The sequence below is a fragment of the Ostrea edulis genome, chromosome 2, assembly GCF_947568905.1.
Source record: "Ostrea edulis chromosome 2, xbOstEdul1.1, whole genome shotgun sequence".
Classification (NCBI taxonomy): Eukaryota; Metazoa; Mollusca; class Bivalvia; order Ostreida; family Ostreidae; genus Ostrea; species Ostrea edulis.
This window is the reverse complement of record NC_079165.1, coordinates 81,144,272-81,264,271: the sequence shown is the minus strand read 5'-3', so window position 1 is coordinate 81,264,271 and position 120,000 is coordinate 81,144,272. Positions and strand designations below refer to the sequence as shown.

The following is a 120,000-nucleotide window of genomic DNA, read 5'->3' as shown; positions in this document are numbered from 1 at the left end:
TTAAAAGTAAGAATACTTCGATTGCTGTTTTGATCCATACTGAAGTATTGAAAGTACCGTTGCATTGGTACTTTCAATGGCTTCAAGTTATAATAATAATGATAATAATAATAATAATATATATATATATATACTAGGGTTATATGTATATTGTATATATTCTAAAACATATCATTCATATTCGAAAAATTGTTATTCATATTCGATAATTTTATCATTCATATTCAAAAACATGTAATTCTTATTCTAAAACGTGCTATTCATATTCAAAAACATGTCATTCTTATTCAATAAATTGTTATTCATATTCTAAACTTTTCATTCATATTCAAAAACATGTGATTCATATTCGATAATCTTATCATTCATATTCAAAAACATGTGATTCATATTCGATAATCTTATCATTCATATTCAAAAACATGTGATTCATATTCGATAATCTTATCATTCATATTCAAAAACATGTGATTCATATTCGATAATCTTATCATTCATATTCAAAAACATGTGATTCATATTCGATAATCTTATCATTCATATTCAAAAACATGTGATTCATATTCGATAATCATATCATTCATATTCGATAATTATGTTGTTTATATTCGACTATCATGTCATTCATATTTGATAATCTTGCTATTCATATTCTAAAGCATGTAATTCATATTCGATAATTATGTCATTCTTATTCGATAATCTTTTTATTCTTATTCAATATAATTTGCCTCCTGGATAATATGACGCAATTTGAGACGGTTGTAAACTGAATTTTCATTGGTTTGAAAAGTGAAAGTAAGTAATAGCGGGAGTTGCTGCATATCAGGCATCATTACATGCACTGATGTAGTTTATCTTGTAAGCTTAATACGATGAACATTTACCAAAAGTTTATCAATCAATAGACATTCATTACCTATGAATGTGCTGCGTACACGTGGTCCAGATATGGTAACACCATAATCTACTTTCGTTTTCACATACATGTACCCAATGAGCAGAGACTTTACAAACAGGTAATATTACTCACAATGCAAATTATATTGAATAAGAATTAAAAAATTACATGACTATCGAATAAGAATGACATGATTATCGAATATGAATTACATGCTTTTGAATATGAATAGCAAAATTATCGAATATGAATGACATGATTGTCGAATATGAATAACATAATTATCGAATATAAATGACATGATTATCGAATATGAATGATAAGATTATCGAATATGAATCATATGTTTATGAATATGAATGATAAGATTATCGAATATGAATCATATGTTTATGAATATGAATGATAAGATTATCGAATATGAATCACATGTTTTTAAATATGAATGATAAGATTATCGAATATGAATCACATGTTTTTGAATATGAATGATAAGATTATCGAATATGAATCACATGTTTTTAAATATGAATGATAAGATTATCGAATACGAATCACATGTTTTTTTTAATACGAATGGAAAGTTTAGAATATGAATTACAACTTATTGAATAAGAATGACATGTTTTTGAATATGAATAACACGTTTTAGAATAAGAATAACACGTTTTTGAATATGAATGATAAAATTATTGAATATGAATAACAACTTTTCGAATATGAATGATATGTTTTAGAATATAAATTACAAGTTTTCGAATATGAATAACAAGATTAGTATAATAGTGCAACGTTTTACACGCCATAGATGTATACCAATTCATATTTGGTAATACTTCATTTTAATTAAATGTAAATAATTATACTCCCATAAAATATTCCTTCCACAACTCCTTTTCAAACAGATTTTATTTTTGCTTAAGTTATGATTTATTTACATGTATATGAAATACTAATATAAAGAGGCCCAGGTGCACTAAATTACCGCTATATTTTCAAAATTACCGACAAATACTGCCCCATGCTTAGATAGTATAATACTGTATACATTACCTCTATAATTATATTTATGCATTACTGCAGCAATGTCACTTAACTTAGCCACCATCTAATGCATAAGTAAGTAAAACATCTGAAATCGGCATGAAAATATGTAAGTAATAATGTATACCCCCCGGAAGCCCATCGGCTACATTCTCATCTGAGCATTTTATGCTTAATTTAATCATGTATAATCAAGTACATTATAAAATAACGATTGTGGCTTCTTTGCCAGTAACACCAATATGACGAAGAGTATATTTAAAGGCAAACACTTGTGTGCGGGTATTACTATCTTATGACAGCTTGTAGTTTGTGTCTGTGCTTGTCGCTCTCGTTTTCAGCTCCACCCTTGGTAGCAGTTGAAGCTGTAAAAGAGAGCAAACCACGTAAGTTATAACCTCTCCACATTTAGCTCTATGTGGCCCAGATATGAAATTCTCCTCGAGGTAGAAGGTAGAAATTGGGCGCCTTACCTATGCTATATCCCTAAATACACGGTAGATATGTCTACCTGTGTGTGGATATACCCTGATATCACAGTGCTCTACCCAGGAAAAATAAACAATAGGCACATGGAACACGTTATGGTACTATAATTATTGACGTTACATGTGCTGCAGTTTTAATCACATATCAACCCTTGGGAATCCGGGTTAGAGTAGGTCCTCAGTACATCCACCCCCGGGGATCCGGATTAGAATAGGTCCTCAGTACCCCCACGCCCGGGGATCCGGGTTAGAATAGGTCCTCAGTACCCCCACCCCGGGGATCCGGGTTAGAATAGGTCCTCAGTACCCCCACTCCCGGGGATCCGGGTTAGAATAGGTCCTCATATCCCTTCCTTGTCGAGAGAGGCGACTAAATGGGCGGTTCTTCGGATGAGACCGCAAAACCGTGTCACAGCAGGTGTGGTACGATAGAGATCAGTGTTCAAAGGCCGTACGTGTCGAGCATAGGCCTACATTTTTTAGGACTTCGCCGACATTAGTGACGTTTCCATATGAGTGAAAAATTCTCGAGAGGGACGTTTAACAATATACAATCAATCAAACCCATGCCATGTCCCAATGAAACTTTAAAAAAATGATGTCATTTCTTTTAATCATATTTCTATTTTGAGTTGTGTTCTTATCGAGTTCCATACTTACATGTATGCTGATGTCAGTGATGACCGAATTAATGATCGGACAACACAAGATATCGTTCGTTAGATCTTTATTGAATATATAATTGGGAACAATATCTAAGAGAATGTGGAACATAAATATTTAATTTAGAAAGGAATAAAAAAGATAAAACTGGTGTGAAATAAAGGTAAGCTTGTCAAGTTAACTCAATTGAAGACAAGAAGAGCGGAGTAAACTACATCCGTGATGTGATTTGGTCGATCAGCGATAGAGAAACCGTGGCGTTGGCCTACCTGAAGTTGAAAATGCATTGCTGAACACAGATTTCGACACAAATTCAAAGGATCTGTGAAAAATGACGGAGGATAAATGATTTAAATTAACGTCAAGCTCTTGGTCAGGTATTTGTAAGTTTTGGAAGGGAACAGCGACATGTTCATCGTTAGGACTCGTGGTTGTAGCATTACATTGACAGATTTACACGAAGTGCAGGTAGGTTGCTTTTTTCCCCTCCAGGGTGTATAAGAGGGAAAAAAACACGACCCCACAGAAAGTTTTTGTTCACTTGAGATATTTCTATTGTAGGGTTTTATTAGGCTAAGGACTCGCAGCGGTGCCCTGATACGAATATAGCCTATTTTTCGAGCATCGAAACCAGCCTTCCTCATGACCGTGATGGTTGTTGTCCGGGAACAACAAGTTATCTGAAATATCATCATCAGAAAGCAAATAATACTATAACTCTGCCTCTATTTACCAAAGTCATGGTATGCATTCGCCATATTGCAGAAGTTGCATTTTAGTTGCAGACGTTATTTAAAACAAAACAACTGAACGGTATGTTTAATGATTCTGTTTTCCTAATTGATGGAATTCTTGTCTGTTTACATACTAAGCTGTATATAAAAATTCTGAGACGTGTTTATTTTGTTTCTGATATGATGTCATTGTGTGAGCAAGAAACCAGGCAAAAGTACCTAGTACTGAAATACTTTTGAAGCACGAATTGTATTCATACCCAAGAAAGTCTGATCACTTGGACGACTTCATGTCATCAAAAAGTGAATGTCAATTTAGTTGGAATTGTCATATAAAGAAGCACATTGGCAAATGTAAATATATATCGATAACAAATAGTCACAAAAACTAATATTCCATATTGCAATTACAGGACATAAATGTATAGAAATTGTATACGAGAAGGGAAAAACATGCTTAAATTGCGGTACGGCAGCTGATGTATTATTTTTATAAATATGCTGAAACTGAGAACTCCTTATGCGCTGTGGTAGTTCGTTCCACAGGTTCACATCTGAGTAGTGTAAAGGGGTCTTGAATAATGGTGCACGAAACTTTAGTAGTCGAAGATTTAATTCAGAAAGCAGATGATAAGAAACATGATTAATATTTAAATAACTTTCAATCATGAGTGTTGGAAATGTAAAACATTTACTCAATCAGTGGATTCCAATACAAGTATTAAAAAATGACCATTCTTCAATGCTAGGCACCCACAAAGAAGTAGATGAGGGGGTCTGAGAGGTATTTTATGAAAAACTACAGAGAAAGGGAGGGAAGAAGTAGATGAGGGGGTCTGAGAGGTATTTTATGAAAAACTACAGAGAAAGGGAGGAAGAAGTAGATGAGGGGGTCTGAGAGGTATTTTATGAAAAACTACAGAGAAAGGGAGGGAAGAAGTAGATGAGGGGGTCTGAGAGGTATTTTATGAAAAACTACAGAGAAAGGGAGGGACAGAGTTGAATAGTGTCACAATGTAATTTTCTACTTATCTTGAGAGACCCCAATTTCAGAGCAAGGCACGGGACTACTGGAAGAGAATTGGTTTAGGTGTCATGGATGAGAATGGAGAACTATTTACAGATTTGTGTGGCCTAAATGAATTTGTGGTAGGAAGAGGACTAGCACAGGGGCATCCATAAAATCACATGAGACTCACCAAGTTCTCCAGACAAAAGTTAGATACATGTAAACGATATCATAAAACATGGACGGTGGAAAGCTCATTGCTATGTGTAGGGTCCATGAACGAGGTGCATTCTGTACGCAATCATCATTTGCTTATTGCGGAGGTCAGGGTGAAGCTGAAGATGAAAGGCGAAGATAACGAACAGTGATCAATCTCATAACTCCATAATAAGATGTCTGTCAAAAGAAGTGAGTACAAAAGGAGAATATTTGACTGTATTCAACTAATTAACAACTTGAGACTCAATTTGTTTTGTTGAATTGGTAAAGAGGTTTCAGCTACTTACTAGTCTAAGCATTGAAGATGACAACACTGTAGATGTTTCGGACACATTTTAGAACCATATAAAATACGCATACATTGAAACTGCAAATATATATATATATATATATATATATATATATATATATATATATTCAATAAATTCTTTTTTCTTGGTATCGGGGTAGAATAAAGTCAAAAAATAAAATCCAATTACTCAAACTTTTATCATAGGCGCCTGGGTATATATATATATCTATGGTGTCTTATCCATGTCTTATCCCACTGATTCATAACATTTTTTAAAACGTGGATAAATTAGTGTTCTGTGATAATGACACGTGTATTTAAGCTTCCTGGAACATGAAAAAATGTATAAAGAGACACCATAGATCAGAGAGAAATATTTATTCGTGGTTCGAATTTCCTCCATTGTTTACATATAGGTTATAGTGCAATATCCTTGACCCAGGCGCCTATGACTTTTTATCTATAGCGCTTTCGCCACGCATCGTGGATCCTCGCATTTGAAGACTGCTGGTTTTTTCGGGGTTTGATGTAAATTTGGCTTTAGTGAGAATTTTTTTCAAATTTGGTGGTTGACGTCTGCTGTGAAGTATATCCGTGGGCTAGATGAGGTCATTTAATGTTTCTGATTGTTGAAGAATATGGAATAACTGCTTGGCTGTTTTGAATATGTTGTGATTTCTCGGGTTGTCTGTTTTGTGCATTGACATCGGCGTACGTTTTGTCGTTGTTTTCTGTTGTTAATGCAACTGTATGCATTTCATGCTCTTTGTGCCGATCATGAATAAACTCGTTTAGTTTAGTATCATAACACTAAAAGTTTTCTTCCAATTTTCGAATGTAATCTGTTAGAATTGTAACTTTGGAGTCAAGAGAAGAAATTTTACCTGATATTTCTTCTAAGACGTTGTCCATATTTGTTGCCGTTCTTGATCTTGTTTGAGTCATCCTTCCGTATACCAGTAAAACACATTCAATAAATTCTTTTTTCTTGGTATCGGGGTAGAATAAAGTCAAAAAATAATTCTCACTAAAGTCAAATTTACATCAAACCCCGAAAAACCAGCAGTCTTCAAATGCGAGGATCCACGATGCGGTACTTGCCAATTTATACAAACCGGCCACTCCATAACTTTCAAGAACGGAATGATCTTCAATGTAAATTCAACTATGACGTGTAAATCTAAAAATCTACTTTATTGTATGACGTGCCCTACATGTGGAGAAAACTATATAGGTCAAACAGGAACCAAATTGGCTGACCGTGTTCGTGTAAATAAACAACAGATCAGAGATCCTACAATAAGAAACACACCGTGTAGCGGACATTTTGATTCGTGCGGGGGAGGCAGTTTTTATATTTTTCCATTTTACAAAGTAAAAGAGGAAAATGAACAATTACCCAGAGCCAAGGAAAACTATTTCATAAAACTGTTTAAGCCGAAACTAAACTGTTAATATTTTTACTTCATGTTATTTAACATGTACATTTTACATAGAATGTCTCCTTTAATGTACAGGAATATTCAGAGGCGCTTAAAACTTATAGACTGAACTATTTTAAATATGTCTGTATTTTTAAAAGTGCATAACATTAAAATTGTATAATGTTCTGACGTCACAATCATGACTGTATTATGTTTGCCCACATAACGTCACGAGGATGATGTCATAATGGAACTTGTTTACATTGTTTAAAAATCTACTGACGAGCCCGCAGGGCGAAAGCGCTATAGATAAAAGTTTGAGTAATTGGATTTTATTTTTTGACTTAATTTTATAACTGTCTGAAGAGGCATTAAAGCCGAAAGCGCTAACAGTGAAATGTTATTCGAGTTTTGTGTTTCTTGACTTTTATTATTGGATATATATATATATATATATATATATATATATATATATATATATAATCCAAATAAAAAGAGTTTATATCACTCAGTCAAAATAATTCAATAAAAAAGCAGGAAAATATGCAGTTCCAAAATATATTTAAATCACCAACGCTTTCTGGATTTTAACATCCATCCTGAGGTTAATACAAAAAATGTATATACATCAATCACAGAAGAATTTCACGAAAGAAAACCACAGAAAACGTGAGAGGAATGATTAGATGACTGACGACACCTGGAAGTGTACACATTGAAGCAACTGTTTAAAGCAACGGGATTATTAAGAAAAAGGCAAAGAAGTGAAAAAAGGCAAAACTAGATAAGGTAATTTGGATTCTCTAGCAGAGAAAGCAGAAGTAGCGGCAAATAATCTGTACATTTTTCAAAGCAGACACGTTGAAAAGGAAATATGGCCATTAAACCATGTATGTCTAAGGATGGTAGCTTATTGAACTTGGGAGAGAAAACTTGAGAGATGGACTGATTATGTTAAGAAATCTTTAACATTAAATACCCAGGGCTAGAAGCTATGAGACAAGAAATGGATATCGATATTGAGGAAATAACACAGGAAGAAATCAAGGCAGATATCACAGCGGAAATGTAGAAAACTCTGATTCCAAGCACAAGTACTCTGAAGTTGAAATAAAAATATGCTGGAGTTTCTCATTGACAATATCTTCATAGTCTTTGGTAATCAGTTCTTCTAACAGTTGGAATTCCCATATGCACGAATTGTGCTACTTTGTTACCTGACCCGTTTTTATATTCCTATGAAGCAGAATGTATTAATAAGCTTCGACAAGAGAAGAAAAAATATCTTGCGTGGCCTTGAACTCGACATTTAGATATATTAATGACGTTTTATCTATTAACTATAATCATTTTCATTCACATGTCGATTTTATATATTGTGAACTCGAAATAAAAGACAACACGTAGTCCTCCACATCTGCTTCGTACTTAAATATTTTATTGAAAATAAATATTAATGGCAAACTAACAATTCAACATTATGACAAATGGGATGATTTCAGCTTCTCCATCATCAACTTTCCATGTTTATGCAGTAATATTCATCACCTGCATATTGTGTTTACATCTCTCAACTAATTCGATATGCAAGAGTTTGTTCTGCGTATGATCAGTTTTTAAATCGAGGCAAGTTACTGACAAACAAGTTCATGTCACATGACTTTGAACAGTTTCGTTTAAAAGTCAGTATTTCTCAAATTGCCAATGCAACCTATCATTGAGTCAATGCTGTCTGACGTGTTTCATACTGATTGTTAGGCCGTTCTTCATGCACTGATTTTGACTACGGATTACTCCCTTAACCTGATCAACATATAGGGGTCACGGCGGGTTTGACAGGTGGGCAGGGGATGTTTACTCCTCCTGGGCACCTGATCCCACCTCTGGTAATCCAGGGGTCTGTGTATGCCTGATTCACTATTTTGTTTTCTTTTTAGGGGTTAGGAGATTGATCACTGTTACTTTTCTTCATCTTTCATTGGATTGATTGATTGATTGTATATTGTTTAGCGTTCCCTAGAAAATTTGTCAGTTGTATGGAGACGTTACCATTACCGATGAAGAGCTGCAAAATTTAGGTCTATACTGGGCATATACGGCATTTGGGTAGGGATGAATCTTCAACGTGACAGGAGACTCGGATTTTACGGGCTCATCCGAAGGACCACCCCATTTAGCCGTGTCTTACGACAAGCAAGGGGTATTGAGGACCTGTTCTAACCCGGAGGATTATTACATGATATTCAGGCAATTACAACAACAAATAAAGAAATAAACCCTGCATGAATATTTTTCTAAGAAAGCCTTTGCTACTTCGAAATCAATTTGGTACAAATTATTAACTCATTATTACGATAGATGATTATTACTTCGTAATCATGAAATTCTAGCAACTAATATGCGAGTACGAATTCGGATAACTTATGATATTGTTTTTCCGAGAATAAATTAGGTCTCATAATGGGGTGATATGCATGTATTTGGTCTTCGAGAGTTCGACAAACACGGACCCCTGGATATACCAGAGGTGGGATCAGGTACCTAAGAGGAGTAAGTATCCCCCGTCGACCGGTCACACCCGCCGTGAGCCCTATATCTTGATCAGGTAAACGGAGTTACCTGCAGTCAAAATCAGTGTGCCAAGAACGGCCTAACAATCGGCATAAAACACGTCAGACAGCATGTGACCCAATAATAGGTTGTTTTGGCAAACTTGATCGTTATAATGACCATAGAATTTGCGAAATGCTGATTTTAAACTTGCACCATCAACTCATTTGCCAGTAGCCTGCTTCGATTCAAAATACTGACCATACGCAGAACAAGCTCTTGTGTATCGAATCAGTTGAGATATGTAAACACCATACACAGGTGATAATGAAATATTGCTACATAGATATGGGAAGTTGACGATGGAAAAGTTGAAATCATTCCGTTTGTCATAAAGTTGAGTTATTTGTTTACCGTTAATATCTACTTTCAATGAAATATCAAAGTATGAAGCAGAAGTGGACGACTCTGTGGTGTCTTTTATTTCGAGTTCACTGGGATATATTGAATCGAGATATGAATGAAAATTATTATTGTTGATAGATAATACATCGTCGATATATCTAAATGTCGAATTGAAGGCCACAGCAAGAGGTTTTTTCTCACGTAGAAGTTTTTGAATAGATTTTGCTTCATATGAATATAGAAACAGGTCATCTAACAAAGGACCATAATTCGTGTCCATGGAAATTCCAACAGACTGTTGGAAGACCTGATCACCAAAGACCACTAAGATATTGTCAATGAGGAACTCCAGCATATTTTTATTTCAACTTCAGAGTACTTGTGCGTGGAATTAGAGTGGCGTTTAACAAAGTAATTTTGGATGACTGATCACTAGATAGGAATATTTGCGTTTTCCATTTTTGTTGAAGAAGCAACTGTCTATGATGTCAAAAAGTCTAGTCTTTAATTCATCGTGAGGAATGGTCATGTAAAAAGTTGAAAAGTCATATGTTTTGGTGTTGTTGATTTGAGAAAAGTTTTGTGATTTCAAGTTTACTAAAAGTTCTTTAGAATGCTTTAGAATCTACATTTGATTTACACCACGGCTGACATATGTAGTCGCACAGTACGTTTGAAGTTTCTCCTTCACGGCTGTTAGTATTTTCGTGAGGAGCAAAGATAGGGGCTTGGTAGAACATTTACTGGATCCAGCAATGTATCTTTGTTTGTAAGGATTTTTATGAAGTTTAGAAATCCAGTATGGGTACAGTAACTCATATTCATCCCACCCATTGACTGGGATATTAAATGTATCTAAAACTGAAGCATGGTTTTGAAGAATATCGTCTTTTGAAAGTGGAAGTAATGCCACGTAGGTTTAAAATACAGTTGTAATAATGAGCCTTACAAGAAAGACAATGTTGTTACAAGCTTTGTCAGCTGGAACCAAAACATATTCCTCATATAACTTATCTAATTGTTTTATCACTTCTGGTTTACGAAACACAGAAGGATAGATGGTACGTACTTTTGTTTTCATATGTCTAATGTAGGATTTTAATATTCCTCTTATACTTTTAATCCATTCTGACAATGTATCAAGATCTTTTCCATATTTAGCCCATCGTCTGGCATAATTCGCGACAGAACTCATAATAGAGATGAAGTTCAATCACCAATCGAAAGACCGAGGTTCTCTGTATTTAGGACCTTTTAAAATAAGTTATTTGAGGTCCTCATTTTCAACTTTATCAACATCACCAGTAATGACATGTCCAGCTGGACTATAATTGAAAGAAGACGAAGAACAAGAACACGTAGGTGGATTAAGTATAAGATGGTCTATATCTAGGCACTGAAAAGTTGATTTATAATTACTTAAAAGTTATAATATGGTGGTCAGAGTCGCTGAAGGACGTAATGCAACGGGCAGGGTACTTACTGTTTTAATATGACGACTTAAATGATCTAAGGTTGTAATATGGTAGTCCGAGTAACTTAGGTTGTAATGTGGCAACCGGAATAACTTAACGGTGTATTGTGGCAGCCAGAATAACTTAATATTGCAACGACCAGCGTAACTTAAATGTTGTAATGCGGTTGCCAGAGTAACTTAGGTTGTAATGTGACGACTGGAGAAACTCGTGGTTGTAATGTGGCGGCCAGAGTAACTTAATATTGCAATGTGGTGACCAGAATAACTTAATATTGCAACAACCAGAGTAACTTAGTTTTGATGCGGCGCCCAGAGTAACTTACTGTTGTAATGCGGCACCTAGAGTAATTTAAGACTGTCTTATGACGATTACAGTAATTTAAGGATGTCTTACAGTTGGAGTAACCAAATATCACAATGAGGCGGCCAAAGTAACTTAAATTGTGGCGACCGGAGTTACTTATCGTTGTAATGTGGCGGCCAGAGTAACTTAAATTGTGGTGACCGGAGTTACTTATCATTGTAATGTGGCGGCCAGAGTAACTTAAATTGTGGCGACCGGAGTTACTTCTAGTTGTAATGTGGCGGCCAGAGTAACTTAGATTGTAACGATTGTGAGATTAAATGAAGGCTGAAATGCAGCAGTCAGAGGACCATAAAGTTGTAATGTGGCGCCAGTAATCAATCATCGTAAATAACACTCCTTTCTGAAGACAATAGCATTAAGAAAAAATTAGCTTTTTGTATCTTTAATAAATATAAGTCACATATGTCAAATGTGTGTACATACATCTTTTTTACATAACAATAAGCCGAGCTAAGAGCTCATGATTAGTTTTTCTTTATAAAACATTACCATACAAAATTCATTGCACAACTAGAATGGGGTGAACTGCACGTGGATGTCAATGGTTCTGTAATTTAAGCTAGCCATGCGCATTGTCACAATAATCACGTACAATTTACGATGATGGTGTAAAACGATTAATCAAACTAAATCAATAACGTTAGTTTGACATACAAGGGGGTATGTAAGGGAGGGAACTTGTGTACAAATCTCTATGAGAGAAAGTGTTGTGTTATTTGTTTTATATATGTCATAATAAATAAATAACGGACCCTGGAGTGTGAATTTAGAGGTCAAGGCTGTCTTATGAACCGCACAAAAGGTCAATGTCGATTGATATCGGATCTCCTCTGTGGATAAAATCTCTCATAATTCGGAATCCACACCATCACTAGCGACACCCGTCAATAAGAATCTTCTTGAATGCTTTTCGGAACTCTGGATTAAATATCGTATAAATAACCGGGTTGAGAAAGCTGTTGATGTATCCTAGCCATGTGAACAAGGAGAAGAGAATGTTGTCTAGATGACACATCGGGTTCGTGTTTATCCCGTCGTACCGCAAACAAATGGCGTTGATGATGTTTATCGTGAAAAATGGCATCCAACAGAAGAGGAACACACCTATAAAATAAAGCATTAAAAGGTGAACAGATAAAACGTCATTTTGTGAACAGATAAAACGTCATTTTGTGAACAGATAAAACGTCATTTTGTGAACAGATAAAACTTCATTTTGCGAACAGATAAAACGTCATTTTTTGAACAGATAAAACGTCAATTTGTGAACAGATAAAACGTCATTTTGTGAACAGATAAAACTTCATTTTTCTGAACACACCTATAAAATAAAGCATTAAAAGGGTGAACAGATGAAACTTCATTTTTCATCCTCTGTGATGAGATATGTCATTTAAAAGGTTGGTTATAAAATAAAGCATTAAAAGGGTGAACAGATAAAACTTCATTTTTCATCCTCTGTGATGAGATATGTCATTTAAAAGGTTGGTTATAAAATAAAGCATTAAAAGGGTGAACAGATAAAACGTCATTTTGTGAACAGATAAAACGTCATTTTGTGAACAGATAAAACGTCATTTTTCATCCTCTGTGATGAGATATGTCATTAAAAGAGTGAACAGATAAAACTTCATTTTTCATCCTCTGTGATGAGAGATGTCATTAAATGGGTGAACAGATGAAACTTCATTTTTCATCCTCTGTGATGAGATATGTCATTTAAAAGGTTGGTTTCTTTACTCATTTACCCTCTCTGGCTTTCTTAGACCAAACCAGAGGAAGAAGGTTCTCATAGGATAATGTTACGTGACATGTTTATAGATTCATCAATATTTCTACGTCTCTCAATCCAATGTCGGAATGCTAAAGATTGAAATGAATACGTATGTATTATCCCAGGACACAGTCCATTAAAAAACTCTAGGTGTTAATCCGGTTTCTGTATCTATGAATTATGCATAAATGATAGTTTATAGCACTAGCACAAAATTGGATCCCTGGCAATACACCGAACAGCCTCTTTCTGGAGATTTATCTGAAATCGTAAATATCTAGTATATTTGATTAATAAATTGAGACGGACATCAATTTACCAATACTGATAACCTGTATATGGGTGTTTGGTTTGATACGCTCTATTGAGACCTGCAGAGATGATGACAGATATTAACACGTCATGATTTCAAAGGAAATGGTGCAGTGATTGGATAATCCGGGTGTGAGAGACAGAACAATGAAATTATTCAATCAGAGTCCAGTTCATTAGAAGCAACAGCTTGGTTCGTATTCTGGGAAAAGAACAAAAGCCTTCGCAGCTTACCGATAAGATTGCATACCTGTCTGTAGGCTAGTATGCAAGTATTTACAAAGCATATGAGAGAGAGAGAGATAAATTGATACAGTGCTATAATTGTCAAAGGATGTTGCTTTTTCTATAGGTTTCATACTATTTCCTTTACATCTGTAAATAGTAAGGATCCCATCGGAAATAAGCTTCTGAGCTTTCAAGACCTATCCTGGTATCAAAAGGGCATAACATGTATTTTTCAAATCCATGATGTTCAAATATCTTTTGTATTGATTTAAAGCTACATGCATACAATACAATACAATACTATAATTAGCGCCCTAATCAATGTAAATCATATCAAATTTCTAAAGCGCTTCACATTACAATCATACAATTATAAGTAAAGGAAAATGTACTGCATTAAAGTAGTATTAGTATATACGTAATTTATATCATGAATTATTTTGTACCGTAGTTATTTTCGTTTGGAAAAATAAATAATAAAAATGACCTGCAAAATAACTGAAAAGATATGCATCTCGTATATCTAACACTATTGATTATTACGGTATTTAAATTATAATATCCCCTATCTTAATTAGATCTCCCAGTAATTGTTAATCAAGAAGCCAACACAGCCAAAGAATAGTCATGACGTCATAATGCCAATCCGATCCGTTACGTTGGAGATAGCAGTAGAATGGCAACTCTGAGGACAAATTGAGCTGCAGATCCACTCAATGAGAAAGTAACCCGTATGCTACTTTTCTGTTTGATTGGCGGAGAGATAACATCCTTTCTGAATAAACCTGAGCCTACATGTAGCCTCAATTGGGGGGGGGGGGGGGGGGGGCAGAATTGTTACAAACGTTTGATTTATTAGAAAAATCTTTTTTGTAAACTTAACCTAGACCATTCAATAAACTGTAAATCATCGAGTATAAACTACCCCAGTGACGCCTAAAGCTAGTCTTAGCAATCCATTTAACTGCAATGCTGAATTCTTGGAATATCTTACAACTAGTTCTCAACCCATTGGTAGACATCTACAGCGGTATTATTTGTCGTCCTACATAAAACCAGATATAGCTCATAATCTTTTGGTGGTACTGGCAGTATTCTAAGAGCTCCACGAATATCAGTCTTTCAACAAAATGCCATTTACCCGATTTGAATCCTGTAACCTACCGCATCACAACTACATACGTACTGAACAATGCAATGTATCTCACTCGTTTGCTACGTTATCTTGCTGGGACTGGGGTGACTATATTCTGTCTTCAACGATAAAAACCTATACGTACACGTTTTTGCATGTCTATGGTAAGTTTTTGTCAAACGTGTTACTAAGGGCTTTGTATAGAGTTATTCTACACCTGTATGAAATAGTTTACATGTCACTTTCAATAGATTTTTTCTTCTTTTTTGATATTGGTACCAACTACTTTTGTTTGTTGATCAGAAGTCGTATTTTGATCAATAAAACCATGACATTATGTTTGGTTGTACATCAAGAATCTATCTATCTATATTCACTTTAAAAATTCGAGCTTTTTCAATTTTCTAATATTTATTTCCCCCAGATTTTCAGAATTATGATGGGGATATCTAAAATTCTAGTTAAAGTTTTAATCTTTCTTGCATCTTATTCGATAACAGCATACCAATGTATATGAACATTTACATACAACTAGTTACGATAGACGCGCTCGAATTCTAAGAACGTTTTGTTTAAGGAAATGTTACGCTATTGATCTATTCCCTGTAGGAAAATTTTTATTTCCCTCAAGAAGTTGATTATCTGTTGCATTGATATTTGCAAAGGTTTTTTCCCCCTTAAATTTCTCCACATGTTTGCTGAAATCTTTAATAAAACCAACATTAGCATACAATATGTATGTAGAAGTTTCAAATATCGTATTAGTTTGGTTTTTGAAGGTCACTTGGCAGGTAATATTTCATACTGGGTGATAACTTTTGCCATATAGGCAAATTGATAATGTGAACAACTACAGAACCTCCGAATGGAGGGTATACGAGATATCCTCAACAAAAACCCTTCTCTTCCCCAAGGTCGTTGAGAGCGGATGATGGAAACATAACTTGGGTTGTATCTTGCAGTAACTCCAACATTTCATATAAAGTACTGTTTTATCGTTAAATCGACAGCTCCATGTAAAGTTCGAGAAATACGGAAATTGAACAAGGCTTGCAACAAGGCAGAATCCGAATCAGCGCAGCGAAGTGCCAAACCAATAAACGGTAAATTAACAACATTGCCTGTTCCGAGGATCGGGACATGATCAGTAGAAAACACAGTCCAAGGTTGACAATAAATTTGTAAGGAAGTGCACATGAAAGGGAAGTAAACCAGCATCGAATGACGTGTTTTGATTGGGTATTTACGGTACAATTTCCCTTTTATTCCTACTTGTGTCTAAATTTTAAAAGAAATCTTCCCCCGATTAAGAGAAAACATCGTATATAGGGAAAATACGATTTTTGGTCAAAACCACTGATAAAGGATATTTCACATTCTAAGTATCCATGTAATTCATAATTGGTTGTTGATTTGCAGTGTCTTAGTATTGTATACTAAACCCCTCTTTATAAGATCTAACTAGATATCTTTTGCAGTAAAGAAAACTTGTATTGTTTAACTTATAAGTCTTTATATCTATAAAATGGCTGCTCTCAGCGAAATTAATGTTTTATTATCATATGCCAAATACAGTGTATGTGCAATGGGATTTTGATATTTTCCTTCTAAACAACTTTCTTTTAATGGTGTCGTTTGGTAGTCTTTGAAGAAGTTTTGAAAATGCTGTAGAATGAGAAATTGGTTTCGTAATCAAGTTAGATGGCTTAAAAGTGGGATATGTTCTCCTTTAGTGAGTGCTGAATTATTCATTTACATAAGACCATATTCCTTTTTATAGTATAACCATATTCCTTTTCATTTGGCTACAGTTGGATTACATTTATCAATTCTAGCAAAACTACAAAGAACTGTAGATCAATGTTCCGCCGAGGGACGTGCGTACCGAATATTACAGGGTGTTTCTAAGATGGGGATCAGGTTGATCGAAGATACTCTGACAATGATTTGGCATTTCTACTTTAATAAATACTCCGGTAGTACAAAGACAATGCTAACATCAAACAAATCACATTTATAGAGAATATATCAATCTTAATTTTTTTATTAGATCTAAATAACAAGGACCATAGTGACGGATCTATGGTTTTCTAAGTTTGAGTGGGAAAATAACGAAACGCTTGCCACAGTATTACAAAGGAGATATACTCTCATACATTGTAGTAGTAATATAAAATTCTTGAAATATTTCAAAGGAAATATACACTTGTCGCAAACATGACACCTATTTCTTGATAAAATTCATATGTTTTAAAGTTGTTTTTCTGCATATGACACAAATTTAAGAAAACAACACTAAATGTAATCACAGTAGGTTGTTATTTGAGCACGTGTATTGTAAATGATATCTCACATAATGCATTCTAAAACCAACTTGCATCATGTACAATTTCGGATACAGATGCATTGGAAAAACAACAGTATAGACAAAGGCGCGATAACAATTCACAGACATTTACCCCCAAACTCCCAAGACATTGTATGTTTAAATTAGAATCGACCTACTTAAATATGTCTCCGTGTCGGACGGAAGTGCTTACTCGTCTCAGAATAGGACAGAAATATATACATTATAGAATGAAGAAAAGTGATTCCGGAGAGGGTTTGTCCATCAGAGAGATAACCATGGTGATAAATAAGCATACATCGTGAACTAATCAAATAGGGGTGCCAAGACCAGGCTGCTTTTGGTTTACAGTCTCCACTCAGACGTGCATATAATGTATTATAGGAATTTCTGTTTGGCTTCCAGTGTGGTCGACAGTTCTTTTGGACCGGAGATACGATTAATGACACGAGGGAAGTGTCTGATTATGGTCTAAATATGAGTCTATGTGTATATATGTAGACTGGTGAGTGTTTATAGTCGTATATACTGGATCCAATCCGTATCGGATTCCATCGGGGCTTTTCTGGATTGTATGGATAGGTTTTTGGTGTCAGATGTATAGATAAACAGAGGGATTATGGCATGATGCTCCAATGATCTATCAGTTTGTGATAGATAGATAGATAGATAGATAGATAGAGAGAGAGAGAGAGAGAGAGAGAGAGAGAGAGAGATACATAGATAGATAGATATGTAGATAGATAGATAGATGATTACATAGATAGATATGTAGATAGATAGATAGATGATTACATAGATAGATAGATAGATATGTAGATAGATAGATAGATAGATAGATAGATAGATATGTAGATAGATAGATGATTACATAGATAGATAGAAATACGTAGTCATCACAACCCACATACGAAGTCATCACAACCCACACACAGTACTTCACAAAAATGAAATATTCATAATACGTGGATTTCGACAAAGACTTCCGTGGAGGATATAAAGACATCATAGCTCTCGACTGAGGTTCGGCTGGATATTTGGACTGATGCCTTCACTGAATCTCGGAGCAGTCCTTCATAATTCATGTCTGAAAATTTAATTTCAGCTTCGGCCGGTTCTAGCAATTAATGTGCACTTAGGTGACACTGCTGTTCGCTTTGAACAGATAAGAGATTTGACTACAAGTAAACTTACTTTCTATATCTATCAAATTTGCATTGCTTACTGTCTAGGTATGAACATCACTATATTTTCCGTTCAAATGATGACTTCCATGGCACAATATTTTCTGAAATTGAAGAGTTCCTATAGTGTGTTTTATCAAGTTACTGATATATTATATTTCTACATACCTACTTGAATATCGCTAATTTAGTAATAGTTTATTTTATGGAATTTATATACATACTTAGACGGTAAATATTACAGCATTAATAGTGACACAGAGTTGGTTTAATAGTCAACTAACTCATTAAAGCAAACAGCAGTGTCACCCACATGTAAGTGCACATTAATTGCTAGAACCGGCCGAAGCTGGAAGTACATTTCCAGACATGAATTATGAAGGATTGCTCCGAGATTCGGTGAAGGCGTCAGTCCAAATATTCATCCGAGCCGAATCTCAGTCGAGATGTATACTTAGGAAGTTTTAAGTTTTATTATAACAGTGAACATAAAATAACCCTGAATTCCATACATAAGACACCTCGTAGCGACAAAATAAATGAATAAAATAAAATAAAGGAGCGAATCGAGGAGCCGATTTTAATCACATTGCACGACCGTGTTTCTTTTCGTATAAAAAATAACCCACTAAATTCTTTCTATTTGAGAAAATATTTTACTTCACCAGGCACTGTGGATGAACAGATCAACCCCGATTTCCTCAGTCAAATATGATAGTATTGAAAATTTTAAGCTGAGAAATATTGTTTAATATCATGATTAAAATTACATGTAGTAATAAAATCTTAGAAATAATTATTATAAATAATGATCTAAATTGAAATTTCAAAATATATGCATTTTAGCAAAAGGTCGGCCAAAATTTCCTAAACGTTCTAAAATGAAAAACATTTCCGAGGTTTTTTTTTTATGGAACCGTAATAACATTGTTTTATATCACATTTTGATGAGAAGTAACACCTGATTACGCTCAAGGTCATTTTATACCCCAGGTCAAGGTTACAATATGTACCCATTTCACTTTGGATGGAGGAATGCACTCTATGACGTTGTGAGATATGGACAGTAAATCAGAGGTTTTCAAATATGTATGTACAGACATCTTTACAAAAAACGTTTATTTGAATTACGTATCCCTCAACTATCACGAAAATTTCATGAAAAATATGCTCAACTTCGACCCCCCAAATTGATGAGATGTTGATATTACGCTTACTATCCTTGAAATTGATAAATTGAGTACGCCATCTTCGTTAACAAAATAACTTTTGTACAATACAGGTTGTTATCAACAGTACATATATAGTATGCATGCTATGATGCGATATTTCCTTTACGATCTGTAATCAAATTCTGTTGCTTTCTTTATCTGTGCTGACATATAGTTTTCTAACATTCATATCTTAAATATAAAAAGTTCAATGGTAATTTTTTTTTTCACTTTTCAGAAGATTCCACCCTTAAATTATATTTTTCGAACACACCGAATAACACGTTGATTTGATTGGTTGTCTCTATAGTACGACTTCTCTAGTAAATAACACGTTGATTTGATTGGTTGTCTCTATAGTACGACTTCTTTAGTAAATAACACGTGGATTTGATTGGTTGTCTCTATAGTACGACTTCTCTAGTAAATAACACGTGGATTTGATTGGTTGTCTCTATAGTACGACTTCTCTAGTAAATAACACGTGGATTTGATTGGTTGTCTCTATAGTACGACTTCTCTAGTAAATAACACGTGGATTTGATTGGTTGTCTCTATAGTACGACTTCTCTAGTAAATAACTCGTGGATTTGATTGGTTGTCTCTATAGTACGACTTCTCTAGTAAATAACACGTGGATTTGATTGGTTGTCTCTATAGTACGACTTCTCTAGTACTCCCTCTATTCCACTCTTTGGTGTTATTTTAAAAAATATCAATAAAATGGAATAAAACCAATATTCGTGATACTAGTATCTAATGAACAATGTTTATTTGATAACTTTGAAATGAGACACTCTAGTATTTTAGCTGATCATTCGACGATACACAGTGAAAGATACTAAACTTTGATTTCTGCAATGCGTAAACCCTAATTATACTAATAAGACAGAATAGAATATTAGGAAATTTGATCACTAGTACTCTGACCAAAGAGCGTTTGAATCTTCTAAGAAGTTTGCACGATAAACTTGGATTTAAACATAACGTCTCTGACGTGTAGGTCCTGGGTCCGAGCCCCGTCCATGCCTTAGCCCCGTTGAACCTCATACATAAAATAGGTAGCGGCTGTTTTGGGAGTAAGAGCCGCAAGTCTTTCGGATGATACCTTAACGTCCCAAGTCCCTTGTCACGGCTGGCGTTTTAACGAACCTTTACTGTCATGTCTCTGAGCGCCATACATTGACCAAACTATATGTTGCACTTCTGAGTCAACAATTATCAGAGAGTCGTAAAATTGATAAACAAACAAAAGAAAAATACCTAAAGATAAAAGAAGAAATTTTTTAGCAATCTCAATTTTAAAGTCAGTTTTCTTTAATTACTAATTAATGAAAACTGCGATTTGATAAGCTTTCGTGCACAACTGATCTTAATAGCTTGCTTGGCTTTGATCCTCGTTTTTTATTTCGTTGGGTACTATGCGCAACGATTCCTATGTTTACCCACATCAACAACAAAACTAGTTTGTTTGGGTTGTTATGTGCAGGGATTCGTTGTTTGTTTTCTTTAGGAACGTCTTGTGTATTGATATTGTTTTAATTAGACATGAGGAGCGGGTTATAATCAACCCCATACAACCTGAGCTGTTATATATAGTCTGCATGCTGCGATGTTAATGAGATATTTCTGTATCTTTTCATGATAGTGACAAACATGATTCATGACAGACAAACATTGATATACCTACCCAACACAATTGCTAAGGTTTTTGTGGCTTTGCGTTCTTTACGATTGGAAGATTTTTCTTTCCGCTTCCGGCTAGTGCGCATGTGGAAATTAAATTTGGCCACTCCACGTTTGTCTTTTCGTCTCTGTGCATTTAAGTTTCGAGCATTTGAATTTAATGTACATTCATTATCATTCACAATTGTCGCTCTTGATTTAACTTCGTTATTTTCACTGAATTTGGTTTCATCGTCCGTTTGAGTTTCAGCCACGCATGTTCCATTTCCGTTACCATCAAGTCGAATCTCAACATGGCGAACTGCCACTGGATTAACTATTAACGCACCGACAACTCCATCGTCTTCGCAATCTTCACTTCCGGGACTTTTCTGACCGCTTCCGTCGTCATTATATCTGTCACTAGAATCGGAATTTACGTTTACAGACGGTTCCTCGCTAATTTGCATGGTTAACTGAGCCGACGATTTGTTAGTATTATACGTTGATAGTTTTCCGTTGTCTATAGCAACATTCAACTGTGTTGTAGAAGACGGCTCCGCCCGACCTGCGTTCACAGTCGCAGAGTTTTCTATCACATTTGCTTCGTTTTTAAGTTTTGATTTTTTGGCTTTTTTGTACTTATTGGCATGTCGAGCCCGTAAATGCAGCACACGGTATATTCGCCAGTAGAGAAATATCATGATAATGGAAGGAATGTAGAAGGATCCCATCGAAGAGTATATGAGAAAATCAGAGTTAAAGAAAGCACACATTCCTTTCTTCCTTATGGCTGAGTAATTGACTCCCAGGGCTATGGGAGCGGCAATCGCCAGAGATATGATCCAGGTCAGTGCAAGAGTCACAAACACGCGCTTGGAGTTCTTGTGTTTGGAATACTTAATAGGCTGGGTCACAGCGATGAATCTGAAAAGGATTGAGATATATACTATTTCAATTTTGCTATTGTAAAAAATCTGGCTGAAGCATATTATCAAGAGACCCTACTCCTCGATCTTGAAGCTACAGTTGCTTTCACTGTCATGAAAATGGTAACTGTTGTTATACTGGTAATTATAATAGTAGTCGTTGTCATGATAGTAACCACTGTACTACCAAAGCGGTCGTTACTACATGTACAATATAAACGGTGGGACTTAAAACAACAGACACTACACGGCAGCACATAAAGTCGACACATTTAACTTTTAGTTTCTCTAGATACGTTAAAATTTAGACCAATTATTGTGGTCCCATCCTACCCCTCTGGGGCTATGGTTTTTTTTTTAAATGTATGAATTACCGGTATTTCATACATAATTCTTTTTGAAAAATGGGCTTTGGTTCAATGGTACTTCGAAGTTTTATAAAACACCCACCCTATTTTCGTTATTTCCCATTACCTTCCCCACCCACCCACCCCGTTGGGCAGAGGCATGGTCAGTTATTGGAACTAAGGTGAAATTCCTTTAGCCAAGGATAATTCGTTCCAAGTTTAATTAGAATTGGTAGAAATGGCGTGGACCCTGGAGTACAAACAGAATACTATGGGGGATAGTCAGTTGGTGCATGCACAAGTGTACGTTTTTACCGGAGCCAATCGGGGCATTGCTCGGCCTTTTCCGTCAAGTCCAGAAAAAACTCCTTGTCGACTTCAGGAAAAGATTGCACCGGAACTTGATGACGCGACCATTATTTATAGATACGACCTAACAAGGTAGCACGTGACCGTACGGAGGGGGTTTTATCGGAATCAGCTACGTTTCATAAACAAGAGAATTAAAAATATACTCTGTATGGTTTGTGATATAGGGCTCACGGCGGATGTGACTGGTTGACAGGGGATGCTTACTTCTCCTAGGCACCAGATCCCGCCCCTGGTATATCCAGCGGTTCTTGTTTGCCCAACTCTTAATTTTGTATTCCTTATAAGAGTTATGACATTGATCACTGTTCATTATTTTCACCTTTTCATATTTGGAAGAACATACATCATGCACGTGGAATATAAACCAATGCAAAAGGAATTTACAGACAATATGGAAGAAGAACGTTGAACACTTAGGTAAAGTTAGATGAGGGCGTAGAATCATCCAATTTCTGCCGATTACATCACATTGCGATAGTAGTAGCTACCGTGGGTGGATGCCAAAGTATTTTATATGGGGATGATATACTGTGAAAGGTGAAGGTAACGAACAGTGATCAATCTCATAACTCTTACAAGCAATACAAAACAGATAGTTGGGCAAACACGGACCCCTGGACACACCAGAGGTGGGATCAGGTGCCTAGGAGGAGTAAGTATCTCCTGTCGACCGGTCACACCCGCCGCGAGCCCTATATCCTGATCAGATCAACGGAGTTATTCGTAGTCAAAATCAGTGTGCCAAAAACGGTCTAACAATGGGTATGAAACACGTCAGACAGAATTTGACCCAATGATAGGTTGTATTTGCAAACTAGATCGTTATAACGATCATAGATTTTGCGAAATGCTGACTTTAATCGAGACTGTTGAAACCCTTTTACCATCAACTTGTTCGTCAGTAGCAAGTCTCTTGATTTTTATCATGTGAAATAAGCAATGAAGAGTGAACTTATGAATCGTGACAAGTAAAAAGCACAAACGTAGAACCGCCATTTCAAAACTCTCTTTGAGAGGCAAATCACACCACACCACAAAGAAAGCTTCCGCGTTAAAAAGCATGTCTTCGAGGTGGAACTTTTCCTGTCAAGTTCAGTTTTGTTTTGTTTTTTTGCTCTTAAAATATAACTTTTCTTTCATTTTATGTAATTAAGCAGAGTTTAACCCACTCCAACACGAACTTAAACTTTACGGTATCAGGGCCATATTTCTTCTCCTTTCTGATTATACCTAATTAGTTAGAAATACTATGGAAAAGTAGCTAACCACCTCGGCTTAATGGTGTATTTTCGTTTAATCCTTCATTGCACATAAAAGGCCATGACAATGTAGAAAATGTAGATTCTGATTCAATTACAGTGTACTTTACACATCATATATAGAGGTGATGTTACTGATCAGTCATTGGACAGATGGAGCACCTTTTACATATGTGATATATACAATTCTATTACCTGAAACTAGTATAATTGAGAGTGTATTATATCTATTCAATGCAAAATAAAAGATACTACTGTTCAACCATTTAGCGGGTTCATTGAATTGTTATCAGTGACCAGAAAAAATAATGGGGATTTTAGTTAAGACACATCACATCGGGTAATTTTATCATCATATATTTATCTAACGAATGTTATTAATCGAAGTTCTGGCATATATTTTTGGTTGGAAATTATTCATTTTGATAGAGATTAAGTATTCTTTCAAGTATGGTGTATTTTCTTTGTCCACCACAACTCTAAACATCTCTTGTCAATGTATATCTACTTGATATGTGCATAAGATGTATTTCACAGATTGGTTGCGCTTAAAATATTATGTGTAAAATCCAAAGATTCTATGTCACAAGAACATTCAATATATTATATAATCTTCATGATTTATGAGTGATTTCCTAGAATATTTCAAACTATCGTTTTATAGTGTGAATCAAATATATAATCTCATAGATTCTTTAAGGAATACACAATTAAGAGTAGGTCAAACACGGATCTAGAGACACTCCAGTCAGGTGCCTAAGAGGACTAAGCTGCCCCTGTTGACAGGTACTCTATGTCTTGAGCAGGTAAAGGGGGTAATCTGTAGTCAAAATCAGCATGTAAAGAACGGCCCAACAATTAGTATGAAACGCAAATCAGATAGCATGTGACATAATGAAAGGTTGTTTTTGCAAATTATATAATTATTACGACCATAAAATTTGCTAAAAGCTGACTTTAAATGAAACTGACGAAGCCCCTGTAACATAAACTTAATTATCAGTCTGTCTCGGTTTAAAGGTTGATGATATGCAGAACATGATCTCGCGTATCAAATCAGTTGAGAGAAGTAGGCACCATATGCAGATGATACATGTAATGGAATGTTGGTAAATTGATATGGGAAGCTGACGATGAAGAACATGAAGTCATCTCGTTTGCCACAAAGTTGAGTTATTAGTTTACCGTTAACATCTATGTTCTATAAAATATTCACATATTTCTATTTCTGACACGAAGCACAATCACATGAAGACCAAATGCCATTCGAAAAACTTGTAAACCTCAAATCAAAAATTTGCCCCTTAATAAGGAAAATTCTTCACTGTATGTACTATCAACGAGAGGATCTGTTTTGAAACTTTTTTAAATGTCTATAACTTTTAGGGTCAACGGTCAATACTCGCCACTACCAAACCCTCCTCTTTCACATTTTTCTCTTAGATATCAAAATAACATGACCATTTGTATCTTTAAGCAGAAAATCACAAATCAAACAGATAAAATCCCATTTATATCGAAAATAAAATGCAATTCTAATCGATTAATTTCAGACAGGCAACCTGAGTATTGAGGGTAAGATTACAAAACGTTTTAACATGCCAGGTCCTTCTCCATAGAAGACTGGCAGCTGGCGCTGATTAATCTTGTTTCTATGAACTCGAACTCAATCTACGACAGTATGAAAGAGGATAAAACATACAGCATTGCAATGTCTTAAGACTGATTGATGACAAACATGTACACTGAAAGCAAAGAATAACATATCAAAGAAGAGAGGTATCAAAAATACAGCGACAGAGTTGAAGAATTTTGAATAGAATGAGATTTGTCAAATTAACAAAAACTGGTTGTCTTTTTTCTTGCCTTCAATGAAAAATAGACATCATACTCCGTGTATTGTTCTGAAGAGAATAGCGTAGAGGACTAGATGAGAAAATTTGTTCAGTAATTATGTTAAAAGAACCCAGTAAATTAGCTTGTAATTTGACATTTCTTTAAAATCAACAATACCCAAGGGCAGATTACTCTAAAAAAAAAAACGCACATGAAGAATAGTCCATCATTTAGTTGCAGAAATTGGATATCATCTCAGCAATCGTTTAGGTTTTTTTATTTGACCAATAGCAAGCATACCCCTTTTACTGTCTAATATTTAGCAAATATTGGAATTCTTCAATGCAAAATACATAAAGAATCTTCAAGTCTATCTAAACACATTATTTGGGGCCTACGTTCTTTTCCCTTCCTTCCTCTCTTTTTTACTTGGTCATGTATGATAATCTGGGTCTACAATGTATGTTAATTAAAATTTGTTTTAAATAATCTGACAGCAAACGATGAATTTCGTGGTAAGAGTCATAAGTTCAAACCTATTAAAAGAAAATCGACAGACATTGAAGCATTTTTTGTCTCTTTTTATTTCCCCATTTTGTCTCGTTTTCTATCATCCTCCATCCCCTTCCTGGGAGTCAAGATGTCAAAAACACGATACTGTGACACGGCATCTACAGGCTCTGTTCTCGTCCTATATGTAAGCCTATTGGAAACCAATAGTGATAAAGCACCCAATTATATAATAGCATGGTAAAAAGGCACGAAAACTTAATTTTTCAGACATGAATGGCACTTGCCAAGTACGATAAGAAACGCGTTGTGGTGTTTTTTTTAACATGTTGTAAAATTCATAACTATGGTAATAAATTCTCCAAAGAAAGTGTGTAGTGATAGTAAAGAACACATTATATATACCACGAAATTTATCGTTTGCTGTCAGAGTATTTAAAACAAATTTATATATAATAATATATATTTTGTGTTTAATAACACGACAACTAAATGGTAATGAAGTAAGTTGAACTTCTTATTTTTTATGCATGTGTTTTGCACTGATAGTTTAGTGAAACAACACACGGTTGGTGCAGTCTGTACCAAAACACTGTGTCGTTTACAAACCAATGGATTTCGGCGTGTCACACCATTGCACTTTGGCGTGTCAGATCATTGCACTTTGGCGCATGAGTGTGGACCATCGCACTTTGGCGTGTCACACCATCGGGGATTGGCGCAGACCATCGGGGTTTGGCGTGACCATCGCACTTTGGAGTCTTATATATATATATATATAAAAATATATATATATATATATATATATATATATATATATATATATAATTTAAAAACACTGGTACATGTATCAAAAATGCTCTATTTCTATGAAGTTGATTTTCTCGGTCACTCCAATACCCACCGCCACTTACCTATCTACACTAATGGCTGTTAGGTTCAGAATGGACGCGGTACAGGATAGGACATCAGAAGCTACCCAGGCGTCACAAAGAATATCGCTTAGCAACCATATTTGGGTAACCTGTCAAATACAAAAAGATCAAATAGAGAAAACAAAAGAAACATGTTTTCATCTACGACAGCCCTTAAGCGCCATAAAATCAACGGGCATCTGTCCTTTGTCGTTTTTTTGGGGGGGTGGGGGGTGGGGGTGTCGTTATCGAATACGACAATACTCGTGACATATTCTCGAGCAGGGCAAAGACTTTAACATGCTTGTAACTGATATTTCATTTTCATTAACACAAAAACGCAAAGCAGACGTATACGATCAAGGGAGGCAATACTAGGGGTGAGGGTTGTGTATATAACGGCCCGCCATCGATCAAACGTCACCGTCCTCGTCACACCAGTGATTGATTTTCCTCGTTAGCTAACCTAGACATGAAATGAACAATTCCACTCAAGTATGGCAGGAGATGAATTTTCCAACTTGAATGCTGCTTTGCAAAATGGTCAAATTGTGAGCAGATTACTGACTACTGACAGCAGGGAGAATCAGTTGGACAACAATGAGTGTTGGGGGATCCTTCTGATTAATACCAGCCCAACACATTTATCCAAGATCATCCATCGACGCCATCGGAAAATATTTTCAGATTCTTCCGATATCATATCCTTGTGATGTGCCTTTTTGACGTTTCTATCTAATACTGAACGGAAGAAATAAAACTGTCTGTTCACCTTAGAATTACAGCTGTTGTCTCAGAGCTACACGAGTATTCAATACTGTATCATAAATCAACATTTCAACGATTAATGGTGATTGATGACATTAACGTAGTATTTCGCAAATACTTTTCTGATCTAATATATTCAGATTAAATATGGAAAAATTCGCATATGGCAGTCATCCACTTGATTGCACGAAGTTTTGTTATACTCAAGCATGTTGCTCATTTTTATCATTACGATCATTAGGTTTTGACTAATTAGGTACCGTTGGTAATTCATCTAGATGAGATATTTTAATTTTATTCCCAAGTGTATTTGTTTTACGTGTAGAAATCGACAGAGAAATCAATCAGACTAATGCGATATCAAAGCATGCCTCGTGCGCAGGATTTTAGAATTGCTGTTTTAAACCTATATCGGCGCAGACAGGATTTTATTTCTAACGTATTGATTCCTAACGATCCCATATCAAACGAACTACTAAAACATCTTGGTAGTTATCGGTAAATTAAACTATTACAAGGGATGATTTACAGGTTATCATCGCCAAGTAACTGAAACGTGGCCAAGAAGAAAAAATGGCGATGCAATGTTCAAGGTCTCATCTACCAACCAAAATCTAATCAGTTAAAAACAAACGAAGTTACATTTTCTTTTTAGACCTTGTAATCTTAAATGTAACTCATTAACATAAGATACCAAAGGAAAATAAATATAATGTAATGATAATCTATAAATTTATAAGTTCGTGAGCAAGACAAATATATTCATTGAATTTTCTCCAGTTATACCCAATGAAGACCACCACTAAATACTTATTAAGTTTTTTTTACTGACTGTCTACGGAAATATGTCGGGTTGTCCTTAGAAGGCGAGGTGGAATAACTGTTCTGTTTCGTCGAAAACAAACACTTTTAGTACGTAAATATGTATAGGAAGAAATGCAATCAATTTAATTTAAAAGACACTATTTTGCCGTCTAAATTATGCTACTCGCCGTCTTAAAAAATTGTAGGCTGCAAGCATGCGACTAGCCTCAGTAGTTACTGATAGTAAAATAGTTACGCCGTAATTTCGTTTCCAGTTTTGATTTTCTTTCGAAAAATTGTCTGTCATTCCAAAGATTGGTAACAAATCAAAGTAAAGAACTGTATTTACCAACAAGTTTATGTCATAGTAAAGTACATTATGTTTTATTTTAAGAAATGAAGTACATTCAATACAGTTATTAAAATGGCGTAACTCATCACAGGTTAAGCTGTCTACCACACGCGACAGTTGTCCTTACGAAGGAATTAGAGCAAATATGGGACATGATTTCATTAAAGGATATTGGTGCACCGATCTTGTGAATGATACCAAGATCTTGTAAGAACATATACTCAATGAAAGGTGGAGATAACGAACAGTGATCAATCTCTTAACTCCTATAAGCAATACAAAATAAAGAACTGGACAAACACGGACCCCTGGATATACCAGAGGTGGGATCAGGTGCCTAAATCTACAAATTGCTGATGGAATTCAACCTATATTTAGAAAATTGTTTTCATTATCTATCCCTGATATAAACACTTCATGTAGTGATTTTAGAATGTATTGGGTGGTTGTAAATACAAAAATCACACCATGGCACGGCATTAAGCTAATGTAACAGAGGCAGGAATCGAGAAAATATTGCTGTACAGAGACACAAAAATGTCATAAATTTATTGTCCTGGTCGCTAATTAACCACCCCGTGATTTTCACTTTTGCAAAAATTTACATTTTTCTAACATTAGCCTGTTAGCCCTTTGTCTCGTTACTCCTTGCTAAGCGAAGCAGGAACATCGTTATTTTGTTGACAGTGATGCTAATATAGACTGGCACTGTGCACGACGGTTCGCTAAGAAGATTTGCTATTTCAAGATAAATACTCTTCGCTCCCTTCCTCCCGAGGAAAACCCAGTCAATGTAAAAATAAAATACACTCTAGATTAACAGCAGGCAAAAGACAAAGGACGTGTCCTCACGGATTGCCTACCTATAACGCAGCACTGACGCTACAGTAATCACCGGTAGCGGAATGTGTGTCATTGTGACACTTTTATGAAGGACATTTTCCTAACCATTTCCGTAATGAGACCAACGACATAATTTGCGTTATAGATTCGTGGAAAAGCTTTTTGTGTATAACATGCTGTTATTAGATTTAATGATGAGGAACTTGATACCGACTTAGTTAAATGCAGAGAAATTACGCCCACATTAATTCGACTTCTGTGGCGCAGATCGTTCAGTCTGTTGTGTTAACCATACATTTTATAATCCAGCTATTTTACCTTGGTTACCAGGAACCTGAATCCTCTTATTCCGGATACCAGAGGAAATCAAAGCTGTAATCATGCATTCGTTTTGAAAAGAACATATTAGTCTTCAATCAAATATCAATCAAACTTCTTCCGTTTCAAATGATCTACTTTTTTTCGTTTTTACTTTTTGGGAGTTCAACTTCCCTTGGCTATCATGCACTGTGCGCATTAATTTATTGCATTGAACTTTGATGTTGGCCTCTTTACATCTTCGTTTTGTTTAATGACGAACATGTACATGTTTTGCCACAGAAAACGTTCTAACAATATACATCCTTTATTCAAAAGATGTAAACAAAGAGAGCTTATTTCAAATTATGAGTACTATATAACAGATGTGCTTGCTTCCTAAAATGATAGAGAAAAAATTCTATTATACATGTACATGTTTTGGTAAATGAGGCACTATATATGGACGAGTTCATTCCTGATTAGAGGAGTTGAAGGTTAAGACGTACTCCACACCACATCTGAGATACATGTATATTGAATGAATATATTAATTCAATGAACCAATCTTTCAATATTGGAAATATAAATTCACTGAACCAATAGATATACTCCAAAACTCGCCAGAGTATAGTAAATGAATGAATATTATATAAATTCATTGAACCATAGCATCTGAAAAGAGTAAATAAATGATGAACCAATTTTAACTGCGCAAATTAAGGGAAAATAAATTGATAAAAAAAAAAAAAAAAAAAGAATAATAATACTAAAATAATATGAAAAAAAAAAACAAAAGAAACCCAATGAAAATACTTAGATATACATGTATCCAGTAATTATTTTTGTTTCTTTGAATATTTGAAAAGTTCAATTCCCCTGAGTACATTCAGTCCTTTGATTCTGTCTGTTCTCATATCTTGCTAAAGGTGAACTCGTGAAATTTTCTCGGGGCAAATATTGAGTGTGTACAAATTGACATAGTGATGGATATCCTGTCTGATATTAGTTCGATATCGACCACCTCTAACTTTGTCCAATCATTAAAAAGCCCTAGGTTCTCCCCTGCACGTGGATAAGGACCGTGTCTGTTTTTATCAGTGTACCTCTTTAATGTCCTATGATGCTAGTATTATGGAAATCAACAGATATCATCACGGTGTCGGAGTGACTTGCTTCAGGTTAGAGAGACCTATCGCGGCTAATTAACCTTGTAATGTACTCCTATTTTAATTTCAGTGAAATGTAAAGTTCAGGACTGTTGAGTTTAGACCTTGCAGTTAAGAATTGATCTTCACAATTTTGTTTTCAGTGAGATAAACAGCGCACGTAAAATTTGAAATTCGTATAGACAGAATTGATAAATTCCTATTGGTGATCTGGGAATAAACAGCTGTATTGCTTACATGTTAGATAATCGTATCGCTTCACATATTTGATACTATGTTCATGATGTTAATCTTTGCCAGCACCTGCATCACACCGGATGTATATACACGTCCATATATACAACCTTTATTGCCAATGACAAAACAAAAACAAAGAAAAAAAAACCAAGAAGCATAACAAAAGAAACAAAACAAGACACCCCCCCCCCCCGAAAAAACACATACAATAAAACAATCAGCTCACGTTGAACTTCGCCAGATACATTGTACTGAAATAATTTTCCCAAACCATAGCCCGGTCATTTTCTTATCCTCAGAATCTTAGACTGCAGACCTAACAAATCAAAGCTTGTAAAAGCTTGATTAACATTAATGACGAGATAAGGTGCCATACCGATTAGCCATATTGATAAAATTCGACATATTCGTATCTCCTTACTTCTGACAAATAAATTATCTTTGGAATCTTGGAAATTTAAATAAAGCAAACCATACATTTAAAAAAAGATCACAAAAATGTATTACCATGGTAGATAATTAGTTTTCTTGTTAATATTGTGCTGAAGAACTGAAAGAATCCAAGACAAGAAAAAAATATTTTGAGCTTCATCTTAGAATTACATGTAAGAAGAGATCTAATGCATACAATGCCCATGTGATGAACCTGTTTATTCAGGGATTAAGACTCGTGAGTTTGGAGCACTACAAATCCTTAAACTTCTATTGTGGACCCGCGCTCTGGCTCCAGGGCCATGGAATAATGCAAATTAGATCTACATAAATGATAATTAGAATTGCTGCATTCTTACAGTTCTTGAAAATGAAGTTTTTCCTCTCTCTCTCTCAAAAAAAAAATCACTCTATGTTCCTATGTTCCTGCTCAAAGGCCGTATGAGTAAAATATTCTCGTAAAAACCGAGGCCCCGTGTCACAGCAGGTGTGGCACAATAAAGACCCCTCCCTGCTCAAAGACCTCAAGCACCGAGCATAGGCCTAAATTTTGCAGACCTTCACCGGAAATGGTGACGTCTCCGAGAGGAACGTTAAACAATATACACCCAACCAACCTTTATTCCTATATAAATTAGATCTGTCTTCCGCATTTACTCTCTCTCTCTCTCTCAATCCGCGGTTTACTTAGTAAATAAACTGAACCGACAGCCAATCACCCAGCACCCTCTCCACCGACTCAATTATTGCAGATTATCTATTAGGCGGAGATTAACATGCAACTCGTTTGTATCATGAATTACTAACATTGTTGTTCTTCGTAACTGGAAAAGATTATAATCGGACGATGTCGTATTAAAAAAGTTTATGGTTCCGCCTTAGTCAAGCTGACATAGTTCTACACCAATTTTCAAATATTTATTTTATATATCAAAATATTTGTCTTCTCCCAAAGAATGCAATTACAAGAAAACGGCTTAAAGAGAACAAATAAATGTCAAAACTCAATAGAAATAAAACAGTTTTTGTTATGCTTTGATAGAGGAAAATGCTTGAATTTAATTCTTTCAACATCAATAGCGGATATGCTACTTAAAATGTGTTACATTAATCAATAATAAATATTGAATTTAAAAATAAAATGAGTTTAGTCTTGAAAACAGAAATAGCTTTTTTCCTAAAAAAAAAATATTTCTCACCTAACATACCAACCCGTAGGTCAAGATTGTGGGACGGTCGGTTAACATTGTCGGAAAGGGATTCAAAAAAGTGGATGCATTCTTCTAACATTTGTAATCAATAGATTTGTTCAACTAATATTGATTTATTTACAATAAATTTATTTCTAAGAGAAGTAAAATAAATTCAGCTAGTTTATATAACCTTTAGTTATATCCAAACGTTCTTTTTGATGAAGATTGGAGCTCAAGTTTTTGACCATCAAATATGCCTCAAACCGGTCCTTGATCAATCAAGAGGTGTTTGGCGTTGGTATATGAGAGCAACACCATGTCACATCACTTGCTAATTTCGATGTCTCCCTGTTTGTTGTCTGGGAGTCCGAGATCCTTTACTACATTATTGCTTTGGATGATACTATCCAGAAACAATATAACGACAGGTTCAGTAAAGCAAGCGTGGTGAAGATCCAGAAACGAAATTAGGAATAGAGGGATTCTTGAAGATCCAGAAACGAAATTAGGAATAGAGGGATTCTTGAAGATCCAGAAACGAAATTAGGAATAGAGGGATTCTAACCAACTATACTGACTTTGTGCAGGGAATAATTCTAAACTTGGGCACTTTCCTCCAAGGGGGGGGGGGTCTGACCTAGGTAGGTCGGTGTTGTTGGGGTTTTATTTTTTTTTGGGGGGGATACTGTGACGGAAGAAATCGCACGCTACAGCACCGGTGTTGTAGCATAGAATTTTCCCCCGCATAAACTTTCCCCCTGGAAAAACGGGCCCGGGATAGACATTCCCCCGGATAAATAGGCCTGGTATAGAATTTCTCCCTAGGAAGAATTAACCCGGGCCCAATCCCCCTAGGAAAAACCGTCCTAGTATAGAATTTCTCCCTAAATGACAGTACGCTCCCCCTCCCCCTTCTTACATTTTAGCTATTACTAGAATTCTCTTGTTTATCTAGACCCAGGAATTCTTATTACTTTTTTTTATTTTGAGCAGGGCCTTGTGTACATGTATCACAATCATCATCTTATGGTGTTTTTTTTTTCAAAACAAGAAAATTATTTAAGTCGTGTAATGGTATATCAACAATTCATTCAGACATTTCAAGTCTTTGCTGTTATCTACTAGTATCTAACATCTGAAATAGTGAAGTTGGGAAGAAGTTAATGTTTTTTTAATCTAAAAATTTCGAATTGAAATAAACGGGAAAATTAAATTACTTTTATTTATACAGTGCATCTATTTTACTTTTCAAAAATTTAAATGTATATCTTTTAGTCGACTTTTTACGAAAAACATCAAATGATATTGACCATCGTTACAGTCTTTTGGGAAGCATATTGTATTTACTATATGCAATTCAAAGTTTTCAGCGTGTAAACCCAACTTGAACATCTAAAAAAAAAATTCCTTTATTTTATGAATATCGTAATATTAATGAGCGCATATCTATTTCATTAAACTATAACAATTTCACAGCGCATATTTCTTTCTTTTTGTAACTTTTATTTTATAACATGTACCTCTTTATAGCAATAATAACAAATTTCATTGATTATTATCTACAATTGCATGGGTTTGCTTCATTCTATATGTATTCAAAAGCTTCTACATGAGAGAGAAAAAGATTCCGGTCGATGAAATCCGGAAACAGGAGGGGGAAAATTCTATACCAGGACGGTTTTTCCGCCCAGGGGGAAACTCTATACTGACTTTGTACATAGGGGGAAATTATATGCTGGGCGCTTTTTCCTCCTATGGGGGAAGATCTATCCCGGGCCCGTTTTTCCGGGGGGAAAGTCTATGCGGGGGAAAAGTCTATGCTACTACACCGGGTCTTTTGGATGAGATTCGTGACACGGTAGTTGTTTACACGATAAAGCTCTACATGAGTGAAAAATTGTCGAATGGGACGTAAAACAACAAACACTACATGGCTGCATATAAAGTCGACAAATTTAACTTTTAGTTTCTCTATATACGTTAAAATTTAGACCAATTATTGTGGTCCCACCCTATCCCTCGGGGACTATGGGTTTATTTAAATATACATGTATAAGTTACCGGTATTTCATACATAAAAGCCTATTTGAAAAATTTGAGCTTTGCATGGTTCAATGGTACTTCTAACTTTAAAACACCCACCCTATTTTCGTTATTTTCCTACCCCCCCCCCCCCCCCCCCCGTTGGACAGAGGCATATGGTCATTTACTGGAACTAAGGTAAAACTCCTTTAGCCAAGGATACTTTGTTCCAAGTTTAATCAGAATTGGTAGAAATGGCATGGACCCTGGAGTACACGCAAAAATGTATAAGTGAGGTTAAACAGGATAATATGGGGAAAAGTCAGCTGGTGCATGCACAAGTGTACGTTTTCAACGGAGCCAATCGGGACATTGCTCAGCCTTTTCCATCAAGTCGAGAAAAAACTCCTTGTCGACTTCAGGAAAAGATTGCACCGGAGCTTGATGACGCGACCATTATTTATAGATACGACCTAACAGGGTAGCACGTGACCGTACGCAGGGGGATTTATCAGAATCAGCAACGTTTCATAAACAAGAGAATTAAACAGATACTCTGTATGGTTTGTGAAAACATTCATTTGTGTGGCTGCGAGATTTTGAAATGAAAAACTACTTTCGAGTTTACAAGCATCAATATTTTGTTGCCAGATTTATATCATTTGATTAAGGTATTTTGTTGACAGATTTATATCATTGGACTAGGGCATTTTGTTGCCAGATTTATGTCACTGGATTAGGGTATTTTGTTGCTAGATTTATATCACCGGATTAGGGTATTTTGTTGCCAGATTTATATCACCGGATTAGGGTATTTTGTTGCCAGATTTATATCACCGGATTAGGGTATTTTGTTGCCAGATTTATATCATTTGATAAGGGTATTTTGTTGCCAGATTTACATCATTTGATTAGGGTATTTTGTTGCCAGATTTATATCACCGGATTAGGGTATTTTGTTGCCAGATTTATATCACTGGATTAGGGTATTTTGTTGCCAGATTTACATCATTTGATTAGGGTATTTTGTTGCCAGATTTATATCACCGGATTAGGGTATTGTGTTGCCAGATTTATATCACTGGATTAAGGTATTTTGTTGCCAGATTTATATCACTGGATTAGGGTATTGTGTTGCCAGATTTATATCACTGGATTAGGGTATGTTGTTGCCAAGTTTATATCACTGGATTAAGGTATTTTGTTGCCAGATTGACATCACTGGATTAGGGTATTCTGATGCCAGATTTATATCACTGGATTAGGTGTATGTATGAAACTCAAACGTTAACTTATCTTCTGTTGAATTTGAACTTCAAGATCCAAATCAAATACCAGAATGACTCTTGATTCTGAGGTTTCAAGTCAAAGCTTCAAATATTTCAAATTCATTATGCCTATATATCATCACAACTCTATCAATAGGAATTATGTAATGAAATATGTACGTTTCAAGATTTAACAAAATTTGTTTAAAACACATTTTTTTCTCACATTATCACCAGTGTGAGATCGACTTTACCCTGTGAGACAGCCATGTGAGATTTTTCTGTCTCAAAATGCTACAACCTCATTTGATTGTGACGTCATATATTTTCTTAGAAACCTTGGACAACCTTGGTTTTTTTAGTTTACACTTACAGTGTAAACCATTTTCGGGTGTGTTCTTTCTGCTTATCTAATTAGTTTTTGCACCAAAGTTCAAATGAGGATTTTGATAATTTAGAATTTTCTCAAAGCTCCTATATTTATGCACTAAACTTTAGGTAAAACGTGAGAAAAATAATCCTTCATTATTTACTCATGTGGGATAGGGAAATTCCACATCTGGAACAAGATTCGCTGTCTAGGACTCGGCAAAGCCTCGTCCTAGACTGCGAATCTTGTCCCCTCGGTGGAATTTCCCTATCACACACTCGTACTAATGGAGGATTCTATTAATCTCAACCTAGAATATTAAGCTTTTGTTAGAAACACATGCCTGTGTAGAATATTAAGCTTTTGTTAGAAACGCATGCCTGTGTAGAATATTAAGCTTTTGTTAGAAACGCATGCCTGTGTAGAATATCAAGCTTTTGTTAGCCTGTGGTCCCCCTATTGCAGTTCTTTTTTAAAGGACAACAACTTGTTGGTTCTATAAAAAGAAGTTGAAATGTGAAAATTTATTGAACGATAACATTGCTGCAGACGACAACAGGTAACAAACACATTCTGATCAGAAGTGAGCTGACGACCATACTAAATGAAGTCAACACTTCAAGATTCAAAGAGGGGTATGGTCATGTATAAGTTTTGTAATTTTCTTTACAAATCTAAACAACGTAGAATTTAAATCCAATCCAATTCATTTGCAGGCTGGAATACGTCACATCCTGTGCTTAATTCCTGTACTTTAATCAATGCTTTCGCTTGTAATGAAGATCAAGGTCACCACTGAAATTAGACTGTCCAACTATCCACCAGAAGCAGACTGTAAATTACCAAAGTCATGAAGCACCACCACTAAAGTTATTATACAGTCAATATGAGAGATATATAGACCAGTGAAGTCAGGCTAAACTGTGTAGACAGTCAATATGAGAGATATATAGACCAATGAAGTCAGGATAAACTGTGTAGACAGTCAATATGAGAGATATATAGACCAGTGAAGTCGGAGTAAAATTTGTAGACAGTCAATGCTATGAGAGGTACAGTATTTAGAGCATTGCGCTGAGTACAACAGTGCAAGCACAGGTACATGTATGTTTCATTTTCATGGTTTTCGGTCAAATATAAGTAACCCTCCGCGTAACATTTTTGTCACAATTTTACACTTCAATCACGAGCCCTCATGATGCAGCGCGGCAAGAAGTACGCAAACGCCGATTCTTCAATTAATGCAGAGCGACAGGCGTTCCAATCTTGCTTGGGCCTTATTGTTAGAAATGTTACAGACCTTAGTTGGACAATACACAAGCAAATTACATTTTTCGCAAAATGCTTAGATTAATGTTAGCTTTGCCATTCTGCAATTGTATGTATCTGTCATATTCATTGTCATGATATATATTATGGTGGCAACGGCGCTCAATAACTTGTCGATATCCACATTTTCCATAACGCATTTACAATGTTTTGAGGGTGAATTTGGATCATGTTATTTGATTGAAAAAACAGCGATCTGCTGCTGCTTTTGAATATTTTTATATAGATAGATGATCAGAGCGGTCCTTGAAGCATGCATACCTTATATCTTTAACAATTTTTATGTCATATTTTTTACATGAAATAATTCAGTTTACTCAAATACGATACGTAATAATCACGCTTATGCAAATATTAAACCCAAAGTGTTTTGAAATGACTCACTTTGCCATTCTGAAAACGTCTCTATAACCGAAGGTATTTTGCATTTATACATGCATGTCTGTGCACCTTTCCGTTCGTGCCTTTTTGACGTCATTACACATCGTCTCCGCGGAGGACATTAAATAGATGGTACCATGTTTGATGCAGGTGGATTTCGCTGATCATAAAAATATAAAGACAATTTGACAGAAAGTAAAAAAAAAAAAAAAAAGAAGGATAGAACTGTGTCGTACTCGTGTACTACAGAATCTGGTTCAGGGATGATTTGCGCCGTGAAAACGAGGCAACGACTCCACTGACACAATATCACCACTACAATTGCTATGTACTTTGTCTTCCAGAGAAAAAAATGCTATTAACTTTTTGTTTCGATAGTCTCTTTTGTATTTATAGCAGCGAATGATCCGTAGTGGAGTTGTTGAAACTGTGTTGTACGGTGTGATGGATATTCTGTTCGTGATGCGCTATTTTTCCTTTCGTGTCCCGTTATTGAATTAATTGAAATTAATTGTAGTAGATAAGCAAAGATATGTTTCGCCTCAATTACTCTTACAAAAATCTGTTTTCTCAGCTCTATTATGTACAAGAAGCATTGGACCCATCACTTGTGAACAGAACATGTAATTGGTTTCGTGATAGCGACTGCTCTGCAATCACTTGATACGGCGATGGGAAAGCCGCGAGTTTTATTCTTGTTTATTGATCTATTATGTCTAACAAAATATGGTGTAATTTGCGTAATAATGTTTTTTGATTTGCTGCAAGACCTAAGAATGCCATCTTTATCAGATTTTACCGCAAGACTTTCCTAAAAATTGATATCAAGTTGCATACAACATTTGAAAAGGAACATCACGTTATGCAATTTAGGAATGCATGGATCTCACATTGAACGTGGATCTAGACTACTTCGTCATCTTTTAAGTTAATTTAATGTCTGGAGGTTATTTTTCACGCCCTATCATTGTATTATATTTACAAATCTCAGGACAGATCAATCGAGCAGTGAATAAGGAGACCCCTTCTCCATTTGCCTTGGGTTATATGGTTGTTGTCAAACGAAAGGCAACCAGTGTATGTACAGCGTTAGATTTTCTTATAATTCTTTTGTAATAAAACACCTGAGGATTTCTTGGACTTTTATCTAAAGCAATACACGAGTGAATATTAGTAAAGATACAAAAAGTATACATGTATCTCCATGCTCCACTTATTTTCATATATCCCATAATACACCCAGCTTTGACATTTAATCTTCATATTGTATTTGATCTTTTTATAGATATATAAGTTTTTATGTCAAGTTGAAAAGTCAGTGCTTATATTTAGAAATAAACTACATAAAACGTAATAGGTCTATTACATTTGGCTAAACTCGGCCGACTACGGTATCCTTCATCAAAGATGTGCAACAATATAATCGGCTGAGGTGTGCCGAATAGGTTCATTAATGGCAATACACTGGTAAACGTGAATATTTGATATAAGTATCTAAAGTCTTTTTTTTTTTTTTTTTTTTTTTTTTTTTTTTTTGCGATGACCATAAAATTCTCCTTTTCTTAAATCTTCCGATGTGAATTTATATGAGACATCATTAGATATAGGATGAGAACCTTATCATTATTTTGTTGTTGCTGTTTTGATATATCCATTTATAAAGAATTACGCGCACACTTTAAGAAAGGTGAAGGTAACGAACAGCGAACAATCTCATAACTGCTATAAGCAATATAAAATATAGAGTTGGGCAAACACGGACCGCTGGACATAATAGAAGTGGGATCAGTTGCCTAGGAGGAATAAGCATCCCCTGTCGACCGGTATCATTTCATTATTTATTCATAATGTAAGCAAGATTTGTAATCTTGGTAGATGTAAATATATCTGCAAAGCATTTGAAATAAAAGAATTGTATACAAAAGGACTATACATGGTATGGGTCTAACCCCCCCCCCCCCCCCCCCCCACACACACACACACACACACCAGCTTTTGGATAACACTCCTGCATCTACACAATGTATCTGTATTGCACTAAGAAGGATTTGTGTTGCTGTAACACACACTCTTTGTTTGATACACATTTATCGTAACACCCCACCCCACCCCTCAATTAAAAATCACGTTTCCTTAGTTTTCTGTATTATATGGAAATCAAAACGTTAGAATGAAGCTACCAATACCAAGGTCTTGGACTATTTTTTCTTTCTCAGTAAGATGTTTTGAAGGTCTTGGACTATTTTTTCTTTCTCAGTAAGATGTTTTGAAGGTCTTGGACTATTTTTTCTTTCTCAGTAAGATGTTTTGTTTAGAAACTGACATAAAACTAGACCCCCATGAGCAATTTAGGATAAAAATACTGTACAGATTCATTTGTAGATTTCATTAGCTCGTGTCACGAAACTTAAATTACGTAGTTTACTCAAGCAATTCCACGGCTAAGATGAAATCAGGAAAAACGGATAGATAGCTATCCAAATGTAATTGTTATGACTTTTAAAGCGTTATTAATGATGCTAAATTTTCCCTCGAAAGTTTAACGTTGATTTGTATTCACAGCAAGCGACGAAGACGCGTTAGGAAGTTTATAATATTTCTCTATCATGCAATGAAACAATTACTTTTTTAAATCCAGTCTTTTTTCGCGGCAAAGCATTCAAACAAATGCGAAAGTTGTAAGAAAAATGTAATTCTAAACTTTTCAACATCCCCATTCCAATGACTGGATCATAATTTTACACAATCAATCTTAATTAAGATTGCCAGTGTATGTGAAAACGAATACAAAAAAAGATTGACGCATTTCGCTCGTGAGGAATGAAAATTAAAGATCAAGTATTTCTCCTTTAATTCAATTACACGTGACTATGAACCTTGAATGGGCAGAATGGCATGATGTGAGTTCTAGGAGGGTTTGCTAATGGCACATTAATATACTTATAAAATGAAACAATAGGAAAGATACTGAGTACAAACAAATATTGTACTCTGCAGGAGACACGGAGATAATGACAATACCCCTTCCCCAGGTGTTCTCGTTCATCGGTTCAAAACTAACCATGAATATCCTACTTCAAGAATAAAATTAAATCAATTTATTCCAGTATCCATTTCGTGAACCTTTCAGTGAAGCCAAAACGATACATTTATTTTCAGATTATATTATTATATCTATATGCCGGTAACACGAATATTCACGTTCTTTAACAAATCTACAGTAAATGTTCGGTATATCTCTTGCACAAAAAACATACCATTTTCTGTTAAAACACTGGCTCTGCTCCATCAGTACGCAAAAGAGGTGATTGTTGCCGCAAAAGATGTGATTGTTGCTCTGACGAAAATAACGCATTTTGTTGCAGTGCATCAGTGCATAAAAAACACTGAGATTGAATTAAATTTGAAGATTATTTAACATTAAGCTACATATATACAATTATAGTATACGTATTTATAATCTTTGGATTGTGAAGATTATTTAACATTAAGCTACATATATACAATTATAGTATACATATTTATAATCTTTGGATTGTGAAGATTATTTAACATTAAGCTACATATATACAATTATAGTATACGTATTTATAATCTTTGGATTGTGTTGATTATTTAACATTAAGCTACATATATACAATTATAGTATACGTATTTATAATCTTTGGATTGTGAAGATTATTTAACATTAAGCTACATATATACAATTATAGTATACGTATTTATAATCTTTGGATTGTGTTGATTATTTAACATTAAGCTACATATATACAATTATAGTATACGTATTTATAATCTTTGGATTGTGAAGATTATTTAACATTAAGCTACATATATACAATTATAGTATACGTATTTATAATCTTTGGATTGTGATGATTATTTAACATTAAGCTACATATATACAATTATAGTATACGTATTTATAATCTTTGGATTGTGATGATTATTTAACATTAAGCTACATATATACAATTATAGTATACGTATTTATAATCTTTGGATTGTGTTGATTATTTAACATTAAGCTACATATATACAATTATAGTATACGTATTTATAATCTTTGGATTGTGATGATTATTTAACATTAAGCTACATATATACAATTATAGTATACGTATTTATAATCTTTGGATTGTGATGATTATTTAACATTAAGCTACATATATACAATTATAGTATACGTATTTATAATCTTTGGATTGTGTTGATTATTTAACATTAAGCTACATATATACAATTATAGTATACGTATTTATAATCTTTGGATTGTGATGATTATTTAACATTAAGCTACATATATACAATTACAGTATACGTATTTATAATCTTTGGATTGTGTTGATTATTTGTATGTTGTTTTACATCTCTTTCAAGAATTTCATTCATAAATGACGTCACTAGCTCCAGGTGAAGTGCCACAAATTTTGACCTATGAATGACGCTAAAGACCGTAGCAGTGGGTGTTCTTTATTTTGCCTACCTCTATCACGACATTTCCATTTTTAAGGTTATACCCAAAAACCCATGGTTTTCACTTTTAAAACCGGGCGCCTGGCGAAGGGACAACCACTATCTAATTTAAATGTCTTAGTCGGACATAGCGCCTGGATAGAGAATCGAACCTGGGACATGCAAAGCGAACACCCTGACCACTTGTCTGTCGCGACAGCTGTGTTGATTTGTGTACATGTACCTATTTCACGGGAGCAGTGCGCATTTAGACCGTGCACCAGTCTGGAGACTCATCAAGGCATCTGCCTGCTGTCCTGTCCCATTTCAATTGTGAAAAAACAAACAAACACCACTGTTTGAAGTAAAGATGATTATTTTTCTTTCTTTTTCATGCATACCTTTACTGAAATTGTCAACGGACCTAATCTTTTTTTCTTAATTATAGTTGAGTGTTTAGTATGTGAAGAAAGTCATTCAAGTGCAACTTTAAAAAACTCGATAGAATTTTCGTTTTCTGCGTTTCTCAGACTGAATATTTTATTCATTCAATCAGGTTTAATAGACTAGAAGGGACACCCACTCCTTGGTACATTTAGTTTTCTTAATCACGTAATTCTAATTAAGCATTATCGCATTGAGAATATTGGAACACTTAGAAGGCTGCATTCCAAGAACTACCTCTGAGACACTTTTATCAGTAAAATATCCTGTTTATTACAAAGAATGACAATTTAGCAGTATTAAATATCATTGTATGGAATTACGATACAACTTCCAGGAAAAATACAAATAAAAAAAAAAGTTCTTGTGCAGCGATTAATCATCTAATCTGCATTGTGTTCAGTAATGTACTACCTGTTGTGTTGGTTAGACCACCCGTGACGAATAACCAAGATGCCTGATTCATATTGGTGGAAGATTCAATAAAACAACTGAGAGGAAATTACGGTACTTCTGGTAGTCACCCACCTATCACTACAACACTGGGCTCTAAGTATCACCGAGATAAAACTAGTCGCTGAGGACTGAATGTAACGCAAGTGACAATTATCGGTTTTATCGATTGATTTTATATTGTTTAACGTCTCTTTCGAAAATTTCTCACTCATAAGGAAACGTCACCATTGCCGGTGAAGGGCTGTAAAATTTCGACCTAAGCTCGGCGTTTACGGCTTTTGAGCAGGGAGGGATCTTTATCGTGCCACACCTGCTGTGACACGGAACGTCGGTTTTTGCGGTCTCATCCAAGGACCGCCCCATTTAATAGCCTCTTACGACAAGTAAAGGGGTACTGAGGACCTATTCTAACCCGGATGCCCACGGGAAGTTGTCGGTCTGAAGCTTCGCCTTAGCATCCCTTTAGTTGGTCTCTTTATTACTATATAAAATCCTGGGATTGGTGATTGCGTCTGATCAGATCAACTATACTGGGGGTCAGGAATGTTGCTCATGATTAAATAATCAGAGGGGAACTGTGTGACTTCTCACTATACGTTGTAATCTAACTTACCACATTTTATTTTCATACTACGTACATAAAACAAAAGATGAAACAAAGAAAAAAGGAACCCTTTCACGCTATGTAAATACATGGGATTTGAGAGTAAACAATATGTTTCGCTATGAGAGCTAGCCTGATTGAGAAAAACGACAATTTCGTATCTCCATCTAAACTATGTAGAAAATTCAATCAAACTGGTACAAGCCGAAGGAGGATTTATTTGAATAACAGAATGACCGGGGGCAGCTGCAGCCTATCTTTAGTGGAATGAAATTGTGTGGGAACCGATGGGGATCAAGTCTTCGCCCACAGATTAAATCCAGTGACAGTGTTGCTTCTCGCGACAACAGGGAAATTGTTCGTAATTAAAAGGAACAGATTTTCGTAGTATCAATACCAGCTACATGATTTTGCTTATAAATAGTATACCATTCGGGAAGAAGATGTTGGCTAAGTCTGTCTAAATAGGGGTCGGGGGTCTATATAGTGCTGCACATAGAACGGTCAGATTACAGAAAATTGTATTCATTATTGTCCAACCTCTCTATTCACATCAATGAATGTGACCGTCTTAGATCTGGGGCTTGGGTTTCATTTCATGGAATTGGAAATTGATTCAAAGTTGCATCTTTCATAATTGAATCTGGTAGAGCGTTAAATTTGATTATTGGATCATCCTCAAATACCTTCACTTTCCATGTTCGTTCGGCTTGAGATGAATCAAGATTAAAAATAAACTCTGTTATGCACGAGCACCTAAATTGGTCTGATTTCGTCCCTTTATAATGCTTTTCTATCACGGAGATAAATGAATCTCAAAAGCATTCCTGTACATCAAACATACTGAATATTCATGTGCTCGGCCTGCGTCGGGCAATTCCTGTAAACTCTGCGCTTACATATTACGGGGGGAAATCATAGTATCAAAAATGTCTTTACCACCGTGCAGACTAGAATTTTGTCTAAATATAGAGAGAAAGATTTGGTAAATCAGAAAGCGCAGAGAGAAATTTGCAAATCAGAAAAACTATAGAGAGATTAATAGAAAGGAAGATTTTGGTAGATCTACATGTACCTAAAGAGAGAGATTCAGTAAATCATGAGAGAGAGAGACACACAGAGAGAGAGAGAGAGAGAGAGAGAGAGAGAGAGGCATAAACTGTACAAGCACAGAATGGCACTGAGCGTGAGAATTCTGGAATGGCAACATTAACAAGGTGTAATACTAGTAATATTTAATGTGCATCCATCTCAAACTTGACAAAAAAAGTGATAAAAATGAGAAGATATCATGCACGTTTGATATACGCTTCAAGGTATCACACCGGTAATTATTTTCACTATATATTACTATAGAGGAAAAAAAATCATTAAAAATCAGTTTACAGAATTGATGCCGAATAACGCAGTCAGAAACGTTCTATGTTACCTATCTCGTCTGCCGACACCAGAAAAGCACCACCCTACGCGGCATTTTCGAAATTAAATTACCCGCAAACAAGACTACCCTCAAATCCACATGTTTTTCACATGTGTGTAAACAGCCGGAGTACACCTCAGGAAGTAGCCTCAGCTACCAACAGCAAATAGTTCCTTTGTATACACTTGGTTATTTCTACAAATTACACAAAATTTCCTCATCAGGGGTGCAAAAATTAAGAGAAAAGAAGAGGAAATGAGAAAAATCGCGCAAGGAAAAACATATTTCTTTAAATATATGGAACTACAATTGACTAAATTCATTTTGATTGGACAATTACCGGTGTGATACCATGAAAGGAACCCCCTTATTTATGAGTCTGCCACAGACAGCACAAAATGGCGCTAGTCCGGAAGCGCCTTTGAATCGATTGAAAATCCGCTGATATTCTAATAAGCGTTTTGCCGCTTACGCTCAGCGCTTCAAAATCACTGAAGAAAATTTTATGCTGCTTGACAGACAACTTGTTACAAATATATTGAATGAAAGTAAAATGTGTATGTATACATAATGATACCCAATCATCACGACACCCTTAGGGATCCGAGGTAGAATAGGTCCTTACAGACTTTAGTATCCCTTGCTTGTCTTAAGAGACGACTAAATGGGGCAGTCCTTCGGATGAGGCCACAAAAAACCCAGGTCCCGTGTCATAGATGGTGTGGCACGATAAAGATCCTTCCCTGATCAATGGCCATAAACGCCGAGCATAGTCCTAAATTTTACAGCCCTTCACTGGTAATGATGACGTCTCCATATGAGTGAAAACTTCTCGAGAGGGACGTTAAACAATAATCAATCAATCAACCAATCGTATAATATCTTCAAATTTGATAAATGTTAATGGTATTGTGTGTGTGCACCCTTAAAAAAGAATGTATTTACTGATTTTGAAATTTCAAATCAACGTAACATTAAGTTGTCAGATTTCTCTTTATTAAGCATCAACATCTTACCACAGTAGTTTCATCCGGACAGAAAAGAATCATATATGACCCTAGCCGGGTGAGTGAATGTTAATTAATTCATAAAATATTCAGCGTCAGATAACACACAATCCTCGTGTAGTATAGACCTTATCATGGAGTAAATAAGATCGAAAGAGAAAAAGAGGTAACTAGCTCACAAGAGTGCAATTGTCAGTGACCAGGTTATGAAGTAATTCAAGGACGATAACTACAAATCGATTCTGAAATTAATTAGTGCTTTCCGAAAAGAAACTCTGCAGAGTATACACATGTACGTAAACATCCTCTTGTAGCATAGTGAATGTTCGTATAAAGATATGTTGCTGTGTAAAATTACACAAATTGCAATTGTCTTAACAAAGATTGGTTTCCATCTATCGCATTAAGCCCCAGTAATGATCCCAAACACCTGTCACTTTGCTCCAATAAACCTTGTTTGCAGATCTCCAGCTTCGACTGTGATATTCAATCAATGCAAAGAGATGTGAACGTGAACACTTAGAAAATTAACAATCGTTTCCTGCTTTTTCCGTAGTACACATATTCCTAAATATCATAAGTAACCTCGAGACAGATTTCACAGCTTTTATCTAATCTGCGTGATTTGTATCGATGTATAATTGAATATAAAAAGCTCTGCAGCAGAACACGCATAGCTTGCATCCTATATTCCTCGATAACTCCGTTAATACTTCAGTACCGTGCAGCGATAATAGGTTATAAAACAAGAGACTTGAGATAAGCCCTGTATATTTATCCATTAATTCATATCTATCGGCCAGCGAAACATTACAGCGCAATGACGAGGAAATATTGACATTTATGGAATTTTTGTTAAGGTTTGATCTACTTTTGCAGCATAAAGATTTGAAATCTGTAACACTATATTAGATCAGGTATGTTTGGGATATGTAGTCATTTGCAGTGTTCTTACGATATAATCAAACAGTCGTCATGGCAAACAGTCTAGACTTATGTGCCAGATTTGGACAGATATGGCTGTCTGTAAAACTCTTTAATTAAAAAAATATCCAGTGAAAAACTTTGTCGCTTATTCTTCTTTCATTTTCACGACTGCCTGCTTGTCTGTAAACGACATGTCTTATAAAGGAATCCTGGGGAGGGTAATTATTCCATTTAAGAGGAATTATCGAGGTAAATTGAAGAGCATTAGTAGAAAGTCTGTTTTAGACGGCTTTTTCACTCTGCCATCCGAGTCTATTAAAATCTTGTTGACAATCCTACGGTCCGTCATTTTCCTCGAACAATAAGATGACGATAGCGCATGATTCCTCTGCTTCCGGTCTGAGATATAGACTAGCTGCGGTTGGCCTGACCCAGTGGTGTACTGACAAAAGAAAAGCGCTCTTGACTACGTAGGCACTTATTCGATTATTTTCTATTGTTGTGTTGCTGACATGCAGGTTACTACAGAATCACGACACTAGGAATTTTGAAATATGGTGGAAGGACTTTTGAAATATGGTGGAAGGACTTTTGAAAGATTATATGGTGGAAAAGTTGTAATGTAGTGTATGAATGAGCCATAATAAATCTTTTCTAATCTTATTCTCATTAGACTCCAAATATAATTACTGAATTAGTTTCCTTGTTTAAATTTTTTTAATAACATATGCTTCTTCCATAACTGTTTCTTCATCAGCGCTCACTTTCCGCTAGGACGTAGTAGTCACGTGATATCCTACTTGTGCCAATATTTCACCATGTCAGAAAATATCAAAAGTGGTTTTAAAGTACCAGCAAACATGTCATAAATCCATTAACAATAATTTCACATTTGTCTCCAGTCAAATCACAGTTAAACATGCATTTTAAGAGGAAAACCAATACAGACCAGTCACATTGTTGTGTTATTGTTTTCAGATGAGTTTTACAACAGGTTGTTTTGTTTACAGTAGTCGTTAAAATCTTCTATAACATTACGGCAACAGGTGTATTTGATAGGCAACATTTATCATCTACTGGTAGCAAAAAGATTATGAACAGGTGAAATAAAGAACATAAGCTTAAGAAAATTTGACAATAGATAAAACACAATCTGACTAAAGTACAGACCTATATTATTATATAATAATATAGGTCTGTACTTTAGTCAGATTGGATAAAACAAAAAGATTGAATCATACAATAAAAGGTGAGAACTTTTTTACTAAATTATATATACTGTGACACAAAATGAATCATTAAAAAGGCACCGCTGCTGAGGGAAATACATTCTTGGTCGAGCATATTCCTGGAGATCAATTCATATAAATTGCCAAATGTTTGTTACGTAACGAAGATAGCTGTTCTTGATTTGTTACCCCAAGAGTCATTCCCTGGTAGATAGTCAACACTGTTGTCAATCCAGTGGGCGATACGTCATTCATTAATTAAAAATGTTCTATGGTACACCCACTCCAACATTAGAAAAGAAGCAGGCAAACATGCTAAGTATCCCCATTAAAACATTGGCAGTGATCAAAGATAAAAACGATGATTACATTTAGTTCACAGTATGTCACTTCTTGGATTTGTATTAAACATAAAATACCTTATAATGACTATTAACTGAAGAACATTGTTTTTAAAAATCGAAAAATTATCCCTCATAAAAATACCTCTACATATGGCGACATGACCATAACGATGTTTGCATATTGAGTAGCGCAAAAGCGGCTCCGTTAACACGTATACAAGCTGTTACGCGATTCTGAGTATAGTCTACTTGTATATTTCAGAATGAATCGTCATAATAAAGACCTCCCAATCCCTTTTACACGAATCTGTACAAAACACAACATCCTGATTCCAAGTACAAGATCTCTACCTTACTAAACATTCAGATACATAAATCTCTACAGATTCCAAGTACAAGATCTCTACCTTACTAAACATTCAGGTACATAAATCTCTACAGATTCCAAGTACAAGATCTCTACCTTACAAAACATTCAGGTACATAAATCTCTAAAAGACAAGACATGCGGATTCCAAGTACAGGTACATGAATCTGAATAGACCATCCTAATTCCAGACACGTGAATATGTAAACAACATGGAACTGTATACACCAGGGCATCCTGATTACATGTACATGATTTGTATACAACAAGACATCCGGATTACATGTACATGATTATGTATATAACAAGACATCCTGATTACATGTACATGATTCTGTACACACCTAAATGTCCTGGACAAATCAAGGCAACCCGATTTAAAGATGCCGCGAAACTCTATATACCAAGACATCCTGATTCCACAAACATGTATATGATCAGAATCCATCATGTGTATCACTGTGGGGTAACGAAATCTCACCACGGGGGGTTGAATATTTCAGTTAAGGTCTAGATAAGGAAATCTCACCACGAGGGGTTGAATATTTCAGTTAAGGTCTAGATAAGGAAATCTCACCACGAGGGGTTGAATATTTCAGTTACATGTAAGGACTAGATAAGGAAATCTCACCACGAGGGGTTTAATATTTCAGTTAAGGACTAGATAAGGAAATCTCACCACGAGGGGTTGAATATTTCAGTTACATGCAGGACTAGATAAGGAAATCTCACCACGAGGGGTTGAATATTTTAGATAGACACTAAATATAAGGAAATCTCAACACGAGGGGTTGAATATTTTAGATAGAGACTAGATGAAAGACGAAGATAATGAACAGTGATCAATCTCATAACTCCTATAAGCAATACAAGAAAGAAAGTTGGGCAAATACGGACTCCTGGATGTACCAGAGGTGGGGTCAGGTGTCTACGAGGAGTAAGAATCCCCCGTCAACCAGTCACACCCGCCTTGTGCCCTGTCTTGATCAGGTAAACGGAGTAATCCGTAGTCAAAATCAACTGTGCCAAGAACGACCTAACAATCGGTATAAAACTCGTCAGATAGCATTCGACCTAATGATAGGTTATTATGGCAAACTAAAGCATTAATATAACTAATATAAAGGATTAAGTTTTATAGATTGTTTTACCTTGAAAATTCGAACACAAATGATTTTTTTTTCACTCTAAATGGTACAACGTGATTTCATTTAAAGAACAAGGTAATGATTTATCAATTGATCTAGTAAGTGCTTGCAATGAGATCTTAGTAATAATTCAACCAAACCAATGGTGTAAATTGATACCGCAACTAAAGAACAACCGTTCTCGCTCTAGATATACCATGTCACATGAGGTCATAAATATTAATAATGAAAAGGCACAACAATACTATTGCTAATAAATATAGCTCATTATAATAAATATTTTATATAGTGCAATTCATTTGCAGCCTATGATCTTAGTCCCTGTCAAATTGCGAAAGAAACCCCCTTAGCGTCTTCCATTTAAAAAATAATAAAATAGCATTCAAATATTGCAAGCTGCAGAATGAGAAATAAAAATTCAAATTCAAGTTTTTAAAGAATTTATTTTTCTAAATATGATTGTTTAACCACCCTACCCCTCCTCCAAAGTAAAATTGTATAACAAGCCCACCCTCAAAAATAAAATGCGATGGGGAGGGGGGGGACTAAGTGTCGCATTGGAGAAAGAAAAAAAATATATACACACATGTACGTAGTTCAAAACGGTATTTTATCTACCCGAAAAGATGGTTCTATTCACTGTATACAGGTTCTTACAGGCAGCTACTAGTGTAGGTATAATTATGTTTAAACAACACATGATGAGAGAGAGAGAGAGAGAGAGAGAGAGAGAGAGAGAGAGAGAGAGAGAGTAACATCTGCTAGAGTTGTACTACTGGTGTATAATTTCTTTACACCGTTGTCGATTGTAATAGAAACCGATTTTACAGCTTTTAATCTATCGCAAGCCAATTCATCCAACGTGTCGCAGACACCGAGAGAAATTGATCGGCTGCATATGACTAGAGAGAATTTCACTACTACAAGATCAATGTTTGATCTTCAATAGTTTGTTTAACTTTCCTCATTCTATTAATAAGATATTGTGCTTCAATGGAAATGTCAACCGTTTTCAAAACATATATACCTTTTATGAAATATATGTTTCTTGATGGAAATTGAATAAAGCTTAGATCTATATGCTGTTCATAATATCTTTCCTGCGCTCGATCAGATATGATTGTTGGTTGGGAATTCGTCTTTCTCTGTTAGAAATCATAAAGAGAAAGAATATTTACTGATTACCGACTAGTATTGTTGTGACCTTTTCGCGTGCAAATTGAAAATTACAGTACAATTGTACAAGCACAAATCACTAAAAGTCCATTACAGTACAACTGTACAAGCACTAATCACTAAAAGTCCGCTTTTCCAAACGTGTTCATTGAGATTGTTTCATATAATCTGTTATTAAATTCTTCTTAGGAAATAATAAAACCAATATATGTTCCTTTTTGTATTCGTTCAATGTCTATCGCGGGATTCATTAATCTTTTAGTAAGGATTCTTTACTTTACGTTCCGCTTAACGAGGAAAAATGTCCACCGAGGAATCTAGTAAATGTTTGCGCTAATACTTGACTGTATGTGGTTGATAATCATGAAAGGGACTCAATTATTTTTTGCAATATATTAATCAGTCACGGTCGCATAAGTTTAATTTACATTTCAAGAGCGTTATTCCTTTGTCCAGTAGGACTGCTACCGTCAGCACAACCACATATAACGGAATCAGGTTAGAGACTAGCATTCTAATCACTGTATGACGCTTCTTATATCTTTTAAGAATTATTCTATTTACAACTGCAATGTTTTTCTTTCTGGTGCAAATTTGTGAAAAATCAAGAGAGCACACTGAGGCATAACTAATAAGTTTCAAAACAATATTTTACAGCCAAAATTACAATTTATTTTTGGATTTCTTCTATATATCGGCGGCAGCCCTGGAGAGAGAGAGAGAGAGAGAGAGAGAGAGAGAGAGAGAGAGAGTGTGTGTGTGTGTGTGTGTGTGTGTGTGTGTGTGTGTGTGTGTGTGTGTGTGTGTGTGTGTGTGAGAGAGAGAGGTCAATGAGTATGTTCCGTCACGCAACCCCTTGTTGCAGAAATGCATCTGTTTCCACACGGCATGACCTCGATCATAAAGCTACAGCCACATAATTATACAAGTGTTAGCAATTGTGGCAAAATCGATGATGTGCACATTTTATATTTTTGAAATTTCATAAAACAAAAACTCCGATACATAAAACACTGTTGTGGAAGGGGGCAATCCACTTTCTGTGATACTCTGAAATTACAAACCAGTAAACCCGTAGCTATTTCAATTTATATTGCTAAATATGATGACCGTACTCTCAGTTGCAGACAGTGGAGTACAAAAACAAGAGAAGTGTAATTTGTCTAATACCAAAATAAATGTTCACACATTCACAGTGATACAGTACTGATAGTTTGTTAGCGTATTATCAGTAATTTCAGCGAGAGATTTAGTCCTGGCGGGTGCCCTTTTTCAACATGACAGGAGTAAAACAAATGATTTACTGGAAATCAAATGACTGACGTCGGCTCGCGGTTGGAGAGGAACAAAAAAGTGACACATTTCTTCATTCCTTACCATACGTTTTACAGAGAAAATATGATTTATGCGTCTGAGATGATGTAAAAAGGGTGCTAGTTACACTCTCCCAAGCAAATCTAACCTCATTACCTCAATACTTTATCACCATGAAACCAGAAGCCACCGTCATTACGAAGTCATTTAATGATGGTACCCAGCAATTCTACGCACCTGTGTTTGTTCCTTACTTCAACAGTCTCAAATAGAATAGCAAGAACGAGTAAGTGTTATTATGATAGGACTACTCTTATCCGATGTGTGAAAGTGGCTAGTTATCCGGCACTAAGGATATACTTCGTATACCTCCATGCAGACAAGAGTTTGACTTCTGCCAGATTGAAACATTTACCCCTCCTATCAAAGGAACTATTTTTGATAAATAATTGATTACAAGGTTAGCAAAAATAAGGAGAGCGTTAGTATGGGAGTCAATAGAATTATCTTAACGACGGTAAAAACAACACTACATCACCATTTCAAAGATCATTTTTCTAGGAGATTTTCATCTATAATGTCCATTATCAAAGGGAAAGGAACATCGAACGTAAATGTCGTAAATCTCACTGAATGTTGCTTATTATCGAAATCAAGATTAAATAGTCTTCTTTGTTTTGAAGTTCGATTGCGTTCCTGTTTTCGGAACGCCTTCCCGTGCCTAGAATGCCTCGGATACTTTGATGTTCATGTTCTAGACGCACTGTGATTGATTCCTAATGGACAAAATTTCATTTTTCATTCGATCAAAAGTCTGTAATTAATTTATCAACAGATGCTTAAAAGTATTCTTCACTCAAGAAATTTTAGTAGCATGTTTTCCGATTCTGCGCTTACTAAATAAGGAATATAATTTTCGTAACAGTAATCGATAACTGTAAAAACAATTAGCTTTCAATTTCAAAATTAATCTAATTTTCTAGAGATAAATGTACCAAGAGTGTTATTTAAGCTACATTAATATCGGTATTGTACACGTAGCAGATTTAAAAAAGAAACCAATGTAGCATATGTTTGCGAGAGATTTTTTTATGAAGCACAAAACCGTTTTGTATGGCATAAAAAGAATTGCGTCGTTTTAAGAAAAGTTCACAAAACTGAAAAGTCCAATCATTTTTTGAACACAACAGGAAAAATCTTGCAGTTTTACGCTTCACCAAAAAAAAAAAATTCATGTATCTGTATCTCTATTTAGATATACACGTTTGAAGACTTACCTCGAGGTAAATAGCCAGGGGCATCACCATGACAGCAACCATAATGTCGGCCACAGCGAGCGAGCAGATAAAGTAGTTGGTGACCGTTCTTAGACTCCTCTCTCTGTAAACACTCATGACTACCAGGACATTGCCAAAAACTGTCAGTAGGGGAATTAGAATCAAAAAGAGGACCCAGTACTCACCCCCCATCTCGGGGACGGAAGTACTATTGTCATACACAAAAGTACTATTTACATAGGACACTGTTGATGAAGAATTGGCACTATTATTCATACACATGTTTATGTATTCCGCCTCAGTATCATTCAAACCGGAACATATAAGGTCGTTCCAAAATTCTGATATGGACTGGGATGTTGTTTCCTCTTTGCCATTTCCGGATTGACCACTCGAATAAGGCGCAATCAGATTAGCCTTTCTGAGTCCACCACTCGCCCTTTCTGTAGCTAATTGCAATACTTTGGAGGTCGTCTGATCCAGTGCAGACTCACTCGGAGAAAGCTTTCCTATAAAAGTCCCTTTCCCTCTAGTGTGAAGATTAGAGGAAGCCATGTTGTAATCAAAGACTTCTACCATAGTGTCCTCATCGTCTTTTTTTTTTTTTTTTCTTGTCTTTTTTTTTTTTACTACGAATAATTATTCAACCTGTTCATCGAAAACTGTCAAAAGGTAATGTACGAACTGAAATCAACACATCGCTGTAAAGTACTGCATCGATCGCAGCCTCGTGTGCCATTTGGGGGCTTTCTCCTCATACGTCGACCTGTGATGCTTGTTGTAAGAACCTTCCACTTCGCCACAATCTGTAATTGAAATAGTAGCATTTGTTATTATGCAGAAGAAAAATTTTATTTATAAAGACAGCTTAAATAACAACTAACTTTGATATAACAATTTTAGATAACAATGTAGATTTTTATACAGTAAGCACTTGACAATGGTCGCAGTTAGAAATATCATAGAGAGGCAATCAGCTAGCCATAAAAAAAAAAATTCATCCTATCTGATTAAAGAAAAATAAATTGCTGTGATTTTTCAGCTAAAAGTTTTAAAGTCTTTTAACAAAATATAGACTGCCTGTTTTATTTCGCAATTCGGATACACTTTCTCTCCGGTGCTAGTATTCACCAGAGAAAGTCTTTGAAGTAAGGATAATTAAGTGACAAGACAGTGAGGCTGGAGGCAAACAACTTAGGTTTATGGATCTCGAACCTAATTCTGGCTACGGGAAAAGAGCCTAATAGCACTTCCAAAGTTAGCCAGCAGACGACATGCAACTCGTACGTTTTATGTAGTTCTCGTCTTATAATCGTATCATTTGATCGTGGTCCTAGAGCATGCAAAGCAGATCTGGTTCATAAAAAGTGAAATGAATTGGTTTCAGTGCCAATAGAATGGTAGATTATATTCGTGTTTTCGCGGCAACTTGTGCTGCAAGTCCCGAGTATCATGCAAATGAATAAAGTTATCGCCTTTGATAGCTTTTTCGATGGTTTGGTCCAAACGAGCACGCAAAACTTCATTGGGACCTTTCTGAGTACCTTCAGAAAACCTTACAGCATATCAGTTGTCACTCAATATGAACAATACGGTCAATTTTCTCTCAACGGCGATAATAAAGGACGGCGAAAGAATCCCATAACGGTAATAGTATAACAATTGGCCAAGTTCTAACCAATCTATAGTTCCCTAATGATAGAGCGGGTGCTTATCGCTGGACCCTTGATACCTCAGTAATAGACTGGTGTTTTAGTTCTCCTGGGACACACTCTGATGACATTGGGGCTGGCTCGTCGTAATGCCCATCCACATCGATTTTTCGAAGACATTTGGAGTAAACCCTAAGACTTGTCACTGGCCATAAATCTACTTTGTACCATTAGTAAATGCGGAACAATCACTCAAGTTGGCCAGTGGTTGCGATTTTGAACTCTAGAAGATAAATCTACAGGTCTTTTGTTGTCTGTATTTGGCAAGTTTGTTTGATATGCCTCGAGCCTTTGATTCATAAGGGAATTAGGATTACTGTTTACTTTTTGTGGGTTTCATTCATTCATTTAGTTATCAATACACATTTATCTAGTTTATCAATGTAATCAAACCTTCCAAGGTCTAGAACGATTTATCATTTTAGGTTACAATAATCGGCAATACACTTTTTGTTAATTGGAATGGGCATATTGCATACAGTTTACTTGATCTATTCTTGTGCTTCTAACAGGGAATTTATATCTACAATATGATTAGAATATTTATAGGTTTCTAAGTAGTAAAGAAAAGGAATTATGATAGTTAAAAGAATGATTATTATTTGTAGTTCTAAATACCAGAGTGATAGCCAAGTGTGATTAAGAATTGGTATATTTTTTTTCTTTTACCAGTAGATTGCGTTAAGATCCAATATAATAAAAGATTGATAATGTACTATAAAAGATTCGTGTATCTGAAAACCAAAATTAACGGATTTTGGTCTCCGTATTACTATGTGATGCTCAAAATATACTTTTCATAATTTACTTATAAAAATGAAGAAAGAAACCTGCTCAAATGTTATTCATTTCACCAGTTCATCAGTAAATTATGAAGATTTTGTGTTCACGTTGTATTTATAAATGAAAATATCTTGCCTTGAATTCTCTTCCTTTTGAAGCTAAGTTTGATATAAATTTCCTTCTATCTTATATGCATTTGCAGCAATATTTGATGGAAAACCCTATTCAGTCCATGTAATTCTGATGACGAAATACATGTATGGCTAGCCGGCAAACACTCTTCTGACTTTTAGTTTAAAGCGTCGCTGGCACTTGGCATTAACCTGGGTGTGAAAATCGCTAATCGATGCTAATATAATTAAAACGAGTTGTAAATTCAAACAAAATATAATTCAATATAACCGCGACTGACTGAATAATGGGCCGTCACTGTAGGTGTATCGGCCCGAGTCAGACCTGCACCGAAGTCCCGTTTTAAGGACAATGCTGTCGCGTGTTTCTATTTATTGAATCCAAGCTGGAGTTTTCAAAATGATCAAAATTGACAATTTCCGACTCCGGGAAGTACAAAGCATCGCTAGAGAATTTTCATTAAAGCTAACATCATTTTCTTTTTACTTATTAAGCTAATTAGTGAAATTGAATTTGTTGTTTCTGATGTTTTCAGAAGGGTGTTGTTTTGGATGCAGCTGTGTTGAATTCGTTTATTGTTACGGGGAGGCGAAAGGGTCAACCTAGAACCTTTCTCTGTTTCCAATAACTTCCGAGATTCAGAGCATATTTTGTATAAAAATAAATAATTCAGAATACGACCTGTTTACTTACCACATGCACAGAAAAATGCACAATCCAAATTCCAAAATGAAATTCTTAAAATGCAAATATTGACTCACATGTAAATTCCTGAGCTACGAGCAGTGATTTGGGTTATTTGATAATTATATCCAAGAACTATTTTAGTAGTTGGCTCACGTGTGGTTGTGTATTGCCTATTCACTATCGTTCCCTCTGGAAATTATTGTTTTTCTTTATTTGAGGAAAGTAATCCAAGCACGCACGTGACGACTTTCAGAGTGGGATCTCTGTTAATACCCCGTTTAGGTCCCGAGGAAATTTTTATAGCTCGGTCGATACTGCAATCAATCGGTTGTATGGTTAGGAGAATCTTATATATAAGGATTACACGGCCACTGTTCGCCGTGACTGGGAGACTCTGCAGCTCCACGGTTAGTCTGAAGCTCTTCCCATGTCCGCACTTGCGCATTGAATTGGCCAATTCTTTTTCTTACTTTGAAATTGAGAGAAATATCGAGCTAATGATAGAGTACTTGTGTAATATTATTACTGTTATCTACCGGATCATAAAGAATAAACGACACTTGATCTTTTGGAGTTTTTGTAAATAGTTGGGAAGACACTTATGGTGTGAAATTTTAATCGAAGATAATTTGGTTAATGTTAGATAAGGAAGCCTTTGATACAGGAAGAAAAAAATCCGGGCAGTTGTTTAATTGGCTCCTAATTATCCATATCAAAACTTGCTTATCTGTAACCTCGACATGCCACCCAGTCAATTCCAGCATGTTTCAGCGCTCACTCAAAGTCTCATCACCGCGGGTGTACAAGACTAGCAGGGCTATCCAGAAGACGATCAATTATCTTTTAGGTATCTGGACTGGAATTAAAATCTTTCAAAGATCAAGTTCCAAGTTCGGATGACAGAGATAGCATAAATTTCTAGTCATCATTTTTTTGGTTTTTACGTTTCAGTCAGTGATCACACTTGATCGTTTCCTTCGATTGCTGCGAACTATCGGCGAAAAACGACGGCTCTGAAGTGGAAAAATGATGGCCCTATTTAGTTGACGCGTAATTACTTGCAATAAGTTTCTAAGGTTACTTAAAAGCCCATGCCAGCCCTGATTTTATGTACCTAATAATGCACGACTCGGGGTTTTGTGGGAGTTACAATTTAAAAGTCTTTCAGAGATGTTGTTTCATTATAGGAAAATTGGAAAAGACGAGAAATTATTTTGACATCGATATAGAAGTACGAGTATACAGATCAATATTTTTTTTATATAGGAATTAATGTTTTGTGAAAGAAAACCATTTCAACAGCACGGAATTAGTAATAAAAGATATTTATCGGAGTGACGTAAGTTTAGAATTCGGTTCTAAAGTATTGACGTAACGATTTGTTCTGTTCATATGGCGCTGTCCAATGGCGATGTTTATAACTAACGGTATTTAGATATGGATTACTTAATTGTTAACGTCAACAAAGTAGATCGTTAAACGAATTTTCATCGATTTCTTAAAAAAGAAAAGTACTTTATCTAAAATGATAATGAAACATATCGTTGTTTGTAATGAGTTGTTCGCATTCTAATTATAACATTTATAGATGAATCAGTACCAAATAGTTGACTCTCAATGAAGTTTTAGGTTAGTTTATTTATAAGCTAGGTTGAAGGCAGCCAGTGTAGATTTATCTTACGTCATATAAGACCCGGATCAGCGTGAAAATTCAATTTAAATTTAATTTTTTAACCTTCATATTCACAATATTTTTACAAAAGCAAACAATAACATATACATACATGTATATACGCATACATATATACACACTCACATGTACATACAGACATAAATACATATACATGTACACATATACACATAATAGATTATTTTCAGTTATATAAATGATATTAAAGTATATATATTTCAAACATTTGTTAAATTGGTTGTACTTACAATTTTTCAGTAAAATAAATTTTTTAACATATAATCGACTAATTACATTCTTTTTTAGGGTCTCAAAGCTCAACCTCTTTGAAGGGGTGAACTTCTTTGTATAAATATAGTATTTTTTAAATTATTAGAATTATAAAAAATTCAGTTTATTATGCAATAATTGTAACTAGCTATATTCAAGTAAAATAATTGTTTTCAACCACATAGACCATGTACTTCAAACTCACATTCCAGGTGTTTTCAACAATTTCAATGGAGAAATAAATTTTATATTTGAAAACTTGTTCATGAGGGTATCCATTGCGACGTCTCACGCTTTCATTTTTCCCCGGAATTTCCATTCGTTAAAATAGACGTTCTGTATTTATCAAGATTTATACGCGAATTGTAAACAACTGCGACGCATTTACGAGGAAATGGCTATATCATAACAATTTGAAAAAATATCAAAGATAAAAAACATTGGAAAATGTATGAAGGTTTACCAAAGCAAATTGTAAAAAGACATACGTGACGTTTCTCAATAATGTATAATTTTTTCGTGCCATTTCATGTACAATTCATTTGCGGTTTATTTCGTTTTTACAAAAAATCTTGGGGTATATTACCATGTCTGTTTTAGAGCTAGCATACTTTGATAGTTCCTGGTTGTTGTAAGTAGAATTAACAAATTCAGTTTAAATGTAAAAATGGGTATTGCCGTAGTAAAGAAGGAGAGAAAAAATATTTGGTGCAATCAGGCATTGAACCCGGGGCCCTTAAAATACATGTTAAGTGATCTAACAACTGTGGTATTAACCAGACCGATATAAAATGTTTGGTAAAATTACTACGATAAAAAATTTCACGTGGGGATTCCAGTTAGATTAGGTCCTCAGTACCCCTTGCTTGTCGTCAGAGGTGACTAAATGGGGCGGTCCTTCTGATAAGACCGCAAAAACCGAGGCTTCGTGTCACAACATAGATCCCTCCTTGCACAAAGGCCGTAAGCGCCGAGCATAGACCTAAATTTTACAGCCCTTCACTGGCAATGGTGACGTCTCCATATGAGTGAAATATTCTCGATAGTATTATAACAATGAACAGCCAACCAACTGGAAATCATACACGAACTCTTCGTATCAAGATACAAAAGATGATACATGTATTTGAGAAATGTCAGAAACGCTGCGGGTGTCTTTAAAGTTGCGGGTTTGTGGCGTGATTGTTTGTTTCACGTCTCGTGGATCATTCCCTCATATTGAGACGTCATCAGTTCTAGGTAAAGTACCACGAATTAAGACCAATGTTCAGCCCTCAGGGGTTATTTTTAGCGTGCCAAAGCCTACCGCGACACGGTGTCCATATCCTAAAGACCAGTGATTCTCACTTCAACATGCCGAGTGTTTAAAGAAATAATTTCAAGCGCGGGACGTTAAACAACATACAATCAATCGAGCAGCCTATAATGTGCATGGTGCTTAAGGCCGTGGCAGTAAGGTAGCAGGGGACAGTTTCGCACTATAGGCCCAGTCAACTTTAAAAAAAAAAAATGGAAATATCCCATATTTGAAGTGATATTGAATGTGTAAAAATGTATAGAATAATTTTAGGATGCATGTCAAATGTAGCTGAGTGCTTCATAAAAATGTTGATATACAACATGTAGGTCATTCTCTACCCAGAGTTCCGTGCGCTTCTCGCACTACATGAATGTGAAGCTTGTATAACTTGCCCTCTGGTGAGAGTATGCATATAGGTGTCACCATGATTCCTAGCATATAGATGGGTGCAAATACGAAACTAAGATATGTGGTCAGTTGCTGAAGAAATTCCGGTGAAAACATGCATGACCCAGCAAAAGGTCTGTAGCTGAGAGGGAAGGTGGATGGCCCAATATGAAAGGTCGATTTTTAAGAAGGGCAGACAGGGTTCTTGATTGTACACAGTGTCAAAATCCTCACGCTTGGTACTGTGATGGTGTGGGGGTGGTGCGGATTAGCCCAAATGAGAGGAAATCAAAGCAAAAAAGGGACACCTGCTCGGAGCATGTTTTGTGCACCAGCACCAGTATTTATAGATTACATTTAATTTAGGGTCATGATTTATTAACTACACTAATATGAAATACAAGTATTGACATAAAAGGGAAATATGATTTTTCATTAGTCTGTCATAATCTGACTTTGATGTATACCTCCTATCCACATGTTTCAGAACCAAAGAAACTGTCCCTTGCCACCTAAGGGTTCTTTATCATGTCAACACCTGCCATGACACTGGGCCTCGGTTTTTCAAGATCCGTGACTCTCACACGAGCGTTTGGCGGAGGAACAGCCATTACTTATTTTAACGTGGCCAAGGTAGTCCTGAGCCGGGGCTCGAACCCTCAACCTCACGGTCACCAAGCAGACGCTCTAACCACTGATTCACCACAACCACCTAGCAATCTCTGAGCTAAAAGATTGTATATTGTTTAACATCCCACTCGAGAATTCTTCACTCACATGGAGATATCACCTTTGCCGTTGAAGGGCTGCAAAATTCAGACCTAGATGCTCGGCGCTTAAGGCCATTGAGCAGGAAGGGATCTTTGCCGTGTCACGCCTGTTGTGACACGAAGCCTCGGGTTTTTTCCGGTCTCATCCGAAAGACCGCCCTCTTTAGTCTCCTCGTACGACAAGCAAGCGGTACTGAGGACCTATTCTAACCCGGATCCCCACGTAACCACTAGGAGGGGACATACAGTGTAATGGTAAATACCATCGGTGTACTTGGTTTGGTCTTTCAAAATTTCGTCTAATTGTGGATATTGTACTATTTGGCGTATTCCTACGGTTGTAAATTAGCGCTTTCCTTGTGGGTAATGGACTATTCAGTGTATTCCTAAATAAGTAGAGCGCAACATGAATAAATGGTACATTTTATGTAAGTTCAGCACAAACGAGGGGCCAAATTCCCTCATACAAAATTTGAAAATCCGGGATCATAACTGCAGTGTCTTTCTTCTTTAGATATCATGACATATGGATCCCTCACTACAGTTTTCTATTTCATTCAACGTCGTCTTGCCCTTCACTACAAAAGGATATAATATGTACCGATATGATTATTTGGGGGAAAAAGAAAAGGAATTAAACGAAATGAGATAAGACCTAGGCTGTTTCTGTTATATATTTGCATCAAAAGAATGAATCGAAACAAGACAAGAAAATCGCAACGCGTCATCATATATGTCAAACATACACATTCAAAGTAATGTTGAATTTTTTTAATCCACATCTGATCCATATGTACCACCAGACAATGTGAGAAAAAAGGTCATTTTATGAAACTGTACACGTATTTCGGTACCTATTTTGTCTTTGACAAAACTATACAGATTTACGTAGACAGGTGCTTGTTGTTTGTTGAGTGATGATTTCAACAGATTATGTTCAAAAGTGTCTGACCCCGATACTTGTTTTTGTTGTTGTTTTTTTTATATATATATATAATAGGGATTTCAAGGCAGTAATTCACTGTCAAATATGAAAATGGTTCATAGATAAAACACACAAAAATATGATGAGTACTTAGAATTTAAAATGATTATAAGAATTTCTACGAAATTTCATCGTACCAGTGCTTTTTGTGTATTTACAAGGAAGTATTGTAAGTTTGAAGGGTTCTTTCTTACGAACGAAATAGTTTGAATATGCAAAAAAAAAATTCATTGAATTCAAAATTCTAAACAAAGAAGCAATACCATCATTGTGGTACTTTTAAATAGTCGATTTTTTTTCTTCTTTGGCATATGGGGTGTTTATCATTAATTTATGTATAAATAGTGCATCTAAGTTGTCTGTATTCCTCAAGGAAATCATAGCACAGCGACTCTCAAAAATGATTCAACACTTTTTCCATTGCACTTCTCTTAAATTTCAATTTGAAAATCACCGCGCATTCCGCATGCAAACGTAATTTAAGTACTTCATCAACAGCATATCTATTTTTAACAGTATTTAATCAGTATAAAGATGAATTGATGTATTCATACGTCATATGAAGCAGATCATCAACACATAAACTGTTGAAATTATGTCACTCTTGCACGAGACAACAGTATAGTTGAAAATTTCGGTATTTGAATCAATCTAAGATTTACGATGTGTTAGTTAATTAACACATGAAGTGGAAAGCTATAATAACAATTGCTTTTAACTGCGAGGGGAAACTCGTTCCAACAACAGCTGATAAGGAATTTTACACCATTGGACGAGAGGACGCTTTACATTCCGACCCCCTACGCTATGGAGTAAGATTAATTAATATATTTATTTACAGGCGGTAATTGTAGAACAATACATACATTTGGACGAGGCTTATGATCTCGTACTGGTTTCAATTATTTATCCAAACTTTTCAACTTTCTGCTCCTTACTGAAATTTATGTTTTCCGAAATTGCAAAATTTAGAATTTTTGTGTTCTATTTAACCATGCCTTTGATAGTAATCAGACGATAAAGAGCCAATAAAACTGCTGTGAGATAACATTAGAGTCGTAAAATACATTGCAATGAACATGGATTTTCAATAACGCAGAGAGATCACAGGACTGATACATGAAAGATACATATACATGTACTTGCATAATTATCTTTTTTATTTCGATATCAGTTTTTATTAATAGTTTTATCATTGAGGGGGTTGCATTTTATCAATCAAATTTAATAAACGTTACACGGCGGACTACTGACAAAATTTATCGTGGTTTCATCAACTTTCGTTGAACTATTTGGTTTATTTTTGTCGTTGCGCCAAATGATAAAAGCAAGTAAACGACAAAATACAATTTTTGCTCATAAAAGAAGAACATATAGACTGCGAAAGTTTGAATCTCGAATTATGCTGCAACAGTACAAGATGAAAGGGGTCGTTATCTAAACGGTAAACATGTGATTACGCCGAGTCCGTGACGTCTTGCAGCTTTTATCTATCAATAGTCAGCATAGTAGGGATGTAGAAATGGACTCTGGAATAGTACACAGTTATTGAATGGGTCCAAGGACAACAACTGGCCTGAATTTCTAAAAAAAAAAAAAAAAAATAAAAATAAAAAATCAATATATGCACCCAGGGGTGCACGAGCCGAGTTGCATGGTATACATTGTAAAGTCAGGAATGATGTGGCATATTTATAATTGTGAATATTCGGATTTAAACTTTTTGAGTTATCATGCAGATCCAGATATTTCTAAAATTTTCAATCTTTTTTCAGGACTGTGACCTTGACCTTTTTTCTCCAAAATCAATAGGAGGTTTTCCTAACCTGCTATCCAACAATATAACCAAGTTTCATTTCATTCAGTTTTAAACTTTTCGAGTTACTGTCCAGAAACCATATTTGTATGAAGTTTTCAATCTATTTTCGGTCACTGTGACCTTGACCTTTGTTCTCCAAAATCAATCGGCCTTGCTTTGCTGATATCCAACAATAATATCCAAGTTTCATTTAATTCAAATTAAAAAAATTCGAGCTATCCTCCTGAAACCAAAATATTTTTGAATTTTAAATCTATTTTCGGTCACTGTGACCTTGACCTTTGACCTATTTTCTCCAAAATCAATAGAGGTCTTCCTCATCTGGTACATAACAATATCTTTAAGTATCATTTGATTCCGATTTAAACTTTCTGAGTTATCATCCGGAAACCACATTTTTCTGAAATTTTCATTCTATTATCGGTCACTGTGAACTTGACCTTTAACCATTTTTCTCCAAAATTTACAGGGGTCTTCCTTACATGGTACCCAACAATATATCAAAGTTTCATTTGATTAGATGGTAAACTTTTCGAGTTATCATTCGGAAACCAATTGTTGACGCCCAACCATCCGCCCGCCTGCATCACCAAACCAATAGCCGAGTTCAATTTCGTTGCAACTCGGCTAAAAAGAACTTTAGTCGAATCATGGACTGAAGTCTTAGATTTTACTTCGAGAAATCCAGACCTGTTTTGTTTGACACGAGAACGGATCTGTTGCCCCAAGCCACAGATCCATACTAGGGTCAAACAAAACAGCTGTTATCCGAGGAATCATTTCATGAGTGGTTTTCTTTTTGTCATATAAACTTCTTTTCTTCGTATTGAAATGTAAGCATTTTTAGCTAGGACAGAGAAAATTCAAGTCAAAGCAATTATTCGCCGGATGCGAACATGTGGATGAGGTTAAAAGGCTACAAATGAATCCTTGAACATTGTGTAATATTCAAGATTGATTTTCATAACAACTTCAGTTTTGGTATCATTAAAGTCTTATTCTAATACATTTATAAACGCCCATGTGGATTTTGATAGTGGTAGAATATTTCCGTTACATAGTACGTCTTAGCCACATTTGTTTTAACGCTTGTTCATATCGTAAGGTAATACTGTGACGTCACATATACATATATTTTACAATTTTTTCCGCTCCGTGATTCGTCTAATAAATTGTGTATTTCATCATAAGGCATACTTCACCATTATGTAAACAAAGCGGCAGACTAGGAATCACGTGACTTGCGTAGCCAATAGAAATAGGACAGACTATTGCTCGGTCCACAGTTCGTAAACTTGAATTAGCTTATTTCCAATGGAGTCCTTAATTTTTAAGGCTTGGATTTAATGGACGAAGTTTATACCACCTTATCAAAAGCTGTTGTTAATTAAGTAACACTTGTATTAATCAAATACAGAAATGAATTATACTATGCATTTCATAAAACGTTTATAGTATATAATTATTTACCAAACATTCTGAAATATGCGTGTGTAAAATGTACATTTGTTAGCGCGTGTATATAGTTCTTAACTTTGGGGGTGTTGCACGATAAAGATCACTCCCTGCTCAAAGGTCATAAGCTCCGAGCATAGGCCTAAATTTTACAGCCCTTCACCGGCAATGGTTACGTCTCCACATGAGTGAATCCCCAAGAAGGACTTTAAACAATATACAACTTATAAAAGTCAGTTTTCGTTCATTGTACTACTGACCGGTTCCTGTTTTACATAATCATATATATATACAAGCTTTACTAAACGTCTTCGTGTTTCATTTTTAACATATATATATATATATATATATATATATATATATATATATATATATATATACATATATAATATTTCGCGTTATAACGCAGAAATTTCGCTTTTTATTTTCCCACCACGAATATGAGATTTTACGACATTTTTAAATACATTTCGCTAAACACGATGCATTCCGAGAAATGATGTCCAACGCAGTTACCTATAAACAAGTTCATGTGCAGTTGCATGGCCAGGCTGAGTCAGCAAAACTAATTGCCAGACGATGGAGAAAACTGCAACACCTCGTGAATTTATCCAGTCAGCAAACTTGACACATGATATGCACAATTGAGAAATTGCATGAGAATACCTGCCGAGAAACATGCTTATTGTGGCATTGAATATTGATGTTCAACACCTGCGACTGGTGGAGAAACCAGAGATGCTGACCTCTGTACGTTGAATTGATGCAGTTCGTGTGGTGGGCCTTTTAAGTCAAAATCTGAATATCGTAATGAAATGATTGAGAAGTCAATCTTTCCAAAAGAAAACTGTTATTCAATATTGCTTCATCAAATTTCTAGTGTCTGCAAATTAAGAGTTTCAGTTCAAAAGTAATGAACATCTTACAGGTGATTGACATGTTGACTTAAGTCTGAGTTTGTTACATGATTCCGGGGCCTGTAAACATGGTGTAAAGAACAGCATGATTCCGGGGACTGTAAACACGGTGTAAAGAACAGCATGATTCCGGGGACTGTAAACACGGTGTAAAGAACAGCATGATTCCGGGGACTGTAAACACGGTGTAAAGAACAGAATGGTTTCCAACAACTTCCTTGTTACGAGCGTGTAAAACAAAGCACCCTCTGGCAATGAAAGGCGAAGATAACGAACAGTGATCAATCTCATAACTCCTATTTTTGTCGTGACAGAGGTTTGAAATATCAATACAAATCAACGTCATTGTTATAATGCATTGTTTTTGTATTTCACTTTACACAAGCACGTACATCGATTCAACGGACGGGGAACCTGGCCACTACGTTTTGACAACATTTTTTTTTGTTGGTATTACTTTATTTTCACATGCAAAAAGATATTGCGTGACCTCCCCCTTTTTAGCTCACATGAGCTGAAAGTTAGGTGAGTTTTACTAATCATATAATCATATTTTATCCGGCGTCAGTCTGTCCGTCGGTAAACTTTCATCGAAAGGGGCATGGACACGATTTATTTTTCCATTTTTATTGTTTAAAATGCTTAACTAAATTATTTCTAATAGACAAACAAAATTTTAATATCAATACGGAATATCGGAACCATTATTTCGTCTCCGATTCCGTCCCGGTTTTAATATTTAGTATGTCCAACGAGATCACGTTTTCTGCGTGAACTTGGGCAACTTTATGAGTAAACAAGCACATGTAACTTTCTTACTATCAGATATAGTGAGTTTAGGGACAGTTTAGCGTCGTATTTGAAAGTTGGGGGGGGGGGGGGGGGGGACAAAGGAAGAAAAAGAAAGCGGCAACCATTATATTAATATGAAAAATCTCAGCAAGAAAAAACGTTCTGCCCATACTCCTAAATCGTAAAGGGGTTGGGGTGGTGGTACCCTTTAGTACATGTATGATTGATTGATTGAATATTGTTTAACGTCCCTCACGAGAATATTTCACTCATATGGAGACGTCACCACTGCCGGTGAAGGGCTGCGAAATTTAGGCCTATGCTCGGCGCTTATGGCCTTTGATCTTTATCGTGCCACACCTGCTGTGACACGGGACCTCGGTTTTTGCTGTCTCATCCGAAGGACCGCGCTATTTAGTCGCCTCCTACGACAAGCAAGGGGTACTGAGGACCTATTATAACCCGGATACCCACGGGATTAGTTCCATCAATTTAACCTTGCATTTACACTACCATTCACCGCTACTATTAACTATATCAAGTGACCAGCTTATAAATCGATCTTTGCATATACTAATAACAAATTTATGTGATAATTTAACGCGATGTCAGGAAAAGGGGGTGATGGTCTGCAGATCTTTTGTTTTATCTCCGCTGCCAAACTTCAGTAATTTAATCCAATATCTCATGTTTTGGTACCAGGGCATTCATTTGCAACATTCTGAAAAATAATCTTCAAACCAGGTAGATATTTTTGTATCAGAAATGAGTTGTCTTAAGCCATCACCAATTTGTATGTACAAGAGTTGCCCAAGTGACGCATAATTTTCTCAACTTCTTTTTCTGAAGAGTTCCAAAATTTTCTAGTTCCGATATCCCGTATTGTTGAGTTACAACTGAGATATAGCATTCACAATTCTTTGTTATGTAAACAAGGCTCGTGCCACGTTTTTGTTTGCATAGATATTGCTTGATAGAAAATAGCATGTTTAAAACAAAATGAGATGTGACAAATACTAGAAACTATTTAATTGTGTTCAGAATTAACTTGTAAATTGAAAAACGAATCTGCTTTAAACGCAACTTAACCTATGTAAACAAAAACATGACACGAACCTTGTTTACACTACAAATAATGGTGAGCTCTGTATCTCTCATGTACCTCGACAACTGATATTCAAATTTTTTGCTGACTATTAAAAATACCTTGATTATGCATTCTAACCATTAAAAAGGAAAACAAAATAAAATTTGAAATCATCATCAAGAACCACTGGGCCAAAAAAGTAAAACTTACATGAAAGAGTCCGATTCCAGTTTGTTCAAATCATGGCCCTCGGGAGTAAATTGGTGTTTAAACAATATTTATTCAATCCTGTAAATTAAGTTGGTGCCACAATAGGGTGTCCAAATTATACATGGGGATATACAGTGTATACATATAGGAAAAATACCCCAGGGGGAAGGCTCACTCTAGAGCCAGGCTTCCGAGGGGGGGGGGGGGGCTCACGCTAGAGCCAGACTTCCGGGGGGAGGGGAGGCTCACTCTAGAACCAGGCTTCCAGGGGAAGGCTCACTCTAGAGCCAGGCTTCCGGGGGGAAGTATCATCATGGGGGAAGGCTCACTCTACAACACCGGCAATGGTGACGTCTCCATATGAGTAAAATATTATCGAGAGTGACGTTAAACAATATTCAATCAATCATTCCCTCATTCATTTTTAAAAAATGAAATGTAATTCTTATATTTACACTGTTGTCTCCATATGAGTTTAAAAATACTCGAGCGGGACGTTAAACAATATACAATCAATCAATCTACTTTCATTTCTGTCAGAATTCACAGCCGTTAAAATGGACGCACTATATTTATCAATATTCATGCGCGCAATTTTCATAACTACATCGCATTTATGAAGAAATGAATATCGTGAAAATCGGTAAAGATAACGAAGGCAGAAAAGAGAGAGGGAGAGAGAGAGAGAAATAATTAATGGCAGCATTCTGTTACAAACGTACATGCTTCATGGAATGAGAAATATTAACATTACTACACTTTCTAAAGCACTGATCGCAATAAATCGTCATTTCAAGTCGCTATGAGAATGTTCCATTTCCATTAAATGTTACTATTGACACTAGCTCGGCATACTTGTCTTACGTTTTTACCCAAGAAAATGATTGATTACACAAAAAGTAATCCAAATTTGTAAGATTGTATGATAGAACGATCACAAAAACTATAATAAAAAGCGATTGTCTCCATCTCTGAATGACGGTGAAGAACCCACCCAGGATAATTTTTTCGTGCAAGAGTGACTAGCAGAAAAGGAAAGAATCACAAAAAAATCTGCCTCCAATATGAATGATGACTTACAAATTACGATATAATTAGGCCCTCCACAAAAACAAATAAACAAGTACATCTGTTATTCTCCAAAAAAAATCTATTAAAGTGCATCCAGTATTAGAAAAAAAATATGCGCTTCATTTTTACAGTTTTTAATGTTTTCTCTTATCTTAAGTATTGTACGTCACAATTTTGTTTAAAAATATCAAAATGATTTACAGTTTTCAAAGATAAAATATTTTATTAAATTCCCAACACAAAGTAATATAAATTCCTAGAGGATGAATAAATTCTGTCTTGTAAATTACTAATTAGTTTTCTTTCATCAGTATGTCCGGTATATTCAACTGTACATAAGTCCCTGGTCCTAGAAGAGTAGGGAAAAAGTTAAAGACGGAATGTGACGTTTGTTATATTCTCGTCACATTGGAGTAATTCCTACAGAACACACCATATGTCCAGAATAACCCCTGTATAACCCACACACCTTCTGTAAGTCACATGCAATTCTTATAATTAGATAAAGTAGCGATTAAAATGCGAGCATCGTAGTGATTTTTTTTAATATTGAGCACAGAGATGTTTTAACATGATAGGAACCGAATCTCGTTAAATTGCATACGTATGTTTGTTTTTAGAATCGTAGTTGGAATAAACAGATTTACTCCCAAAAAAGTAATGTTGGGACGGAAACTATTGTACTAGAAATAAGAACTAGTATCCGATCTCATTGTCCGGGTTTGACATGAATCGACCTCTATATACTAGATAGTAATTACACTTTTCCCACAGAAAGTTCTGATTTACATCCATTCTAATTATAAATCAAATACACATGTAACAACAGCTAGCAAACGTTTCATGTATTGGTCGAACAATCCACAAAGCTAAGCTTCCTCTTAATTTGAAAAAGCAAGGCTTTAACGTACACCAATAATTGGAACACAGATATTCACTCTCTAGGATTGTTAGGACATTAGCCTCACGGAGTGTCTTTGAAACGTTATGTCATTTTTACTTCATATCAAACATCAAAATACGGAATATGTAATTAGAATGAGATGGTGAGTTTCTTTTTTACGCGTAAGGGTGTAAAAAACGAGATATAATTTCGTTTCTGTTTTGGTCAGAATTTTTGAATTTCTGACATCTGACAAAGATCAATATCAGAGAATGGGGGCGGATTTGTTACATGCTCATAATTCAAATCGGACAGACAATTTTAATATGCCCATCGATCAGGACATTAAGAGTGTGTGACCCACTGATCTGATCATGTTTCCCTCCCCTCTGTACGCAGTCCTTTGATGGGGATTAAGTCCGTATGCTTATTCCCATCCAGCACCTTAATAGTAACATTTAAGACCGAGATAAACCGACTGACATAAGCCAATTTGATAAATATAAAAACAATGTTGTACCCAATCCATTGCTCAAAAGCAATGTGACATAATAAAATTATTATTGTATGATATAATTTCCGTCTCTTAGTTGGTAGATAAAAGCAAGCTGAATTTATTGATTTTTTTGTCTGTCTTTTGTTTTTTATTGGAAAATTTGTAAATCAAACATTTATTTCTTCAAATTCTAATGGGATTTGTAAATCAATGTATATGATTTATTCTTACCTGTGAATTACTGAACATATGGTCATAATATTTGAAGTCCAAAGCGTCATCAAATCTCAAATTGCTATAAAAAGGGCCTTAAGGGGAATGAATATCGCAGCGCCCTCTATGACAGATTATCATACACATACGATGCATTAATTACAATTCTGTAAGGTGTCGGATGGGCATACTCCACAAATGACCGACCTCGATCTTCTCTCCACTACGGACACAAGTTCCTAGTAGACAAAAGTTAAAGACAAAAGAGTTGGGAACAAACAAACAACAAAAACAATGTCGACGTGACACGCTGATCACAGTATGCCAATATGATCGCGGTTTCTCTACATGTCGTACTAATCAGAGGACAGGTTAGGGTAGCCTGGTAATAATGCATACTAATTGATGTCTTATCCTTATTATTATGTTCATGGATATTTCTTTCGCTGTAAACATATTCTGTATGACTTTGCGTTTGTAGGATGTGTTTGCGAAGAAGAAATTTACATTATGACTTAAAGCAATAACCGGACTACTGAAACTGTGTTCCCATTTTATGGTCAAACTTTTATTGCCTTGAATTTCTTCCCCAAGATTTACAACAGCCGATTGCTCAGTGTTAACATTTAATCCTGATTTACCGTGTTCCACGCAGCCATGAAAATCAAATTCTAGATTTAACCGAAATATCATACTAATCATAATCAGATAGAAATGCAAATATCTTATGCAGGATTTGTGATAGCATTGATGTGACGGCACGTTTTGTCAAAACAAGTCGAATATCCATCTATTTTCTTGATATAAAACGATTACTGAGCAAGCTTATTAAATTTTCCCTGTTTTGTAATATCATTTTATTGCCAACATGGCCTGCGACAGAATTATTTCTTTGAAACAAATCCCTCTGATCAATAAAATGGTTTCTTTTTCTGTTAAGCATCGATGTTTCCAAATTCACAACTTTTACAATTTTCTTTACAGAAATAACCTGTATCTTTTGATTGTTTTGGCTTGGTGTAAATTCAATATTTACTAACAACTTGCATAGTTTAATCATACACCCACGAGTTCTACCAGTCTCTGCTTTATCTCTGGTCAGTCTGAGAAGCGGGCCCCTGTAGAGATTCCCGCACACTAGGGTTAGGTATTTTTGTTCTCGTTACATGAACCCGGTGCTGGTGTAAATTGCAGTTGGATGTCTAACAATAATAGATTTCCGTGATCTCCAAATAACATCCTTTACTTTGAATATTGACAGGTGTGGAGCGCGATAAATATATGATGGAAATAACTTCCCAGACCGGCATCCCAACTCTCCGTAGTGTATATGATATTGATAATACATTTGGGATATTCTTGCCTTTCTATAAAATATTCAGCTATTGTCATGTTATTGCCTCTTGAACACATAAACCAGAATATGTTTTCACGCTGTTGTAATGTCAATCCATTATTATTGCAGATCAAAATTCACCCGAGAGATCAACATGCACATGTCCATAACGATCAATCTACCTCAGACTGTTTACTGTACGACAGTGCACCGCCATGGTCACGTTTACCGACAGTACTAATCAAGCAAAATATTGTTTTAATGAATTAGCAAATTCATTACCAAAAACATTCCACGTGAGTCAAGATATCATGAAGATATAGATACAATTTCTGTTGAAAAACTAAAAAAAAATAATTTTTTTTTATGAATTCTCTGAATCTTGCACACGATTATCGACATTGAAATGTTCCGTTGCCGTTTACTGTGACATATGCTACTTCTGCTTTGTCGTATTTAACGTGACGGTCTTCCGATTTTTCATCCTTGAATAAGGGGTAGTCGATATACGTATTCACGGACAAATGTTCATGATCGGCATGATCTATGAACTGTATGCTATAAATATAGAAATGTGCTGTTACCTTTCAAAATTGGATTGCAATTTACGAAAATCAAACCGATAAACGCATTACGCGCTAACCCGATACTTGGAACAGAAAGGAGATCTGAAATTCAATTTGATAAGAGAGGAAACAGAAAATAAAAATTGATGATAATCAGAAACCTTCAAATTAGAAATGCGTTTAGGACTATTTGTAGACAATTTTTAGAAAATCTACACCTGTAGATAAAAACTAATAGTTTCATAGCACACATGTGTGCATGATATTTCACAAAAGTATGAAGATCCCCAAGTTCAGTAGTCGTGTATAAAGAGATCTTCATAAAGTATGAAGATCCCCAAGTTCAGTAGTCGTGTATAAAGAGATCTTCATAAAGTATGAAGATCCCCAAGTTCAGTAGTCGTGTATAAAGAGATCTTCATAAAGTATGAAGATCCCCAAGTTCAGTAGTCGTGTATAAAGAGATCTTCATAAAGTATGAAGATCCCCAAGTTCAGTAGTCGTGTAAAAAGAGATCTTCATAAAGTATGAAGATCCCCAAGTTCAGTAGTCCTGTATAAAGAGATCTTCATAGTGTATTCTTGTTGTAGGGATCCTACCGTTTTTGTCGAAATAAAATTCCCAAGATAGTAATGGACTTTTGAGTTTAATCAGTGTGTATTCATAAACAAAAACCAATGATGTGACAAATTTCTAACATTGCATCACATCAAACGAAGCTATAATACTACCAACTTTTGAAATAGCAACTGTTTGGGTGAATTTCATTTTTTTTTTATTCTTCCCTGTTTTAGTCATGTTCGGTGTTCATAAAAGTTGAATAAACCCAGTAATTTCCATTTTAACGTCTCCACGTTTGCTAGATCTTTCAACAAAGAGCACGTTTATAAAGAGTAAATTACCCTAAAGCGCTGTACATGTAAAACAATAAAGCAAAGAACAATAAATACATAAAAAGGCATGAAATAATACTAAACCTGAGGTAAACACAGTAACTATGATTAGACAAACCTAAACAAGTTTTTAAAAACACCTGTTTACATAAATATCGAATTACAGATTAAATGCAAGTTTTAAAAGATATGTTTTAAGTTTGTTTAAAAAAAAACAGCTAATGAACCTTCGAAACGAAGATCCAGTGTGAGGCAGTTCCAACTGGTTGATGAGGACAAATCGAACCGTCTTTCACCATACAGTTTAATACGAACGCGAGGATTTAAAATCGTTCGCTGAGGACAACAGACTTGAACTAGTTCTTGGGTGTATGCTGGAACTAATACATGTAGAGCCGACACCATGTATGAATCCATGTAGAGCCAACACCCATGTATATGTTTACATTCTGTTTTCATTTCTGTCAGAACTCCCAGCCGTTTAGGTTAACGTACTGTATTTTTTCAGATTAATACGCGCATTGTTCACAACTGCAGCGCGTACATGAGAAATGGATATCAATGCAATTTGTAAAGGCATCAAAGGCAAAAATATTGGAAATGTATAAACATTCTACAAAATTTAAAATTGTATACGAGTGAACTGTAATGAACAAGGTTATCATTGTGTAATAAACTACATGAATTAGACCACTCAAGGAAAACCAAAGAGCGGAGGGTTAAATATTGTCAATCAAAACTATATTATATCTAAAAGGTAAGAGACATTGTAAATGAAAACTAGACTAAGGAAACAAAGAAGTTCTGTAGTAAATCAACCATATTGAGAATAAGATTAGGCATTTTATACGGATGAGTGATTTTCAAACGAGGGTAGACTTTGCCGCTGGAGTGAATAGCTTTTATTGCACACCCAACCAACATCCTGAAATTGTAGGAGGCGTAGCATTTTGACAAATCAAGGAGTAACACACCAGAGAAATCTGACGTGGGTGGAGGGAAAATGGAGGATATCTACAACAATATTTTGAAAGTGAAAAAGTTTTAAATTTACCTTATCAACATGTAGTTGGTGGACTTAGGAACACTTACATTGTGAGGATTCCTGCTAGACTCGAACCCACACCCCACAGATCAGCAGTCGACACTTGGATCTACTGAGCTACCCAGCTACGCAATTAGATTGAAAAGGAACATTTAAGTATTGCTGATATTTATAACTTCATTCATGTTTCAAAATGAAGTCATTCATTTATATATGAATAAACTATATTTTAGCAAAGAAATGGAAAAAAACCAAACCATAATAACATATAAATTCAAAATTGTTTACTGACAGACAGCTGACAACTTACTATTGTAGAGAATCTCCTTTGGTCTTCGGATCGGAGTTGAGCTAGAATTCGTCTAAATATACGTCCACCAAGAAAAAAAGATATCTAAAAATGTAAAAGTTTTGTAATTCAATGTCCTTGATAAACAAAGTTAATGTGAAGATCTGATCAGGAGGATCACTACACTGAATTAATTAACAATATGCTCATTGACAAACATTGCGAATTACAAAAGACTCACTGTAGACAAGAGCTGAACAGACCCTGATCAAACTCCGATTAGTGTGAACTGCACTGTAGCTTTGTTAAATATAGAAACAAAGGCGAGTCTGTATCGTTTATTCCTCGAACGGCTACAAAAAATAGTGTCTAGCACCTCATAGTTACTGGTCCTCTCTTTTTTAAAATCTAGGTAAATACATGTAGTTTAGTCAGGTAAATTCTGTGCCATTTAGAGAGCCTCTTAACTGCATCACATACTCATTTGCTGGCGAGTAGACTGTAGGGAATGTATTCTATCTATTTCAAGTGTTTGTATTATACATACCTCATGTGGTGTATCTTACTTTCACCTACTCCAGGCGACGTGTTTCTATCACCCCTACTCCAGGTGTTTCTAACACACCTACTCCAAGTGTTTCTATCGCACCTACTCCAGGTGACATGTTTCTAACACACCTACTCCAGGTGACGTGTTTCTATCACACCTATTCCAAGTGTTTCTAACACACCTACTCCAGGTGTTTCTATCACACCTACTCCAGGTGTTTCTAACACACCTACTCCAGTTGACATGTTTCTAACACACCTACTCCAGGTGACGTGTTTCTAACACACCTACTCCAGGTGACATGTTTCCATCACACCTACTTCAGGTGACGTGTTTCTAACACACCTACTCCAGGTGTTTCTATCACACCTACTCCAGGTGACATGTTTCCATCACACCTACTTCAGGTGACGTGTTTCTAACACACCTACTCCAGGTGTTTCTATCACACCTACTCCAGGTGATGTGTTTCTAACACACCTACTCCAAGTGTTTCTAACACACCTACTCCAGGTGTTTCTATCACACCTACTTCAGGTGACGTGTTTCTAACACACCTACTCCAGGTGTTTCTATCACACCTACTCCAGGTGACGTGTTTCTAACACACTTACTCCAGGTGACGTGTTTCTATCACACCTATTCCACGTAGTGTGTTTCTATCCCACTTGCTCCAGGTGGCATGTCTGCATCACGTCTACTCCAGATGACGTGTTTATGCAATACCTTCTAAAATGCGCATCTTACTTCGAGCATGTTTTTGTACATGTGTTACACCTTGGGTAGCATGTCTACACTTACTCCAGGTGGTGTGTCTACACTTACTCCAGGTGGTGTGTCTACACTTACTCCAGGTGGTATGTCTACACTTACTCCAGGTGGCGTGTCTAGACTTACTCCAGGTGACGTATCTAGACTTACTCCAGATGGCGTGTCTACACTTACTCCAGGTGGCGTGTCTACACTTACTCCAGGTGATGTGTCTACACTTACTCCAGGTGATGTGTCTACACTTACTCCAGGTGATGTGTCTACACTTACTCCAGGTGGTATGTCTACACTTACTCCAGGTGATGTTTCTACACTTACTCCAGGTGGCATGTCTACACTTACTCCAGGTGGCATGTCTACACTTACTCCAGGTGGCGTTTCTAGACTTACTCCAGGTGACGTATCTAGACTTACTCCAGGTGACGTATCTAGACTTACTCCAGATGACGTATCTAGACTTACTCCAGGTGACGTATCTAGACTTACTCCAGGTAGCGTGTCTAGACTTACTCCAGGTGACGTTTCTAGACTTGCTCCAGGTGGCGTGTCTAGACTTACTCCAGGTGGGGTGTCTACACTTACTCCAGGTGGCGTGTCTAGACTTACTCCAGGTGACGTATCTAGACTTACTCCAGGTGACGTATCTAGACTTACTCCAGGTGACGTGTCTAGACTTACTCCAGGTGACGTATCTAGACTTACTCCTGGTGGGTTGTCTAGACTTACTCCTGGTGGCGTGTCTAGACTTAATCCTGGTGGGGTGTCTAGACTTACTCCTGGTCTCGTGTCTAGACTTACTCCTGGTCTTGTGTCTACACTTACTCTAGGTGGCGTGTCTACACTTACTCCTGGTGGCGTGTCTACACTTACTCTAGGTGATGTGTCTACACTTATTCCAGGTGGCGTGTCTACACTTACTCCAGGTGATGTGTCTACACTTATTCTAGGTGACGTGTCTACACTTACTCCTGGTGGCGTGTCTACACTTACTCTAGGTGACGTGTCTACACTTATTCTAGGTGACGTGTCTACACTTACTCTAGGTGACGTGTCTACACTTACTCTAGGTGGCGTGTCTACACTTACTCCTGGTGGCATGTCTACACTTACTCCAGGTGGCGTGTCTACACTTACTCTAGGTGACGTGTCTACACTTACTCCTGGTGGGGTGTCTAGACTTACTCCAGGTGACGTGTCTACACTTACTCCTGTTTACTTTCGGAACGTCACCAGCAGAGAGAACCGGTAAACATACGGGAACGTCACCAGCAGAGAGAACCAGTAAACATAATACAGGAACGTCATCAGCAGAGAGAACCGGTAAACATAATACGGGAACGTCATCAGCAGAGAGAACCGATAAACATAATACAGGAACGTCATCAGCAGAGAGAACCGGTAAACATAATACGGGAACGTCATCGGCAGAGAGAACCGGTAAACATAATACGGGAACGTCATCAGCAGAGAGAACCGGTAAACATAATACGGGAACGTCATCAGCAGAGATAACCAGTAAACATATAATCGGGAATGTCATCTGCGAAGAGTTAAGATTTCTGATCTAACAGTGAGAATATAGCAATAACTGCTTATATCTTCAATAATTCTTTATATTATGAAATAGATAGTGTTAAATGTGGTAGATTTTCATAGCGCACTAACGCACAGGCTACTGACAAAGAAGTTGATGGTGCAGGGGTTTCAATAGTCTCGTTTAAAATCAGAATTTTGCATATTCTATGGTCGTTATAACGATCTATTTTGCCAATTCAACCTATCATTGGGTCAAATGCTGTTTGACGTGTTTCATGCTGATTGTTAGACCGTTCTTGGCACACTGGTTTTGACTACGTATAACTCCGTTTATCTGATCAAGATATAGGGCTCACGGCGGGTGTGACCGGTCAACAAGGGATGCTTACTCCTCCTTGGCACCTGATCCCACCTCTGGTGTGTCCTGGGGTCCATGTTTGCCCACCTCTTTATTTTTTGTTGCTTGTGGGAGTTATGAGATTGATCAGTGTTCGTTATCTTCACTTTTCATGCAACAAGAATATATATGGTATATAGGGCATGTTATGTGGTAATTATTGTGGCTTCTTTGCTACAGTGTGGTTACACAAGTACGACAGAGGGTTAATTTTATTGATGAGATTGATCACTGTTCGTTATCTTCGCCTTTCATTCAGAAAACGCTAAATGTCTTAAGCAACGGAAGCATGGGTTTATTTAGATTGTCAAAATTACTCCCATGCTTGCATCTCTCGTAATACAAACAGCCTAGGCATATATTTCTTATATTGAAACAGCACAGAATTGTCTGTAACAAACAGGAAATGTAAATATTCAAGAAATAAATTTAGTTGTTTTTTTTTAGTACATGAGGGCATGAACAGAAACACGCAAACAAAAAGCGCTTCATGAAAAGTAAGCTTGTGAGAAGCGTTGCTGTTCATACACATGTATTTTCAAAAAATGATTGTTTTTGGTCATATTTACAATTTATCTTCAATTCTGTCTGGATATATTTATCAAGATTCATACGCACATTGTTCATATTCATGAGGAAATGGTTATCATTTCAATTGATAAAGATATCGAAGGTAAAAAAGTAAATATTTCAAAATACATGTATAATCAATGATATTCTTAAATATACAGGAATGGAAATATCCCCCTTCGTTTCGTCCTTTACAAGTTCAAAGATTGTACATGAAGAAAATGTCAATATCACTTATTTCTTTACACAGGCATTTCATTTTCACTTAAAAGCAAATCACTAAATTCACATTTGCATTTGTTCAAGAAAAGTACATGCTAGATATCGAAGCTTGCTTTCCAAGAAATACAATACGTCTGTTATTGCAAAATTCCTGAAGCAGTATCCCGAAATATAGTTCAATTTATGTCAGGTCGGAGTGAGCCGCTATGGGATATATGAATTAAATAGGCCTATAATACCGGTAAAACGAGTAATAAATGTCCATTTTACGAACCCTGCATAGTGTTGTAGAACATACACACATGCTGTGTTGTTTCCATGTTCTAAATATTATGATACTTCATTTTACTATGGTTTGCTAAGATTCGCTTGACCAGGAAACACGTTTCTCAATATCCAGGAAGTTTGTGATAGGGAGGGCTTGGTACTAACAGACTGTACTAAACCATGTGGTTTTCATCATCGTCTGGTATTTGAAATTGTAATCAGTAATGAAATAATAATTCGTAAATGCTATGAAATAGAAAATCAGAATATACTCTCTTTACTATGCCTGAAAAATATTTACCATCAGGAAAATTAGTGATGTTATTTTACTTTAGAAAAAAAATCGTTCATTCAGTCTTATACTTTTATTAACAGATACTTCTCTCTAAAATTATTGTCTACGAATTTTAACAATCTTACTTTTATTAACAGATACTTCTCTCTAAAATTATTGTTTATGAATTTTAACATTTTAAGGAAAATATTCTCAACTGATTAAATCTTGCTTTGAAAGTTATAAAAGCTCTTTTAAACTCCGAGAAACAGAAGTAAAGTAAATGATGTTGTACAGGACACGAAACACTTGTTAATAGCTGACGTTTCAAGCAAGTGCGATGTTTTAGATCAAGTAGATCTAACAAAAAGGTGTTACCAGCACAGAATACACAAGGTCAAATCGTCCTTGTTCCGCTCAGATATTTATCAACTTCCACGATTCCTTGAAAAATTGACAATTACGATCAAAAGATCGATTACATTGTTTTAGTCATGTGAAGTTTTATCTTTTGTAAATGTTGAAAGAGATCATATTGATTCTTGTACTTCATAATGTACGTGGTGCCTCTTTTTATTTTTCACCGAACTATATTATATTCTATGGATCGATTAATGAATTACACACAAAAGAAAAATTCTTGATTTTTTTTTTCAATTTTGAATTATATATAAGTTCTATCTTCAGTATGTGTCGCGTTTAGCTAAATGAAGAAAAACTCTCAATAAGGTAATAGCGATTATTTCAATACTGTGCACTCGGTTGCATCACTCATTCAAACTATAGACATCTACTAAATTAAATATGTCGTCACGAGTCTTCGACACGGTTACGGATACCGCGATTCTCCTTCTTGGGTATCAACATTTTAATGGCTTCTTGACAGCTGTGGTCAATCACACCGGGATTCAAGTTTCCATTCCATAATGGTCATGATAAAATGTTAACAAAAGTACTCTGTCGTGTTTAACGAATTGCATGCATGTTATAGCCGAGCTAAAGAAGAGAAAATCAAAGTACTTATCGAACATCCTCTGGAATGCGGTTAGCAAGTTTATCAGGGTTTGCAATGCATTCCTTGTCTGAAATTTTGATATTGTTCATGTACAAATAATAAAAAAATCAGAAATAATGAATTTAGCAATATTTACTGTATGACTAGGTTAATAACATTTCTTTCCAGGAACATGAGTTCATATCTTTTTTCTTCTTCTATCAATAGGTGTCAAAACTACATATACAATGACCATTGATATAATCCTCTACACAGCACGTCACCTTACACTAGGAACATATTTATGTCAATATAGTTCGCTTCGTAACCGGGTGGTCGTGAGTTCGAGCCCTGCTCGTTCCATGGCCGCTTCAAACATAAGACGTTAAAATAGGTAGTGATTGCTCTTTCGCCAAACGCTCGGCATTTAGAAGTGAGAATCACGGGTCTTTCGGATATGACCTTAAAAAACGGAGACCCAGTGTCGCGAGAAGCGTTGGCACGCTAAAAACTCTCACCGCTACGACCCTGAGCGAGAAGCATGTCTTAATTTGTGGTACTTCAATTAATCAATCATAGACACCACATAGTCGTCCACTTCTGCTTCATACTTAGATATTTTATTGAAAGTAGACATTAACGGCAAACTGACAACTCAACTGTATGACAAACGGGATGATTTCAGCTTCTCCATCGTCAACTTCCCATATCTATGTAGCAATATTCCACTATCACCTGCATATGGTGTTTATATCTCTCAGCTGATTCGATACGCAAGAGCTTGTTCTGCGTATAGTCAGTTTTTAAATCGAGGCAAGCTACTGACAAACAAGTTGATGGTACATGGGTTTCAACAGTCTCGATTGAAGTCAGCATTTCGCAAATTCTATAGTCGTTATAACGATCTAGTTCGTCAATACAACCTATCATTGGGTCAAATCCTGTCTGATGTGTTTCATACCGATTGTTATGCCGTTCTTGGCACACTGATTTTGACTACGGATAACTCCGTTTACCTGATCAAGATATAGGGCTCACGGCGGGTGTGACTGGTCGACAGGGGATGCTTACTCCTTCTAGGCACCTGATCCCACCCCTGGTGTGTCCAGGGGTCCGTGTTTGCCCAACTATCTATTTTGTATTGCTTACAGGAGTTATGAGATTGATCACTGTTCGTTATTTTCGCCTTTCATTAGTCAAATTAGACAAGAAAATAACAACAAAACCAATGAAGATAAGCACGAACGTTGATATAAAAAAAATCACAGTAAACAACAGACAGAATAGAACACGTAGACAATTTTTTTTACTAAGTATATATGGACGTTGAAAACTGGAATAACAAAATTCGTCCCGCCTTTGTAAAACTGGTAAAAATGAGCAACAAACACCCGACTGTCGCAGAATTTATAACTATGTTCCTGGACGTCTCAATAATGCTAAAAAAAATCTACATCTTAATTGCTATGATTTACTTTAGTACTATAATGCATATGCTGAAAGTACATGTATAATCCATTTTACATGCTTAACACACACAGATCTACACAATGTCTGATCTACAACGAGGCCTCGACATTTTAGCTGAACAAGATTATTATCATTCTGCGATGAGTCGTGGTATTATCAAATATTTACATGATGATATTTCCGCTATTAAACCAGTATCTTTTCTTTCTTCAACCCATGCTATCTTGTTTGTAAATAATGTATCACTACGCGGTTGCATCATTGTTAAACGTAAGTATGGTTTAAAAAATCCGCTTTCAATAAGTTTTTCTTTTATCTTATTTTCCTGTTAATAAAATATTTGAGAACATTTGTCTTTTCATCACCGACAAGTTTTGTCCCTGCAAGTAACTCCAGAAATTCAAGCGAGCGATCCATCGCAGCATCTCGGGCATTTCCATCAGAGGTCGGAAAGACCTGAGATGTTACGCTGGTTTAACACATCGTAGGTAGCGCTTTGACTAAGCATCCGGCTGCATTATGTGTTTACAAGATAGTATAGCGCCTAAAAATGTGTTCTACCCTGAAGTGGACCTCTGACGCTCTCTGAGCAGCGTGTCTCCCACATTTCGACGATTTCCCAAAAGTTATTGATCATGAAAACCTTACTAAATTCAATGATATCTTTTGAATAAAAATGCCAATAAAATCTTTCAATTGATAGATAAGACCTACAGGGTTAAATCTTTTTATTTATTTCGTCGTAAACAAGAATATATCTCGTTTACTATCATTTAGATTAATTCAAAGTATGATATCTTATCGTCTATTTACTTATCTCGCTTGACAATATAACCTGCCCCATTCCCATGAACATAAATGTGATAATGATACATGTACGTGGCAGAGAAAAAAACAAATCCGACGCAAACGAATTATTTTGATTGAAAAATATTGCCGAAATTTATGTATGATAGATATTAAGGTAAGGTCCTCCGTCTTACTGTATGGTTGTATAACCCTGACGCTGGGAATCCCAATCAATGTGGGATTTTTTGCTTACATGTTGTAATTGTAATTCTGTATTACCGTTACGTGATCTTAGGAAAGGGTTGCTTTCTTGAACATAAACTGGCAGTACAACGTCAACGTGATCATCGTTATTTCATCCGAGAATCCTCAGACCTGTATAAGTTTTCTATTAATCTCTCGTAGAAAGGTCTGATTGATTGGTTGTATATTGTTTAACGTCCCTCTCGAGAATTTTTAACTTTTATGGAGACATCACCATTGCCGGTGAAGGACTGTAAAATTTGGTCCTATGCTCGGCACGTACGGCCTTTGAGCATGCAGGGAGTGATCTTTAACGTGCCATACCTGCTGTGACACGGAATCTCAGTTTTTGTGGTCTCACCCGAGGGACCTCCCCCATTTAGTCGCCTCTTACAACAAGCAAGGAGTACTGAGGACCTATTTTAATCCGGATTCCCACGGACTTGAAAGGTCTGAGAATATCTAAAGTGCTACCTTTGTATTATGATTGCACGCATTAATAAAGAAGAAAATATATGAACATATGATAAAACTTTCACAGTCAAACCTGTATCAAGCAGTCACCCGTGTAATTTAATCAAAGTGACCTTTATAGAGAGGTTACCTCTTAATATAGAGGTCCACTTTATCAAACATTTTCCCTTTTATCAAACGAAACGTAGACGTTTTATAATTTACAACACTACGTTCATATTAGAATACACCAATCAAGAAAACAAAATTAAAATTTTTACTTTGGACCCAATGCGACATATATCGTGTTTCATTGGTCAATAAATCATTCTGTTGAATATTTAGGAAGTTTTGTTATCTCTGACTAGTCAAGGGATGTTTTGAACGAGTTCACTCCGAATCACTGTCGAATGTTTACCTGGGGTATTGCTTTTGACGAAGCATTTCAATCAACCAATCGAATTGCATGATCTTTGGTCTTAAAAAGTTTTACAGTTTTTACATGACTAGTGCTAACGGAAATCTTGGCTAAACATGGGAGTGTTTAAATCATATGAAAACACTGTTCTTATCAAATTGATTACTTATTTGAAAACAGTTTAAAAGCCTATCCAATTGATATTTCATAAATTGACACAGTTTATATATACATTCATATAATATGATTGTTTTTGGTTTACTTGTAAGTAAACGGACCTGGCTCCATGCCCAATAATCTTGGACAAGCTCACTTTTGATTCGAGTCTCACTTTTATAGAAAGAACATATTATGAAAAAGTGAGCTCTACTAAGTTTTATAAACCGGAGCCAGATCAGGTAGAGGTTAACCTCGGCCTTCGGTCTCGGTCATCCATGGTACTTGATCTGGTCTGTATAGTCACCATCGAGTAAAACATAATTAGGGCGATATCCGTTTATCAAATTGTAGTACTAACTCCAACAAACAACGATCGTGTAATACCATTTCTTTTATTCTGTTCACAAATACTAGAAAAATATGGAAATTTAGATACAGATTAACAAATACATGCCTACGCTTTTCCTTATTTCAAACAGGGAGATTAATTCAATTGTTCATAAAGCTGTGAAACTGTACACATCACACCATGCTGTTATTCCATTTTCAGGCTTTTACAGACAGTAAATATTTTCCATAAAACGATCTTGGCTTCAAAGTGTACAAATGCCATGAACTTCTACTGAACTTTCGTGCATGTATATAGTAAGTGAATCTGTAGTGATCGTAAATTAATTAGCTTCCGTTAACCTGCGTCCAGTCAGCTCATCATTCTAAAACAGATACTGAAATATAATACACTCTAACATCAAATGCAACTGTTTCTTCTTCATTCATATTTCATTTTTTAATTTTCCATTTCTATTTGTATTATCGCTTCCCTCAGAATATGAACGATAAAAAAGACATTCTTCTGACTTCATTGTCGTAAAACGGGATACTTATCAGAAATAAGAGCGTTAAATAAGATTGCATATCCATATGTATCCAAGGTCAACAGAATCTTAGCTCATAGACCTGTATTTTCATCAAAGGAAAGGCTTTTTACGTCACATGCAAATGTATCATCATTATTTTGCATTGTTTATTATCATTTCAAGTTAGAATCATATTTGAGGTTCATGAACTTATAATGGCACAGGTTAGATGTGAAAGCACAATATTTGCAAGAGCATTTCTAAGCACAACGAGTACATATATTTACAAATATAAGTTAAATGACTTTGCTACATTATTGTTTATCTTGATCATTCATCAATGTTTCATCACATTAAAGGTGAAGATAACAAACAGTGATCAATATCATAACTCCTACAAGCAATACAAACTAGATAGTTGGGCAAACACGGACCCCTGGATACACCAGAGGTGGGATCAGGTGCCTAGGAGGAGTAAGCATCCCCTGTCAGCCGGTCACACCAGCCGTGAGCCCTATATCTTGATCAGATAAACGGAGTTATTCGTAATCAAAATCAAGGTGCCAAAAACGGTCTAACAATCGGTATGAAACACGTCAGACAGCATTTGACCCAATGATAGGTTGTATTTGCAAATTAGATCGTTATAACGACCGTAGAATTTGCGAGATGCTGACTTTAATCGAGATTGTTGAAACCCCTGTACCATCAACTTGTTTGTCAGTAGCTTGCCTCAATTTAAAAACTGACCATACACAGAACTAGCTCTTGTGTATCGAATCAGTTGCAGGTGATAGTGGAATATTGCTACATAAATATGGCAAGCTGACGATGGAGAAGCTGAAATCATCCCGTTTGACATAAAGTTGAGTTGTTAGTTTGCCGTTAATATCATTAATATCAATCAATATCACTACATTCTACGCAGTCGCTAATTCATCTTTTGGAAGGTAATTGGTTGTGTCCTGTAGATGTGCAATAGGATTTTGGAATTTTCATTTTCACCCAAATGGAGCTTGAAAAACGACCAATTCTAAGATACAAAAACCAGGTTCCCAGAACTCTTACATTTCACGCTGTACGAAGATGATAGATGGCGCCCTGTAGATATGAAATAAGATTTCAAAATTTTCAATTTCACCCTGGGGCCCGAATGGTGGTCGAAAAACGACGGGTTTTTTCTCCAAAAAATAAAAGAAACACCCTGGTATTTAAAACTACTCTTACATTTTACACTGTAGCTAAATCAACTTTTGGGATATGATTAATGGTGCCCTTCAGATGTGTAATAAGTTTTTGAAATTTTCATTTTCATCCTGGAAGCCAAATGGGGTCCGACAAAATAAAATCCCTGCTTCCCAGAACTCCTCTTAGTATTAGCCAAATAATCTTTTGGATTATAATTGGTGGTGTCTTGTAAATGTGCTTATGTTTCAGACTTTTCATTTTCACCCTGGGTGCCATTGGGGGTTGAAAAACGACATTTTTCTCAAGAGAAACCTGGTTCCCAGAACTCCTCTTACGTTTTATACAGTAAATAAATCATCTTTTGGGAGATGATTGGTGGTGTCCTGTAAATGTGCAAAACATTTTTTGGAATTTTCTTTTTCATCTTGAGAGGCAAATGGGGCGGAAAAACGAAAATCTGGTGTTCAGTGCATTGTGCCATTTGCAACAATATATTTGCTTTAAGGATTGGAATCTCAACCATTTTGAAAATATTTGAACAGTCAAAAAATGGAGATTGACATGACCCCGAAGCACTTGTCCTTCAGAATATTCAATGCATCTTGATATATGCAGCAGGAAATGTATGGTTTAGGGGCCAGGACCTCAATTACTGTAAATATACCTCAATTATCATTAAATAAGGTGTGGGATGACCCCAGGGCACTTGCCCATCAAAATACTCAGTGTATTTTGATATATGCAAGGATATAGCGCTCACGGCGGGTGTGACCGGTCGACAGGGGATGCTTCTCCTCCTAGGCACCTGATCCCACCTCTGGTGTGTCCAGCGCTCCGTGTTTGCCCACCTCTCTATTTTGTATTGCTTATAGGAGTTATGAGATTGATCAGTGTTCGTTATCTTCACTTTTCATGCAACAAGAATATATATGGTATATAGGGCATGTTATGTGGTAATTATTGTGGCTTCTTTGCTACAGTGTGGTTCCACAAGTACGACAGAGGGTTCATTTTAAAGTAAACACTTGAATTGCGTGCGGGTATTACTGTCTAATAACAGCATTTAGTTGTTCCTGATATTTTATCCACATTTTAATGCAATGATTTAGAGTTATCAAGATCCTTTAATGCAAAAATGGGTTAATGGGAACGACAGGGGTGTGAGTTTTCCTCTTTTCAGAGGAAATCCTCTGATTGGCTCAATTTTTGAAAAAAATGAAACACTCTTGGTTTGATCTAAAGTGACAGAAAATTATATTTTTCTAGGTAGGGTGAAGTGTTTTCCTCCCTTTTTGACCAGTTTTCCTCTGGTTTCTGAGGAATTCAGTCACAGCCCTGGAACGAGCATACCCGAAAATGGTTTGTCTATGTGTATAAATATATATAATTATAAAGTTTGGTTTAGGGTGGGGTTTTGGTTCCTAAGGTTGATACTGTCAAGGGGTGATATTGAGAATAAGCACCTAATGTCATTTAAGTGCCCCTTTAGGCAAGCGTAAAATATAGCCTCTGTCAACCAAAGCCTAGCTCCTGGCCTTCCCGTGGCGGAACTGATTTTACTAACAAGGAGAAGGGGTGAAGGCGAGTCACTGGCGCCTTAAAACCAGTAGCTTCGGGTAGATGAGGCTCGTTAAACCTTGGAGGGTAGCTCATTTAGGAGAGGGAAAACTCTGACATAAAATCCTGGTTGTTGGAACCCATTAGTCGCCCAGACATCCAACAAATGGACAGACTGTGTTCATCAGTCTTGGTTGGCAATCAGTCTAAGAGAAGGAGACTCTGAAATAAAAATCTCCACTCCTCGTGGGAAATAGAGATTGTGCATGGGGTCAGCAACCCCATCATGGAAAAAAAAACTTAGGCTACAGAAACCGAAACAATAGAAAACACTTTAAATGGATTACGGAATCGACCCAGGAGAGAGCGAATGACGTGGAGAAATTCACCGATGAATCTTCTCTCGCCTAAGACCGCCTCACGAATTGGATGTTGGAATGTGCGTACACTTTATGAAACGGGGAGGTCAGCTCAGGTGGCAAGAGAGATGGACAGATATGATCTAGACATATTGGGACTTAGCGAAGTTAGATGGACAACATCAGGAAATGTAATGCTAACAAGCCACACATTGCTATACTCAGGACCACCAAACGAAAATGATCACCACCACAATGGAGTTGGCATTTTACTCAACAACAAGGCAAAGTCATCACTCATGGAATGGGAACCAGTTAGCGAGAGGGTCATCGTTGCTCGCTTTATGTCAAAATTCCAGAAAGTGACCATTATACAGTGCTATGCCCCGACAAACGTAGCAGAAGAAAACGATAAAGAAGAATTTTATGATCAACTTCAAAGTGTAATAGAAAATGTAACACCTAGAGACATTTTAATATTGATGCAAGGTGAAGATAACGAACAGTGATCAATCTCATAACTCCCACAAGCAATACAAAATAGACAGCTGGGCAAACATGAACGCAAAAGTGGGTAAAGACAACAACGGAAGAGAGTCCATCATGGGGAAAGAAGGCACAGGAACCATCAATGAAAATGGAGAACTGTTTGCAGATTTTTGTGCACAAAACGACCTTGTTATTGGTGGAACAAGTTTTCCTCGCAAGAATATCCATAAAACAACATGGACATCACCAGATACAAAGACAAAAAATCAGATAGATCATATTACCGTAGCTAGGTGATGGAGAAAGAGCTTACAAGATGTCAGGGTCTATAGATGTGCTGATGTTGGTTCTGATCATGAACTACTGGTGGCAAAATTTCAAAATCAAAATATCCAGAGCAGTTAAACAAGGTGAACAGCTGAACAGACGATACAACTTAGAGAAGCTTAGAGATGGTCAAAACATCAGAGACTTTACTATCAAACTCAGCAATCGTTTTCAAGCCCTTGCAGATGTAGATGATGGTACATTAGAAACGAAATGGCAGAGATTTAAGATCCCAGAAAGAGAAGCTTCCAAAAGAATACTCAGATCTGCAGAAAGAAGTTAAAAGAAATGCGAAGCTTGACAAAAGGAACTATATTAACCAACTAGCTACTGAAGCTGAAAATGCCATGATTAGAAATGACACTAAAACTGTTTATAACATTACAAGACAGCTGGCAGGCAGAAAGACCAATACATCAAGACCAATAAGAGACAGAGATGGAAACACCATACCGAAACTGGAAAAACAACTAGAAAGATGGAAAGATCACTTCAGCAGCCTTCTAAATGGAGATGAGATTGCCAATAGCCCTGACATTCTTCCAGGTGATGATCTTGATATTGAAACATCCGCCATCTCTAAAGATGAAATTATCAAGGCAATTCGAAAAATCAAAAACGGTAAAGCTCCAGGACCAGACTCTATTCCACCAGAAGTACTGAAAGCAAGCCCTGAAACAACAGCAAATATACTCCACGATCTGTTAAATACTATCTGGACATCTGAGGAAATACCAGAGGACTGGAGAAACAGGGTTCATAGTAAAATTGCCAAAGAATGGAGACCTTAGTGATTGTCAAAACTGGAGAGGTATACAACTACTCTCACTACCTAGCAAAGTCTTGACACGCATAATTCTTGGAAGAATCAAAGAAGCCATCGATAGATGCCTCAGAGATGAAGAAGCAGGATTCAGGTGTGGACACTCATGTACAGACCAAATAGCCACATTGCGTCTCATCATAGAACAATCTCTCGAATGGCAATCACCACTCTATATCAACTTCGTCGACTTCAAAAAAGCCTTCGACATACTTCACCGCATAACAATATGGAAAGTTTTGAGACATTATGGTATCCCAGAAAATATTGTTAGAATAATACAGGGACTCTATAACAACACCAAATGTCAAGTCATTCACAATTCATCACTGTCACCATTGTTCAACGTGGGCACGGGGGTACGTCAAGGATGTCTATTATCCCCTCTGATCTTTTCTCTTGTCATTGACTGGATAATAAAAACAAGCATGGCACCACCCAGGGGTATTCAATGGACACTATCCTCCAAACTAGAAGATCTGGACTTCACAGATGACGTCAGCTTATTATCACATCTGTTCCAGCATATCCAACTGAAAACAGAGTCACTCCAAACAGTTGCAAGGTCAGCAGGGCTTGAATTAAACATCAAAAAGACCAAGTGCCTAAGAATCAATGCACAACATGACTCGCCTGTGATGTTGAAAGGCAACAGCATCCAAGATGTTGATAGCTTCACGTATCTGGGAAGCATAGTCAGCAAAACTGGAGGAGCAGATGAAGACATCAGAAGTAGAATTGGGAAGGCAAGACATGTCTTTGTTACCTTGAGACCAATCTCGAAGAGCAATAACATCAGCCTCAAAACGAAAATCAGAATATTTGAAACCAATGTAAAATCTGTTCTTCTTTACGGATCTGAGACATGGAAACAAACTTTTAAAAAAACAGAGCATGACCTCCAAGTTTTTATAAACAAATGCCTCAGACAGATATTGAAAATTAGATGGCCTGAGAAAATATCAAACCAGGAATTATGGAGAAGAACAAGCCAAACTCCAATAATAGATACCATCAAAAGAAGAAAATGGCGTTGGATTGGTCATATCCTCAGACGACCACAGAATAACATCACAAGACATGCATTAGAATGGAATCCACAAGGAAAAAGAAAAAGGGGGCGCCCAGTAACAACATGGCGAAGGACTTTAAACACAGAGCTCAGGTCGATCCAGATGTCATGGGGAGAAACCAAACAAGCTGCACATGACCGAGACAGGTGGAAAACTATTGTTGAGGCCCTATGCCCCCTCAGGGGCCAAGAGGAATAAGTCAAGTAGGGTGGGGTTTTGTTGGGAGGGGGTAAAAAAAAATAATTTCTATCTTGTCTTGATAGCTATGAAAGGAAACATTAGAATAATCACTGGCTACTTGCTAATAAATTTCTATTCTTCAAAACCTCATAAAATGGCACACTTTATTTGTCATATTTTATCGGAAATAAACGTGGACGGAAGTTTTTTCGATGTAAATCCAGCGGTCAACAAAACTACATATATTGCATCTGACATCAGCCAGTTGAAGATATATGAAGAGGATGAATTTTTTTTATCAGCAAGCACAACCTCAGCTAGCTCCCAATCGGTTTATAGAAACTTGTGTTTGCCTGATTCTCTGCAGATACATTGTAACTGAAACAATATTTTAGAGCAACCAGACCAATGCATACCTCACATAACAAGTTAATTTTTCAAATCAAGGACGTTCCATTTTGCAGCGTCATTCTAGAAGAGACAATATTTTCTGACTGACATTTCCTTGATAAAAGGATTATAAAATGTGGAATTCGAAAACCAATCATAACCTCAGTATGTCTAACAGCAAAATAAACAGGAGCATGTACTTCGGCGTTTTAAAATTGACGTCAATTAAGATAATTTTTCCCATGAAAGGTAAAGGTGTACTTTCCTTCCTAACCACTTTACATATATTGTATAAATGATGTACTTTATGGCTGATCTACTCTGATATAAAAGGTTATATTATGTTATAATTGATTTACATTGATATATCAAAAGTTGGAATATATTACAGGAAAATCGTAGTGACGTATCAGGTAGATAATCCGTAATTCGCAAAACGGCATTTGCATGATAATAATGATTCGAGGTTTTTTCCCCCGATGATGGATTGATTTGCTGTTTTCATTTCCAAAGTCACGCCACGGACGGAGAAATCGGATATAAACCGACTGGTTTTGTAGCAACAACAACCAATAAAAAAACCCACCCAAACCACATTTCTCTGTCCACCTTTAAGTTAGCAACCTTTATTCTATATTGCTGTTTTCTATTTGGTTTTGACAGTCATTGAATGAAGAGTACAGTTATTCCATGATTCTAAGGAATATATGAAGCTTTATTCACCCTCCTAAAATCATATGTCCCGATACCCATGCAATGAATTGTTTATCATACTGTTTTAACATTTATTTTTTGTAACAAATCGTTTCTATTCGCAAGAGAATCTGGACACTGATTGTTTGCAATGTCACTTATGCAATACCTCTGCCCTGGAGTTACATGTATATGTTCAGCAATTGAAAATCAAAAGGAAAATGCTAGATGGGTTCCGCAGATGTGGAAATTGATTATTCCGATGAACATTTCCATCACATGACCAAATACACCAATCAAATATATTAGTTCTTTCATGAAATCATGTACATGTGTTAGATTGATCTTATGATTAGCTGTGCGTACATTGTCATTCAAAATTTAATTGCCTGAGTTTAAGAAAAATACCTTTGGTGGGTTTTTTTTTTTTTTTGGTAATTCCTTAAACGATTAAAATCGATGATAATTTTCCTTCATACTTTCCAATTAAAGCAGTGTTAAGTATTTTTAACTACATTTTATTTTTATAAAATGAAAAAAAAAGTGAAAAAACACACAAATTACTTACATGTGCCTGATCCTATCAAATATTTCAAGTAGGACGTACTTTGCATATTTTGATTAAGTTTCTTTTATATGATATTGTTTACTTGCTAACTAAAATTCATTCACCATCTGTCTTTAGACCTGATATTTAACAGGAACTACACATGATTCTTCGCACAATTTGGCACCAAATGACGTTCCGTGAACATTAAGCTTACCATTTCCTCATTGCAAGCCTTTCATATTCCTTATCATCCCGTAAATGCCGCGATTGCATCACTGGAAGCATCTTTGAGACAGAACCTGCTGTATTGGATGAAAAAGAAAGAGTTTCTTAGGAGCGCTATGGTAAAGGTGTGATATACTATTTCTAAATAGATAAAACGCAGATTATCTAACAAGAACCCCATCGTGTTAGCGCTTCATACCTCCCCACTGACAACAGTTAACATCTAACTTAACACATCGATACAAGGAAATTATGCCATGCAGCTGGTTGTCCTAGAAATGATGCGATAAAGAACACTATATAATATATCAATCTTAATAACGCCGGTCTTGTGTATTATCACGTCCACCTTCTGTTACCCCACTTAGAGGGAAGGGGCATAACTGACCATGTAAAAACTCTAAACCCTTTGTCATTTAAAATGAAAACTCACGTATATACATGTACGGAAAGTTAGTATGGAAATTCGAAAAGCATGATTAAAAGGAATTTAAAGAAAGACACATAATGCATAATTTTGCGGGATCAAAAAGCTATCCATTTTATTTAATGATTTTATTCTTTTGAAATCGCATCCAAATCGATAAAAGAATATTTTTTTGGTTACCAATAAAGTCCATATTAGTCACAAAGGTTTTTTTCCAATTGGATTCTCACAAACAAATATGATATAAGTAACACTTATGATTGCTCTTACAAAATGTATGAGTAAACAACACATAGATTAGCATACTCAGTAACACGACGAATAACGAAACAAGTCTAGTAAAGAGGTCAGAATGTGTTATATTTATTCTATAAACTACTACATTACTATTTACTGTAGCTGGTAAGCTGTTCATACCAGTAAATCTGAATTAATGATTAATAATGACATTTTCAAATTAATCTATTTTACCAAATACTGGAATCCTAACTTGCGTATACAGTGAAGGATACCTCATATAAATACCACATGAACACTTTCTTCCGGTATTCCCACAACCGTCTATCATCGTTCATAATTTTGGTTAGTAGACCTCGATATCATACAATTGACGGACGATACAATTGAAAGACAGTGTCTTAAATGATGTAACATTTCTGATGAGACTACTTTCACTGATGAATAACTTCTGATCCTAGCTCTTACCCAGAAGCCTCTTTGGCAACAACCATGTTCTCTTCCTCAGAAGTCAAAGAAAATTTATTTCTTGTCAAATTAGATTTCTCTTTAATAATATTCCATACCTTAAACATGGTTACGACCGGAACAGGCAGTTGTTCATTAGCCCAGATGTCTTCTATTTCAAAACCCATGTGAGGTCCTGGCATGCAATTGTAAAGGACTTTGTCATTATCGAATAAAATCAAGGTATGATCTAAATAGTATGAAACTTAGTTCTGTTTATCACGAGCAGTAAATGGATTTGAATCAGGGACAGATACAGAGAAACTATTTCACGCAAAAAGGTGTAATATCAAATTTTTTGATGTTAACTTAATTAATTTCCTTTTCGAAATTATGTGCAAATTTCTAAGAACCAAAACTATTAAAGCGCGTTCCGTTTTAGTAAATGAAAACTGTTAAACGCGTTCTGTTTTAGTAAATGAAAACTGTTAAACGCGTCCTGCTTTAAATACGAAAGCATATCTTGTAATGCATTGTGGTAAACTAGGAGGTTTTAGTAATTAGTGATAATTATTCCCAAATCTTCAGCAAAAGTGGAGATATTACTATGTTCGTCTGCTTGTATGTAACACCTTGGTTTGAAGATGAAATCTCAAACACTACACATAACTGAGTAACGTCTTTTTAAGACTGAAGGGCAACCCATTTTTGTCTAAGGTCAAGGTCACTATATCAGCATTGTAAGAAATGGTTTCCGGATGTTATATCAAAATTAATAGCATCAGCTAGAAACTCCATGACTTAAGGTTAATTCCTTTCATTTTTGAAAGGGTCAAGGTCACAGGGTCATATATTGTAATAAATGGTTTCTGGATGGTATTTCAAATACCACTTGAGGTATTTGTAATAGTAATGAAACTTCATATACATGTATTTACGGATGCCCCCCTATTGGTTTTTGTGTATGTGTAGTTAAGGGGGTACAAACTCAAGGTCATTTGGTCATATATGCTAAGAAATCGTTTCCTGATATCTTTAGATACTATTTGAATTATAGCAACTAAAGGTTCAGTTTTGTTTTTAAATCAAAAAGGTCAAGATAATTGAGTATTACATAGCAAGATATTTTTTCAATGATACTATCAGTATTTGAGCTTTTACAGATGGAGGATCTCTATTATTTCTAGATTACATGATCAAATGTCACGGTCAGCAGCTTACATGGCTTTCAATGGTATCTCGTACAATGCTTTTCTTTTCTTTTCGATAAAGCACAGCTCAAATAAATATATCTCAGTGTGGTCTGCGTGTACAAGCATTTCAGATCGTGATCGTGAACACAGAGCATGTTTTATTTCATTTTATGAAAGTTTTAAGTTTAAACACTCTCGTGTTCGTTAAGACGGAATGATAAGGCACAAATGACTTTGCCGTGTTATTTATACGTTTGAAGATTGTGCTTGTGGTAAGACAAATTGGCGTTTATTTTCATAGGTCAGTGGGCGAAATGGGCTTGAGGTAAAAAGCTGAGTGGAGTGGAGTGGGGTGAAGGATTTGTTACATGTAGCTGATCGCTATGTTGACATATAAAAGTTTCGGTTTCTTTATTTCCGTGCGTCGTATGGTTCATATATATTCTCCCTCCTTCGTTTGCAGAATTGATGTCAACTTGCCTTATACATGTAATCATGATATATGAAAAGCAAATATATTACAGTGTAATGGTTTCACAAACAGCATTGCCTTTTTTGCACTTGTCTTAATCTAATATGTGACAGAAAAAATTGGCTTTTCCCCGTGTTACGGGGGAGCTTTAAAAAGTGAAAAGTAAAAATAATTTAACGCTCTTTTTCTTTTTTCTTCTGTTAAAATGTGAAATTTGGTAAATGTTTTTGAAGCTCTTGAGCTTAAAACACCGGCCATTAAGGCTAAACGGCATTGACAATCCGCCGCCACCTCCGTGGTAGTAACTTGGGTAATTCTATATACAAACAGAATGAATGATTAGTACTTTATATCGTATTCAGTTTGACGACAGCAAATATATGATTTATCGTCTAGGATCTAAAATATCAAAGTACTCCCAGAACAATATTTTTCATGAACTTATAAAAGTGCCCTTGGATATGAATTTAATTTACAGGAAATATTTGTAACCTCATTATTTACAAGGGGATTGTTCACAGAGGAGATATGGAAACAAATCTATTTCATCCTGTCGTGTTATGCCGCCATATTGCAGAAGTTGATCGTCCTAATGTGATGCAGAAAGCCTTTTTTCATACAATATTAATCAATAATCAAACTTTGCCCCATCAAATTAAAGAGAAGTAATTATCACTCCAAAGGAAAAATCTCACGAAACAACTGATAGTCAAGTGACCTGAAGCATCAGCTAAATTGTTTGGGGTTCAATGTCATCCTGCACAATACATTGACGTTTCATTCTGGCCCGCAGAATATCATTTTGAGCATTGTATTTTTCATATATTTCCCCTAGTGACAAAGTTGCAGATGGATGAACTTGCCCCGTCGTTTGTGTGTTCGCTTGTTTTCTACACAGATTCTTTCATCCGATTTTTATCAAAGTTACAGTTAATTCCTGGATTTCAAGGTCATATGTTAAATATCAAGGTCATGGATAGAGAAAATGTATATACGATATTTAAACTATAATATTTCATCAATCATTTGTTAAATTTGCAGATAGTATATCTTGCATACATATAGGTCTAAATTCATACTAGTTTTCCAAGAACTGTTTATGAAGTCCATTTTGGGAATATATCAAAGGTGCGAAATGATGGCAATAGTGTTTGAAGACGTATAGTTAAACGAGTAATTATGAAAATAAACTAATCTTTTGTGAAAAAGAGGGGTGGGGTGGGGGTATATAGGCATGTCAAAACAGGCACCTGTACACGTTAATGCTGGTAGAATATAGAGCCCTCAGAGATAAAACAGAACACCCTCAGATCGAGAGCGTTATCAGACTTGCCAAGATATGGCTTGCATTTCTCAAAAGAAATCTCAATTTCAAGTTTGACTTTTCTCTTATTTGAGCAGTCAAACTTTGCGTAGAATCTCATACTTTACGTCCAAGTTTCGACTTAAGTGTTGTATTTTAAACTCCCAACGTAGTTACGAATGAAAAGTTGAAGATAAGCAAGATAAACAGCTCACAATTCTATAAGGAACACAAAATTAAGAGTTGGGTAAACACGAATCCCTAGATATACCATAGATGGGATCAGGTGAATAGTAGGAGTAACCATTCCCTGTCGACCAGTCACACCCGCCGTGAGCCCTATATCTCGATCAGGTAAACGGAGTAATCTGTAGTCAAGCTATATGAAAGCCGAAGATAACGAACAGTGACCAATCTCATAACGCCCATAAGCAATACAAAATAAAGAGTTGGGCAAACACGGACTCCTGGATATACCAGAGGTGGGATCAGGTGTCTAGGAGGAGTAAGCATCTTCTGTCGAACGATCACACCCGCCGTGATCTCTATATCTTGATCAGGTAAACGGAGTTATCCGTAGTTAAAATCAGTTTGCCTAACAATCGGTATGAAACACTTCAGACAGCATTTGACCCAATGATAGGTGGTATTAGCAAACTAGATCGTTATAACGACCATAGAATTTGCGAAATGCTGATTTTAAACGAGACTGTTGGAACCCCTGTACCACTTGTTTGTCAGTAGCCTGCTTCGATTATATGTTATACACTTTGCGCAAATTATGCAATTTAACTCAATCGGATTTAGAAATAATCAAGCTAATTTATCTAGTCATATATTCATCGAGTCGGATAGTTTATGCCCTATTTCGAAATATTCATGAGTACGTGACGTTGCATGAGGAGGTTCGAAAGTCAACAAATTACATGGCGAAGTGAAGCTAATTTATCTAGTCATATATTCATCGAGTCGGATAGTTTATGCCTTATTTCGAAATATTCATAAGTACGTGACGTTGCATTAGGAAGTTCGAAAGTCAACAAATTACATGTGAAAGTGTGTGCAGGCTGTTGGCGGGACACATTCAGCGATAAAATACAGTCAGATGGAAACGGGGTAGAGAGAACCACTTTGAGCAATGGCCGGGGGGGGGGGGGGTGGTGGTGGTAAATTTCATGTTTAACATGAAATCACCACTATTCAGTACGACTACGTACTGTAAACGAAATCCTCACCCACATGGTGTATCTAATATTTTCTCTCGCGCTTACGCACATCCTCTGTAAACATCAATCCTTCATAAACTTGCATTAGAAAATCATCGTTTTCTCCTTACATTGAGTAGACCAGTACTCCTTTAATACCCGTATATAATTTGTCAAAATTGTCCAATTGTAGTTTTTTTTTCATAGTTTATCATTCTGATGATCTGGTTTTTAACCCTGAACAAAATACTGTTTAATATGACATATATATACGTTAAAGTTGATAGTTCAATATTTCTATGTCATTTTGTACTGATGAATCATTTTGTGTGATGCCTCTCGTTAATATATAGCCAGATTTTCTTCTCCATAGCTGCAGGACAGCTAATTTCTCCAGTGACGAAAAACCTTTGGGAGTATTTGTATATCAGTCACCTAATATCACAATATGAAGAAAACTTATTTTCGTAATTTCTTGCAGCTGCACACTTTTGTGACAACATCACGACGCTGAAGTTTCTTAGGTTTCACATTTGAGGAACATTTCCTGGTAAGACAACGGCAAAGACATGGCGTGCCAAGACTTCCCAATCAAGGGATTCCGTAATTACCGCCAGCAGCAGGTGCATCAATGGCATACTATCCTTTGAGTCCCCTTCTAACACGATTTCAGGAGATAAATTTATTTTTGAAATACTTGTTAAAACTCTTCCGAGCAAGGAACATCCTGTGTACTGAAAACTCTGTGATTATTTAGTTACACGATCAAACTCTAATCAACCGCGGTCCAGAATTGATATATATACTTCTGAAGTTAGATGAACACAAACAATAGTAAAGGGCAGTACAGAAAAGTAAAAACAATCCCGACATGCATAAAACAATAAGATTCCTATTTCAATTAGTCTCTCTTTCTTAAAAGCTCGCCTTTTTGTGCTCGGAGAACAGAAGTCGTGAAGTGATGGCCTCCTTAATTTTGATAAGCGATTTTTGTCGGACAAATACACTTCGTTACCTTTTCAAGATAACTATGATCGTTCCCATAATCCAGAGGGGTTTAAGAGGTTGCAACCCTCCTTTGGTTGAATATTATTAATAAAAATCGCCATTTTTTGGTGTTGCTATAGCTATCTTGAGGTTTTCATCCTCACCCTTCTTTTTGGCCAGAAAACGTACAAACTCGGGTCATAAACCCTGTTTTGAAATTTTTGGTTTTCGATCCGCCACTGGTATAGATACAAGAATATGGTTGAGCTGAGATTATTTTCATTATATGATAACCATGTTCGCGGGGTATTGATTTCGTTTTTGAAAAGTTGTCGTTCTTTATTGTTTATTGTAAATAATTTTCTTATGTATGTGAAGAATTTAGGATTAGTTCAGATTCTTTATTTCCGTAAGCCATGGGCTCATTGGATAATGCATAAATACAATTGATTGCATGCAAGGTGAAGATAACGAACGGTGATCAATCTCATAACTCCTACAAGCAATACAAAATAGATAGTTGGGCAAACACGGACCCCTGGACACACCAGAGGTGGGATCAGGTGCCTAGGAGGAGTAAGCATCCCCTGTTGACCGGTCACACCCGCCGTGAGCCCCATATCCTGATCAGGTAAACGGAGTTATCCGCAGTCAAATCAGTGTGCCAAGAACGGCTTAACAATCGGTATGAAACACGTCAGATTGTATTGACGAACTAGATCGTTATAACGACCATAGAATTTGCGAAATGCTGACTTCAATCGAGACTGTTGAAATCCCTGTACCATCAACTTGTTTGTCAGTAGCTTACCTCGATTTAAAAACTGACTATACCCAGAACAAGCTCTTGCATATCGAATCAGTTGAGATATATAAACACCATATGCAGGTGATAATGGAATATTGCTACATAAATGTGGGAAGTTGACGATGGAGAAGCTGAAATCATCCCGTTTGTCATACAGTTGAGTTGTCAGTTTGCCGTTAATGTCTACTTTCAATAAAATATCTAAGTATGAAGCAGAAGTGGACGACTCTGTGGTGTCCTTTATTTCAAGCTCACAGGGATATATCAAATCGACATATGAATGAAAGCTATCATTGTTAATAGACAAAACGTCATCGATATATCTAAAAGTCGAATTGAAGGTCACAGCGAGAGATTTTTTTCTTCTCACGTAGAAGTTTTGGAATAAATTCTGCTTCATATGAATATAAAAACAGGTCAGCTAACAAAGGAGCACAATTCGTGCCCATGGGAATTCCAACAGACTGTTGGAAGACCTGATCACCAAAGACCACGAAGATATTGTCAATGAGGAACTCTAGCATATTTTTTATTTCAACTTCAGAGTACTTGTGCGTGGAATCAGAGTGGTGTTTAACAAAGTAAGTTTTTGAATGACTGATCACTAGATATGAGTATTTCCGTTTTCCGTTTTTGTTAAAGAAGCAACTGTCTATGATGTCAAAAAGTCTAGTCTTTAATTTATCATGAGGAATGGTCGTGTACAGTGTTGAAAAGTCATAGGTTTTAATGCTATTGATTTGGGAAAAATTCTGTGATTTCAAGTTTACTAAAAATTCTTTAGAATTTTTTAGAATCCACATTTGATTAACACCACTTCTGGCATATGTAGTCGCACAGTAAGTTTGAAGTTTCTCCTTCACAGCTGTTAACATTTTCGTGAGGAGCAAAGATAGGGGCTTGGTAGAGCACTTACTGGATCCAGAAATGTATCTTTGTTTGTAAGGGTTTTTATGTAGTTTAGGAATCCAGTATAGGTACGGTAACTCATATTCATTCGACCCATTGACTGGAATATTAAATGTGTCTAAAACTGAAGCATGGTTTTGAAGAATTTCGTCTTTTGAAGGGCAGTTGGAGTATAAGTATGATTACCAAAAGTGGAATTAATGTCAAGTTCGTTTAAAATACAGTTGTAATAATGAGCCTTACAAACAAAGACAATGTTGTTACTAGCTTTGTCAGCTGGAACCAAAACATATTCCTCATGTAACCTATCTAATTCTTTTATCACTTCTGGTTTACTAAACACAGAAGGATAGATGGTACGTACTTTTGTTTTCATGTGTCTAATGCGGGATTTTAATATCCCTTTTATGCTTTTAACCCATTCTGACAATGTATCAAGTTCTTCTTTTTCATATTTAGCCCATCGTCTGGCATAATCTTCGACAGAACTCATAATAGAGATGAAGTTCTGTCGCCAATTAAAAGACCGAGGTTCTCTGTATTTAGGACCTTTAAGAATAAGTGATTTGAGGTCCTCATTTTCAACTATATCAACATCACCAGTAATATAAACAAACATGAAATTTCAAAGAATGAATAGAGAAAAAAAAACTTTACATCAATCCACAGTTTGAAACTTAATCAAATAAACATTTAACGAGAATTTTGTAGTTTTCTTGTGTGGTGTAAAACTTTATTCAGTTCTTCAGTGTATTTAACACAAAGTACTTTGAAAATATTTAAAAACACTTAATTTTGTATAATCAAGGGAAATTCGTCCTACATCATTTAAATCACACACAGAACAACCATCGTTCTCTGACTATATCATTATGCCTTCTATCCTCAACATTCGTTGCCATGTCCAAACTACGAAGCTTAATTCCCGCGAAAAGTATGCATTTGACTACATGTATATAAGTACAGGATATGACAAAGTGTATGCAATAAACCCAATACTGTCAAAATTGAAAATCCAGCTTCCATCTACTCGTAAAGCCAGCAGATTGTTATATTTCTGAAACGATTGCATGTCTACGAGTGTAGGTTTATACATTGTATGAAACATTTCATTTTTTAGAATGGAAAGAAAGCAATAAGTCAGTAGTCAGTCTTTATATTGTAATGGTAATATTCCGTTGCTGGATTGATGGTAGACTTTCATTATTTACGCTTAGAATTTTTAATCACCTTTCTTTATTGTTGGAGACAAATGTTGAAGTTGTCGATCGTCAATGCATTCATCCACTTTAATTAAATTCATTAAATTGATTTTGATTATGATAAGAGAATATCTTATTATTTGTATTTTTTATAGTATTGAAAGTAAATTTCAGATATTGTGTTTGTTAGAGTCATATTTAGCCAGGAATATAACGAAATTCTTAATGTTTTATTCATTTTAAAAACTCATTTTGAATTACTTGTCAAATAGATATCCAAAGAGATTAACATTTTGAATTACTCGTCAGAAAGATTCAAATGTTGAAAAGAATATAATGCGAAACATTAGATTCAGTTATATCATGAAAGGTGGATATAACGAACAGTGATCAATCTCATAACTCCTATAAGCAATACAAAATAGATAGTTGGGCAAACACGGACCCCTGGACACACCAGAGGTGGGATATGGCCTGGGGGTTATAAAACTTTTTGAACACATTGTCATACTCAGACTCCGTGCTCTAAATCGAACTCATACTCAAAAGATAAGGTTACAAAACCTTTATAAAATCATTCTCCCACTCAAATGAAGTATATCCTCAATATTTTTCGAGTAAGTTTCAAAGCTTGCTCAGAGTTGTACTCAAAACAAACATGGCTGAGTTTGAGTATGAGTACGGTAAAAGTTTTATAACCTCCAGGCCAGGTGCTTAGGAAAAGTAAGCATCCCCTGTCGACCGGTCACATCCGCCGTGAGCCTTATATCTTGATCAGGTAAACGGAGATATTCGTAGTCAAAATCAGTGTGCCAAGAACGTCCTTACAATCTGTAAGAAAACACGTCGGACAACATTTGACCCAATGATGGGTTGTAATTGCAAACTAGATCGTTATAACGACCATAGAATTTCCGAAATGCTGGCTTTAAACGAGACTGTTGAAACCCCTATACCATCAAATTGTTTGTCAGTAGCTTGCCTCGATTTAAAAACTTTTCATACGCAGAACAATCTCTTCCGTATCGAATCGGATGACAGATATAAACACCATATGCAGGTGATGATGGAATATTGCTTCATAAATATCGGAAGTTGACGGTGGATTAATTGATGTTTTCCGCCACACTCAACAATTTTTCAGTTATATGGTGGCGCCCAGTTTTTATTGGTAGAAGAGAGAACCCAGATACAATGTACCTGGGAAGAGACCACCGACCTTCCGAAAGTAAATGGGAAACTTTCTCACTTACCGGCGCGAGCGGGATTCGAACCCGCGCCGACAGAGGTGAGAGGCCGTGTGATTTTGAGCGCGATACTCTAACCACTCGGCCACGGGGGCCCCTTTGACGGTGGAGAAGCTGAAATCATCCCGTTTGTCATAAAGCTGACTTGTTAGTTTGCCATTAATTAAATATCTAATTATGAAGTAGAAGTGGACGACTCTGTGGTGTCTTTTATTTCGAGTTCACAGGGATATATCGAATCGACGATTCGACATATAAATGAAAGTTATTATTGTTAATACTATTAGATAATCTGAATGTCGAATTGAAGGCCACATCAAGAGTTTTTTTCTTCTCACGTAGAAGTTTTGGAATAAATTCTGCTTCACGTGAATATAAAAACAGGTCAAATAACAAAGGAGCACAGTTCGTGCCCATGGGAATTCCAACAGACTGTTGGAAGACCTGATCACCAAAGACCACTAAAATGAGGAACTCTAGCATATTTTTTATTTCAACTTCAGAGTACTTGTACGTGGAATCAGAGTGGTATTGAACAAAATAATTTTTGGATGACTGATCACTAGATATGAATATTTCCGTTTTCCATTTTTGTTGAAGAAGCAAATGTCTATGATGTCAAAAAGTATAGTCTTTAATTCATCGTGAGGAATGGTCGTGTAAAGTGTTGAAAAGTCATACGTATTGATGTTATTGATTTAAGAAAAGGTTTGCGATTTCAAGTTTACTAAAAGTTCTTTAGAATTTTTTGGAATCCACATTTGATTTACACCACTTCTGGCATATGTAGTCGCACAGTAAGTTTGAAATGTCTCCTTCACAGCTGTTAATATTTTCATGAGGAGCAAACATAGGGGCTTGGTAGAGTATTCACTGGATCCAGCAATGTATCTTAAATTGTTGTAAGGGTTTTTATGTAGTTTAGGAATCCAGTATAAGTACGGTAACTCAAATTCATTCGACCCATTGACTGGGATATTAAATGTGTCTAAAATTGAAGCATGGTTTTGAAGAATTTTATTTTTGAAAGGGCAGTTGGAGTGTAAGTGCGATTACCAAAGGTGGAATTAATGCCAAGTTCGTTTAAAATACAGTTGTAATAATGAGCCTTACAAACAAAGACAATGTTGTTACAAGCTTTGTCAGCTGGAACCAAAACATATTCCTCATGTAACCTATCTAACTTTTTTTTATCACCATTGGTTTACAAAACACAGAAGGATAGATGGTACGTACTTTTGTTTTAATATGTCTTAAGAGGGATTTTAATATCCCTCTTATACTTTTAATCCATTCTGAGATTGCATCAAGTTCTTCTTTTTCATATTTAGCCCACCGTCTGGCATAATCTTCAACAGAATTCATAACAAAGATGAAGTTCTGTCGCTAATTGAAAGACCGAGGTTCTCTGTATTTAAGACCTTTTAGAATAAGTGATTTGAGGTCCTCATTTTCAACTGTCAACATCAACAGTAATGACATGTCCAGCTGGACTACAGTTGAAAGAAGACGAAGAATAAGAACACGTAGGTGGATTAAGTATAAGATGGTCTATATCTAGGCACTGCAAAGTTTGTTTATAATTAAAAAGTTTGGATGCAATAGTAAAAGTATATTTGAAGGAAATACTGGATGTAGACTCGACCTTGAAATAAGTTGGAATATACTCTTTTATGACGAAGACTGTTGCTTACGTTGACGGCATCTACCCCTTTGTTTGTAAATTTGAGCTTAAGGAACTGGCGGCATGATTCGGAAGGAATATCATCCATGGCCCGTGGTGGTTTACGGAGCCTGTGATTGGCAACATCCATAATCATAGACTTCAGTCTATATTCAGGTGTTGAAAAATCCAAGTATAGACTAGCCGCTATATAACGTGTGTAAAACTCTCAATGGAACAGAGTTTTGTACGAATATGATGTGGACCTAATTGTCTGTTGACGTAAGGTAAAAGTGAATCAAACGTGACATCATTTATACTTGTTCTTTTATATGAACGATGTCTATGACTGCATTTCCGTCTTTGAGTATTGGGAAAGAGTCCTCTCACATTCACGTTATTTTCTTGTGGACTAGTCAAATTTCCGACATCATATACATTAGCATTGCATCCATATGGAAATGCAGTGCCTAGGGTCCTGAGCAAGTGATCTTCTCGTTGTTTACGAAAAGGGGTACTTAATATTGGCTTGCTTGTGTGATGGTAATTTTTTTTCTAAAATCCTTACCTTCATGGAAAAGATGGAGTGGTCCGGTGAATTGAAATGCTTGTAGAGAAATTGGTTACCACCAATATTTATTTGAAAGCTGTGCCCCGATATTCTTTTATTAGGTGAACCATCTCATTAGTTGTCGTTGTTTAATGTAACATTAGCCCAGAGAGATTCAAAAGTGAAAGTGAAGGGCTTTCCAAATTTATCCAGTGGATATTACACAAAATGAGGGGATTGTTTTGAAAATAATTTTATCTTATTTCAATGAAAACTTTGATCAGTTTGTTTTCTTTAAACGTGTGCTTTTAAGACTGGGTGGAGATCTACAGCAGTATTTGGAGTATACCATGTAACGCTAATTAATCAACCCGCAGTTCGTTTTCACACCAAGTAATTGATATCGTTCAGGTAGGTGGTGTTAGATATCAATCATATAAAACATCCCGCTATGATTAATTTCCCGTGAAGATCACTTCCCAGCCGATAACTTCCGAGACCTATACGGCAGTCTGTTTATGAAGAACTCTGTTTAAAGTAAAAAGACACAAAAAATACGTTTTCAATGTCGTATGTGGAATATCTAAATTAGAAAATAATTAATATCAATTTCAAAATATTGTTGTACATATCCTCCTCCACTTTTCATCAATATCAAATTTATCTTGTGTAGCATACCTCCTTAATCCAATGTAGGATTGTTTAGTGTGTATGTCTTTGATGAACACACCTTTAGTGCGCGTGAACAAAAAATGAACATGGTGTATATATACACATAAGTATGGTTTCCTGTAACCACGCGCCATGTACATAATTCATATTCATTTTTTCATATTCAAACAATGCAATTTAATCCGAATGTAAAGACACGTATCAAATGCTGAATGGTAAAATTGACTGAATATGGGCTGCTGTACAGTTACTAAATACAGTTATACAAATCGTTGTTCAAATCGAAGCAACCGCTGCATTGAATCATTTACAATTTATGAAAACTTTCGGAGGGAGTCAATTAAAACTTTTCAAACAAGAGGTACTGTGAGCAATGCTCACTAAGAATACCCCCCGCTTACTCCAATCTCCCAAAGGGTGTTGGTAATAGGTATAAACTACCTCTTTTCTGAGTGTAAAAAACAAATGGCATGACAAACCGAACCATATTGCTACTTCGATGTCCAGTGCGCGTGACCTTTGACCTTTTGACCCCAAAATCGATAGGGAACATCTTCATCCCATGGGTAGTCCATATGTATGATATGGTGACTGTAGGTGGAAAGGATAACGCTTTAGAGCCCGGAAATCATATTGCTACTTCGATGTCCAGTGTGCTTGACCTTTGGACCCCAAAATCGATAGGGAACATCTTCATCCCATGGGTAGTCCATATATATGATATGGTGACGGTAGGTGGAAAGGATAATGCTTTAGAGCCCGGAAACCATATTGCTACTTCGATGTCCAGTGTGCTTGACCTTTGACCTTTTGACCCCAAAATCGATAGGGAACATCTTCATCCCATGGGTAGTCCATATATATGATATGGTGACGGTAGGTGGAAAGGATAATGCTTTAGAGCCCTGAAACCATATTGCTACTTCGATGTCCAGTGCGCTTGACCTTTGACCTTTTGACCCCAAAATCGATAGGGAACATCTTCATCCCATGGGTAGTCCATATGTATGATATGGTGACGGTAGGTGGAAAGGATAATGCTTTAGAGCCCGGAAACCATTGCGTCTACAGACGGACAGACAGACGGACAACCCGATTCCAGTATACCCCCCCCCCCCCACACACACAACTTGTTGCGGGGGGGGGGGTATAATAAAAAATCACAGTGCACTGATACAGCATGGTATGTAACAACGAGACGGTCCCGGAATTACTCCCCAAAAGGTGTAGTCCTCGCACGGTATGTAACAATTTTTACATACCGTTGCCATCCGTAGCACGGTACTTGTATATAACAATTTGTTGCAAAGCGTGGCACGAATGGTTACGTCATGTACCAAAATTATGTTGTTACTTTGTACATAGCGTCGTCATTTGTGCCACTGTATGTAATAAATTGTTATCGTCTCGTTAGTATATACCGTGCCGTATCAGTGCACTTTTATTTTTAAAAAAAATAACAAGAAAACCAACAACCAACCATAATACACAGCCTTCTATTCATGACGTCATAATGGCACACCGTCATCGTAAGCTATACTATATTTACGTGTGTAGTATATATAGATACAGCTTTATACGAACACATGGTAGTCATTTTATGAAAACATATACCTTGTAAAAGAACTCTGAGGAATATCTTTTAATTTGAACACGAGGCCGATTTGGCCCCCAAACGCACCGAGTCCTTTTATAGTGTGAAAAACTTACTTTTCATTCATACTTCATTTTTAAGTTGGTTGGCTGGTTGTTTGTTTTACGTCCTGTTGAGAATTTTTCACCCATATTGAGACGTCACCAGTTGTCGGTGAAGTACCACAAATTTATACCTATACTTAGTGATTACGGCCGTGAGAGTGAGGATTCTGTAACGTGCCAACACCTGTCACGACACGGGACCTCCATTTTTAAGGTCTGCAGTGTTTGGCGATGAAACAATCACTACCTTTTTTTTTTTTTTTACGTCTTAGGTTTGACGCGGCCATGGCACGAGCTGGAACTCACGAAGTAAACGCTCTGGCACTGAGCTACCGCGACCGGTCAATAATAAACACAATGAAAAATATCACAACAATAAACGCTCTGGCACTGAGCTACCGCGACCGGTCAATAATAAACACAATGAAAAATATCACAACAATAAACGCTCTGGCACTGAGCTACCGCGACCGGTCAATAATAAACACAATGAAAAATATCACAACAATAAACGCTCTGGCACTGAGCTACCGCGACCGGTCAATAATAAACACAATGAAAAATATCACAACAATAAACGCTCTGGCACTGAGCTACCGCGACCGGTCAATAATAAACACAATGAAAAATATCACAACAATAAACGCTCTGGCACTGAGCTACCACGACCGGTCAATAATAAACACAATGAAAAATATCACAACAATAAACGCTCTGGTACTGAGCTACCGCAACCGGTCAATAATAAACACAATGAAAAATATCACAACAATAATTCAAGTGCACATTGTATGAAACAAAAGCAGTGCAAAAAAGAAACTAAAAATAATAACTATCTTAAGGTTAGAAAGTATAAGGAAGGAAATGCATGTATTGTAATTGTAGTAACTGTTCAAACCGATTAAGAGTGAGTGACTCCCATCTAAGGCAGTGTCGTGTTGTAGTGAGCTGTAGCAGAACACATATTGCCTCCTTTAGAGTAATAGAAGTGTGACCACCGAGCAAAACTAGATACAGCTCGTACTATGTGAGCTGACATAGCTCCGTTCAAAGACATGAAAGGCGAATATAACGAACAGTAATCAATCGAATTACTCCCACAAGGAATACAAAATAAATAGTTGGGCAAACACGGACCCCTGGACATACCAGAGGTGGGATCAGGTGTCTAGCATCTCCTGTCAATCAGCCACACCCGACGTGAGCCCTATGTCTTGATCAGGTAAATGGAGTAACCTGTAGTCAAAATCAGTGCGCCAAGAACGGCCTAACAATCTGTATGAAACACGTCAACGAGCATTTGACCCAATGATAGGTTACAAGTATATTGGCAAACTAGATCATTCTAACGACCATAAATCATAAACGTTTGCACTGAAAACAACTGCTACTTAATTCAAAATACCTGTATTTGAAATATTAACTTCCAAATCAGTAATAAGATCATTAACATGAACAAGATATAAAACTGTGGATAATACTTCACCTTGCCGAACACCTTATTGCACCAAGAACCAAATTAACTGCGTTTGTTTAAATACTATTTAATTAACTGTATTACGATGACAATGATTGATAACAGACAATGTTTTATCTGTAATACCGAGCCTGTATAGTTTGGTCTTTAGTCCATTTCTCTGGAAAGTATCTGACTGGTAACTCAAAGATTAAGGCACACGCCATGTGTATGTATCCAGCAGTTCTGTGATATGAAAAACAGTTTCTTGGAGGTTGAGTGAAGCAGTTAGATACCCAAGAATATTTTTAAAGCCCTATCGCTTGACAACAGAGGCCTTAACATTGCAAGAAAAACCCTGTAATTCGAGAAGATTTTAGAGAAGCCTGGTAATAAGATAAACAGTTTGTAACTCTTGTATAAGTCTCAAGGTTTTCATCCGCCTTTATACAATGGGACTAGTAACCCAGGCTTCCGGTCGTAGGGGACTTTTCCACAACTGATTATCGCATTGAATACTTTCGTAAGAAACGGAGTAAATGCTTCACCTTCATGGATGATGTCTGTTTGTAATGAAGGAAGTTTTCCGTATTTTCAAGCGGTGATTCACTTTCTTTAATTCATCTATTGCGATTCCCCGGGTTACTGAAACTTCAGAAAGTCATTTTTTTTCATTGCTCGTTAGCGTTTTTAATTTTGGATTCAACATCACTTATAAATAAGTAATAAATTTAAAAAACAAAAAAAACAAAAACAGATTCTGTAGCGCGCTAGCGCAGAACGTCCGTAATATAGTGATTGAATTCGACCACCTCAAACTCGCTATGTAGATCGCAATTCATCGCAATCATTTAGCAGGGTATATTTTGTCCAATGGGTGTGTTCAGCGATTTCGGTAGTAGCCTTGTAAGTCTTTTCTTGGTACACTGATTTTGACTATGCATTACTCCTTTTATCTGATCAAGATACAGAGTTCACGGCGGGTGTAGCCGGTCAACAGGTGTGCTTACTCATCCTTATCAACAGTGTTTATTCCTCCTAGACACTTGATCCCACCTCTGTTGTATTCAGGAGTCCGTGTTTGACCTACTCTTAAATTTGTATTTATGGGATTTATGACATTGAGCACTGTTATCTTCACTTTTCATGTAGGTAATTCTACTATCATTGATCGATTGATGTTTTCCGCCACACTCAACAATTTTTCAGTTATATAGTGGCGCCCAGTTTTTTTTATTGGTAGAAGAAAGAACCCAGATACAATGTACCTGGGAAGAGACCACCGACCTTCCGAAAGCAAACTGGGAAACTTTCTCACTTACCGGTGCGAGCGGGATTCGAACCCGCGCCGACAGAAGTGAGAGGCCGTGTGATTTTGAGCGCGATGCTCTAACAACTCAGCCACAGAAGCCCATTGAGAGAATTTCTAGGGATTTTAAAATCAAAAGTTGTTATAATAGGCAAATGATCTGAGGATATTGAAATGGAACACTCCATGAAGATTTTATGAAATTGAAAAATATAATGAGATATTTGTCACACAAAATATAATATAAAGTAGTCTTTTTGTAAGTTGTATTTTTATAGATCTCCCTCTACAGAAAAATCACTGTACTGAATGGATGAATTGTAATTGTTAACAAGGCTGACATGAAGTCTAATTACGTGTGGTTCTACTGCACTTATCGAGAATACTACCGTTAGAGTCACCTGCAATAATAGCTTTGGTATAGTGAGAATAGTAGTTGCACAAATTGTCAACAATGTTAAGCTTTTGTACGTAAGACTTAATGTTAATATCAGAAAGTAAGTACACATCAAAAACATATCAACTGTTATAGCTACAATCAGGAAGTTACACACCTACAAATGGGCCACAATACGATTGGAATCAAAACATGAGATTTCTTTGATTGGAAATACTAAAAGATTTTTCCGCGCATTAGCGCAACCTCTCCTTTTCCTGAAAAATATCTAATGTCATACAATGGCTTATCTTAATTATTGCAAACCAGTAAAAATCGTTATGAATGGATTCTAGATACATCTGGGTTTGAAGCGTAAGTTTGTGCTCGGGGAGTACCTCTGCGTCACAATGTCCATCAGAGAAGACATACAAAGCGTTTACGAAATAATTCCCCAAATATATCAAGCTGTAATGACTAGCGTTATGAAATATACACTGCGTGACATTGTCTGGGGTTTTTATGGTCAGATGTAAGATAAGCATCAGTCAACATCACGCCCGTGATGAGTTTCAGATTCTCGATTCTCATGTCGGACTCCGTTTTAGACCGGCGTATTTCCGTTTCCACTCTTTGTTGTTCAGTCACCGCCTTGCTCATCGCGCCGTCAAGACGGAGACAATTCTATAGAGTTCGCGAATTGTGCGGGTACCATTACTTTTTTGTCGAAAGTAGTGATTTGCCATATCGCGGTTTATGTAGTACAGTGAAAACTGTCTAATCACCTGAACGATCCCTTACACTGGACAATCCGACCATTATTTCATTCTCAATTTCATATTTTCCCTTGTTTTTACACTGTTTATTCTGACACACTGTGAATTCCAACACAGAAATTGGTCCCCCGGTGCATGTCTGATTAGACAGGTTTCACTGTACTTACACCTTTATCCCGGATGTAGTTTGTCTTTCTTTAAAGATCTTGTGGGAGTAATGAAATTGATCACTGCTTGTTATCTTCTGTAATCGCCTTTCATCTTATGGTATGTAACCCCTAGCAATGTGTTGGTCTTGTTTTGTTCTTTTTTATAGCCACCCAGCACGCGCGCTTTTCCGTCATGTTTCACTGGTCTATTGACATGACCTCTTTGTACTCGATGTGTACGGGTTTTCCGTATATTACTATTTCTTATCTTGAAGAAAGGAAAATGGACAATTTTTCCAAAACTTAAAACACCAGGTGGTGGTGGGGAAATGTTTGAATTGAGTCGTTAATAAGACTGAGACCATGTAATTTTGCAATGATACGCGGCCTGGATAAGTTTTTTTTTTATGAAATGAAAAACGTTGTGCCTCGGAATGGCGATTTGTATGCGTCATTTCATAGTCCGTATGAAAATCATAAAATGCTGAATATTTATTGTAAATTGTTTAATCATTCATTTATATTTCATCGAATAAGATTCGTTACCTTTTTAGATAACGAATCAGGTGCTTAAATTGACTTCCAAAGCCAAGATTTACAGGGAGAGTAGAAATCACGAAGGAATAAAACCAGAGTTAGGTTCGAAACAGGGACCTCTGAATCTCCAGACAGGCGCTCTACCATCTGAGCTACCTGACCCCCAGTGTTCGAAACAGTCTGACAGCCACATTCCTCCCCTCCATCAAATGTCAGGTCGTCCCTGATCAATCCGTTCTTTTCCTTTACGGATCAGACCGGAAATCGAATAGGGCCTCGTGAATCTCTAGACAGGCGCTGTACACACTGAAGGATCTTGCCGAGTTCGATCCGCCACATATATAATCTGAGTATTTCATTATTTCGGGCCTCATAGAATGATTGAGTTCAATAGTTTAACAAAAATAGTCAAGTACATCTGAATAAATAATTTTAAAACATAAAACTAATATTCTGTGTGTACAATACATGAATAATCAAAAAGCAGGGGAGAAAAAGGAAAACAAGAATAAAATATTTTCCACACCTGTCATCTCATTAATGAAGTCGGTATTGATTGCGAAAAGGGCAGTCCCTATCAACACGTTTATTCTTAGTTCAGGCCAAATGTAAGTTGGGGCATACTATAATTAGGATTCGCTTGCATTTGATATGGCAGTCTCTCACACACCACACACCCGTATAGCCCATAGACACGAACGTAAATATCTCAAACATGTTCACAAAATGGTCAACAAAATCGATACAGAGTCGCCCTGTTTATTGGATTTAAGATTTGAATACGGCACTCATTGATTCTTTGAGGGAATCAAATTCAGTCCCATCTAATTCATTAAGCACTGAATTTCATTCAAACTCTCGGCTTTTTTGACGCCATGTTCTTTTGAAAAGCAATATTAACTGTCATTTTAGTGTCGGAAACTTTTGTTGTAAAATTGTAATTTACTATGAATTTCAATGGCAGAAAAAATAAGGTTTGTAAACTTTTGTTATTAATTTTGTCTTCCCGTATCATAATTGATTTTCATGTATATGTAATGCTAGACAATGTACATTCAATGGAACCGAAATCGTTATTTTGATAAAATATTAAATTTAACTTTAATTTCATTAATGATTATGGTTAACATTACATGCAAAACTATCACAATTGCATATTTTTACACCAAAATAAAATTTTCATATTAAAGCTAATTTTAATGAAAAGATTTACAATAACGTATCACGGAATGCTAGACAAAGGCACCATCCACCAAGGTCAGCTTCAATATCACAAGGTCAGCTTCAATATCACAAGGTCAGCTTCAATATCACACTATTGTATATACATATGTATCTAATGTTAGACAAAGGCACCATCCACCAAGGTCAGCTTCAATACCGCACTATTGTATATACATATGTATCTGTAATGAAAAATCTTAGTCAACAGAGTTCCATTGAATTCTACAGTCATGTAAGGTTTGTAACTTTTGGCAAATTGAGATGTAGGCTCTAATAACAAGACACTAACCCCACCCCCAACCCCACCCTTTAAAATACCTAGATTTACTTGACTTTGGCCCTTGTTCCTTGCTTACATTGAGGACGGACAGTCTGTTGAAGTTCTGACTGTAAGCACGTAAAAAACGTTTCTACTCTTTCAAGAGCTTCTAGGGGCTTCACTCTATGGGACTTTACACTATTTGTCATTTTGCTAATTCTAATCATTCATAATGTTGAGAAAATGTAAAAGACTTCATTCTTGCCCTACGAAATCTCTAGAATCCAGGCCTACATATGTAGGAGCTCGCGAGGGCTTGGTAACGCCCCATGGCCTACTAGGGGTCCTTGTATTATCAGCTTGCGCACCAACTTCGGATCCTGGATATGAATAATAAAATGTCTCTATTTCCGTCAAGAACTTGCATTGTATGTGATATTCTGATCATAGAGAGTGATATTGTAAGCCATTATTTGCAGTAACTGTTGTTTTCATAAGGACTTCCTGGTCACTTGAACATACGCTGTTATTTTTATCATTGATTGCAATCGCTACAGTGTAATTACGCTTAAAATGGCGTTACATAACGAGTCGCAGTTCCAGGGTTTGACTTTTTTAACAGGGCTAAAACACTACAGAAATTCTTAACGTACAAATACCATTATAGAATAAGATATTGCTCTTTCTAAGTATTTATAATTTTCTATGTATATTTACACTGACAAATCATTTCTCTTTTATTCCTTAGAATCGCTGTGTGTTGGATAATAGTCTCTCACGATAGAACAAATCAGTCTGCCAGAATAACAAGAACTGACTCTTTTTATTGTTTTCGGTTATAACCTTGCAAAAAAATGTGTGTTATATAGCAAATCACTGTCAGAATACAAATCCCAATGCACCTGAACGCCTTGGATTAGTGTCAGCTGAAATCATGTTCGTCTAATATCTCTGTTAAAAACACATCAATGTCCTTTAAGTACACCCAGTAGAATATTTTATCAGCTAGTCCGCCGCAAATGCCAGTATTTATATTTCGCTTGAAATGAATCATCAGTTCCCTTTCCTTGTTATTAACGTTAAAATAATTTCCTTTCATGTGATCTATATTACATCATCTCTAATTATTAATTAATGATTTTATTTCAATGCTTCTCACAATGTTTTCATTGCATTATGAAATATTTTTATGGCCTTTTAATTAAGTTTGAAACGATACCAATAGGATTAGCTGTGTCTCTTCTTAATTATAATTAACAAATGAAATGCTCAATCAACTTCAAACCATGTATGATTAATTATATGATATCTGTAAACAATTCCACTCCGTAGACAGGCTGTCTTCTAATATCGCCGTCATTGTCTCTAGAAAAATACACAGTAAATATCTAGATATCGATTTAATTTAACCGAATTCACATTATTCAATATTGTGCATCAAATCTTGATGAATTATTGATAATTCGTATCATTTTTAATTTTATGTGCGTTGTTGAAATACTAGTAAGAGAGTACAATTTTTGTAAAATCTCCTTCAACGTGTCCATCCCTCCTTGCTAAAATATTACATTACCGGAGCTTTTGTTTAAGGTGTTGGAAATACTAAATATATAAAAAGAAAATGTCGTTAAATATTCACCAGATGCGCTAGATACAATTTCGTTCTTTCGGTGCAAAGCTTTTCTCTAAACATTTGAAGTACGGTTGAACTTCACTGATCAAACATTGAGGGGTAAAAGCGTTTTCTGGTGAGCTGAAAACAATTCTATATACGGAGGATTGTAATCGATAACGTAAATACCGTATTAATGGAGATACAATAGACTCGGATGCAACAAAATAAGGATAGGATATCATATTCCCGAGAAAACAATTCGAACACCCTTGGGACAAGGGATTGAGTGTCTACTTCAGTGAGATGAGAACTAGTCTTGATTTCATGGTTTGTCACCAGGAGTCACCTCTTTATAATTAGATAACGATTCGATTTTGGGGTCAGAATAGTATAAACAGAAAATAACACATGACGAATGGAGGAATACCTGTTACCTGTATGTTATCACACAGAGCCAAATGTCTATTGTATCACTTGTTTATTTTTATTTTTAACAAATGAGGGGAAATTTCTTATTTCTTTCTTTTAATGACATTTCGATATACCTCGTAATTAAGCATAGACCTATTTCATGCAAAACAATATACACAACAACCAGCTAGTATTTCCATGTACCTACAGTTTAACACGCCTGTTGCATGTATAAACAGCAATGACCACTGGACGCCATGCGTGCAAACGGTCTTAATTAGCATCGTGACGTTCTATTGTCCTGAAAGTACATTGAAATTAATTTCTTTTAATGAAGTAAAAATCACACTGTAATGTAAGTACCTGAAATCCAACTTAGTAGTATTCTGCACTGTTTAAAAAAAAACCCCGACAAGTCGTGCCTGGTAAAGGATGCTGCAAAAGGACATGATTCTCGGGGGATTAACAAAATCCGCATTATGATAAGATGCCATATACATTATATATGTGTATTTGTTACGTGATTCAGAGAAATTATTTTTGCATAATGATGGCTAATGCGCAGGGCTACAGATATCTGTCTGTAATGATACACCTGCATGACTTTTCATTGACGTTTAACACGTCATTTGTTCATTAAAAAAGTAAATAAATAAAAATAATAATGATAAAAACAAGACAAGATTCATTGTCTATTGTAGCATGCTATGTATTTCATTTCATGATTATCGATTTCCTTTAATAAACAAGAAAACTTATAGTTTTAACAGATCAAGCACAGTGAATTAATTTCAAATGATATACATTTTGTACTCGTAAATGTCTGTTATAACATGCTATGCTGTATGCGTTTCTTGCTTGAATTTTCAGTTTCCTTCAATAAACAAAACAAGAAAACATATTTTTATTAGTTAAAGCACAGTGTACATATCAGTGAATTATCAGATTAAAAGCCAAAACCCCTACCGAAGCTCAATGCCTCGTTGAATATACAAAGAATTAGAATTTTTGGTTCTAAATAATAATTTTTTTTTAAAAAAGGACCTTTATCACGTCATAAATTCTTTTGTCTGCTCTTATCCGATGTTATCTGTCAGAGATGTTTGATTTGTGTTATATGTTACTTGTGTAGATCATTTCACGGTTACTTTACGACCACAGAATTTTATTTCCTGATCTTTTCACGTGGCGGGGTTGGTTCATCTCCCCTCTATCTGGAAACGATTCCCCTTCTTCAACCTACAACAATTACACTGATGAATAAAAATGCGAATCTGAACATGGGGTATTAATATAAATCATGAAATGGAGAAACATGAGAAATTTTAATCTTTTTTTCTTGACATGCTCTCGACCTATGAAATACATTTACATGACACCAAGTAATATATCTCTTAATCTATTGCTCTTTAAGATAATCCAAACACTTCAATTATTTCGGTTAAAAGAAATATTACGAATTCATATGTATTATTCAGCAGGGCATTGCTCGATGCTTCTGAATGAGAGCCATTTCTTTGCTTGTTTGTAGTTTTACGATATTTCACTCAAACATGAACGTCACCAACTGTAGTTAAAGTGTCCAACCTTATTAAAACTAGATTTTTTATCCGTTCTGATATTCTGATGTTGCTAATGATCAGATCTTTGATCCGCTCTGATATTCTAATGTTGTTAATGATCAGATCTTTGATCCGCTCTGATATTCTAATGTTGCTAATGATCAGATCTTTGATCCACTCTGATATTCTGATGTTGCTAATAATCAGATCTTTGATCCGCTCTGATATTCTGATGTTGCTAATAATCAGATCTTTGATCCGCTCTGATGTTCTAATATTGCTAATGATCAGATCTTTGATCCGCTCTGATATTCTGATGTTGTTAATGACCAGATATTTGATCTGCTCTGATATTCTGATGTTGCAACTGATCAGATCTTTGATCCGCTTTGATATTCTGATGTTGCTAATGATCAGATCTTTGATCCGCTCTGATATTCTGATGTCGCTGAATAAAACCAGACC

At 36.0% G+C, this 120,000-nt stretch overlaps 2 protein-coding genes across 4 annotated transcripts; one reads left to right on the top strand and one right to left on the bottom strand.

The window, feature by feature from the left end:
- Positions 1-11,939: 11,939 nt before the first annotated feature.
- Positions 11,940-76,791, bottom strand: LOC125681177 (5-hydroxytryptamine receptor-like). 3 transcript variants are annotated; one of them, XM_048921143.2, is made up of 5 exons: positions 76,738-76,791; positions 55,230-56,035; positions 27,597-27,706; positions 21,455-22,356; positions 11,940-12,677 (listed from the first exon to the last, which is right to left on the bottom strand). In XM_048921143.2, exons 2-5 carry the CDS (start codon positions 55,806-55,808, stop codon positions 12,445-12,447), a joined length of 1,824 nt encoding a protein of 607 aa, XP_048777100.2. In that variant the 5' UTR covers positions 55,809-56,035; positions 76,738-76,791; the 3' UTR covers positions 11,940-12,444. The 3 variants fall into 3 exon arrangements, with proteins under 3 accessions (XP_048777100.2, XP_048777099.2, XP_048777098.2); XM_048921142.2 differs by lacking the exon at positions 76,738-76,791 and adding an exon at positions 58,550-59,011; XM_048921141.2 differs by lacking the exon at positions 76,738-76,791 and adding an exon at positions 58,618-58,974.
- Positions 76,792-78,354: 1,563 nt separating this feature from the next.
- LOC125680084 (uncharacterized) lies at positions 78,355-79,587 on the top strand. The gene has a single exon (XM_048919528.2). The coding sequence runs from the start codon at positions 78,355-78,357 to the stop codon at positions 79,585-79,587; it is 1,233 nt and encodes a 410-aa protein (XP_048775485.2).
- The last annotated feature ends 40,413 nt before the right edge of the window (positions 79,588-120,000 follow it).

Coding starts and splice junctions, on each gene's coding strand:
- LOC125681177 (XM_048921143.2), bottom strand. CDS start 55,808: ATGGTAGAAGTCTTTGATTACAACATGGCTTCCTCTAATCTTCACACT. Junction 22,357..27,596: donor ACAGCCATTAGTGTAGATAG/GTAAGTGGCGGT, acceptor AATCCTTTTCAG/ATTCATCGCTGTGACCCAGC. Junction 12,678..21,454: donor AACCTTAGCAATTGTGTTGG/GTAGGTATATCA, acceptor TTTATTTTATAG/GTGTGTTCCTCTTCTGTTGG.
- LOC125680084 (XM_048919528.2), top strand. CDS start 78,355: ATGTCTACACTTACTCCAGGTGGTGTGTCTACACTTACTCCAGGTGGT.